Source organism: Lolium perenne, chromosome 6, assembly GCF_019359855.2.
Source record: "Lolium perenne isolate Kyuss_39 chromosome 6, Kyuss_2.0, whole genome shotgun sequence".
Taxonomy (NCBI): Eukaryota; Viridiplantae; Streptophyta; class Magnoliopsida; order Poales; family Poaceae; genus Lolium; species Lolium perenne.
The window spans coordinates 56,496,531-56,640,709 of record NC_067249.2 but is presented as its reverse complement, the minus strand read 5'-3'; the positions used below and the strand labels follow the sequence as shown (position 1 = coordinate 56,640,709).

The 144,179-nt window shown below is 44.0% G+C and overlaps 8 protein-coding genes across 35 annotated transcripts; 5 read left to right on the top strand and 3 right to left on the bottom strand.

Moving 5' to 3' along the window:
• Positions 1–49,927: 49,927 nt before the first annotated feature.
• Positions 49,928–53,378, top strand: LOC127308061 (protein CYPRO4). Its single transcript, XM_051338823.2, has 2 exons — positions 49,928–51,677; positions 52,722–53,378. The coding sequence occupies exons 1-2, from the start codon at positions 50,019–50,021 to the stop codon at positions 53,001–53,003; spliced, it is 1,941 nt and encodes a 646-aa protein (XP_051194783.1). The 5' UTR covers positions 49,928–50,018; the 3' UTR covers positions 53,004–53,378.
• Positions 53,379–54,542: 1,164 nt separating this feature from the next.
• Positions 54,543–59,279, bottom strand: LOC127310498 (uncharacterized). Its single transcript, XM_071822154.1, has 2 exons — positions 59,244–59,279; positions 54,543–55,655 (listed from the first exon to the last, which is right to left on the bottom strand). The coding sequence occupies exons 1-2, from the start codon at positions 59,277–59,279 to the stop codon at positions 54,612–54,614; spliced, it is 1,080 nt and encodes a 359-aa protein (XP_071678255.1). The 3' UTR covers positions 54,543–54,611.
• A 24-nt stretch (positions 59,280–59,303) lies between these two features.
• On the top strand, positions 59,304–69,776 carry LOC139832401 (uncharacterized). The gene is made up of 4 exons (XM_071822153.1): positions 59,304–59,672; positions 59,790–59,895; positions 59,979–60,317; positions 69,700–69,776. Exons 1-4 carry the CDS (start codon positions 59,586–59,588, stop codon positions 69,774–69,776), a joined length of 609 nt encoding a protein of 202 aa, XP_071678254.1. The 5' UTR covers positions 59,304–59,585.
• Positions 69,538–71,759, bottom strand: LOC127308059 (protein transport protein Sec61 subunit gamma-like). The gene is made up of 3 exons (XM_051338822.2): positions 71,570–71,759; positions 71,351–71,480; positions 69,538–69,761 (listed from the first exon to the last, which is right to left on the bottom strand). The coding sequence occupies exons 1-2, from the start codon at positions 71,661–71,663 to the stop codon at positions 71,365–71,367; spliced, it is 210 nt and encodes a 69-aa protein (XP_051194782.1). The 5' UTR covers positions 71,664–71,759; the 3' UTR covers positions 69,538–69,761; positions 71,351–71,364.
• A 24,368-nt stretch (positions 71,760–96,127) lies between these two features.
• On the top strand, positions 96,128–96,797 carry LOC127309669 (protein GLUTAMINE DUMPER 2-like). Its single transcript, XM_051340430.2, has one exon. The coding sequence runs from the start codon at positions 96,222–96,224 to the stop codon at positions 96,735–96,737; it is 516 nt and encodes a 171-aa protein (XP_051196390.1). The 5' UTR covers positions 96,128–96,221; the 3' UTR covers positions 96,738–96,797.
• An 8,666-nt stretch (positions 96,798–105,463) lies between these two features.
• LOC127309668 (putative germin-like protein 2-2) lies at positions 105,464–106,485 on the top strand. The gene is made up of 2 exons (XM_051340429.2): positions 105,464–105,689; positions 105,776–106,485. Exons 1-2 carry the CDS (start codon positions 105,566–105,568, stop codon positions 106,309–106,311), a joined length of 660 nt encoding a protein of 219 aa, XP_051196389.1. The 5' UTR covers positions 105,464–105,565; the 3' UTR covers positions 106,312–106,485.
• A 926-nt stretch (positions 106,486–107,411) lies between these two features.
• LOC127309667 (protein DMP6) lies at positions 107,412–108,279 on the top strand. The gene has a single exon (XM_051340428.2). The coding sequence runs from the start codon at positions 107,436–107,438 to the stop codon at positions 108,078–108,080; it is 645 nt and encodes a 214-aa protein (XP_051196388.1). The 5' UTR covers positions 107,412–107,435; the 3' UTR covers positions 108,081–108,279.
• A 17,188-nt stretch (positions 108,280–125,467) lies between these two features.
• LOC127308058 (uncharacterized) lies at positions 125,468–138,211 on the bottom strand. 28 transcript variants are annotated; one of them, XR_007856235.2, is made up of 15 exons: positions 137,632–138,210; positions 136,448–137,104; positions 135,857–136,167; positions 135,381–135,774; positions 134,087–134,162; positions 132,978–133,045; positions 132,366–132,493; positions 132,174–132,279; positions 131,580–132,091; positions 128,233–131,022; positions 128,056–128,148; positions 127,856–127,955; positions 127,562–127,626; positions 126,886–127,050; positions 126,214–126,731 (listed from the first exon to the last, which is right to left on the bottom strand). XR_007856235.2 is itself a non-coding variant. In XM_071821715.1 (11 exons), exons 7-10 carry the CDS (start codon positions 132,485–132,487, stop codon positions 131,586–131,588), a joined length of 369 nt encoding a protein of 122 aa, XP_071677816.1. In that variant the 5' UTR covers positions 132,488–132,493; positions 132,978–133,045; positions 134,087–134,162; positions 135,381–135,774; positions 135,857–136,167; positions 136,448–137,104; positions 137,632–138,206; the 3' UTR covers positions 128,916–131,022; positions 131,580–131,585. The 28 variants fall into 28 exon arrangements, 10 of the variants coding, with proteins under 10 accessions (XP_071677816.1, XP_071677819.1, XP_071677818.1 ...); XR_007856236.2 differs by having other exon boundaries at positions 128,081–128,148; XR_007856231.2 differs by having other exon boundaries at positions 126,209–126,731; positions 127,562–128,148; positions 136,448–136,674; positions 136,757–137,104; positions 137,632–138,211.
• Between the last annotated feature and the right edge of the window lie 5,968 nt (positions 138,212–144,179).

Genomic DNA, 144,179 nt, shown 5'->3' with positions numbered 1-144,179 from the left:
CGGACAATAAGGATCAATGGATTATTACCAGTAACAAAAATGGAGATTTTGTTCCAAGTCAAATATACAGATTAACCTTCCAACATATTCACTCTCATTTCCCATCTCAATGGATCTGGAAGAGTAAGTGCACCTCAAAGCACAAATTTTTTGCTTGGTTAATTGTGCATGATCGTATTAATACGAAGGATATGCTCAGAAGAAGACACTGGAATGTTACCTCAGATCACAGTTGCGTCTTATGCAGTACTCATAATTTGGAGGATTGGTCACATTTATTTTTTGAGTGTATGTTCAGTGTGAGAATATGGATATATTTGCAAGTTAATTGGGTACAAGGTTCTGGACCAGAGATGTTAAAAGAGACAAAGAGAAGATTCAAAGGCCCTTGTTTTACAGAGATTATAATTCTTGCATGTTGGAATATTTGGAAACAAAGGAACAATAAGATCTTTAGAAACATGCAACCAACTTTCAGGAGTTGGAAATCTGGTTTCATTTCAGATGTTACCCTTCTTAAACATAGGGTAAAGGAGAGCTCTGTAGATATTTTGTCATCATGGATTGACAACTTATTGTAATTAGTGGGTAGGTAGTGTACATATTTTCTTTCTATCTTCTTGTACATAATTTTTGATGTTGAGTAATAAAAGGCTGTGGGGGGCTCCCCTGCAGTAGTTAAGTTAAAAAAAAACATCAGAAATTATAGATACGTTGGAGACGTATCAGCATCCCCAAGCTTAGTTCCTACTCGTCCTCGAGTAGGTAAACGATAACAAAGATAATTTCTGAAGTGACATGCTACCAACATAATCTTGATCCAATAATGATGTAAAGCATATGAACTGAGATCAAATCACTCAAAGCAAATGTCTATATTGATATAAGAGATGATAATGCAAGAGTTAAACAAGCTAGAAGTTTTCATGAACTATTGCTTCAAAGACATGAAACCGTACAAAGTTCATTAAAGATGTGTTAAGTATCCAGCATAGAAGTTCTATCCTTCATTCCAAGCATCAAGTAAATTTTCACAACATAAGAAGGATTCAGTCAAGTAAACGTAAACATGAACGTCATGAATCAACTGTTTCGAAGTCTACTCAACCGGTGAGCGCAAGCATTTGGCATTGGCACCAGGATATTATGGCATAAAGAACGTTAATGGGGGTTTGGAAGGCCAAATGGAAGAAAGTCTTACAAAGCTATAATTGATCATTAGACAAGAGGAAGTCTTATGATCGAAGCTATGCAAGGAGTAGTGATTGCCATGCAACGGATGCACATAGAGCTATATGTGTATGAAAGCTCTCCAATGGAACTAGTGGGGGTGCATCCAACTTGGTTGCTCACGAAGACCTAGAGCAGTTTTGAGGAAGCTCATCATTGGAATATACAACCCAAGTTCTATAGTGTAAATTTCCCACATAGTTATACTAGTAAAACATGAAAACTCTCTCATATGGAGTATAGGTGTTAAACATGAGCACAAATGATGACTATGAATACTGTAGGTGCTAAAACATGAGCACAAGTGTGGATAAAAGATAGTAATGTTGCCCCCTTTTTCTTTATTCTTTTCTTTTTCTTTTTCTTTTTCTTTTTCTTTTCTATTTTTTTTCTTTCTTTTCTTTTTCTCTTTTTGATGGCCTCCATGGCTCTTTTCACTTTTAGGGGCAACACCCTAATATGACAACACACTTTTTGGTACAAATAACTCATAATGAATAAAACATGATGTATAAAACTATATGCCTCTGCCAGTGTAGCAGGATGTGCAATGATCTAGCGTAACATGGGTAAACCTCACATCAGCTGTATAGAATCATGCAAAGCAATATATAAATGATAAATGACAACATGGCATGTAATGTAAAATGGAAGTTGCATGGCAATATATCTCGGAACAGCTATGGAAATGTTGTGGTAGGTAGGTATGGTGGCTGTTTTGAGGAGATGTATGGCTTATGTGTAGGAGAACAAGAGAAAGTCCTCCCACGGGTTTGGATGTACTAGCGAAGTATGCACAATTCTCAATGTGAGCAAAAGGCAATGCACGGTACCAAAGAGGCTAGCAAATTTGGATGGTGGAAGTGCCAAAAACCGTAGCTTAACATTAGTCAAAAAGAACTCACAAGCTTATTGCAAACATCTAGCAGGTTCAACATTAAGAGCATGATTAAAATTTACTCCAAGGAGGGCCGTTCACGGTGGCACAAGTACCCCGCTAGCTCCCTTGACCTTTAGCACAACTTAGTTATTACGATGAACTCTCAGACATGAAAAGCTATCAAGTCCAACTACACCTTCAACTATTTAGATAGAGTTTGTAGTACGGCACAAGCTTAAAGACAACAATCCACTACTGATTTTAACTTATTTAAACAACAAGCCTTACCATCTAAATACCTCAAAACGTTTGCAAAGAATCAAGTTATCAAAGCTCAATGATCTACAAGATTATGAAAGTGTTTCATTATACCACTACCACATGCAACATCTCCTGAACCGACCAAATAACAATAAACGAAGCAGTTTCAACCTTCGCCATGAACATTAAAAGCTAAGAACACATGTGTTCATATGAACCAGCGGAGCATGTCTCTCTCCCACACAAGCATTTATTCAGAGAATGAAAATAACAAAAATGAAAATAAAATCACACAGACGCTCTAAGTAATGTACATAAGATGTGACGGAATAAAAATATAGTTTCACTAGAGGGGACCTGATAATTTGTTGATGAAGAAGGGGATGCCTTGGGCATCCCCAAGCTTAGACGCTTGAGTCTTCTTGAAATATGCAGGGATGAACCACGGGGGCATCCCCAAGCTTACACTTTTCACTCTTCTTGATCATATTGTATCATCCTCCTCTCTTGATCCTTGAAAACTTCCTCCACACCAAACTCAAAACAATCTCATTAGAGGGTTAGTGCATAATCAAAAATTCACATGTTCAGAGGTGACACAATCATTCTTAACACTTCTGGACATTGCCCAAAGCTACTGGAAGTTAATGGAACAAAGAAATCCATCCAACACAGCAAAAGAGGCAATGCAAAATAAAAGGCAGAATCTGTCAAAACAGAACAGTCCGTAAAGATGAATTTTTTAGAGGCACCAGACTTGCTCAGATGAAAATGCTCAAATTGAATGAAAGTTGCGTACATATCTGAGGATCACTCACGTAAATTGGCAGATTTTTCTGAGTTACCTACAGAGAACCCTGCCCAAATTAGTGACAGACAGAAATCTGTTTCTGCGCAGTAATCCAAATCTAGTCTGAACCTTACTATCAAAGACTTTACTTGGCACAACAATGCAATAAAATAAACATAAGGAGAGGTTGCTACAGTAGTAACAACTTCCAAGACTCAAATATAAAACAAAATTGCTGTAGTAAAATAAAAACATGGGTTATCTCCCAAGAAGTGCTTTCTTTATAGCCATTAAGATGGGCTCAGAAATTTCAATGATGCACTCGCAAGAAATAAGAGTTGAAGCAAAAGAGAGCATCAAGAAGCAAATTTGAAACACATTTAAGTCTAACCCACTTCCTATGAAAAGGAATCTTGTAAATAAACAAATTCATGAAGCATAATGCAACAAGCATAGGAAGATAAAACAAGTGTAACTTCAAAATTCTCAACATAAAGAGGGGAAACTTAATATTATTAAGATGCATATAACCATGTTTCCCTCTCTCATAATAACTTTCAGTAGCATCATGAACAAACTCAACAATATAACTATCACATAAAGCATTCTTATCATGAGTCTCATGCATAAAATAATTACTACTCTCAACATAAGCATAATCATTCTTATTAATTGTAGTGGGAGCAAATTCAACAAAGTAGCTATCATTATTATTCTTATCAAGTGTAGGAGGCATAGTATAATCATAATAAAATTTACTCTCCATAGTAGGTGGCACCAGAAGACTACTATCATTATAATCATCATAAATAGGAGGCAAAGTATCATCAAAGTAAATTTTCTCCTCAATGCTTGGGGGACTAAAAATATCATGCTCATCAAAACCAGCTTCCCCAAGCTTAGAATTTTCCATATCATTAGCAACAATGGTGTTCAAAGCGTTCATACTAATATCATTGCTACTAGCATGCAAATAAGATTCCATAGGTTTTTTAATTTTCGCATCAAACAATCCATGTCTTAACTCAGGAAATAGCTTAAAAAGCTCACTGTTACTTTCCATTATGCCTAACTAGTGAAATAAAAACAAGAAACAAAAAGATGCAATTGCAGGATCTAAAGGAAATAGCTTCGAGCACTTACAACAGCGCCAGAAAATAACTTAGTTACCTAGGACCGGAGTGTGAGTGCCTTTTACCTTTCCTCCCCGGCAACGGAGCCAGGAAATAGCTTGATGTCTACTCACGCTTCTTTTCCTGTAGACAGTGTTGGGCCTCCAAGAGCAGAGGTTTGTAGAACAGCAGCAAGTTTTCCCTTAAGTGGATCACCCAAGGTTTATCAAACTCAGGGAGGAAGAGATCAAAGATATCCCTCTCAAGCAACCCTGCAATCACGATACAAGAAGTCTCTTGTGTCCCCAACACACCCAATACACTTGTCAGATGTATAGGTGCACTAGTTCGGCGAAGAGATAGTAAAATGCAAGTAGTATGGATGTATATGAGTGGTAATAGCAATCTGAATAAAAATATGGCAGCGAGTAAACATGCAGTGGAACAGTAAATAAACGGAGACCTCCCCGGCAACGGCACTAGAAAATAGCTTGCTGGCGTGCAGTTGACGTGGGAGATAGGAATCTTTGTGGTGTAACTTTTCTATTAGGAAACAAGGCCTAGGGATCATACTTTCACTAGTGGACACTCTCAACATTGATCACATAATAAAACCACTCTACACTCTCTTGTTGGATGATGAACACCATTAATTGTGTAGGGCTACAAGAGCACCTCAATGCCGGAGTTAACAAGCTCCACAACATTCGATGTTCATATTTAAATAACCTTAGAGTGCATGATAGACCAACGCAATTATACCAAGTACTAACATAGCATGCACACCGTCACCGACAGACTATGAAAGGAGGAATAGATCACATCAATACTATCATAGTAATAGTTAACTTCATAATCTACAAGAGATCACAATCATAAACTACGCCAAGTACTACATGATGCACACACTGTCACCATTACATCATGGAGGAGGAATAGAGTACTTTAATAACATCACTAGAGTAGCACATAGATTAATAGTTATACAAAGCTCATATGAATCTCAATCATATAAGGCAGCTCATGAGATCATTGTATTGAAGTACATGGGAGAGAGATGAACCACATAGCTACCGGTACAGCCCTTAGCCTCGGGGGAGAATTACTCCCTCCTCATGGGAGACAGCAGCGGTGATGAAGATGGCGGTGGTGTCGATGGAGATGCCTTCCGGGGGAACTTCCCCGTCCCGGCGGCGTGCCGGAACAGAGACTTCTGTCCCCCAGATCTTGGCTTCGCGATGGCGGCGGCTCTGGAACTTTTCTCGTACCGTGGCTTATTCCCCCGAAGTTTTTAGGTCAGGACGGCTTAAATAGGCGGAGAGTCGGAGTCGGAAGGGGTCTGGGGCCTCCTCACACTAGGGGGGCACCCCCCTTGGGCCGCGCCGCCACCATGTGTGGGGCCCCCAGGGCTTCCCTCTGGTCCCACTCTGGCTCTCTGGAAGCTTCCGGGAAAAATAAGGTTCTGGGCGTTGATTTCGTCCAAATCCGAGAATATTTCCTTACTAGGATTTCTGAAACCAAAAATAGCAGAAAACAGGAACTGGCACTTCGGCATCTCGTCAATAGGTTAGTTCCGGAAAACGCATAAAATCATCACAAAGTGTGAACAAAACATGTAGGTATTGTCATAAAACTAGCATGGAACATCAGAAATTGTAGATACGTTGGATACATATCAATGGCGGCACCGGCGGTGTGGGCGGTGGTGGAGCGGCATCGACGGTGTTGAACCGGCGGTGTGGCATGGCTCGACGCATGGATGCGGGGAGAGGTGTGCGGTGACTTTTTCTATATTTAATGGCAGGCGGTTTGGTCAGGAGGAGTGGCATTCTGATGTAAAATGTATTGAACCAGAGGGACATATTCACATACCCCTTCGGTCCTGAGCTACAAGCTCTGGAAACTGCTCTCGGGCAGTTTCTGCAATTACACTAGGTGCTCGCTTCTTGGTGAAATTAAGCCTATATTAAGCCGAACACTTCTTTTTGGCTTGAGAGGTTTTGCACCTAGAAGCTGATCTATAACCCCAAAAGAAGTCAGCTCTAAAAATACTTCCACACCCTTACTGGCAGATGGTCGCTTCTCCTATTGCCGTCTGGATATTTGGGCCAGAGGTTAGGCACCCCGAATGATCCAGCCTAGCGTTTCTTTATAGTTCGCAACACTTTTGCCTTTAGGCCATTTGGATAAGGGGGCAGATGATCCGGCCGCTTGGGAGCCGGATGATCCAGCCTGCTGTTTTTTGCAGGCATCATCTTCATTCTTATCTATTTCTTCACATCTCCTCAACAAGTGCTTTTCCACCAATACCAGTGATCGATCATCCAGTAAAGTAACTAGACAATGAACCATAGGAAAAAGACAGGTCATCATTCATAGTTCTAAAGTTGGTTCCTACACACTTGAGCACATACGGTAAAATTCCATTCGTGTGTTGTTAACAAACACTCAAAACCGCAGAGATAGATCATGCTCTTTCAATCTCCCCTTTTTAGTGTTTGATGACAACACATGAATTTGGAAAGGATAATAGATATTATGATAGAAGCAAAAGTTTGCAAAAACGAGATAGAGCTCCCCCTCAAAGTGTGCACAGTTGACAATTGCATTTGAATATAAGTACACACCAGTTTTAGAGAAGCTCCCCCTCATCTTTACAAACCAAGATAGGCATAACACAAGGCATATGTGTTTTAGGAGTGGATTTTGCACATTTGCCTTGAAAAATCCAAAACTCATCCAATAGATATCAGTATGCCTCCAATACAAGATGGTAATAGATGTGAATATAGAGAATGAATTCAACCATCACATAGAAATGGACAAAGATGTCCAAAGTTCACCATCGCCACCTTGATAGAGTTATTACATGCCATTATTCACGAATCGAATAAAGTTCAACATAAGATAACCAGGGAATCATTGCGAAGAAGAGCAAAAAAGGAACACGCAAGTGAATGATGCCTAACCCATGCACAATCCCAACGGAGATCCTAATAGAGCAACTTCTCCCCCTTTGGCATCGAGATACCAAAAAAGGGGGAAGAGAATATTACACATCCCAAGAAGATCACTCATCGACGTAGTTGGAGTCCTCCGCTTCTTCTTCTTTCTTGCTCTCCTCCATGACCGCCTTGCCCTTGTTCTTCATTGAAGAAGAGACGTCGTGGAAGTCACCCTAATGCACCCTTGAAGTGTTGTACTCGGCATAGGGGATGGTGAGAGATGGAGCGGCTCACGGAAAGAGAAGGAATCTCTTCCACACTGGCACGGCGGCAAGCATCATTTGCGAAGTGGCATTGGTTTTGGAGGATTTCCTTGTTTTGCGTGTACAACTTGCGAGTTTGCGATATTGGGAATAGTTCTTCTTGTGGATCTCTACATTCATGCAGAGCACCATCTTTTGAAACCACCCAAGCTTCTTCACTTTCTTGTTCACCGTCTCCTTGGAGAGAGAATAAGTTCATATGGGGTCCTCGCCGGGTTGAGCTCCAAAGCCCGCTTGCTCTTCCGGAGCCACGTGTTCATGCTTCATGTGGAGGGAGCCATAGGGGCCGCAAACTCCGTCAAGTCCCCTTGGTCGGTCACCTCACAAATGAGAAGTTGCATCACATAGGGGCATACGGAGGTACCTTCCTCTCCATCACGGCATAGTGCATCTCTTCATAAATGAAGTACGTCCATGTCAGATCTATCTCTTCGTTGCGCTCCTCACCTTCACCATTGTGAAATACTTGATAGGATTGGAAGAGAAGGTTGATAAGCCAATCTCGAAGAGTATCATTGTTGCCAGCTAATGTTGTGCAGAGTATGCAGTTGGGAAACCACAAGAGGAAGGTATGATGATCATAGCAGCAAGTTTTTCCTCAGTAAGAAACCAATGTTTAATCGACCAGTAGGAGAAAGAAATCACTTATGAAGGTGTTGTTGGCTGATTTTGGCAGGGCGCACTACCGGTGTCAGCAACAACATGGAACCTGCACACAACACAACCAAAATTCTTTGCCCCAACTTATAGTGAGGTTGTCAATCTCACTGGTTTTGCTGAAAACAAAGGATTAGACGTATAGTGTGAAAAGAGATGTTTGTTTGGAGTGAAATAAAGAGAATAGTGGTTGCAGTAAGGAAACATAACAGGTATTTGCAATAGATGGTTTTCTCATTGTAAAAGAAAAGTACCAGGGTCCACAGTTCACTAGAGGTGTCTCTCCATAAAGATAAATAACATGTTGGGTAAACAAATTACGGCTAGGCAATTGACAGAATAAAGACCAAACATGGCAAGATGATTACTATGAGATTCATTTGGGCATTACAACAAGATTCATAGACCGTAATCCAACTGCATCTATGACTAATAATCCACCCTCGGGATATCATCCGAACAACTTTGGGTATTAAGTTGCAAGAAACAGATTATTGCATTAAGTAAAGTATGTAAAGTAAACAATACAATTATCCTTGGATAAAGCATTGGTGTTTTCTCCCTAGTAGAAACAACATATCTACAACCTTAGGAGTTACTGTCACTCTCCCAGATTACTAGAGGCATGAACCCACTATCGAGCATAAATACTCCCTCTTGGAGTCACAAGCACATACTTGGCCAGAGCATCTACTAGCAACGGAGAGCATCACTACTAGAAAAATGCCTATAGCCGCACTATCTACTGCCGGCGCACCAAATAAGTGGTACGCCAACATTATTTACCACTGGCGCGCCATTTATTTGATGCGCCGGTGGTACGATTGCGTACCAAAACAATGTTGCGCCAGGGATATGTTGGGGAGCATCACTATTTAAAAATTTGTGCAGTGATAGCAGTCACGGGCGTGCCCACTTGCTTTTCACTTCATGTGATGAAAGATGCCTCATCATCCACCCGCACATTAGAAAGATCCAATGGATGCAAACGTCTGAAAGAAACACAAATCCATGTGCTTGCTTGTTATTGGTCGGTTGACCAATCTTCCTGACAGCGCACATTCGCACATACGCTTCTCCCTCCTCTCTCCTCTCACCATGGAAATCACTCGCGTCACCCCCAACTAAGTGTGCACAGCATCCAGCGCACATACGCACAGCATCCAAGCCACTCCGCTCCACCAAGTGTGGTCAACGGGCGCAGCGGTCCACCAGCCGCCACACCGCTCGACCAAGATCCACCGGCTGCCGCCCCCGCTCAATGAATACGTTCCGACGCATGCCTCAATGCAAAGATCCACCGGCCACCGCCCCGCTCCACCAAGTGCGACCAAGGGCGCGCAGGAGCGGGCAAGCACCGCTGCTTGATGGCGTGTAGCACACGTCCGTTGGGAACCCCAAGAGGAAGGTGTGATGCGTACAGCGGCAAGTTTTCCCTCAGTATGAAACTAAGGTTTATCGAACCAGTAGGAGTCAAGAAGCACGTTGAAGGTTGATGGCGGCGAGATGTAGTGCGGCGCAACACCCGGGATTCCGGCGCCAACGTGGAACCTGCACAACACAACCAAAGTACTTTGCCCCAACGTAACAGCGAGGTTGTCAATCTCACCGGCTTGCTGTAACAAAGGATTAGATGTATAGTGTGGAAGATGATTGTTTGCAGAAAACAGTAGAACAAGTATTGCAGTAGATTGTATTTCAGTATAGAGAATTGGACCGGGGTCCACAGTTCACTAGAGGTGTCTCTCCCATAAGATAAACAGCATGTTGGGTGAACAAATTACAGTTGGGCAATTGACAAATAAAGAGGGCATGACCATGCACATACATATTATGATGAGTATAGTGAGATTTAATTGGGCATTACGACAAAGTACATAGACCGCTATCCAGCATGCATCTATGCCTAAAAAGTCCACCTTCAAAGTTATCATCCGAACCCCTCCAGTATTAAGTTGCTAACAACAGACAATTGCATTAAGTATTGCGCGTAATGTAATCAGTAACTACATCCTCGAACATAGCACCAATGTTTTATCCCTAGTGGCAACAGCACATCCATAATCTTAGAGATTTCTGTCACTTCCCCAGATTCACGGAGACATGAACCCACTATCGAGCATAAATACTCCCTCTTGGAGTTACAAGCATCTACTTGGCCAGAGCATCTACTAGTAACGGAGAGCATGCAAGATCATAAACAACACATAGATATAAATTGATAATCAACATAACAAGTATTCTCTATTCATCGGATCCCAACAAACACAACATATAGAATTACAGATAGATGATCTTGATCATGTTCGGCAGCTCACAAGACCCGACAATTAAGCACAATGAGGAGAAGACAACCATCTAGCTACTGCTATGGACCCATAGTCCAGGGGTAGACTACTCACACATCACTCCGGAGGCGACCATGGCGGCGTAGAGTCCTCCGGGAGATGATTCCCCTCTCCGGCAGGGTGCCGGAGGCGATCTCCTGAATCCCCCCAGATGGGATTGGCGGCGGCGGCGTCTCTGGAAGGTTTTCCGTATCGTGGCTCTCGGTACTGGGGGTTTCGCGACGAAGGCTATTTGTAGGCGGAAGGGCAGGTCGAGGCGTCACGAGGGCCCACACCCTAGGTCGGCGCGGCCAGGGCTTGGGCGCGCCGCCCTATGGTTTGGCCACCTCGTGGCCCCACTTCGTCTCCTCTTCGGTCTTCGGAAGCTTCGTGGCAAAATAGGACCACAGGCGTTGATTTCGTCCAATTCGAGAATATTTCCTTACTAGGATTTTTGAAACCAAAAACAGCAGAACAAAGAATCGGCACTTCGGCATCTTGTTAATAGGTTAGTTCCAGAAAATGCACGAATATGACATAAAGTGTGCATAAAACATGTAGATATCATCAATAATGTGGCATGGAACATAAGAAATTATCGATACGTCGGAGACGTATCAGCATCCCCAAGCTTAGTTCCTGCTCGTCCCGAGCAGGTAAACGATAAACAAAGATAATTTCTGGAGTAACATGCCATCATAACCTTGATCATACTATTTGTAAAGCATATGTAGTGAATGCAGCGATCAAAAACAATGTAAATGACATGAGTAAATAAATGAATCATATAGCAAAGACTTTTCATGAATTGTACTTTCAAGACAAGCATCAATAAGTCTTGCATAAGAGTTAACTCATAAAGCAATAATTCATAGTAGAAACATTGAAGCAACACAAAGGAAGATTAAGTTTCAGCGGTTGCTTTCAACTTATAACATGTATATCTCATGGATATTGTCAACATAGAGTAATATAATAAGTGCAATATGCAAATATGTAGGAATCAATGCACAGTTCACACAAGTGTTTGCTTCTTGAGGTGGAGAGAAATAGGTGAACTGACTCAACAATAAAAGTAAAAGAATGGTCCTTCAAAGAGGAAAGCATCGATTGCTATATTTGTGCTAGAGCTTTGATTTTGAAAACAAGAAACAATTTTGTCAACGGTAGTAATAAAGCATATGTATCATGTAAATTATATCTTACAAGTTGCAAGCCTCATGCATAGTATACTAATAGTGCCCGCACCTTGTCCTAATTAGCTTGGACTACCGAGGTTATCGCAATGCACATGTTTTAACCAAGTGTCACAAAGGGGTACCTCTATGCCGCCTGTACAAAGGTCTAAGGAGAAAGCTCGCATTGGATTTCTCGCTATTGATTATTCTCAACTTAGACATCCATACCGGGACAACATAGACAACAGATAATGGACTCCTCTTTTATGCATAAGCATGTAGCAACAATTATTTTTCTCATATGAGATTGAGGATATATGTCCAAAACTGAAACTTCCACCATGGATCATGGCTTTAGTTAGCGGCCCAATGTTCTTCTCTAACAATATGCACGCTCTAACCATAAGGTGGTAGATCGCCCTTACTTCAGACAAGATGAACATGCATAGCAACTCACATGATATTCAACAAAGAGTAGTTGATGGCGTCCCCAGGAACATGGTTATCGCACAACGAGCAACTTAATAAGAGATAAAGTGCATAAGTACATATTCAATACCACAATAGTTTTTAAGCTATTTGTCCCATGAGCTATATATTGTAAAGGTGAAGAATGGAAATTTAAAGGTAGCACTCAAGCAATTTAATTTGGAATGGCGGAGAAATACCATGTAGTAGGTAGGTATGGTGGACACAAATGGCATAGTGGTTGGCTCAAGTATTTTGGATGCATGAGAGGTATTCCCTCTCGATACAAGGTTTAGGCTAGCAAGGCTATTTGAAACAAACACAAGGATGAACCGGTGCAGCAAAACTCACATAAAAGACATATTGAAAACATTATAAGACTCTACACCGTCTTCCTTGTTGTTCAAACTCAATACTAGAAATTATCTAGACCTTAGAGAGACCAAATATGCAAACCAAATTTTAGCATGCTCTATGTATTTCTTCATTAATAGGTGCAAAGCATATGATGCAAGAGCTTAAACATGAGCACAACAATTGCCAAGTATCACATTATCCAAGACATTTTAGCAATTAATACATGTATCATTTTCCAATTCCAACCATATAACAATTTAACGAAGAAGAAACTTTGCCATGAATACTATGAGTAAAGCCTAAGGACATACTTGTCCATATGCTACAGCGGAGCGTGTCTCTCTCCCACACAAAGAATGCTAGGATCCATTTTATTCAAACAAAACAAAAACAAAAACAAACTGACGCTCCAAGCAAAGCACATAAGCTGTGATGGAATAAAAATATAGTTTCAGGGGAGGAACCTGATAATATTGTCGATGAAGAAGGGGATGCCTTGGGCATCCCCAAGCTTAGACGCTTGAGTCTTCTTGATATATGCAGGGGTGAACCACCGGGGCATCCCCAAGTTTAGAGCTTTCACTCTCCTTGATCATGTTGTATCATCTCCCTCTCTTGATCCTTGAAAACTTCCTCCACACCAAACTTAGAACAACTCATTAGAGGGTTAGTGCACAATCAAAATATACATGTTCAGAGGTGACATAATCATTCTTAACACTTCTGGACATTGCACAAAGCTACTGAAAGTCAATGGAATGAAAATATCCATCGAACATAACAAAACAGGCAATGCGAAATAAAAGGCAGAATCTGTCAAAACAGAACAGTTCGTATTGACGAATTTTATTGAGGCACCAGACTTGCTCAAATGAAAATTCTCAAATTGAATGAAAGTTGCGTACATATCTGAGGATCACTCACGTAAATTGGCATAATTTTGTGAGTTACCTACAGAGAATTTTGCCCAGATTCGTGACAGCAAAGAAATCTGTTTCTGTGCAGTAATCCAAATCTAGTATGAACTTTACTATCAACGACTTTACTTGGCACAATAAAACACTAAACTTAGATAAGGAGAGCTTGCTACAGTAGTAAACAACTTCCAAGACTCAAAATAAAAACAAAGTACTGTAGTAAAAACATGGGTTCTCTCCCATAAGCGCTTTTCTTTAACGCCTTTCAGCTAGACGCAGAAAGTGTGTATCAAGTATTATCAAGAGACGAAGTATCAACATCATAATTTGTTCTAATAATATAATCAAAAGGTAACTTCATTCTCTTTCTAGGGAAGTGTTCCATACCTTTCTTGAGAGGAAATTGATATTTAATATTACCTTCCTTCATATCAATGATAGCACCAACAGTTCGAAGAAAAGGTCTTCCCAATATAATGGGACAAGATGCATTGCATTCAATATCCAAGACAGCAAAATCAACGGGGACAAGGTTATTGTTAACGGTAATGCGAACGTTATCAACTTTCCCCAAAGGTTTCTTTGTAGAATGATCGGCAAGATTAACATCCAAATAACAACTTTTCAGCGGTGGTAAGTCAAGCATATTATAAATTTTCTTTGGCATAACAGAAATACTTGCACCAAGATCACATAAGGCATTACAATCAAAATCATTGACCTTTATCTTAATGATGGGCTCCCAACCATCCTCTAGCTTTCTAGCAATAGAAGCTTCGCGCTCTAATTTCTCTTCTCTAGCTTTTATGAGAGCATTTGTAATATGTTGCGTGAAGGCCAAATTTATAGCACTAGCATTAGGACTTTTAGCAAGTTTTTGTAAGAACTTTATAACTTCAGAGATGTTGCAATCATAAAAATTCAAACCATTATAATCTAAAGCAATGGGATCATCATCCCCAATGTTGAAAAAAATTTCAGCAGTTTTATCACAGAGCGATTTAATGATTTAGCAGTTTCAGGCAGTTTCTCGCGCTTTGCATTAGAAGTGGAAACATTGCTAACACCAATTCTTTTATTATTATTAGTAGGAGGTGCAGCAACTTGTGTAGCATTAGCATTGCTAGTGGTGGTAATAGTCCAAACTTTAGCTATATTATCTTCTTTTTCATTTTCTTCTCTTTCCCACCTAGCACGCAATTCGGCCATCAATCTTATATTCTCATTAATTCTAACTTGGATGGCATTTGCTGTAGTAACAATTTTATTATGATGATTTTCATTAGGCATAACTTTCGATTTTAAAAGATCAACATCAGCAGCAAGACTATCGACTTTAGAAGCAAGTATATCAATTTTTCCAAGCTTTTCTTCAACAGATTTGTTAAAAGCAGTTTGTGTACTAATAAATTCTTTAAGCATGGCTTCAAGTACAGGGGGTGTGTTCCTTTTGTTATTGTAAGAATTCCCATAAGAATTACCATAGCCGTTGCCATTATTATAAGGATATGGCCTATAGTTGTTACCAGAATTGTTCCGGTAAGCATTGTTGTTGAAATTATTAATTTTAATGAAATTCACATCAACATGTTCTTCTTGAGCAACCAATGAAGCTAACGGAACATTATTAGGATCAATATTTGTCCTACCATTCACAAGCATAGTCATAATAGCATCAATCTTATCACTCAAGGAAGAGGTTTCTTCGACAGAATTTACCTTCTTACCTTGTGGAGCTCTTTCCGTGTGCCATTCAGAGTAATTAATCATCATATTATCAAGAAGCTTTGTTGCTTCCCCAAGAGTGATGGACATAAAGGTACCTCCAGCAGCTGAATCCAATAGGTTCTGCGAAGAAAAATTCAGTCCTGCATAAAAGGTTTGGATGATCATCCAAGTAATCAGTCCATGGGTTGTGCAATTTTTAACCAAAGATTTCATTCTTTCCCATGCTTGTGCAACATGCTCAGCATCCAATTGTTTAAAATTCATTATGCTACTCCTCAAAGATATAATTTTAGCAGGGGGATAATATCTACCAATAAAAACATCCTTGCATTTAGTCCATGAATCAATACTATTCTTAGGCAGAGATAGCAACCAATCTTTAGCTCTTCCTCTTAATGAGAAAGGGAACACTTTTAATTTTATTATGTCACCATCTACATCCTTATACTTTTGCATTTCACATAATTCAACAAAGTTATTGAGATGGGCAGCAGCATTATCAGAACTAACACCAGAAAATTGCTCTCGCATAACAAGATTTAGTAAAGCAGGTTTAATTTCAAAGAATTCTGCTGTAGTAGCAGGTGGAGCAATAGGTGTGCATAAGAAATCATTATTATTTGTGGTTGTGAAGTCACACAACTTAGTATTTTTAGGAGTACCCATTTTAGCAACAATAAATAAAGCAAACTAGATAAAGTAATTGCAAGTAACTAATTTTTTTGTGTTTTTGATATAGCAAACAAGATAGCAAATATAGTAAAGCTAGCAACTAATTTTTTTGTATTTTGATTTAGTGCAGCAAACAAAGTAGTAAATAAAATAAAGCAAGACAAAAACAAAGTAAAGAGATTGGGATGTGGAGACTCCCCTTGCAGCGTGTCTTGATCTCCCCGGCAACGGCGCCAGAAAAATTTGCTTGATGGCGTGTAGCACACGTCCGTTGGGAACCCCAAGAGGAAGGTGTGATGCGTACAGCGGCAAGTTTTCCCTCAGTATGAAACCAAGGTTTATCGAACCAGTAGGAGTCAAGAAGCACGTTGAAGGTTGATGGCGGCGAGATGTAGTGCGGCGCAACACCAGGGATTCCGGCGCCAACGTGGAACCTGCACAACACAACCAAAGTACTTTGCCCCAACGTAACAGCGAGGTTGTCAATCTCACCGGCTTGCTGTAACAAAGGATTAGATGTATAGTATGGAAGATGATTGTTTGCAGAAAACAGTAGAACAAGTATTGCAGTAGATTGTATTTCAGTATAGAGAATTGGACTAGGGTCCACAGTTCACTAGAGGTGTCTCTCCCATAAGATAAACAGCATGTTGGGTGAACAAATTACATTTGGGCAATTGACAAATAAAGAGGGCATGACCATGCACATACATATTATGATGAGTATAGTGAGATTTAATTGGGCATTACGACAAAGTACATAGACCGCTATCCAGCATGCATCTATGCCTAAAAAGTCCACCTTCAGGTTATCATCCGAACCCCCTCCAGTATTAAGTTGCTAACAACAGACAATTGCATTAAGTATTGCGCATAATGTAATCAGTAACTACATCCTCGAATATAGCACCAATGTTTTATCCCTAGTGGCAACAGCACATCCATAATCTTAGAGATTTCTGTCACTTCCCCAGATTCACGGAGACATGAACCCACTATCGAGCATAAATACTCCCTCTTGGAGTTACAAGCATCTACTTGGCCAGAACATCTACTAGTAACGGAGAGCATGCAAGATCATAAACAACACATAGATATAAATTGATAATCAACATAACAAGTATTCTCTATTCATCGGATCCCAACAAACACAACATATAGAATTACAGATAGATGATCTTGATCATGTTCGGCAGCTCACAAGACCCGACAATTAAGCACAATGAGGAGAAGACAACCATCTAGCTACTGCTATGGACCCATAGTCCAGGGGTAGACTACTCACACATCACTCCGGAGGCAACCATGGCGGCGTAGAGTCCTCCGGGAGATGATTCCCCTCTCCGGCAGGGTGCCGGAGGCGATCTCCTGAATCCCCCGAGATGGGATTGGCGGCGGTGGCGTCTCTGGAAGGTTTTCCGTATCGTGGCTCTCGGTACTGGGGATTTCGCGACGAAGGCTATTTGTAGGCGGAAGGGCAGGTCGAGGGGCGTCATGAGGGGCCCACACCCTAGGTTAGCGCGGCCAGGGCTTGGGCCGCGCCGCCCTATGGTTTGGCCACCTCGTGGCCCCACTTAGTCTCCTCTTCGGTCTTCTGGAAGCTTCGTGGCAAAATAGGACCCTGGGCGTTGATTTCGTCCAATTCCGAGAATATTTCCTTACTAGGATTTCTGAAACCAAAAACAGCAGAAAACAGCAACTGGCACTTCGGCATCTTGTTAATAGGTTAGTTCCAGCAAATGCACGAATATGACATAAAGTGTGCTAAAACATGTAGATATCATCAATAATGTGGCATGGAACATAAGAAATTATCGATACGTCGGAGACGTATCAACCGCCCAGACTCAGAGCTCTAGTGACTGATGACCCACAAGTATAGGGGGTGTATCGTAGTACTTTCGATAAATAAGAGTGTCGACCCCAACGAGGAGCAGAAGGTGTTGACAAGCAGTTTCGATGAAGGATTCACTGTAAATGCTCACAGACAAGTATTCAGGGAGTTTTGATATAGCAGATAAATAAAATACAAGTAAGTAAAATGAGAGAGTAATAATTGCAGCGAGTGGCCCAATCCTTTTTAGCACAAAGGACAAGCCGGTTTGTTTACTTATGATGACCAAACATTCTTGAGGACACACGGGAATTTAGTCTAGTGCTTTCGCTTCATATAGTTGATTAATCTTCATTGTTTTGATAAGTGTTGTGTGGGTGAACCTATGCTAATGCACCGCCCTTCCTAGGACTAATACATACTTGTGATTAAACCCCTTGCAAGCATCCGCAAATACAAGAAAGTAATTAAGATAAATCTAACCACAGCCTTAAACTCTGAGATCCTGCTATCCCTCCTGCATCGATATACCAACGGGGGTTCAGGTTGTTGTCACTCCGGCAACCCCACAATTAGCAAACGAATACAAGATGCATTCCCCTAGGCCCATAAAGGTGAAGTATCATGTAGTCGACGTTCACATGACACCACTAGAAGAATAACACCACAACTTAAATATCAAATCATTAAATATTACTCAACATAGTTCACTACTAACATTTAGACTTCACCCATGTCCTCAAGAACTAAACGAACTACTCACAAGACATCATATGGAACATGATCAGAGGTGATATGATGATGAATAACAATCTGAACATAAACCTTGATTCAATGGTTTCACTCAATAGCATCAATAACAAGGAGTAATCAACACCGGGAGAGTTTCCCCTATGAAATAATCAATATTCAACCCTAGATGTTACAGCGGAGATGAGGTGCAGCGGTGGAGATGACGGTGACGGTGGTGGAGATGATGATGATGATGATCCCAATGAAGTCCAGCTCGATGACGGTGATGATGGCGATGATTTCCCCCTCCGGGGGGGAATTTCCCCGGCGGATTTCAGCCTGCCGGAGAGCTCTTTTCTCTCTGGGGTTTTCCGCCCCGATGAGGCGGCTGTGTCTATTCGCGATGATCCCCTGCACCTTAGGTTTTCAGGTAGATGAAGTACGCGAAAGAGAGATGGCCGAGGGGGGTTGTGGGCCCCCTCCCCACAAGGCGGCGTGGCCAGGGTGGAGCCCGCGCCGGCCTATGGGGGGCCATGGCGGCCCTCCTCGGCCCCTCTTTTTGGCTGGCTCCTTCTTCTGGAGAAATAAGACATTCGGTATATTTTCCTCAATTGTTGATCTTCAGAAATATTGTATCCTGACGATGCTTTTTCCAGCAGAATCCTGACTCCGGTGAGTAATTCTCCCATAATCATGAAACATGCAAAATAGGTGAAATAACATAAGTATCATCTCTAAATATGAAATATATCAATGAATAACAGTAAATTATGATATAAAATAGTGATGCAAAATGGACGTATCAACTCCTCCCAAGCTTAGACTTCGCTTGTCCCCAAGCGAAACTGAACTCAGTAAACAAGACCACATGTTTATGGAGTGAAGAGTCGATAAATAAAATACGGATAAGAACCATCACATTAATTCACACAAGACATTCTAGTAAACAACTTCCTCATATAACTCAACTTGAAAGAAGTAAAGGGAAATCACAAATAAAGGTGCATAAGAAATCATAATTGGTGATGGAAAACTTCATTCTTGGTCAAAGAACAATTAACAGATTGTACTTATCTTTCGAGCAGAGCCCTTATTTTAAAGCTTATATGGCAGATCTTAGATGCTCAATCATAACAATCTCCTCATAATCATTGATAACCTTCAAAGTCATATTCATTCGGATAAAACTTGTACTAAACAAGGAAGAATAAAAGACATGATTAAATAGATCACAATATAAATGGTTGGATCACAACAACTCAATTGCTTGCTTAAGATAGAGAGAAATAGGTTTACTGACTCAACATAAAGTAAAAGATAGGCCCTTCACAGAGGGAAGCGGGGATTAAATCATGTGCTAGAGCTTTTTAAGTTTTGAAATCATATAGAGAGCATAAAAGTAAAGTTTTGAGAGGTGTTTGTTGTTGTCAACGAATGGTAGTGGGCACTCTAATCCCCCTTGCCAATCAGACTTCCAAAGAGCGGCTCCCATGAAGGACGTTATCTCTACCAGCAAGGTAGATCATCCCTCTTCTCTTTTGTTTACACATGTACTTTAGTTTATTTAGGGATGACACTCCTCCCAACCTTTGCTTTCACAAGCCATGGCTAACCGAATCCTCGAGTGCCTTCCAACATTTCACATACCATGGAGGAGTGTCTATTGCAATATTAAGTTGCTTACTGATGAATCAGGGCAAAACATGTGAAGAGAATTATTAATGAAAGTTAATTAATTGGGGCTGGGAACCCCGTTGCTAGCTCTTTTTGCAAAATTATTGGATAAGCGGATGTGCCACTAGTCCATTGGTGAAAGTCTGCCCAACAAGATTGAAAGATAAAACACCACATACTTCCTCATGAGCTATAAACATTGACACAAATAAGAGATACTAACTTTTTGAATTGTTTAAAGGTAGCACATGAAGTATTTACTTGGAATGGTAGGGAAATACCACATAGTAGGTAGTTATAGTGGACACACATGGCATAGGTTTGGTATAAGGTTTTGGATGCACGAGAAGCATTCCCTCTCAGTACAGGACTTTGGCTAGCAAGGTTGGTAAGCAAGCATAAGAGTTGAGGGAAACAAACAAATATACATGTGATAGAAATAATCATGCATCTTTCTTGTAAGCACAAATAATTTTAACTTCAGAATACTAAGCTCATTAGCTAACAAGAAAGAAAGATAATGTTATCTACATGTATTTCCTCTTTCCTACTTAAACCTCAAAGTATTGTTGCTATTGACCAATGCTAAGTTTGCCAAAACCAAATAGATTTACTTGATACTCCCAAAGTGATACCAATACTAACAACAAGATCAATCATATAACAGAGATTGCAAACTAAAATAAGGTGTGCAATATGTAAATGATAAAACTCCTCATTAATATTCCATAACGATAACTCACACCAAAGGATACATAGATAACCAACTAAAAGAGAGATACTTCCACACTGCAACCATCTTATATGATAACTTCCCTACTCATGATATGACACTACTTGACAGTAAAAAGGTAAAAGGTAGTGATGATGTGATACCGCGGCACTCCCCCCAAGCTTGGAACAAACCAAGGGGGTGCCAATACCAATGATGAATTACTCCTTCAGCGGTGGTGAATTCTTCCTGTCATCAGACTTCCAAGGAAGAGGCTCTCCATCAACAAACGACATCTTGGTCTCAGGAATCCTGAAACTGGCAGCATAGCTTATGTGTCTAAACCTGTTTTCATACTCACAGTTTTGATTCTGAATATCATAAAGCTGAGCTTGGAGTTTGTTGGTAGTGTTGTGAAGCGAGAGGATATCGTCCCACAGCTTTGCAGTCTCCTTCTTGTGTTCATCAATAAGTTCAGACACAATTTTGTGGAAGATGTCCACTTCACGCTCAGCCATCTTCTTGTACTTGAAGGCCTCTTGTTCTAGTTTCTCCATCCTGTCCTCCCAACTTCCTTCTCCTTTAGGACCCCGGACATCTTCAATCTGCAGCTCTCCATCTACGAGCAGCAATTCCTTGGGATGCATCTTCAGCTCGTTCATGTATGGGTTGATGACGTTCTCAAAGAAGCTGTCCTTCGGAGTTCCCGACGAAGACATGGTGGCTCTAGATCAAAAACATATCCTGACAGAAAACAGCTCGAAACAAAACACAACGAGAAAACGATATACAAACCTCGGGGGATCGGGGGGATTATATAGCAAAAAAATTCATGACAGAAGGAAAGTACCAGGTCGAACCAGAGTGGAAAAGGGACTCCGAGGGGCTGTCCCCGTATGGCGGCGCGGCCAGGGTGGGGCCCGTGCCGGTCTATGGGGACACACCCTCGTGCGTCTCCTCCGCTCCGATTCGATCTCGTAATTTTTCATATTTCCCAAAAATAGCAAAAACATTGTTCGGAAAGTTAAACGCGGACTTTTTATTACCAGAACTGTTACCTATTCGAAGTCGAACTCTGCAGAACTATCAATTTGATTTTTGATGAAAGCCTCCGGAGTCACCACTCGAATAACATCAACGTCTTCATTATAAGAATCCCCAGAAATATAATGCTTGAGTCTTTGTCCATTCACCACTTGTGTGGCATCACCTTTCAGAGAACCAATTTTTATTGCCCCCGAACGATACACCTCCACAATGACATATGGTCCTTCCCATTTTGAGAGTAATTTCCCTGCAAAAAATCTGAGATGAGACCGATACAATAGGACTTTATCTCCAACATTAAATTCTCTTTTGATAATTCTTCTACAATGCCATTTCTTAACTTTCTCCTTAAATAGTTTAGCATTTTCATAAGCTTCACTTCTCCACTCATCTAGAGAACTCAATTGTAGCAACCTTTTCTTACCGGCAAGTTTAGGATCTTTATTAAGTTCTCTTACAGCCCAATAAGCTTTGTGCTCTAGTTCTAAAGGTAAATGACAAGCTTTTCCATAAACCATTTTATAAGGAGACATACCAATAGGATTTTTATAAGCAGTTCTATAAGCCCATAGTGCTTCCTTCAATTTACTAGCCCAATTTTTCCTAGATTTATTAACAGTCTTTTGCAAGATAGATTTAATTTCTCTATTTGATAATTCTACTTGTCCACTAGTTTGAGGATGATAAGCGGAAGCAATCCTATGATTAATACCATATTTAGCAAGAGTTTTTCTAAAACCACCATGAATAAAATGAGAAGCTCCATCAGTCATAAGATATCTAGGCACTCCAAATCTAGGAAAAATAATATCTAAAAGCATTCTTAAAGAGGTCTCACCATCAACACTTTTTGTGGGTATGACCTCCACCCATTTAGTAACATAATCAACAGCAACAAGTATATGAGTGTTACCTTCTGAAGAAGGGAAAGGACCCATGAAGTCAAATCCCCAACAATCGAATGGTTCAATAACAAGAGTATAATTCATAGGCATTTCATTGCGTCTGGAGATATTACCAACCCTTTGACATTCATCACAAGATAAAATAAACTTTCTTGCATCTTTAAAGAGAGTTGGCCAATAAAAACCTGACTCAAGAACCTTTTGCGCGGTTCTATCTCCGGCATGATGTCCTCCATAAACGCTACCATGACACTTACTCAATATCTCTTGTTGTTCATATTCGGGAACACATCTTCGCATAATCCCATCCACTCCTTCTTTATATAAGTGTGGGTCATCCCAAAAATAATGCCTCAAGTCATAAAAGAATTTCCTCCTTTGCTGAGCTGAAAAGGTTGGAGGCAAGTACTTCGAAACAATAAAGTTAGCATAATCAGCATACCAAGGACTATCTCGCGAGCTCACCTTTATTACAGCCAATTTTTCATTTGGAAAACTATCATTAACAGGAACAGGATCATAAGCAATATTTTCCAATCTAGACAAATTATCAGCAACAGGATTATCAGTGCCTTTCCTATCTATAATATGTAAATCAAATTCTTGCAAAAGAAGCACCCATCTAATAAGCCTTGGCTTAGCATCTTTCTTTTCCATAAGGTACCTAATTGCAGCATGATCAGTATGAATTGTGACTTTTGAATCAACAATATAAGGTCTAAACTTGTCACAAGCAAAAACTACAGCTAATAATTCTTTTTCAGTTGTAGCATAATTTCTTTGAGCAGCATCAAGAGTTTTACTAGCATAATGAATAACATTCAATTTTTTATCTACTCGCTGTCCAAGAACAGCACCTACAGCAAAATCGCTAGCATCACACACAATTTCAAAAGGTAAATTCCAATCAGGAGGTTCCACTACAGGAGCAGTTGTCAAGGCTTTCTTTAAAGTTTCAAAAGCTTCCTTACAATCATCATCAAAAACAAAAGGTACATCTTTTTGAAGAAGATTAGTAAGAGGCTTTGAAATCTTAGAGAAATCTTTAATAAATCTCCTATAAAACCCAGCATGACCAAGAACACTACGAATACCTTTAACATCCCTACGATAGGGCATCTTCTCAATTGCTTCAACTTTAGCTCTATCAACTTCAATACCTCTCTCAGAAATTTTATGTCCCAATACAATTCCTTCATTAACCATAAAGTGGCATTTCTCCCAATTAAGAACAAGGTTAGTTTCTTCACATCTCTGTAAAACTTTATCAAGGTTTCGCAAGCAATTATCAAAAGAATTCCCATAGATAGAAAAATCATCCATGAATACCTCTACAATCTTTTCACAAAATCCATGAAAAATAGCAGACATGCATCTTTGAAAAGTAGCAGGAGCATTACATAAACCAAAAGGCATACGCCTATAAGCATAAGTTCCATAGGGACAAGTGAAAGTGGTTTTCTCTTGATCTTTAGTTTTAACAGCAATTTGTGAAAACCCAGAATAACCATCAAGAAAACAGAAATGGGTATTTTTAGACAACCTTTCTAACATTTGATCAATAAAAGGTAAAGGGTAATGATCTTTCTTAGTAACTTTATTAACTTTTCGATAATCAATGCACATTCTATACCCTACAACTACTCTTTGAGGGATGAGCTCATCATTATCATTAGGTACAACAATTATTCCTCCTTTCTTAGGAACACAATGCACATGACTAACCCATCTACTATCAGCAATAGGATATATAATACCAGCTTCAAGAAGTTTTAATACCTCATTCCTTACCACATCCTTCATCTTAGGAATTAGACGACGCTGATGTTCAACAACAGGCTTTGCATCATCTTCCATGTTGATGGCATGTTGGCAAATAGAGGGAGAAATCCCCTTCAAGTCATCAAGAGTGTAGCCAATAGCTCCTCGGTGTTTCTTCAATATTTCCAATAACCTTTCTTCCTCAAAATCTGAAAGCTTAGCACTAATAATAACAGGATATATTTTCTTATCATCAATATAAGCATACTTAAGATTATCAGGCAACGGTTTCAAATCAAAAATAGGATCTTCCTTTGGCGGTGGTGTTGTACCTAGATCTTCAACCGAGAAGTCATGTTTAAGAATAGGTTGACGAAGGAAAATTTCATCAAGCTCATTCCTTTCTTCCCTAAAGACTTCACTCTCACTATCCTCCAAATGTTGCTGCAAAGGATCATTAGGAGCAAGAGCAATAGATGCACACTGTTCAACTCTAAAATCATCATTAGGCAATTCAGCTTTATAAGGAACTTTGGCAAATTTAGAGAAATTAAATTCATAAGATTCACCAGCAAATTTAGTTACAATTTTCTCCTTCTTGCAATCTATAATAGCTCCACAAGTATTTAGAAAAGGTCTACCAAAAATGATAGGACAAGTCTTACTAGCAGCAGAACCAAGTACCAAAAAGTCAGCAGGATATTTAATCTTACCACATAGAACTTCCACATCTCAAACAATACCAATAGGAGAGATAGTTTCTCTGTTAGCTAGCCGAATAACCACATCAATATCTTCAAGTTCACAAGAACCAATTTCATGCATGATTTCCGTGTAAAGCTCATAAGGAATGGCACTAATACTTGCACCAATATCACATAAACCATAATAACAATGATCACCAATTCTAACAGAGAGCATAGGAACACTGGCTTTCCTAGACTTATTAGGATGTGAAACAATATTAGAAGCATCTTCACAGAAAATGATATGACCATCTTCTACATTTTCAGTCACAAGATCTTTAACTATTGCAATAGCAGGTTCAACCTTTATTTGCTCTTCAGGTTCTATAGGTTTCTTTGCACTATTATTAACCACACTAGTTATAACAGAATACTCCTTCATTTTAGCAGGAAATGGAGTTTTTTCAATATAAGCTTCAGGAAGAATATGATCAACAGTTTTAATTTCAACACATTTACCTATAGGTGAATCAGTTTTATCTTTGTAAGGTTCATGATACTTATTAAAATTCTTCCTAGGCAATTCAAAATGAGAGGCAAAAGCTTTGTAAAAGTTTGCAACAACTTGAGAGTCAAGACCATAAGTAGCACTCATATTACGAAATTTATCAGTATCCATAAAATTTTCAATGCATTCATAATCATAATTTATACCTGACTCTCTATCTTTGTCGTTCTCCCATCCTTCAGTATTCTCCTGAATCCGATCAAGAAGGTCCCATTTAAACTCTTCTTTGTTGCGTGTGAATGATCTAGAACAAGTAGTATCCAACAAGGTTTTATCTTGAAAAGAAAGTCTTGCATAGAAATTATCAATGATGATATTACCAGGAAGCTCATGAATGGGGCATTTGAGCATTAAAGACTTCAATCTCCCCCATGCTTGGGCAATACTCTCTCCATCATGAGGCCAGAAATTATATATGCGGTTTCGGTCTTTGTGAATTTCACTTGGAGGATAGAATTTAGAATAAAATAGAGGCACAATATCCTCCCAATCAAGAGAATGGCCATTCTTCAGCAGTTTATACCAATGCGCCGCTTTACCAGACAGTGATATAGAGAATAATTTCTTCCTAACTTCATCCATAGAAATACCTGTACACTTGAATAACCCGCATAATTCATGTAAAACAGTAAATGATCTCCAGGATGGACAGTTCCATCCCCTTCATAGCGGTTATCCACAACACCTTCAATAATTTTCATAGGTATTTTATATGGAACCTCTTTCTCACCTGGCGCCTCATCCACTACCTTTGCAGTAGTAGTAGATTTTCCAAATAGGAATTCAAGAGAAGATCTCTGCATAATGAATTATAGCAGCAGGCAGAAATAAAAACAGCACTTACAGTAAAAGTTTTCCTTACCAATTCCACTTACCAATAGCGCTTCACTCCCCGGCAACGGCGCCAGAAAATAGTCTTGATGACCCACAAGTATAGCGGTGTATCGTAGTACTTTCGATAAATAATAGTGTCGAACCCAACGAGGAGCAGAAGGTGTTGACAAGCAGTTTCGATGAAGGATTCACTGTAAATGCTCACAAACAAGTATTCAGTGAGTTTTGATATAGCAGATAAATAAAATACAAGTAAGTAAAATGTGAGAGTAATAATTGCAGCGAGTGGCCCAATCCTTTTTAGCACAAAGGACAAGCCGGTTTGTTTACTTATGATGACCAAACGTTCTTGAGGACACACGGGAATTTAGTCTAGTGCTTTCGCTTCATATAGTTGATTAATCTTCATTGTTTTGATAAGTGTTGTGTGGGTGAACCTATGCTAATGCACCGCCCTTCCTAGGACTAATACATACTTGTGATTAAACCCCTTGCAAGCATCCGCAAATATAAGAAAGTAATTAAGATAAATCTAACCACAGCCTTAAACTCTGAGATCCTGCTATCCCTCCTGCATCGATATACCAACGGGGGTTCAGGTTGCTGTCACTCCGGCAACCCCACAATTAGCAAACGAATACATGATGCATTCTCCTAGGCCCATAAAGGTGAAGTATCATGTAGTCGACATTCACATGACACCACTAGAAGAATAACACCACAACTTAAATATCAAACCATTAAATATTACTCAACATAGTTCACTACTAACATTTAGACTTCACCCATGTCCTCAAGAACTAAACGAACTACTCACAAGAAATCATATGGAACATGATCAAAGGTGATATGATGATGAACAACAATCTGAACATAAACCTTGATTCAATGGTTTCACTCAATAGCATCAATAACAAGGAGTAATCAACACCGGGAGAGTTTCCCCTATGAAATAATCAAGATTCAATCCTAGATGTTACAGCGGGGACGAGGTGCAGCGGTGGAGATGACGGTGACGGTGGTGGAGATGATGATGATGTTGATGATCCCAATGAAGTCTAGCTCGATGACGGTGACGATGCCGACGATTTCCCCCTCCGGGAGGGAATTTCCCCAGCGGATTTCAGCCTGCCGGAGAGCTCTTTTCTCTCTCGTGTTTTCCGCCCCGCAGAGGCGGCTGTGTCTATTTGCGATGATCCCCCGCACCTTAGGTTTGGGGGTAGATGAAGTACGCGAAAGAGAGATGGCCGAGGGGGGTTGTGGGCCCCTCCCCACAAGGCGGCGCGGCCAGGGTGGAGCCCACGTCGGCCTATGGGGGGGCCCATGGTGGCCCTCCTCGGCCCCTCTTTTTGGCTGGCTCCTTCTTCGGGAGAAATAAGACCTTCAGTATATTTTCCGTCAATTGTTGATCTTCAGAAATATTGTATCCTGACGGTGCTTTTTTCAGCAGAATCCTGACTCCGGTGAGTAATTCTCCGATAATCATGAAACATGCAAAATAGGTGAAATAACATAAATATCATCTCTAAATATGAAATATATCAATGAATAACAGTAAATTATGATATAAAATAGTGATGCAAAATGGACGTATCAGTGACTGTGGACCCCGGTCCCCCTCCGCGCGTGCAAGCACACCTGCCACACGGGCCTTTCCCCGCTCACCGAAACGCTCGCACGCGCCCACCGCCTGGCCCACCGCGCGCAAGCACACCCGCCTAACGGGCCTTGCCCCGCTCACCGGAGTGCTCGCACGCGCCCACCGCCTGGCCCGTCGCACGCAAGCCAGAGCAGCCTGACTGTGTTCCTTGATTCGTGTGCATCCGCCCACGCCCAATGCCTGGCCTCGCTGCAGAGCAGCCTGACTGCGTTGATTTTTCTATTTATATATTACTACCGGTGCACCCAACCCACTGCACTGGTGCTAAGTCTATATACCGATGGCGAATATCATGGTGCGCCGGTAGTGGTTAGTTATCACCGGCTTGTTACCACCGGTAGGCTCTGGTGCGCCGACGGTAGCAAAAAATAGGTGCGCCAGCAGTAGGCTTTTTCCTAGTAGTGCATGCAAGATCACAAATAACATATAAACATGTCTATAATAACCTCAACCATAGTATTCAATATTTATCGGATCCCAGCAAATACAACATGTAGCATCACATAAAGATGATCTTGATCATGATAGGCAGCTCACAAGATCTAAACATCAAGCATATAGAGGAGAAGACAACCATCTAGCTACTGCTATGGACCCGTAGTCCAGAGGTGAACTACTCACGCATTGATACGTCTCCAACGTATCCATAATTTCTGACGTTCCATGCTTGTTTTATGACAATACTTACATGTTTTGCTTGCACTTTATAATGTTTTTATGCGTTTTCCGGAACTAACCTATTAACAAGATGCCACAGTGCCAGTTCCTGTTTTTTGCTGTTTTTGGTTCCAGAAAGGCTGTTCGGGCAATATTCTCGGAATTGGACGAAATCAACGCCAAACATCTTATTTTTCCCGGAAGCATCCAGAACACCGAAGGAGAGTCGGAGGAGAGCCAGGGGCCACCAGGAGGGTGGGCCGCGCGGGCCAGCCCCTGGCCGCGCCCCCCTATGGGGAGGCCACCCTGTCGACCCTCCTGCGCCGCCTCTTCGCCTATATAATCCCTTTCGACCTAAAAACGCAGTACCAATTGACGAAACTCCAGAAAGACTCCAGGGGCGCCGCCGCCATCGCGAAACTCCAATTCGGGGGACAGAACCCTCTGTTCCGGCACCCTGCCGGGATGGGGAAGTGCCCCCGGAAGCCATCTCCATCGACGCCACCGCCTCCATCATGCTCCGTGAGTAGTTCCCCCATGGACTACGGGTTCTAGCAGTAGCTAGTTGGTATTCTCTCCTCCATGTACTTCAATACAATGATCTCATGAGCTGCCTTACATGATTGAGATTCATCTGATGTAATCGGTGTTGTGTTTGTTGGGATCCGATGGATGATACATTATGATTAGTCTATCTATAAAGTTTGTGAAGTTATTGTTGCTGCAATCGTGTTATGCTTAATGCTTGTCACTAGGGCCCGAGTGGCATGATCTTAGATTTAAGCTTTATATGAATTGTTTAGATTGTATCTACAAGTTGTATGCACATGTCACTGTCCAGAACCAAAGGCCCCGAAGTGACAGAAATCGGGACAACCGGAGGGGATGGCGGTGATGTGAGGGACACATGTTTTCACGGAGTGTTAATGCTTTGCTCCGGTACTCTATTAAAAGGAGTACCTTAATATCCAGTAGATTCCCTTGAGGCCCGGCTGCCACCGGCTGGTAGGACAAAAGATGTTGTGCAAGTTTCTCATTGCGAGCACGTACGACTATAATTGGAAAACATGCCTACATAAGTAATGAATTGATGTTCTTTCTTAATGCTTTATCAATCCTGTCAATTGCCCAACTGTAATTTGTTCACCCAACACTTGTTACTTGTTATTGGAGAGTTGCCACTAGTGTAGATCACTGGGAACCCCGGTCCATCTCTCGTCATTATATACTTGTTCTACATGACATTGGAAGTAGTATCAACTATTTTCTGGTGCCATTGCTCTCATATTGCTATTACTGCTGCTGTGTTACTATTACTACTGCTCTTATATTACTGCTACTTTCACATCACCCCTGTTACTAGTGCTTTTCCAGGTGCAGCTGAATTGACAACTCAGTTGTTAAGGCTTATAAGTATTCTTTACCTCCCCTTGTGTCGAATCAATAAATTTGGGTTTTACTTCCCTCGAAGACTGCTGCGATCCCCTATACTTGTGGGTTATCAAGACTGTTTTCTGGCGCCGTTGCCGGGGAGGCATAGCTCTACTCATAAGTTCACCTGGGGAGTACACTCTACCTCTCTCTCTGTTTTTATTTTCTTTTATTTTGTTTTGCTTATTTTACTTTTGTTTAGTTTATTTGTGCTTAGTTTATTTCTGTCTAGTATTATTTTTCTTAGTTTACTTTTGCTTAGTTTCTTTTTGTCTTGTTTTATTTTTCTCATATACCAAAAAATCCATAAAAATTTGAAAAACCTAAAAATTAAAAACTGCTGTTATGGGAGAACCTACAACTTATTTGGAGCTTATAGAATGTTATAATAATTATAGAGAATCAAGAACTGGTAAAGTAATGAGTGCTATGATAGAAAAATTGAATACAATGGCTAAAATCTTGCTTAAACGCCATGATATAAACTGTTGCTCTCAACAAGATACTAAACATCTTAAATTTCAATGTGGCTTTAGTGAGGAATTTTTAATTAAGAACTATAATCGGAATTGCTATATTCATTATGGGTTCGAAGAGGTAGAACAATTTGTCTTATTTATGGGAGTCTCTGAGATAGAATCCTTCATGGTTGAGAATTATGAAACTTGTGTTGCTTGTAAGGACCTTAAAGATTATGTCTCTTCTATCCTTAATTGTTGCATAGAATGCTACAGTGATAATCCTTATATCATTGATTATAAAGAAAGACTCATTAATGCACAAGAATGCACTCACAATTTGCAGGAACCTGTGGAAGAAGAAATTGATGAACCTGAAAGCTCATTGGATGAAAAAGAGGAGGAGAGTGATGAACAAAAGGAGGAAGAATGGATTAGCTACCCATGCCAACCTTCTAATGAGAGTAACTCTTTATCTCTTACACTATTTGATTGTCCTCCATGCTTACCGAAAGAGGTTGAATGTTATGTTCATGTGGATTCTCTTGAAATAGTACCTATGAGTAATACTTGTGAGAATAATTATGCTACTGTTATATATGATAATCCATGCTACTTTGATAAATCTTATGATAATGCTTTGTTTGTGCCTGATGTCGAAATGCATGGTACTAAAGAATTTTGCTTGGCAAATGTTTATGATAAAGCTTTAGATGATGGTCCTATGTTACTTGATAATATTAATTGTACTACTAATGAAAATGGGATTGGAGAGTTCTTGACTTTATCTATGTGTCCCATATCTCTTAAGATTGATCAATCAACTTGCTATATTATTGATAAAAGTGGGTTCGAAAGTTTTAATTCCACTATTTTTGAGATTGATAAAAATTATGTGTCTATGGATCATGAAAAACATGCTTTATGTGATAGTTATATTGTTGAGTTTATTCATGAAGCTACTGAAAATTATTATAAGAGAGGAAAATATGGTAGTAGAAATTTTCATGGTACTAAAACACCTCTCTATATGCTTAAAATTTTGAAGTTACTCTTGTTTTATCTTCTTATGCTTGTCACTTTGTTCTTCATGAATTTATTTGTGTACAAGATTCCTATGCATAGGAAGTGGGTTAGACTTAAATGTGTTATGGATTTACTTTTTGATGCTCTATTTTGCTTCAACTCTTATTTCTTGCGAGTGCAACATTAAAACTGCTGAGCCCATCTTAATGGCTATAAAGAAAGAATTTCTTGGGAGATAACTCATGTGTTTGTTTTGCTACAGTACCTCTATTTTGTATTTGAGTCTTGGAAGTTGTTACTACTGTATCAACCTCTCCTTATCTTTATTTTATTGCATTGTTGTGCCAAGTGAAGCCTCTAATCGAAGGTTGATACTAGATTTGGATTTCTGCACAGAAACAGATTTCTATCTGTCACGAATCTGGGCTGTTTTCTCTGTAGGTAACTCAGAAAAATATGCCAATTTACGTGCGTGTTCCTCAGATATGTACGCAACTTTCATTAGTTTTGAGTTTTCCGATTTGAGCAACGGAAGTATTTATTAGAAATTCGTCTTTACTGGCTGTTCTGTTTTGGCAGATTCTGTCTCTGTTTTTTGCATTGTCTCTTGTGGACTTTAAGAAAGGCTTTCTAGACGTGGAGAGCTGTAGCTAATGTTTTATTGAGTTCTTGCAATGTGTCACTACAGGACCAAGGTGGATTCAAGTTTTTTGAGTACTAACCCCTCTAATGAAGTTTATGAGAAGTTTGGTGTGAAGGAAGTTTTCAAGGGTCAAGAGAGGAGGATGATATATGATCAAGAAGAGTGAAAAGTCTAACCTTGGGGATGCCCCCGTGGTTCATCCCTGCATATTTCAAGAAGACTCAAGCGTCTAAGCTTGGGGATGCCCAAGGCATCCCCTTCTTCATCAACTTATCAGGTTTCTTCTATTGAAACTATATTTTTATTCAGTCACATCATATGTGCTTTACTTGGAGCGTCTGTGTGTTTTTATTTTTGTTTGTGTTTGAATAAATTCGGATCCTAGCAATCCTTGTTTGGGAGAGAGACACGCTCCGCTTTTTCATATGAACACTTGTTCTTCGTTTTACTTTTAATGTTCAATGATAAAAGTTGGAAGCTACAATACTTATGGTTATTTGGTTAGAAACAGAAATGCCTCATAATGTCTTGGATAATTTGATACTTGGCAATTGTTTTGAGCTCTCAAGTAGATCATGATTAAGTTTTTTTCATGTAGTTTAAACCTATTAGTGGAGAACTACCGTAGAGCTTGTTAAAATTGGTTTGCATGATTGGTCTCTCTTAAGGTCTAGATATTTTCTGGTAAAAGTGTTTGAGCAACAAGGAAGACAGTGTAGAGTATTATAATGCTTGCAATATGTTCTTATGTAAGTTTTGCTGTACCGGTTCATACTTGTGTTTGCTTCAAATAGCCTTGCTAGCCTAAGCCTTGTATCGAGAGGGAATACTTCTCATGCATCAAAAATCCTTGAGCCAACCACTATGCCATTTGTGTCCACCATACCTACCTACTACATGGTATTTCTCCGCCATTCCAAAGTAAATTGCTTGAGTGCTACCTTTAAACAATTCAAAATTTATTACCTCTGATTTGTGTCAATGTTTTATAGCTCATGAGGAAGTATGTGGTGTTTATCTTTCAATCTTGTTGGGCAACTTTCACCAATGGACTAGTGGCTTCATCCGCTTATCCAATAATTTTGCAAAAAGAGCTGGCAATGGGATTCCCAGTCCCAAATTAATTAACAAAAATAGACACTCCTCCATGGTATGTGATTGTTGGCAGGCACCCGAGGATTCGGTTAGCCATGGTTTGTGAAAGAAAGGTTGGAAGGAGTGCCACACAAAAGTAAAATAAAATGGGAGCCTTTTTTTAAGGTTTGTCTGGCAAGGGGGTTAGAGTGCCCACTACCATTCGTTGACAACAACAAACACCTCTCAAAACTTTACTTTTTATGCTCTCTTTATGTTTTCAAAACCAAAGCTCTAGCACAAATATAGCAATCAATGCTTCCCTCTGTGAAGGGCCATTCTTTTACTTTATGTTGAGTCAGTTTACCTACTTCCTTCCACCTTAGAAGCAAACACTTGTGTCAACTGTGCATTGATTCTTACATACTTGCATATTTGCATTCATCATATTACTCTATGTTGACAATATCCATGAGATATACATGTTGAAAGTTGAAAGCAACCGCTGAAACTTAAATCTTCCTTTGTGTTGCTTCGATGCCTTTACTTTGAATTTATTGCTTTATGAGTTAACTCTTGTGCAAGACTTTTGATGCTTGTCTTGAAAGTACTCTTCATGAAAAGTTTTGCTATATGTTATCTATTTGTTAGCAACTATAGATCATTGCCTTGAGTCACTTCATTCATTTCATATGCTTTGTAATAGTATGATCAAGGTTATGTAAGTAGCATGTCACTACAGAAATTATTCTTTTTATCGTTTACCTGCTCGGGACGAGCAGGAACTAAGCTTGGGGATGCTGATACGTCTCCAACGTATCCATAATTTCTGACGTTCCATGCTTGTTTTATGACAATACTTACATGTTTTGCTTGCACTTTATAATGTTTTTATGCGTTTTCCGGAACTAACCTATTAACAAGATGCCACGGTGCAGTTCTGTTTCTGCTGTTTTTGGTTCCAGAAAGGCTGTTCGGGCAATATTCTCGGAATTGGACGAAATCAACGCCAAACATCCTATTTTTCCCGAAAGCATCCATAACACCGAAGGAGAGTCGGAGGAGAGCCAGGGGGCCACCAGGAGGGTGGGCCGCGCGGGCTAGCCCCTGGCCGCGCCCCCCTATGGGGAGGCCACCCTGTCGACCCTCCTGCGCCGCCTCTTCGCCTATATAATCCCTTTCGACCTAAGAACGCAGTACCAATTGACGAAACTCCAGAAAGACTCCAGGGGCGCCGCCGCCATCGCGAAACTCCAATTCGGGGGACAGAACTCTCTGTTCCGGCACCCTGCCGGGACGGGGAAGTGCCCCCGGAAGCCATCTCCATCGACGCCACCGCCTCCATCATGCTCCGTGAGTAGTTCCCCCATGGACTACGGGTTCTAGCAGTAGCTAGTTGGTATTCTCTCCTCCATGTACTTAAATACAATGATCTCATGAGCTGCCTTACATGATTGAGATTCATCTGATATAATCGGTGTTGTGTTTGTTGGGATCCGATGGATGATACATTATGATTAGTCTATCTATAAAGTTTGTGAAGTTATTGTTGCTGCAATCTTGTTATGCTTAATGCTTGTCACTAGGGCCCAAGTGGCATGATCTTAGATTTAAGCTTTATATGAATTGTTTAGATTGTATCTACAAGTTGTATGCACATGTCACTGTCCGGAACCAAAGGCCCCGAAGTGACAGAAATCGGGACAACCGGAGGGGATGGCGGTGATGTGAGGGACACATGTTTTCACGGAGTATTAATGCTTTGCTCCGGTACTCTATTAAAAGGAGTACCTTAATATCCAGTAGATTCCCTTGAGGCCTGGCTGCCACCGGCTGGTAGGACAAAAGATGTCGTGCAAGTTTCTCATTGCGAGCACGTACGACTATAATTGGAAAACATGCGTACATAATTGATGAATTGATGTTCTTTCTTAATGCTTTATCAATCCTGTCAATTGCCCAACTGTAATTTGTTCACCCAACACTTGTTACTTGTTATTGGAGAGTTGCCACTAGTGTAGATCGCTGGGAACCCCGGTCCATCTCTCATCATTATATACTTGTTCTACATGACATTGGAAGTAGTATCAACTATTTTCTGGTGCCATTGCTCTCATATTGCTATTATCGTCTGTGTTACTATTACTACTGCTCTCATATTACTGCTACTTTCACATCACCCCTGTTACTAGTGCTTTTCCAGGTGCAGCTGAATTGACAACTCAGTTGTTAAGGCTTATAAGTATTCTTTACCTCCCCTTGTGTCGAATCAATAAATTTGGGTTTTACTTCCCTCGAAGACTGCTGCGATCCCCTATACTTGTGGGTTATCAAGACTGTTTTCTGGCGCCGTTGCCGGGGAGGCATAGCTCTACTCATAAGTTCACCTGGGGAGTACACTCTACCTCTCTCTCTGTTTTTATTTTCTTTTATTTTGTTTTGCTTATTTTACTTTTGTTTAGTTTATTTGTGCTTAGTTTATTTCTGTCTAGTATTATTTTTCTTAGTTTACTTTTGCTTAGTTTCTTTTTGTCTTGTTTTATTTTTCTCATATACCCAAAAATCCATAAAAATTTGAAAAACCTAAAAATTAAAAACTGCTGTTATGGGAGAACCTACAACTTATTTGGAGCTTATAGAATGTTATAATAATTATAGAGAATCAAGAACTGGTAAAGTAATGAGTGCTATGATAGAAAAATTGAATACAATGGCTAAAATCTTGCTTAAACGCCATGATATAAACTGTTGCTCCCAACAAGATACTAAACATCTTAAATTTCAATGTGGCTTTAGTGAGGTTTTTTAATTAAGAACTATAATCGGAATTGCTATATTCATTATGGGTTCGAAGAGGTAGAACAATTTGTCTTATTTATGAGAGCCTCTGAGATAGAATCCTTCATGGTTGAGAATTATGAAACTTGTGTTGCTTGTAAGGACCTTAAAGATTATGTCTCTTCTATCCTTAATTGTTGCATAGAATGCTACAGTGATAATCCTTATATCATTGATTATAAAGAGAGACTCATTAATGCACAAGAATGCACTCACAATTTGCAGGAACCTGTGGAAGAAGAAATTGATGAACCTGAAATCTCATTGGATGAAAAAGAGGAGGAGAGTGATGAACAAAAGGAGGAAGAATGGATTAGCTACCCATGCCAACCTTCTAATGAGAGTAACTCTTTATCTCTTACACTATTTGATTGTCCTCCATGCTTACGGAAAGAGGTTGAATGTTATGTTCCTGTGCATTCTCTTGAAATAGTACCTATGAGTAATACTTGTGAGAATAATTATGCTACTGTTATATATGATAATCCATGCTACTTTGATAAATCTTATGATAATGCTTTGTTTGTGCCTGATGTCGAAATGCATGGTACTAAAGAATTTTGCTTGGCAAATGTTTATGATAAAGCTTTAGATGATGGTCCTATGTTACTTGATAATATTAATTGTACTACTAATGAAAATGGGATTGGAGAGTTCTTGACTTTATCTATGTGTCCCATATCTCTTAAGATTGATCAATCAACTTGCTATATTATTGATAAAAGTGGGTTCGAAAGTTTTAATTCCACTATTTTTGAGATTGATAAAAATTATGTGTCTATGGATCATGAAAAACATGCTTTATGTGATAGTTATATTGTTGAGTTTATTCATGAAGCTACTGAAAATTATTATAAGAGAGGAAAATATGGTAGTAGAAATTTTCATGGTACTAAAACACCTCTCTATATGCTTAAAATTTTGAAGTTACTCTTGTTTTATCTTCTTATGCTTGTCACTTTGTTCTTCATGAATTTATTTGTGTACAAGATTCCTATGCATAGGAAGTGGGTTAGACTTAAATGTGTTATGGATTTGCTTTTTGATGCTCTCTTTTGCTTCAACTCTTATTTCTTGCGAGTGCAACATTAAAACTGCTGAGCCCATCTTAATGGCTATAAAGAAAGAACTTCTTGGGAGATAACTCATGTGTTTGTTTTGCTACAGTACCTCTATTTTGTATTTGAGTCTTGGAAGTTGTTACTACTGTAGCAACCTCTCCTTATCTTTATTTTATTGCATTGTTGTGCCAAGTGAAGCCTCTAATCGAAGGTTGATACTAGATTTGGATTTCTGCGCAGAAACAGATTTCTATCTGTCACGAATCTGGGCTGTTTTCTCTGTAGGTAACTCATAAAAATATGCCAATTTACGTGCGTGTTCCTCAGATATGTACGCAACTTTCATTAGTTTTGAGTTTTCCGATTTGAGCAACGGAAGTATTTATTAGAAATTCGTCTTTACTGGCTGTTCTGTTTTGGCAGATTCTGTCTCTGTTTTTTGCATTGTCTCTTGTGGACTTTAAGAAAGGCTTTCTAGACGTGGAGAGCTGTAGCTAATGTTTTATTGAGTTCTTGCAATGTGTCACTACAGGACCAAGGTGGATTCAAGTTTTTGAGTACTAACCCCTCTAATGAAGTTTATGAGAAGTTTGGTGTGAAGGAAGTTTTCAAGGGTCAAGAGAGGAGGATGATATATGATCAACAAGAGTGAAAAGTCTAAGCTTGGGGATGCCCCCGTGGTTCATCCCTGCATATTTCAAGAAGACTCAAGCGTCTAAGTTTGGGGATGCCCAAGGCATCCCCTTCTTCATCAACTTATCAGGTTTCTTCTATTGAAACTATATTTTTATTCAGTCACATCATATGTGCTTTACTTGGAGCGTCTGTGTGTTTTTATTTTTGTTTGTGTTTGAATAAATTCGGATCCTAGCAATCCTTGTTTGGGAGAGAGACACGCTCCGCTTTTTCATATGCACACTTGTTCTTCGTTTTACTTTTAATGTTCAATGATAAAAGTTGGAAGCTACAATACTTATGGTTATTTGGTTGGAAACAGAAAATGCCTCATAATGTCTTGGATAATTTGATACTTGGCAATTGTTTTGAGCTCTCAAGTAGATCATGATTAAGTTTTTTTCATGTAGTTTAAACCTATTAGTGGAGAACTACCGTAGAGCTTGTTAAAATTGGTTTGCATGATTGGTCTCTCTTAAGGTCTAGATATTTTCTGGTAAAAGTGTTTGAGCAACAAGGAAGACAGTGTAGAGTATTATAATGCTTGCAATATGTTCTTATGTAAGTTTTGATGTACCGGTTCATACTTGTGTTTGCTTCAAATAGCCTTGCTAGCCTAAGCCTTGTATCGAGAGGGAATACTTCTCATGCATCAAAAATCCTTGAGCCAACCACTATGCCATTTGTGTCCACCATACCTACCTACTACATGGTATTTCTCCGCCATTCCAAAGTAAATTGCTTGAGTGCTACCTTTAAACAATTCAAAATTTATTACCTCTGATTTGTGTCAATGTTTTATAGCTCATGAGGAAGTATGTGGTGTTTATCTTTCAATCTTGTTGGGCAACTTTCACCAATGGACTAGTGGCTTCATCCGCTTATCCAATAATTTTGCAAAAAGAGCTGGCAATGGGATTCCCAGTCCCAAATTAATTAACAAAAATAGACACTCCTCCATGGTATGTGATTGTTGGCAGGCACCCGAGGATTCGGTTAGCCATGGTTTGTGAAAGAAAGGTTGGAAGGAGTGCCACACAAAAGTAAAATAAAATGGGAGCCGCTCTTTGAAGGTTTGTCTGGCAAGGGGGTTAGAGTGCCCACTACCATTCGTTGACAACAACAAACACCTCTCAAAACTTTACTTTTTATGCTCTCTTTATGTTTTCAAAACCAAAGCTCTAGCACAAATATAGCAATCAATGCTTCCCTCTGCGAAGGGCCATTCTTTTACTTTATGTTGAGTCAGTTTACCTACTTCCTTCCACCTTAGAAGCAAACACTTGTGTCAACTGTGCATTGATTCTTACATACTTGCATATTTGCATTCATCATATTACTCTATGTTGACAATATCCATGAGATATACATGTTGAAAGTTGAAAGCAACCGCTGAAACTTAAATCTTCCTTTGTGTTGCTTCGATGCCTTTACTTTGAATTTATTGCTTTATGAGTTAACTCTTGTGCAAGACTTTTGATGCTTGTCTTGAAAGTACTCTTCATGAAAAGTTTTGCTATATGTTATCTATTTGTTAGCAACTATAGATCATTGCCTTGAGTCACTTCATTCATTTCATATGCTTTGTAATAGTATGATCAAGGTTATGTAAGTAGCATGTCACTACAGAAATTATTCTTTTTATCGTTTACTCGCTTTCGGGACGAGCAGGAACTAAGCTTGGGGATGCTGATACGTCTCCAACGTATCCATAATTTCTGACGTTCCATGCTTGTTTTATGACAATACTTACATGTTTTGCTTGCACTTTATAATGTTTTTATGCGTTTTCCGGAACTAACCTATTAACAAGATGCCACAGTGCGCTTCCTGTTTTTCATTGCTTTTGGTTCCAGAAAGGCTGTTCGGGCAATATTCTTGGAATTGGACGAAATCAACGCCAAACATCCTATTTTTCCCGGAAGCATCCAGAACACCGAAGGAGAGTCGGAGGAGAGCCAGGGGGCCACCAGGAGGGTGGGCCGCGCGGGCCAGCCCCTGGCCGCGCCCCCCTATGGGGAGGCCACCCTGTCGACCCTCCTGCGCTGCCTCTTCGCCTATATAATCCCTTTCGACCTAAAAACGCAGTACCAATTGACGAAACTCCAGAAAGACTCCAGGGGCGCCGCCGCCATCGCGAAACTCCAATTCGGGGGACAGAACTCTCTGTTTCGGCACCCTACCGGGACGGGGAAGTGCCCCCGGAAGCCATCTCCATCAACGCCACCGCCTCCATCATGCTCCGTGAGTAGTTCCCCCATGGACTACGGATTCTAGCAGTAGCTAGTTGGTATTCTCTCCTCCATGTACTTCAATACAATGATCTCATGAGCTGCCTTACATGATTGAGATTCATCTGATGTAATCGGTGTTGTGTTTGTTGGGATCCGATGGATGATACATTATGATTAGTCTATCTATAAAGTTTGTGAAGTTATTGTTGCTGCAATCTTGTTATGCTTAATGCTTGTCACTAGGGCCCGAGTGGCATGATCTTAGATTTAAGCTTTATATGAATTGTTTAGATTGTATCTACAAGTTGTATGCACATGTCACTGTCCGGAACCAAAGGCCCCGAAGTGACAGAAATCGGGACAACCGGAGGGGATGGCGGTGATGTGAGGGACACATGTTTTCACGGAGTGTTAATGCTTTGCTCCGGTACTCTATTAAAAGGAGTACCTTAATATCCAGTAGATTCCCTTGAGGCCCGGCTGCCACCGGCTGGTAGAACAAAAGATGTTGTGCAAGTTTCTCATTGCGAGCACGTACGACTATAATTGGAAAACATGCCTACATAATTAATGATTGATGTTCTTTCTTAATGCTTTATCAATCCTGTCAATTGCCCAACTGTAATTTGTTCACCCAACACTTGTTACTTGTTATTGGAGAGTTGCCACTAGTGTAGATCGCTGGGAACCCCGGTCCATCTCTCATCATTATATACTTGTTCTACATGACATTGGAAGTAGTATCAACTATTTTCTGGTGCCATTGCTCTCATATTGCTATTACTGCTGCTGTGTTACTATTACTACTGCTCTCATATTACTGCTACTTTCACATCACCCCTGTTACTAGTGCTTTTCCAGGTGCAGCTGAATTGACAACTCAGTTGTTAAGGCTTATAAGTATTCTTTACCTCCCCTTGTGTCGAATCAATAAATTTGGGTTTTACTTCCCTCGAAGACTGCTGCGATCCCCTATACTTGTGGGTTATCACGCATCACTTCGGAGGCAGGCATGGTGATGAAGAGGCCTCCGGTGATGATCTCCCTCTCCGGCAGGGTACCGGGAAGAGCTTCAGATCCTTCCCGAACTAGGTCGACGATGGCGGCGGCTACGAAACTTTTCGTGGATGATGGCTCGGGTGTTTAGGTTTTTCCCGAGGATGTGAATTTATAGGCGAAAGGGCGAGGTCGGTGGGCGCCCGAGGGGCCCACACCATACCTAGGCGCGACCAGGGGTGGGCCGCGCCTAGGGGTGGTGTGGCCACCTCCTGGCTCTTCTCCGTGTCCCCTTTGGACTCCATCTTCATGACAGTAAAATAGGAACTTCGGCTTTTGTTTCGTCCAATTCCGAGAATATTTCCTGTACAATTTTTTTGAAATACAAAAACAGCGGAAAACAGGAACTGACACTGTGGCATCTTTTTAATAGGTTAGTTCCAGAAAATGCATAAAAATGCCACGAAGTGTAAACAAAACATATATAAATTGGTGTAAAAAAACATGGAGCATCAAAAATTATAGATACGTTTATAACGTATTAGTATCCCCAAGCTTAACTCCTGCTCGTCCTCAAGTAGGTAATTGATAACAACAATAATTTTTGAGGTGACATGCAGCCAACACAATCTTGATCAAGTTATTGTAAAAGCAGTGTGAGCTGAGATCAAAGTACTCTAAACATAGGCATGGTAGATATAATTCTAACAATAGAACTTAGCAACTATGTTACAACATGAGAAGTAAACTCAAACAAAAGATCATGAATAATAGTGCACTTAAAGCAAATGTTTGTTTTTTGATCATAGAGAAAACATAGCAAAGTGGTATTCAGCTTGTCCTTCATGGAATAGCAAAACATAAATGCATTGGACACCTTTAAAGTTCAAAGGGTGATCAGATACAAATAATTTGAGAACAAGCAATAACATAATTATGAATCAATCAATAACAAATTTTGGGACTATGCATATTATACTCAGAATGACAACTATAGTTTCTTAATCGGTGCATAAAGTTAGAAGATGAAGTCTCAACATATAAGTAAAATAAATGCCCTGCGCAGAGGGAAGCAGAGATCACTCATGTGCTAGAGCTTTTTATTTTGAATAAAATAGAAGTATTGAAAATGTATTTTTAGAGGCATGTATGTCTATGTCAACGACTGGTATCAAATGGTTCATCATCCTTTCGTATAGTGACTTCAAGAGCGGCTCCCATATAGTTCTTCATTTGCACACCATTATTTAGGATCTCTCTAGTACATAGTGTGCTGAGTTTTATTTATTTATTTTATATTTTTTGTGGGCTGGGCAACCAGTTGCCTTGCCCCTTTTGCAATAGTAAGGACTATCACATTATTCATACTAGTCAAGGTGTGAAGTCATGAAAGACAATATAGCATTCAACACTTCCTCATGAGCTAAAATAGGAACACCAAACATGTAATAATTTTTGAAGGTTTTAAAGGTAGCACACAAGAAATTTACTTTGGAGTGGCGGTGAAATACCACATATAGGTAAGTATGGTGGACACAATTGTCAAACTTTGGTTTCTTGGAAGTTGGATGCACGAGTAGAGCCCATACTCATTACATGTGAAGGCTAGCAAAAGACTGAGAGCGACCAACTAAAAGACCAATAATGGCCATAATCATGCATAGTGACAAAACATTATTAATCAAAGCGTAAAGTGATATTACAAGTCAAAAACTAAATGATCATAGAGGCTTGAGGTGACTGGTTTGTAGTCATATCATGGTGTAAGCATGTGCCAAGTCAACCCAAATAAAGCATCAAAGGAGAATACCACAATATTATGCTTTTGTATGATGGAAACAACACATGATTCTTTCAATGACACATTAAGCACTCTCAGCTATTTGAGACAAGTCATGCTACAACAATAACTACTAAGCATATAATTAAAATAACATCTAACATGACATGCTAAAGTCTAAGCCACAGTCTAAATAGGCTTCATTTTGCACCACTATAAGCATGAAATATTTTACTCGTCTCCAACACCAATCAATTTATTTGAAACAACTCTCATAGATAATAATAAATAAAGACCAGAGATCCAATCGTACCTAACTAAAGAAAACTAATGAGCTCTGAACAAAATACGAGTGGAAAACCAGAGCTAAACGTAGTAATAGCAAAAGAGAACACTCGTAGAACAATAAGAGTGAAAACTAGAGTGTTCTATGCAATGAAAATGGAGTGTGTCATTCTCCAAAACAAGTATGCTGGGATCCAACCATATACTACAGAAAACAAAAAAACAAAACAAAAAGATGCTCCAAGAACAACACATAGCATATGAAGCAATAAAAATATAGCGTCTTGAAAGATGACTTGATATTTTTGTTGATGACGAAGGGAATGCCTTGGACATCCCCAAGCTTTGATGTTTGTACCTATTGGATATTTCTTGGGGTGACATGGGAAACCCCAAGCTTGAGATTTTTCCCGTCCTTCATCTCATCACATCATTCTTCTCTCCCTACACTTGAAAACTTCCTTCATACAAAACTTCACACAATTTTCATTAGCGGAATTAGTGCAATCAAAATAACAAATCCACTTTGGTTTAGTTCTAACATAAGTCAAACATTCATTAAAACATTAGCTACTGTAGAAACTTATTTTAAAAGCTCCTTCTCTCAAAAGAACTCAAAAAGAAAAAGATTAAGAGGCAAATGCAAATAGTGGCAGAATTCTGTCAAAACAGAACATCAGGTAAAGATCCATTTTTTCGAAAATTCTCTGTTGCTCAAATCGAAAAGTGAAAAACTAATGAAAGTTAGATAATAACCCGAATCATACGTTAAAAAATTATCGGATCAATCTGACGTTCTGGCTGAGAATTATAATTTTTTTGGTGGCAGTACAGAATCTGTTTCGGGACAACAACTTCCCCAAATCTTACCTTCTTCTACTAGAGGTTATCCTTGGCACAAAAATAAAATAAAAATGATAAGGATAGGTTATTACAGAGGTACCAACTTACAAGACTCAACAAAAGAAAAATTACATAAATAAAACATGGGTTATCTTCCAAGAGTGATTTTCTTTAACGCCTTTCAGCTAGGCGCAGAAAGCTTGAATCAAGTATTTTTAAGTGAAGAAGTATCAACATCATAATTTGTCATAATAATATAATCAAAAGGTAGCTTATTTATCTTTCTAGGGAAGTGTTCCATATCTTTATTGAGTGGAAAATGATATTTAATAATCTCATCTCTCATATCAATAGCAACACCAACAGTTCTAAGAAAAGGTCTTCCCAAAACAATAGGACAAGAAGCATTGCATTCAATATCCAAAACAATAAAATCAACGGGGAAAAAGTTATTATTAACCATGATAAAAATATTATTAACTCTCCCCAAAGGTTTCTTCTTAGCAATATCAGCAAAATGAACATCCAAATAACATTGTTCCAAAGGTGGCAAATCAAGCATATCATAAATTTTTCTAGGCATAACAGAGATGCTCGCACCAAGATCACATAAAGCATTGCAATAAAGTCATTCAATTTCATCTTAATGATAGGCTCCCAACCATCTTCTAACTTCCTAGGAATAAAAGCTTCATGTTTTAATTTCCCTTCTCTAATTTGCATGAGAGCATTTGTAATATGTTTTGTAAAAGCCATATTTATAGCACTAGCATTAGTACTTCTAGCAAGATTTTGTAGAAACATAATTACTTCAGAAATATTGAAACTATCAAAATCAAAGTCATTATTATCAAAGGTAAAAGGACTATTGTCTTCCAAACTTCGATTTTTTTTAGCATTCTTACCAGAAACAGTTTTAGTGGTTCTAGGAAATTTTGTAGAAGGAGTGGGGACTTTTCCTACACCAATTATTTTATCATTAATAGTAGGTGGTTTGCTAACATTTGTTAACTTAGCATTACTAGTGGTGGTAATGGTACAAACTTTAGTCATACTATTATTTCTAGCAATTTCATCCTCTCTTTCCCACCTAGCATGCAATTAAACCAACGTCCTAACATTGTCATCAAATCTAACTTGAATGGCATTCAAAGTCTTGCTTTATTTAACATCATGAGGCATAACCTCTAGTTTAATAAGTTCAACATCAAGAGCAAGGCTATCAACTTTAGAAGCAAGAACATCAATTTTACCAAACTTTTCCTCAACAGATTTATTAAAAGCAGTTTGTTTACTAATAAAGTCCTTAAGCTTGAATTCAAGATCAGAGGGTGCACTAATATTGTTGTTGTAGGAATTACCATAAAAACTGTCATAACCATTACCATTATTAGAAGGATATGGCCTATAATTGTTACTACCAAAATTATTCCTATAAGCATTGTTGTTAAAATTATTGCTTTTAATGAAGTTCACATCAACATGCTCTTCTTGAGCAACCAAAGAGGCTAAAGGAATATTATTTGGATCAACATGAGCTTTAGTATTAACAAGCATAGACATAATGGTATTAATCTTATCACTCAAGGAAGAGGTTTCTTCAACAGAATTTACCTTCTTACCTTGTGGAGCCCTCTGAGTGTGCCATTCAGAATAATTTATCATCATATCATCAAGGAGTTTTGTTGCAGCCCCCAAAGTGATGGACATAAAGGTACCTCCAGCAGCTGAATCCAGAAGGTTTTTTTGAATAAAAATTCAGTCCTACATATTTTTTTGGATGATCATCCAAGTAGTCAGTCCATGAGTGGGATCGTTCTTTACCAAAGATTTCATTCTTTCCCAAGCTTGAGCAACATGTTCATTATCAAATTGTTTAAATTTCATTATGTCACTTCTCAACAATATAATCTTAGCAGGAGGATAATATTTTCCAATGAAAGCATCTTTGCATTTAACCCAAGAATCAATATTATCTGTAGGCAAAGATAGCGATCAATCTTTAGCTCTCCCTCTCAAAGAGAAAGGAAACGATTTCAGTTTAATAATATCCCGATCTACGTCCTTATACTTTTGCATCTCACAAAGTTCAACAAAATTATTAAGGTGACAAGAAGTATCATCAGTACTAACACTAGAAAATTGCTCTCTCATAACAAGATTTAATGCAGCAGGTTTAATTTCATAGAAAGCTGCTTCAGGAGCAGGTGGAGCAATAGGTGTACAAATGAAACCATTGTTATTTGTGCTAGTAAAGTCACACAATTTAGTGTTCTCGGGATTAGTCATTTTAGCAAGATTAAAACAGAGCAACAGAAATAAAAAACTATGATAGAAACTATTTTTGTGTTTTTGATAAAAAGAAGCAAACAAGACAAAGTAAAATAAACTAAGAAAAACAGTAACAAAGTAAAGAGATTGGAGATGAGAGACTCCCCTTGCAGAAACCCTCTTTCTCCCCGACAACGGCGCCATAAAAGAGCTTGATGTTGTGCAGAGTATGCAGTTGAGAAACCCCAAGAGGAAGGTATGATAAGCACAACAACAAGTTTTCCCTCAGTAAAAAACCAAGGTTTAATCGACCAGTAGGAGAAAGAAATTACTTCTGAAGGTGTTGTTGGCTGACTTTGACAGGGCGCAGTACCGATGTCAGCAACAATGTGGAACCTGCACACAACACAACCAAAATACTTTGCCCCAACTTACAGTGAGGTTGTCAATCTCACTGGTTTGGCTGAAAACAAGGGATTAAACGTATAGTGTGAAAAGAGATATTTGTTTGTATTGAAATAAAGAGAACAAAGCTTTCAGTAAGGAAACATAACAGGTATTTGTAGTAGATGGTTTTATCAGTGTTCACAGTTCACTAGAGGTGTGTCTCTCCATAAAGATAAATAATATGCTGGGTAAAAAAATTACAGCTGGGCATTTGATAGAATAAAAACCATATATGATAAGATGATTACTATGAGATTCATTTGGGCATTACAACAAGATTCATAGACCGTAATCCAACTGCATCTATGACTAATACCCACCCTCAGGATATCATCCGAACAACTTTGGGTATTAAGTTGCAAGCAACATATTATTGCATTAAGTAAAGTGTGTAAAGTAAACAATAGAATTATCTTTGGATAAAGCATTGTTGTTTTCTCCCTGTTAGAAACAACACATCTACAACCTTAGGAGTTAATGTCACTCTCCCAGATTACTAGAGGCATGAACCTACTATCGAGCATAAATAATTCCTCTTGGAGTCACAAGCACATACTTAGCCAGAGCATCTACTAGCAACGGAGAGCATGCAAGATCACAAATAACATATAAATAGGTCTATAATCAACTCAACCATAGTATTCAATATTCATCGGATCCCAGCAAACACAACATGTAGCATTACACAAAGATGATCTTGATCATGATAGGCAGCTCAAAAGATGTAAACATGAAGCATATGGAGGAGAATGCAACCATCTAGCTATTGCTATAGACTCGTAGTCCAGAGATGAACTACTCACACATCACTTTAGAGGCGGGCATGGTGATGAAGAGGCCTCTAGTGATGATCTCCCTCTCCGGCAGGGTGCCGGGAAGAGCTTCAGAACCCTCCCGAACTAGGGTCAATGATGGCGACGGCTACGAAACTTTTCATGGATGGAGGATCGGGTGTTTAGGTTTTTTCCGAGGATGTGAATTTATAGGCGAAAGAGCAAGGTCGGTGGGTGCCCGAGGGGTCCACACCATACGTAGGCGCGACTAGGGGTGGGCCGCGTATAGGGGTGGTGTGGCCACCTCCTGGCTCTTCTCCGTATCCCGTTTGGACTTCGTCTTCGTGACAGTAAAATAGAAACTTCGGTTTTTGTTTCGTCCGATTCCGAGAATATTTCCTGTACAACTTTTCTGAAATACAAAAACAGCAGAAAACAGAAACTGACACTGTGGCATCTTGTTAATAGGTTAGTTCCATAAAATACATAAAATGCCACGAAGTGTAAACAAAACATATAGAAATTGGTGTAAAACAAGCATCTAGCATCAAAAATTATAGATACGTTTGTAACGTATCATCAACACTTGGTGAGATGTTTCAATGAAAGGAGCGAAGAAGAATGTCATAAAGTGGTAGGAGATTCTTCGCAAGTCCGGGAGAATCATCTTCCCTATAGAGAGGGGCAAACTTGTTCTTGTCGGGCTACACTCCATGCTCAAGCCATCATCATTTGAGGCCCTTCCACTAAAGGGGTACCCAAGCACCACGGCAAACGTCCGGAAGTTGGATTTGTACCGCTTGTTGCCGGTCATCCAATGAAACACGTATACCTCCTCTTACAACGTAGCATTGAGGAAGAAACTTTTAACATCCATTTGTTGAAGCTTAAAATCATTGTGAGAAACATATGCCAAAAGGGTACGTATAGACTCGAGTCGAGCAACGGGTGCAATTGTCTCGCCATAATACACGCCTTCAACTTGGGAGTGCCCTTGGGCCACTAATCTTGTCTTACTGCGGATGAAGATCCCATGCTCATCTTGCTTATTTTTAAGATCCATTTGGTGCCGATAACATTGCGGCAATTGCTAGGCCTATCTACTAAGGTCCACACCCTTGTTCCTCTTGAAGTTGTTCAATTCTTCATGCATTGCGTTCACCCAATCCGGGTCTTCAAGAGCTTCATACAATTTTTGGGGCTCTACCATAGATATGAAGGCATGATGTTCGGTAAAATTGGCCAATTGCTTGCGGGTAGTGACCCTTCCTCTAACATTTAGGGAATATCTGTGTAGTACTCTCCCTTACATAGCTAAGACTGATGAAGGATAGTGAGCCTCCCTCGAATTGGAGAACATGATGAAGGAGCTTGAACTGCGTCGAAGATCCCGTAGCCGAGACTTCAACTTAAAAAGGTGTGGTAATGCTTGAGTATGAACAAAATATTTTAATAAGTTGAAATAAAAAACCCGCATATCATTTTAGGAAGGTGAAAACTGGAAAGTTCTTTTGGCTACCGAGCTCCAGCGCTCTCGTCATTTTAAGAAAATTAAAAATCATTTTTAGAAGTTATCAATCAATGTGAAAGTAATTTCGAAGATTGTTAATGATACATCTCACAATCATGCAAAATCTCAGCTCATTTTTTTGTGCCAGACAAATATGACAAAATCTGGACATCTCTGGAGATTTGAAAATGAACTAATATATACAATTTTGTCATTTTTGTGTAGCTTAAAATATAAAGTATTGGAAATTGATATTTTGCATGCATAGGATACATCATTGACTATATACGGATTTTTTTCTTCTAATTTTTTGAAACTTGAAAATATGATTTTTGATATTTGTTGAAAAACAAGATCGCTGGTGTTCATGCACACCAAATCTCCGTTGACGTGAAACCACTCAATTGAGTAGTTTTTCAGTACTTTCTCCGATCCATATTACTTGATGCTAAAATAGATATATCTACAACTAAAATATGTGTAGATACATCTATCTATATTAGTGTGTGGGGGAGTAAAATATTCGGACAAACTCGTGGATCTGACATGGTGCCCGTAGTGACCAATTTTGAAAATAAAAAGGCAAATTTGGAATGGAGGCGTGCCGTTTGATCTCCTCTCAGCGTTTAGTACCTCGTCTCTCCCAGATCTCCGCCGCACCGCACACGCTCCTCCCCCGCTCCCAAATTTCAAATTCGCCCACGCTCCCCTCCCATTCCGTCCGCCTCCTCGCCGAAACCCTAACCGCCGCCGCCGCCATGGGGGGCTCGCACAGCCGGGAGGACCTCGACTTCACCGACTCCGACGACGACGACTCCGCCTCCCGCGCCTCCGACGCCTCCTCCGACTACTCCACCCCTCCCCCCGCCTCCGCCTCCAAGGCAGCTAGGCTGCCCACCCCCGCCTCCATCGACGCCATCGACACCCACCTCCGCAACCTCCACCTCAAGTACTCCGACCCCATCTCCCCCAACCCCAGCCCCACCCCCAACCCCACCGCCGCCCTCAACGCCGTCAAGCTCTACCTCCACATCGGCGGCTCCACCCCCGCCGCGCGCTGGGTGATCTCCGACCGCCTCGCCGCCGCGTCCTTCATCCGCTCGGGCGACCCCTCCTCCTCCTCCGACGACGACGAGCCCGCCGGGCCCTGGTGCCTCGCCGTGGGCTCCAAGATCCGGGCCAGGGTCGGGCCCGAGCTGCAGCTCAAGACCTTCCCCGCGCAGCGCCGCGTCGACTTCGTCGCCGACGGCGTCTGGGCGCTCAAGTTCCTGCACGCCGACGGCTACGGCGACTTCACCACGAAATACCACAGCTGCCTCTTCGAGAACAGCTACGGCGTCGCCGCCACGGACGAGGGCCGCGCCAAGGTGTTCGGGAAGGACTTCGCGGCGTGGGCGCGCCCGGAGTTCGGGGACGAGTCCATATGGGAGGACGCCACCGACGCCTTCTCGCCAGGCCCCAAGGGCGGCGGCAGCCCGATGCCTGCGCGGAGCCCGATGCTGCGGCCTCTCATGGAGGATTTCAGGGAGTTTGAGGAGCCCGTGGAGGACGATGGTGGTGGTGGCATACAGAGCCTCGCTCTGGGCGCGCTGGACAACAGCTTCCTTGTTGGGGATGCAGGGATTCATGTGGTGAAGAATTTCGAGCATGGCATACATGGGAAGGGCGTCTCTGTCAAGATCTCCGGAGGGGGAACAAACTTCACCACACCCAAGAAGGCGCTTCTGATGCGTGCCGAGACAAACATGCTCCTGATGAGCCCAGCAACCGATGGGAAGCCGCACGCCAAGGGGGTGCATCAGCTTGACATTGAGACCGGGAGGGTGGTCTCGCAGTGGAAGTTCGGCAAGGATGGGGCAGACATTAATATGAGGGATATCACCAACGACAGCAAGGGTGCGCAGATGGATGCGTCGGAGTCCACCTTCTTGGGACTGGATGACAACCGATTGTGCCGCTGGGATATGAGGGACCGCCATGGGATCGTGCAGAACTTGGCGAATTCGATGGAGTCCCCAGTGTTGGAATGGACCCAGGGCCATCAGTTCACCAGGGGGACTAACTTCCAGTGCTTTGCATCTACTGGTGATGGGTCCATTGTTGTTGGCTCACTGGATGGTAAAATTCGTTTGTACTCAAAGAGCTCTATGAGGATGGCAAAGACGGCCTTCCCAGGGCTGGGTTCGCCAATTACTCATGTGGATGTCACTTATGACGGGAAGTGGATACTCGGGACAACGGATTCTTACCTTATTCTCATCTGCACCATTTTCATCGACAAGGATGGGAAGGAGAAGACCGGATTTGGTGGAAGGATGGGGAACAGGATTGCTGCCCCGAGATTGCTCAAGCTCAGCCCACTGCACTCTCATCTTGCAGGGGACAACAGCAAGTTCCGTGAGGGCAGGTTCTCATGGGTCAGTACATTTTAACACTTTCTATTGTGAATTCCTGTTCAAATTTACTTACTGTTTCATTATAGGAAGAGTTGAATACTTCTAGTAGATAAATGTTATGTTGCATTTAGTAGGGATTAATCACTTGACTTGAAGTGATACCATTTGATAGCTTCAATATTCGTAACTACCAATTTTATGATCTGTGCCCGCACATCTTGTGGTTATGCTGTGTAGAAAAGTTTTCAGTCACACATGGTGCTAGATTCTGTATTGTGGCTTCTGCTTGTGACATTTAGGATTTGTTCCTTTATGTTGACTTTCTTTTGACTATTATAGGTCATGTATACTACATTTCATATTTGTGGAGGGCATTTTTTTGTTAATACTGTCAGCTCTAAAAGTTCCATATGCTACCTTGCTTTTGGTCTGTATCAGACCTCCATTATTGACACTAGCAAATGGTTAAGGACCAGCAAGCTGGTTTGACATTTTGTAGAAATTGAAAATTTGTCACCACAGTCAAACTTACTACATGGCTGGCAGAATAGTGTAGCTACTGCAAATACATACCATTTTACCTTTACTTTCCTTTTGAATCTCTTAGTACTTCTTGTTATCTACAGTGTCCAGTTTTGAGATTTGAGGATGACACGCTGTCCATTTTTTATAGTGTATGTAAATCTGGGCTATGATTTGTGTGTATTGCATCATGGTTGAGCTACTTAGGGAATTATTAGCAATTACGCATTAGTAAACTCTATTACCTTTGTTGATAGATCATAGTAGTTATCTCTACAGTTCTATAATATTTCAGTCGAGCTGCTTTGGAAAGGTTAGCAATTACTCATTAGTGACCTTGAGGATTACTTTTGTTGATGGTTGCCTCTGCTTCTTTAGAATTACGTGATATTCTTTCACTATAAGCACATGGCAACAAAGCTTTTCTTCTAGCTATCAATAGCTTAAAGGGCCATCTTTTGTATTAAGAATATCTGCTGCCGCACTTAACATTGTGCTTGCATTTACTATCAAGTACCAGCCGCTCATCTAGTAATCATGCAGGTCACTGAGAATGGAAAGCAGGAGAGGCATCTCGTCACGACGGTGGGAAAGTACAGCGTGGTGTGGAACTTCCTTCAGGTGAAGAACAGCCACCACGAGTGCTACCAAAACCAGGAAGGCCTCAAGAGCTGCTACTGCTATAAGGTGATCCCCAAGGATGAGTCCATCGTGGCCAGCCGCTTCATGCACGAGAAGTACGACACGAGCGACTGCCCAGAGGCACCGCTGGTCGTGGCGACACCCATGAAGGTCACCTCCTTCAGCGTATCTAGCCAGAGGTAGCTCCGTGCTGCCTGCTGTCTCTGGTGTTTCTTCAGTCAGTTTCGTTGCCGTGTTGTCATGTTACTCTGACTTGCGGATTTGGACTCTCAAGCGTGGTGATGACTATCTATTTAGTCATGGATTGTGACTGGATCAGTAATTCTATGGATTGCTAGTAGAACTATTTTACAACAGTGATGACTTGCACTAGATTGACTTTGAACTTCTTTTCTGGAGTGAAGGATTAGTAATTTTAACTCCTTTTTAAGGAGTTGGGTATTTTTTTTTAAGTCTGCAAATGTGTTGTATTCATCTGTCTGTGTGTTTTAGTTTGATGCCCCAGGCCCATTGGCAATGTGGACGCTATACTCTTCTGGTTGAAGTTGGATTGTTCCATTTGTGGTTGGTCCCTATGAAATAACATATTGCAGCTGGGCTAGTTACTGCTTGGGCACAAAATGTGTTCACAAGGTGTGGAATTGCGGATCATTATGTTGGTTCTTCAGTTACAATGAGTTCATGTAAAAAATTACAGTGGTGATTCAGACCCTCAAAAGAACAGAATACTGCTGTATGGTACTTAACTCCACAAACCATTCTTTGGGTATGTTTGCACTGAAACTATTACAGGTGAAAGTCTCAGCCCCTTAATTTGGTCCTTCAGTTGGAGACCAAACTGTTTCATCAGAAATTGTTGCGACTAGCAAAGACATGTTGCTTCCTGATCTTCTGCCCCTGGTAACTTTATGGCCCAGTCCATTATGAATAATAATGTAAATCTACTATGTCACCCTATGGGCTATTTGGTATGCTCGACGGAAGATACTCCATGAAGACGAGTACCAGAGCCCGCTATCGACACACTTATTCATTGAGAACTATTTGCGAGAGCTGTCCATTGTGAGCTCGAGCAAGATGAGTGTGAAGGGGTCACTGAAGAAATAACCGAAGTGGATCCCGCTGGCGGAGGGCTGTGTGAAGCTCAATGTTGATGCACCGACTGTGAAATCCGGCCCTGATGGAGCGGTGGGAGTTGTTTGTCGAGCGGAGAATGGTGACTTCTTGGGAGCATCGAGCCTTACCATCAAGGGCGTCTCCAATCCCAATATTGGAGGCCATGACGTGTAGGGAAGCTCTGGCGCTGGCCCAAGATTTACAACAACAGAGGGTTACGGTAGCTTTGGACTGTCTACCGGTGGTAAATCATTTAGCCAGAGATTATGCAGGAAACTATACCATGGTACTACGTGAAATAAAAGAGCTGGCGAGTCTCTTGGTGGAGGCCTCGTTCAGACACGAAAATAGAGCTTCTAATTGCGAAGCGCATAGGCTAGCACGATCAGCTGTTTCCGCTGAAGTTGGACGTCGGGTTTGGCTTTTGGAGCCACCTGATGGTCTTTCTATTGTAAACAATGTTTTGAATCAATAAAGTGATATGCTTCCCCTCAAAAGAAAAAAACTTAAAGGCAGTAACGAGAGCAAGAAGAGTTAGACGAAAATGCAGAGGTATACTAGGCTTGAGCAGTCAAAGGAATGATCATAATTTACATCCAGGAGGACGGACAGAGAGCTAATGTCGCATTGCATATACTGTATGAACTAGTAATCAACCTAGTAAACAGCAAATAACTAGATCCAGAACGCTACGGGTGAGAAACTGCCGGTGTACTTAGGCACTGGACAGGAGCTGGTGCTGCGGTCGATGATCTGCAGCTCCCCCTTACGAGAGTACCTGAGGCGAAACGTGGTGATCTGCAGCTCTCCCTCGACAGAATCCACAAGGCAGAACCTGGCATTGCCCATGCAGGTGAGAGTAGGCTCCAGATGCTGCTCCTCGTTCCACAGCTTGTCCTTGGCCGTCTTCCAGTCCAGCTGCTCAGCTGTGCCGCCGGTGCTACGGGAGGGGACCTGGCAGGTGCCGATGTAGCCGTCCAGGTCGAGCCCAACCCATGCGTCCAGGTCGCTGTCGAAGTATCCCTGACCCTCGAAGGGCAGCTCCCAGTCCCCATGGAAGCTCCATCCACTACCACTACCGTTACCGGCGTCGAAGGAGAAGATGCGGCTGAAGCTAGAGGAGACGAAGACGGTGCGACCGTCTGGGTGCACGGCGTAGGAGTTTATCACTTCGCCCTCGGTGAAGGGCAACGGCGCGACGCTCCTCCAGGACCAGTCCCTGCTCGGGATCAGAGAGCTGCTGCATGGCCACGGGTGCTGCTTGGCAGAGGAGGAGGAGGAGGAGGAGGAGGAGGAGGAGGAGGAGGAGGAGGAGGAGGACATCACCTCGACGCAATGAGGCCGGTCCCCGCAGTGCCCAAACGCGTAAAGCTTTTCGGCGGCAGGGACGACCAAGATGTCTAGGCCGTTGAGTAGCGCGTCCGGCAGGGGAGGACCCACGGCCAGTGCTGCCGTGTCCGTGTCGTAGGCGAGGGTGGCGGGGTGCTGGTTGCTGACGGCGATGATGCGGCTGCCCAGGGAGGTGAAGAACATGCGGTAATTTGGCGCGGGTGAGGCTAGACGGAGGAGAGGGGGGTCGCTGAGGTCAAGGCGGATGTCGCCGTCGTCGTCGATCTTGCGGATGGTGTAGCCCTGGTTCCAGTCGTCCAGCACCAGATACAGGTGCTTCTGCTTGCGCTTCTGCGACTTCACGCTTGGCTGCCCTTGCGCCGCCTGCACCTGCCACCGCTTACCTCCGACTGTCGTGGTATCGTCACGGCATATGCTATAGGGTGGCTAATCGAAGTGGTTCCTGAGGGATCTCACGGCGGTATCCGGATGCGGGTATGGGCACGAGCGACACGGCGACGTACCCAGGTTCGAGGCCCTCCGATGGAGGTAAAACCTCTACTCCTGCTATGAGTGTATATGATGATCACACAGTACAATGGTGCTCCTAGAGCTGTGTCCGGCTGCTCCTGGGAGGCTAAGGGAGATGATGGTCTCTCTCTCAGGGCAGCGCTAAGGGTGGAATGAAGTGAGAATGATCGATCCCCTGCACGAGAGGGGGTAGTGCGGCTTATATAGGCACCGGCACTTTACATATAAGGCCGTATAGTTTACTGGCCGGCTTGGCCGGCTCCGGCTTCCGCTCCTTCCCGAGGCGGTGACGTCAGGAGCCGTTGAGGCGTCGTGGCCTGTCCCATCCGGCTGCCACGGTCAGCGGTATGGAGAGGAGGTGTCCCTGTCGCCGTCGCCCATCGTAGCGCACGGATCGTCGTAAGCCCGACGGCTGTCCGGCGCGTGGCACTATTGCTCCACGGTGCCCGCGCTTTACGGAAGATGGAGTCAGCGTGGACTTTAGGAACCCGGATCACCAACCCGGTTCCTTCCGATTGCAAGACTCGCCACCTCGAGTCGGTCCGAGGTCTGGACCCCGATCGGATATGGCTTGTAGAAGCCGGCCCAGCCTACGACATTGGCGGCCGTAGCTAGGCCGACTAGGACCTAGAGCCAGCCGGCTTCCGGACCAGCCGGCCACGGCGCCCCCGGCTGCACCTCAGCCGGCCTTTGCCGCGAGCCGGCCGGTGGCCAGCCGGCTGCTCCGCGTCCATTGCCCTACCCGGTCTTCCCCGACATTAGCCCCGAAGCTGGCAAGGTCCTGCGTTTAGAAGGACCTAGGCAGGTTTTCCTGGCTTCTCGAATATATTTGACGGCACTTGGAGGGGCCGATTGAGAATTTCCATTCAGCCGGCTGCGCCCTCATCCGGCTCGTTCCTGCCGGCTGCTTCTAGCCGGCCGCTTTTTACACTTGTATAGCTTTCGTTTTCTCGCAAGTTTTGGTGGCGTCTCCGCCTTGTTGATGACTTTTGGTCCGAGTTGAACTTATTGTCCGGCTCCGGCTTGCGGCGCGCCGGAGTCTCCGCCGCCTCGGGTCCTGCACCCGACTTGACCGGTCTGACGCCTGGCTCTGCGGTCGGTTCGTCTGGTCACATCAATGTTCCTCCGGATCCGGTGCGGTAGTGGGGAACGTGGTGTGGCCGTTTTCGGTAACCGCTGCCGTCGTGGGGGTAGTTAAGGCCGCAGTAAATCCCGATCGTGGCCCACGATCGCCACGTGGCCGCGCAACTGGCGCGTCAGGCGGCTATAAATGCCCCCGGTAGCGGTACCGAGGCGCCCTTCTTCTTCCTCGCGCTCTTCGTCCTCCCGCTCAAGCTCTCTCCTTTCTTCGCTCGAGCGTTCCGCCGCACGCCAACACTTCTTCTCCAAAAAACCTCCTGGCGAACTCCGGCGAGCAGCTGCCCCGACGTTCTCCCGCCGGGCCGCCGCCGCCACTCCACCAAACCGGCGCCACGGGGCCGCGCGTTTCCACGGAGCGTCCTCAGCCGCCGTCGTCGCCGCCACCGTCGCAAGGCTCTTCGTCGCCGTTTCGCCTCTCGTGGTCAACTTCTTCCTCTTCCTCGACAATGGCCTCCGCCAGCGGATCGTGGAGGGGCTCATACATGCGGGAGGACGACATCGAGCGGCTGGTGCGCCTCCGCCGGATCCCGTCGGCGGTGGTCTGGCGGGCGCCCGGCGAGGAGACGGAGCCCGAGCCGCAGCCCGGCGAGCGTGTCGTCTTCGGCGCGCATCTTGATCGCGGGCTGGGCCTGCCGGCTTCAACCTTCTTCCGGCAGTTCCTCGACAACTTCGGCCTGCAGCCGCACCACCTGCCGGCCAACGCGTGCGTCCTCCTCAGCTGCTTCGTGGCGTTCATGGAGGCCTACGCCGGCTTGTGGCCAGACATCGACTTCTGGAGCCGGCTGTTCTACTTGAAGGCGCAAACCACCGAGGGCCGCCTGTGGGCCTGCGGCGCCGCCTCGATCTACACCCGGCCTGGTACGCCCTTCCCCAAGATCCCCACCGTTGACTCGGTGAAGAACTGGCAGATGTCGTTCTTCTACGTGCGCAACGAGGGGCAGCTCGTCGACCGGATCAACCTGCCGGAGTTCAATCCGGCTCCTCCAGTCGGCCGGATCAACTGGAGCTACAACGCCCGCACGTCGGATCCGGACGCCGAGGTGAACCAGCTCTGGGACTTCCTGGGGGCAGCCGTCGAGAACGGGCTGACTGCCGAGGACCTCCTCTGCACCATCGCTGAGCGCCGGGTGCTGCCGCTCCAGAGGCGTACCCACAAAATCGGGCACATGTCCGGCCGGTTCGACCCGAACCGGACGTCCAAGGCGGTGCTCTCCAAGGCCCAGGTGGCCAGCCGGGTGAATAACATCACCAAGGCAAACATGCCGGACGACTGGAACTACGGGCTGGCGCCCCGCGACAGGGACCACCCGCCCGAACGGGTAAGCTTTGTGTTTTCACCGGCTTCCGGCTTGCGGCTGCGAGGCCGACTTCCTTTTGCTTTTGCCGACTTCCGGCTTGTTGTTTGCTCATGCTTTTTCTGTCTTTCTAGCTTTTTGAGCGCCAGAACGCCGAGGACGGCGACCTGGCGACGAGGAGGTGGACGCCGGATCACGTCGATCCGGCTGATCAAGCCGGCGACCAGGCCGGCGACGACGACCTGCTGCAGGCGCCTGATCTAGGCGGCCAGGGGGAGCACAATCCGCCCCCTTCACCGGAGCAGCAGGAGGACGAGGAGCCGGCGACGTCCGGCACGGGGCCGATCCCGGCCGTGCCTCTGCGCGCGAGGCCGCCAAGCTCCACGGCGACTTCGGCGCGCCAGGGGAAGAAGCGGGCCAGCGAGCCCCGCTCCACTGCTGCCTTGGAGGCGAAGGCGAAGAAGCTCCGCCGGCAGCAGCCGAAGAAGGTTCCGGAGCAGGCCGTGTGAGTTTTCTTTCTCTTTCTTGTTTGATTCCTTTTCTTTCCTTACTTTTTATGCTTATCTTCTCCTTGTTTGTCCGGCTAGGGCCCCCATCAGGTTTGCCCAGGGCGGCGGCTCCCGGCAGGCTCCGCGCGTCGCGTCGCCGCCTCTGCGCCAAAGGAGGGAGCCGACGCCGCAGCCTTCATCGCGCGCTCTACGCCGCCGCCGCCTGCGGGTGCTGCGCCTTCCGCAGGGCGCCTTCTTCGCCGTGCCGCTGGCCTCAGCGCTCGATCGCGGCACGCGGGCCGAGCCGACGCGGCAGCCGACGCCGGATGACATGTTCCCGCGCCGGACACGTCTTGGACCCGACCGGCGGGGCGGGCGGGGCATGCCGCCTTCAACCGGAGCCGGAGCCGGCAGAGCTGCACCGTCCGCGACTGGAGCCGGAGCCGGCGGGGCCGCGCCGCCTGCGACCGGAGCCGGCACCCCGCCAAGTGTGGTGGTGCTGGATGAGAGCCCGGAGGGGGCACCTCAGGTGCCGGAGACGGCGGCACCGACTGGGCCATCTGCTTCTCCTGGAGCGCCGCCACCACCGGAGCCGACGACAGGGGAGCCAACCAGGCAGGAGCCGGCAAGGGATGAGCCGGCGCGCACGGAGGGTGCCGGCTCACGCGCGCTGGTGAGGACGGGAGCCCCATCGGCGCCGCAGCAGGGCCTGCACGTGGCCAAGGGTGCCATGCTTCTGCATGTGCCATCCGCCTCCGACTCCAGCCTTGGCTCGGCTGGCACTATGGAGCAGGCGTGGCTCAGCGCCGACTCCTACGAGGTGACCAGCCGGGGGGGGGGGGAACCCCGGCCAAGCATCGGTGGAGATGTTCTTCTCCAGCCTGCAGGCCCACCTCAAGGCCAGGGCTGCCGAGACCGCGGCCAGCGTTGCCAAGGTGGAGGAAGCCGGCAAGGTAAGCTTTATCTGTTTTTTGATTTGGTTATCATCCTGGTAGCCCTCCGAGGCATGGGCCGGCTGCTGGGAGCCGGCCCGGGTTTCGCCTAGCTGACTGACTTTCTTTTTTCCTTAGGCTGTGATGGATCGGCGCACCACTCTGTACAACCGCGCCGTTACCCATTACCACAAGGCCAAGCTGGACCGGGCCGACTTGGCCCGCGAGCTGGAAACCGCCAAGGGTAAGCTCTTGCTTCTTTCGACTCGATGTCTTATTTTCTTTTTAATCTTCGTTGGCTGACGTTTCTTTCCGGCTGCCTCGCAGTTGAAGCCGCCAAGGTCCCGCGGCTGGAGTCGGATCTCCGGGCTGCTCGCGCCCAGTGCGCCGAGAGCGAGGAGGCGGGCCGTTCTTCAGCCGCCAAGCTCAAGCTAGCTGAGCAGGAGCTGACACGGCTGCGCCTGCTGGAGCAGAACCACCTCACTGAGCTCAACTCCCTTAGGACGGCGGAGAAGGAGAAGGTGGAGGATCTGAGCCGGCGGCTGACGGAGGTGGAGAAGCAGCGGCTTGCGCTGCAGGAGGAGGTCACCGCCAAGTCCACGGAGCTGACGGCTACCGCCAAGCGCTGGACGGATGAGATTGGCGCGCTTGATCGCGGCTTGGCGGGTAAGTGCATCTCTATGTTCCTTTCCCTTTGCCGGCTTTCGGCTGTCGGCTGCCGGCTTTCGTTGGCAGCCGGCAGCAGAAACTTCTGATGTCTTCGCTATCTCCATCTTCGGGCTGGTGGCAGTCGGTTCTTGCCGGCTGCCGCCAGGCTTTTCCTTTTGGCTTAGGACTTCGAAAATTTGCATTTTTCAGCTTATTTCGGCTTCGATGATTTCTGACTTGCTTCTTCTTGCAGCGGCCTTCCCGGAGACGCAGGACGCAGCTTTGGCAGCCGTTGGCGTTGCGCGCGAGTCCAGGAGGCGGGAGACCGGCGAGGGCAGCTCGGAGTATTTCTCCATGGAGGACTACACGGCGTCCATGGCTGCCCGCGTCGAGCTCATCATCAAGCTCGGCTGGGAGCTCCGGAAGGCGGTTGAAGAGCTGGTGCCGATGCTGTGGCCTGAGGAGGCGGTGCCGCAAGATGTCTCCAGTCTCACCTCCCTGATGGAGCGGGCGCCGGATCGCTTCCTCGACTGGAAGGAGTCGGCCAAGCGTGCTGGTGCCGACATGGCGCTGTCCTTCGTCCTCTCTTGGTACAACGAGGTGGACCTGGGGCAGCTCGAGTACCGGCGAGCCGGCGTGGAGGACAAGCTCCCAGCCGAACACAAGGCCGCCCGTCTTGCCCGAGCCAGCGCCATCGCCGACTTCGTCGACAAGGGCCTCTTCGTCGCGAACCCGAACCCTCCTCCATCCGATGAGGACTATATGGAAGATGAGGAGGCGGAAGACGAGCCCGAAGACGACCCGGCAGCCGGCTCCGCTGACGCTCCTCCGGCTGGTCCTTCTCCAGCCGCGTCTTAGTTTTACCTGTCTTTCAGTTGTTCTTTTGCCAAGACAATTTATTAAATCCCCGGGATGCCGGGTGCGCATGTATGAATATTATCGTCCTTTAATTATGTCACACTTTAATGTGTTTGTTAATCATTTGTGTGCCGAGTTGCTTTCTTTCGACTCGTTCGCTTTTTCCCATCCGCACCACTCTTTGGCTGTGCTCTTGCCGGTCGTACGTCCGACTTGCGATCCGTCGCCGGATCAAGAGCGGGCCGCTGGGTGAGGCTGACAGTATTTCGGTCGAACGAGCTGAATTCGGCAATCCGGCACTTATATTAAAAGTTGCAAGTCAACTCGCTTTTACTCTTTCCCTTAGTCGTTTTTCGCGTGCCGGCTCCCTAGGCCTTACTCCCGCCAGCCGGACAGCCGGGTTGCGGTCTGTAGCTGGATCGGAAGCCGGCTGTCGGAAACCGGATCACGTTACTGAGCCGACCGCGTGAGAGGGTTCAAGCCAATTGGCGAAACAAGGTAGAGTACGCGAAAAACTTGTCGGAAACGGCGCTCTTGGCGCGTGCTTTTTCATAGCTTACAAAGGGGATACAAGGGATACATACATTCCTGCTCTCATGTGTAAAATGGGCGGAGTAAGTTGACATTCCAGGGACGTTTAGTCTCCTCGTCAGCCTTGTCCGGCTTGTTTTTCTTAGCCTCTTGGGCATCTATGAGATAGTAGGAATCATTGCCTACTGCCTTGCTCACGATGAAGGGACCCTCCCATGGGGATGACGATTTATCTTTGTCCGGCTGTCATTGGATCAGCCGGAGCACTAGGTCTCCTTCTCGGAATGCTAAGGGCTGGACCTTCCGGCTGTGATAGCGTCGGAGGCTCTGCTGGTAGATAGTAGATCTAGACGCAGCCAGCAGCCGGGCCTCTTCGACCAGGTCAACTCCATCTTCGCGAGCTTCTTTGGCTTCGGCTTCTGTGTAGAGCTTGATCCTTGGCGCGTCATGCTCGATATCAGTCGGCAAGACGGCTTCGGCCCCGTATACGAGGAAAAATGGTGTGAAGCCGACTGAGCGGTTTGTCGTTGTGCGCAAGCTCCACAGCACATTGGGCAACTCTTCAATCCAGCAGCCGGCTGCTCGCTCGAGCGGCTCCACCAGCCGGGGCCGGATGCCGGATAGGACCAAGCCGTTAGCCTTCTCCACTTGTCCGTTGGACTCTGGGTGCGCCACAGAGGCTAGGGCCATCCGGATCCCCATTTCCCCGCAATAGCGAGAGAAGATGCCTTGGGAGAAATTGCTGCCGTTGTCGGTGATGATGCTGTGAGGGTAGCCGAACCTCACGATGATTTCTTTGAGGAATGTGACGGCTGTGGAGCCGTCCAGCTTCTTGATTGGCTTGGCTTCGATCCACTTGGTGAATTTGTCAATCATCACCAAAAGGTGTGTCATGCCGCCTCGCGCTGTTTTGAACGGACCCACCATATCCAAGCCCCATACGGCAAACGGCCATGTGATGGGGATGGTTTTCAAGGCGGAAGCCGGCTGGTGTCTCTTCTTTGCGAAGCGCTGACAGCCGTTGCACTTCTTCACCAAATCTTCTGCGTCTTTGAGCGCAGTCGGCCAGTAAAAACCATGCCGGAAGGCTTTGGCCACTATGGCTCTGGATGAGGCGTGATGTCCGCACTCTCCTTGATGGATTTCCCGTAGGAGTTCAATCCCTTCAGCCGGCTCGACGCACCGCTGGAACACCCCACTTACGCTGCGTTTGTACAGCTGGTGGTTGATGATTGTATAGGCCTTGGCCCTTCTCTCAATCTGCCTGGCCTGGACTCTATCGTCAGGCAGCACACCGTCGGTGAGGTAGGAGAGGAATTCTTGTGCCCATGAAGGTACGCATCTTATCTCGAATACGCTAACCAACAGGGCCTCCTGCGTGGGAGCTTCGGATTCGATCGCATGGTCGCCGGGTTCGGCTTGCTAGCCGGCGGGTTCGGCTTGCTAGCCCCCGAGTTTGGCGATGAAGCCCCCGGGTTGGACTGAGAAGTCCCCGGGTTCGGCATGGTAGCCGGCGGGTTTGGCTTGTTAGCCCCCGACTTGGGCGATGAAGCCCCCGGGTTCGGCTGAGCAGCCCCCGGGTCAGCCGGCACGAATATTGAATCCGAATCCGGTGACGGTGTGATGGACGGCTTCTTGAGAACCGCCAAGGCGATGCCCGGCGGAATGGCTTGCCGGGTTGAGCCAATCTTGGACAAGGCGTCAGCCGCCTCGTTGTTTGCTCGTGGCACGTGGTGGAATTCGCAGCCGTCGAAGAAGCCGGATAGCTGCTGGACATGGAAGCGGTATGAGGCCATGTTGGCGTCCTTCGCGTCCCAGTCGCCAGATGCTTGCTGTATAACCAAGTCGGAGTCGCCGAAGCAAAGTATGCGACGCACGCCAATCTCCTTGGCCAGCTTCAGCCCATGAATGAGCGCTTCATATTCCGCCACATTGTTGGATGCGGCGAAGTGGATCTGCAGGACGTAGTCCAGCCGGTCTCCCTTGGGAGATGTGAGGACGATGCCGGCTCCCAAGCCGTTGCGCATCTTCGAGCCGTCAAAGTGCATCTTCCAGTGTGTGGAATCCGGCACAGGCGGCGGTGCGCATCTCAGCCCAGTCGACGAAGAAGTCCGCGAGGATCTGCGACTTGATGGCTGTGCGTGGCTCGTAGAGGATGGTGTGGGCCGCTAGCTCCAGGGCCCACTTGGCAACCCGGCCGTTGGCATCCTTGCTGCCGATGATTTCCGCCAAGGGTGCCGTGGCAACCACCTTGATGGGGTGCTCTTGGAAGTAGTGCTTGAGCTTCTTGGCCGCCATGTAGACGCCGTAGGTGACCTTCTGGTAGTGGGGGTAGTTTTGCTTCGACTGGGAGAGCACTTCGCTAAGGTAGTAGACTGGACGCTGGACCAGCTGCTCCCTGCCGTCTTCTTTGCGCTCCACCACCAGGACAACGCTAACCACTCGATTGGTGGCTGCGATGTACAACAGCATCGGCTCCATTGAAGCCGGCGTTGCAAGGATTGGCGCGGTTGAGAGCACGCGCTTCAAGTCACGGAAGGCTTCCTCCGCCTGCGGTGACCAGACGAACTTGTCCGCCTTCTTCATCAATTGATACAGGCGGTGCCTTCTCCCCCAGCCGGCTGACGAAGCGGCTCAAGGAAGCCAGGCAGCCAGCGAACTTCTGGACGTCCTTGAGGCACTGCGGCAGTTCCATCTTCTCCAGAGCACTGATCTTCTCCGGGTTGGCTTCTATCCCTCGCTGAGAGACGAGGTAGCCGAGGAGCTGGCCAGACGGCACGCCGAATGTGCACTTGGCCGGGTTGAGCTTCATCCGAAATCTTCTCAGATTGGTGAAGGTTTCTCTCAGGTCATCAAGGAGGGTAGTCGTCTCCTTGGTCTTTACAACGACATCATCCACATATGCGTGAACGTTTCTGCCGATTTGATCCTGCAAGCATTTTTGCATGCACCTTTGGTAGGTGGCGCTTTGCATTTTCAAGCCGAACGGCATAGTCGTAGCACTAAGCCCCATACGGGGTAAGGAACGAAGTCTTTATTTGATCAGCCGGATTCAAAGGAATCTGGTGGTAGCCCGAATAGGCGTCTAGGAAAGACAACGAGTTCACGGCCGGCGATCGAGTCTATGACTTGATCTATGCGCGGCAGGGGAAGGGATCCTTCGGGCACGCCTTGTTCAGGCTGGTGTAGTCGATACACATGCGCCAGGAGCCGTTCTTCTTCAAAACCAGGACCGGGTTCGCCAACCAGTCCGGGTGCAGCACTTCCATGATGAAGCCGGCAGCTAGGAGCCGGGCGATTTCTTCACCGATGGCCTTCCTTCGTTCTTCGGCGAAGCGCACGAGAGGCTGCTTCACCGGCAGCTTCGAGCCGGACGTGGAGGTGGTGCTCAGCCAGCTCCCTCGGCACACCCGGCATGTCTCTTGGAGTCCATGCGAAGATGTCCCGATTCTCACGGAGGAAGCTGGTGAGCTCGCTTTCCTATTTCTTGTTCAAACCGGCACCGATGGTGACGTACTTGTCCGGCTGCGCCGGATCCAGCAGGATCTTCTTGGTGTTGTCGGCCGGCTGGAAGTGAGTCGTCCCAGCCGGGTTGCCTGCAGCCGGCATGTCTGTCTGCGCGGCCTTGGCGAGGGCGACGGCGTCGTGGATGAGCTGCTTCTCGGTGGCGATGACCAGCGTCTGGGCCATCTTGGTGCTGTGCGTGGCGCGGTCGGTGGGGCGGCGATTGTCGCCGGCTACGGTTATGACCCCGTGGGGCCGGGCGGCTTCATCTTCAGGTACCCATAGTGGGGCACCGCCATGAACTTGGTCAGGGCCGGCCTGCCCAGGAGCGCGTGGTAGGGACTCACGAGGTCCACCACCTCGAACTCGATTCTCTCGGTGCGGAAGTGATCCGGCTTCCCGAACATCACCTCCAGCGTGATCCGGCCGATCGGCTGGCAGCAGTGGCCTGGCACGATGCCATGGAAGACGGTGGGGGTGGGGCGCAATTCGGCCTCCTGGATGCCCAGCTTGCGGGCGGTGTCGCGGTAGAGGATGTTGATGCTGCTGCCGCCGTCGATGAGGACGCGCGAAAAACGCACGCTGCGCCGGGTTGTGCCGATGGTGGGGTCGAGGACCATGGCGTAGCTGCCCGGCTTCGGCAGGACAGCCGGTGTGTCGCGGCGATCAAAGGTGATGGCCTGCTCGACCAGTTTAGGTACTGGGGGACCGGCGGTATGACCGCGTTGACCTCGAGGGAACGGCTCTGCTGGCTCGTCTTGTCCTCGGGCTCGGAGGTGAAGATGATGTAGGTAGCATCTTCAGCCAGATATCGGCCATGGTGCACTTGGTTAGCCTCGTGGTGCTCGAGGTTGGCGTTCTCCGCGCCGGCTGCGCCACCCGGCCCGCCGGCTGGGGGCGGCGGGGGTGGAGGCGGGAGAGGTTCACCGCTTGTCAGGCGCTTCATGAAGTGGCAGTCGCGGGTGGTGTGGTTGGAGGGGTTCTTGCCGCTGTGGTACTTGCACGGCGAGTCGAGCATCTGCTCGAAGGTGTACTTCGGCTTCCTTGCCGGTCTTGCTTCGCGGCGGCTGCCGCCCTGCCGCGTTGTCTGCCACGGCGGCTACGTGGGCGGAGCCGTACCGGCGGTCCGGCTGGTCGCTGTGACGCTTGCCGCGGTAGTTGTCCCGCCGGCTGCCATGAGAGGCGCCGTCTGCCGGCTTGTGCTCAGCCGACTTGTGGTGGTCCCGCCTGGAGGGAGCCGGTCTTTGGGTCAGCCGGCGCCTTGCCGGCTTCTTCAGCCAGCGCGTATTTGTCCGCGATGGCCATCAAGGCGGCCATCGACTTGGGGTCACTACGGCGCAGCTTGTGCCACAGCATGGTGTTTGGCCGGCAGCCTCCCATGAAGAAGCTGATGGCCTGGATCTCGTGCACGCCCTCGCAGGAGTTGCGCATCTCGCACCAGCGCGTCAGGTACGCGCGATCCGTCTCGTCCGGGCCCTGCTTGCACATCTCAAGCTGCTGAGGGCGACCCGGCCGGCGGTAGGTGCCGGTGAAGTTGCTGACGAAGGCCTCTTCGAAATCCAGCCAGCCGTTGATGCTGCCGGCTGGCAGGTTGTTGAGCAGTGCGGGCGGAGCCGACCAGCATCGGGGGGAGAAGGCGTGCCGCCCACCGCGTGTTGCCTCGAGAGATGCCGACTGCGGTGGAGGAGTCCTGCAGCCAGGCCACCGGCGGGGCGGTGCCGTCGTACTTGGGCGTGTCGCGGGGGAGCTGGAAGCCGTCGCGCACGGGCTCGTTGGCGATGCGGGGCCCGAAGCACTTGGGGCAAGCCGGCGCCTCCTCTTCCGCGATGCGGGATTCGACCAGCCGATCGAGGCGGTCTCTGGCGTCGGTGGGCTCGATGCGGGGGCCCAGCCGGGAGCGTGCCGGCTGCTTCTGGAGCCGGTCGGTGCTGACGGCGGGGCTCGGAGTCTTGCTCCTGGTTCCGGCTTGGGGGAGGCCGGCTGCGGCTGCTGCCGCTCGGCTGGTGGCTCGGCCGGCCCGAACTTGCGTGCGTGGCCCGGGAGTCACGGTGCCGGCTTGGTGCTGGGGAGGCGGACTCGGCCGTGTCCCTGGCGCCTTCCTGTCGTTGCTGCAGCGCCACGAGCGTGAGAAGCTGCGGGGGCATTGACATACCCGGGGTCGGCCGCTGCTTGTTGGCTGCGTTGAGCAGCTCGATCACCCGCATGGTTTGGCGGCGTAACTCTTCGCCTTCAAGGCGGTTCAGCTCTTCTGCGGCGGCTTGTGCCGCGCGCATGTGCTTGTCGGGGGTGTTGTAGTCGGGTCGCTCCGCGGACAAAGTCGGCGAAGGAGCCCCGTCGCGGGCGATCTCAGCGCCAAGGTCGCGGCCCTGCGGCGGATCTGACCGGCTCGGGCTGGGACCGTCGCCGCACTGGAGTGAGGCCGTGGGCGCGGTTGTACTCGCGCGGGTGATCTCCATCCGCGCTTAGCAGCAGCCGATTCTTCGGTTTGCTTGAGGAGGAGGCGGCGGTGCGCCTCCAAATCCGCCTCGATGGTGGTGGGGTCGCCGCCGGGCGTGAGCGGGGTGCTCGGCCGCCGGACTTCGTCCAACCGGGACGGTGGCGGTGGCGCCTTTGGGCCCGAGCCGGAGGCGTTGGGGTCGACGTTGCGCTCGAGGTTGGGGCCACGGGTGCGCGGGTTCTTGGTGGGAGCTCCCTCGCCAGCCATCATGACTTGCACGACGACGGGGCTGGCGGGAGCGCTGCTGCCGGCTCGCGGAGGAGGGCTTGCGCAGCGCAGGACCTGCCGCGGGTAGCGCGGCGGTGCGACGGTAGCGACGTAGACGTCGTGGCCGCCGAAGGAGATGACGCTGCCGCCAGCTGGGAAGGGCCGGTCAGCGAAGCAGCCAGCGTTGTCGGCCGACGCGCGATCGAGGAGCCGAATCTCCAGATCAAGCCTGAAGCGACTCGCTCGCCGGTGGTGATGGTGAGGCCCGTCCGGATGAAGACACCGGCCGAGGATGCTGAAGGCCCCACGGTGGGCGCCAAATGTCGTGGTATCGTCACGGCATATGCCATAGGGTGGCTAATCGAAGTGGTTCCTGAGGGATCTCACGGCGGTATCCGGATGCGGGTATGGGCACGAGCGACACGGCGACGTACCCAGGTTCGAGGCCCTCCGATGGAGGTAAAACCTCTACTCCTGCTATGAGTGTATATGATGATCACACAATACAATGGTGCTCCTAGAGCTGTGTCCGGCTGCTCCTGGGAGGCTAAGGGAGATGATGGTCTCTCTCTCAGGGCAGCGCTAAGGGTGGAATGAAGTGAGAATGATCGATCCCCTGCACGAGAGGGGGTAGTGCGGCTTATATAGGCACCGGCACTTTACATATAAGGCCCTATAGTTTACTGGCCGGCTTGGCCGGCTCCGGCTTCAGCTCCTTCCCGAGGCGGTGACGTCAGGAGCCGTTGAGGCGTCGTGGCCTGTCCCATCCGGCTGCCACGGTCAGCGGTATGGAGAGGAGGTGTCCCTGTCGCCGTCAGCCACTGTAGCTAGTACGGATCGTCGTAAGCCCTGACGGCCTATCCGGCGCGTGGCACTATTGCTCCACAGTGCCCCGCGCTTTACGGAAGATGGAGTCAGCGTGGACTTTAGGAACCCGGATCACCAACCCGGTTCCTTCCAGTGCAAGACTCGCCAGCCTCGAGTCGGTCTGAGGTACAGACCCCCAGTCGGATATGGCTTGTAGAAGCCGGCCCAACTACAGCATTGGCGGCCGTAGCTAGACCGACTAGGACCTAGAGCCAGCCGGCTTCCGGACCAGCCGGCCACGGCGCCAGCCGGCTGCACCTCAGCCGGCCTTTGCCGCGAGCCGGCCAGTGGCCAGCCGGCTGCTCCGCGTCCATTGCCCTACCCGGGGTCTTCCCCCGACACCGACCATCACCTCGCCCGAGTTCATGCTCTTGTCCTCCTGATTCATCGTTTCGAGTATAAACTCTAAAGATCCGCTACGAGATCTGTAATCTACCAATGCAGAGAGAGGACGATGTATATATGTACAGCCTAGTTGTACTCGTAGTCGGAAGGAACTCTGCAACCGTCTATGTTTGCAATCAATTAATCTCAGCGTCCTCTCTTTAGTATTTACCATTACCATGTTGCAAGGCAACCTTGAACTAATTTTACTACTCTCTCCGATCCAAATTGTCGATCCTCTCATATTTAGTCAACCTTCAGTTAGTTTTACTACTCCCTCCCATCCAAATTTGAATCTAGGACAAGTAATTTGGGTCAGAGGGAGTATAATTTAATTGTGGTTTCATATAAGCACGTGATCACATGGTAAGCACCTGAGAGAAAATGATATGGTCTCAATTCTTGTTACTCGCTATTTCTTCATATTAAGGTCTAGCCGGTATCAGGTACAAAGCCTGCCCCAGGTCTACCAATACAACTCTTTCAAACGAAAAACACAAAGGGAACTGTCCTCCACAATGAACTCCTAAATGAATTGCTTTACGGTACCAGGACAAGAAATACAGCGCCACCTCCATGAATTGACACCGTCCGCTCACCCTGCACCACCTCGCCTGTGGAAAGAGTAACAGAACATCTTAGAATCGATCATGATGTCACTATAACGTAAATACTTGTATGATGCAACCGTGGCGCCAAGATTGAGATTACTTGCACATGATCAACATTTCATTAAGCAACATTGCATCTGGATGTTTTTTTTTGCGATAAAAAAAATATCTGGATGTTAACTAGACATGGCATTAAAGCACACATACCAAATGATCAAATACGAAATCTGAGTGGTATTGGTAATGTTAGAGGACAGTGACAGTAGGCATTCCGTTCTTCATACTTATCAAACAAGCCATGCTTTCTAATCTTACATATACGGGTTATGGTTGGATAATAGGCCCCCTTAAGTAGCTAGAAAATTCAAGGGAGCCCAATTTGTTCGAATTGCCAGCAACAAGCTGGCATCATGCAAATCTTGGGCTCGTAACTGACCGGTCTGGGTGCTGGTTAAGGGCTCTAAGCCAGGATTCAAGGTTTAGAACAGGAATCTAGGACGCAAGGGATCAAACAGATGTAGTTCAACAAGCCTGTGTTCACATGTTTTGTGAATCCTGAATCAGATACAATCATCAATCAAAACACAAGTATAAGGAGCACACTTTTTCTGAAATATCAGATAGATATGCGCGACTGTGGCCAACATGAATCCTTGTAAAAATGCATACGGTCATTCAAAATGGACCTGATGCAAACAAGTATGCAAGGTTACACAGGGTAGAACATGCCACTGAATCAAGCATAGTCCAGATGATTAAAACGGTGTAAGCAATGAAAACTAAAAGAAGCCACTAAAGCAGATCAAACCAACTGCTGGAGGATATCAACCTGGACATGTCTGCAGCACTGATACCAGCTTGGAAGTGTGTAGACATTTAAGCTCTTATTATGCGAACAAAAAAACATATAGAGGTATTTCAATTTGTTGAAAATGTGGTATATAGGGCACAGATAATCATTATCTGTCTACGGAAAGGTTAAACATAACTATAGCTATATATACATAACTATAAATATATAAATCAAAAGGGCACTGGTTGTTACAGTGGATTTAGCCACGATAAGAACTAATGCATATACTAGTTATGGCGGTTCTCACACCAAAATTCAGAAGAACGTGAACATTTAGGCTTCAATGAGAGGATAGAGTAGAAGCTGTAAAAGTCTAGGAGCATCATAAATTCATAATACCCTGCCTGTGCTGAAAGTTGGCTTCCAACCCAAGCTACTAGTACCCAAAAATGAAAAATCACACGGGCCAAGTCGATAAGTGAGTAATGAATCTCAAGAACTATGGTCGATTGACTTGGTTAAAACGAACCAAAGGGCTAAAGCTTATCCAAACAAAGCACCAATGTATCAATCACACCACCAAACAGACATGATAAAAATGTACACAATTGAGAATCTATTTCTTCAAAGTTACCCAGTCGATCTCACATAAGGCTTCCACGACGGCGAATTGCACGCACCAGGTTCACAAGGAACACAAACACGGGCATCATAAGCGAATGACAGACCGTACGCGCAGAATTCCACTGTACGATACTAGATCCCGGATCGGAGAGAGACGCAGGGGGCGATTACGCACCTGCGGGGACAAAATCAGCCGGAGCCGACGATGATGTTGTTGATGGGGATGAAGATGAGCTTGACGAAGAAGCCGACGAAGCCCATGACGACGAACCCGATGGCCGTCCGCACCGCCACCTTGGTGAACTCTGCATACATCAGCGAACAAACCGTACGTCGATCAGATCTGGGCCGAAACTGCGGCCACCGCCGCGGCGGATCCGAGCCGGAGACCTACCCTTGCGGTCGGGCTTGTGGCAGCGCTTGACGAGGCGCACGCTGTCCTTGGCGAACTCCCGGAGCGGGTCGACGACGGAGTCTACGGCGTCCATGGCGGCGCTGCGCGGCGCGGGGAGGAGAGGGGAGATCTCGCCGGAGCAGAAGCTGGCGAGGGGAAGGTGGGTCTGCGCGTGGTTGACGTGGTGGCGTGACTCCTTATGAAACGCATCCTCGTGTAGATGGGCCTTTTGGGCTTTGTATCTTATAGCATATGGTCCAACGTTGAATGTGAATATTTCTCTACTCTTTGGGCTTCGTTGGGCCAACTTTTATCGTGTCTGGGATCCCCAAGAAACAATACGTGGGTAAAAGAAAATAAAGCTAGAGAAAATATGTGTACAAAATCCCTTCTCTATTTCAAAAATCACACTTGTTTTGCAATATTGTTTCATAACTATACTCTAAAGTAGCAGACAATTCTGATGCACCGCTCCTTGAAATATAGCAATTTCTACCAATCTACGATACAAAAATATTACTCGATGAATTCCAAATTAGTTGAATTTCTATCTTTATCGACGGCATCAATATTCTATCAGTTTGGCCAAATATATTTTAAGAATATCCACGACATCAACTATATGTAGTCAGAAATATGTTTTATGGTGAATTTAGTCAAATCAATATGATGTTATAGATATTGATATATTTTTCTTTCCACTTTGTCATACTCAAAGAAGTTTGACTCAGGACAAAGCTAAAATTATAATTAATCTGGAACGAAGCGAGTAGACCCAAAATCTCCAAAGCGGTGAAACGGAAAGGTCCTCCACTTCATAAATGTTTGTGGTTATATTTTAGTTGTAGTAGTTAAATACTCCTATTTGATATTTTGGCATAAAAACTTATTGTTTTTTATTTGATATTTTGAGTTACTTTGAATCGTTTTGTTTTGGCCTGAACGATATGCATATAATGCCTTATATTCTCCTAGACAGAAATTATTCGCTTGGCTGACTCTGAAGGGCGCAAGCTGCACTGCGTTAGGCCTAACAAATGTTCCTTTTCCTCTTTCTGTTAAGACAGCAGCACCAGATTAGCACCAAATCGAGCTAGCTAGGCAGCTAGCTCCCTAGCTTGTTGGAGAAAGTCAAGGTTATGATGCATCTTCGCGCCTACTAATAACTATAATTGCGATATTCTTCACCTGGCAGATCAGACGGGAATAGATGTCCCGCAATAGCTTACAGAGGTCAGTTCACGCTTTAGCGTTATGGATGCTTTTTGATCAAACATACTTGTGCAAATGCTGGTGGCCATAGCAGAGGTCAGTCCAATGCATCAGAAATCTTGAGGCACCCTTCCACCTCCTAGCTGAATTCTTCGTCAAGGCAAGTGTGGAGCAGATTGGCACTGCAATTCCAGCTGCCCTCCTTAAACCCCGGCTCTTGGGGCAACGGCACATCTGTTAAGGACTGGATGCAGCCATGTATCACTAACGCATCGACGTCAAGCAGAAAAGGCGCACAATCTATGCTTATGGTTGCTAGTTGGGAGATTTGGCGGGAGCGAAATGGGTGGATTTTTTAGAAGGAAGAGCTCTCTGTTGCGGCGCTAGTTATTAGATTTGGTTCCCGGTCACACTTTGCCAAACCTAACTTTAGCAAGTGTGTCAGCCATAAAAATGTGGCTATGATTTTGGAAGCCACAATGTGTGGCAAAAATTGGCAAAAAATTTACTCTATAACAAGTGGGCTATATTGATAGTGAATTGTGGCAGCTTTAAAGTGTGGCAAAACTAAACACATGCCAAGTTGCCAAACTTTGGCTTGGCAATGTGGCTGGGAACCAAACATGCCCGTACAAGACGAAGCTATCCTTTCGAACATGGTTGGGGCTTCCATTCTGTTTGATCCGGTCTGAGGCATGTCTCATTGGTTACTAGCTCTTTTTTTCCTTATTTTTGGCTTGTTGTTTGGGTGCTCTCCTTTCTAATCAATGAATTTGGCTCTGCTAACATAGAAAAAAAACCAGAGGTCAATTCAGTTAGCTTTAGCATTTATGGTGCTGGTTGAAGTGATGCGAAGGAGCTAAGAAAGGGCAGCTGACCTGACCATACGCCTTCATTCCTATCTTTTCCATCTGTATATCCCTACAGGAATGGACCAAGGTGCCGACGGCCGCGGGCCCTCGGTGTAGACGGGAGAGGCCATCGGTGTATGCTACACCGAGGGTTGCCGTCGGCGTAGCGTCTCAGAAAAGGTTCGCCTCAGCAGAGACCACGGAGCCGTCGGCGTAGACGCGAGAGGCCGACGGCCGGTCCCACCCCTCGGCATACAGGCCCTCGGGGTAGACCTGACGCCGTTACAGGGCCGTCACGGCCTGGCTGGGCTAGGCTGCATGCTCAGGCCTGCGCCAACGGCCACAGAGGCGCCGAGGGCAGCCGTCGGCGTAGCCCACCCTACGCCGATGGGTTTTGCAGGGGGCTGGCTTGGCTGGCCTATACGCCGATGGTCCCGATACTTGGCCCTCAGCGTAGGGATCGGCTGTCGGCACCTTGGCCCATTCAGGAACGGAGATAAGGGGGGACGAGGGGGGGGGGGGGGGGGGGGCGCAACCCCCCTATGCTCATGATTTTTCTTTAAACACAAGCCATGAAAGCTCCTTATTTATGTAATTTTATCTAGTTCTGCCCCCCTTATATTTCATTCCTGACTCCGTCCCTGAACCCATTCCTGTAGTGTATCAAGCCTAGTAGTTCAAATCAGTATAGGACCAACGAGACCATCGTCTGTACTACCATGTTAATTGTCCCGCAGCGGCGTAGCTTGTATTCCAGCACGATTATGTGCATCAGTGACCTGTGTCAAAAGCTCATTTGGTCAATTAATTAAATATGTGCTGCTGAGTGCTCACGCCAACAATCATGCATGATGCCTCGTCCCGTTGGTGTTCTATCCCATTGCTACAGGGCGTGTCTCGTCGGCCAGCACCAAATCAAGCACTCCCTTTAGGCTTTTCCCCGTCGTCTCTTCTCATCTTTTGAATCTCAGCGTACGCCTTTCCGTCCTCGAGCTTATCCGGCCCGGAGCATAAGCGCGTGTTTTTCTTGGAAATATCTTGATATGCATATTAGTTTGTTAGAGTATTTTATTGCTTGTGTCTGTTTTTGGTGTTTATAACTCGTATACTTTGCTTGAGAGATCAATTACCGTTCATTTGCTACGAAATAACGTCATCAACAATGAATGTCTCACTCAGGCTTTTGAAAATAACGTTACTTGTTGATTAAGCAAGATACTGCTATTGCAGTAGATCAAATTAAGAACCTCTAAAAAAGCGATGATAAACTAACATACCCGATAGTCAAAAGTTACACCAAGATTCTGTATAGTCTCTAGATTCGTATTTTGCATAATTAGTGCTCTCCGGTGCCCCCGGTGACGAAACCATAGTTCATAGAAAACGAAACATGTGCAAACCAATGATGTCAAGAACTATCTCAGGCCAGATGTGTGATGGAATTGTGGATCATGTCAACTGCTTATCAGTTTTGCTAATTCTAAGCCTATTCGAGAATTATGTTAGAGCTCAGCCGGCTCTAAAACCGTTAAATTTACATCGTGATTTGTGCACCATATTTTTCAATTACATATGAATGGAACATGAAATTGAATGATGTCATTAATTATGCCCGGCATAGTTTGGGCCAAAACTCGCAAAACCATCAGCTTGCACCGCACCGAATCAGTGGTTTTTACAAGGTTCACTTGTTTACATGGTCAAACCGATAATTAACTTCATTCTAGATCGACCGAGGATTAGCATCATCCATTTTCGATGGTATAAACATGCTTCATTCCCACTACGGTCTCTCAAGTCTCAAGGCACCGTATCTCACCTGCTCCGAAACATGCTTTCCAGAATACTAATAATCTGAATGACCAAGACTATACTTGCGAATGTTAATTTCTTGGTTTTAGCAGTATCTTGGCATGTAAATTCCTTGAGCTAGATTGGGTTAGTTGGATGAACAATTGACCTTGACGACTTTTACCAGCCCAGTCAGCTTTCCACCAAGGAGTCCCAGCGTACATGCATGCATGCGTGTGAATTCCACAGCGTCGTCGATCGCACTCAATCAAGCAAGGAGACCTTTGCCAATTAGCGATTGATTTGCCTTAGCTAATAGCAAAGTCGTTGGAGAAAAGACGTACGCAACGAGCCCGCGATTGAATGCGATAGCCCAACCAATTGAATCGTCCTGGAGTGGACTTGGAAGACTTGAATTCAACAGTGATCAATAAAAGTGGCAAACACGGCATGGGTCGTACATTCTTCACCTTTTGGTTGCTGCCTCACGAAACAATCATTGTCTTCTTAAAACAAAATGTACAGAATACGATGTACCATATCATGATCACCTGCTAATCTTCATCTTTCTGACTAAAAGTTCAGGACTTTTTTTAAGGATACGTCATAGATACTCGTATCGGTTTCATAGAAGAAAAGGCCAAGAGGCCAAACATTGTTCAGAACTTGCGCAAACATTGTTCCGTCTTTCTTTCTAGAATAAGATGATGCATCCTAGGGTATTACTATCCGTTAATTGTTTTGTCAGGAAGTGCCTTCCTTACAAAACATTTGACAGAATTTCGACGAGGCTAACATTCGCCACTGTAAAGTGAAAATTGCGTTTTATCAGCGTGCCTACAAGCGTTGAGGAGGTGAAGACCAAATCATGCATGCCTCCAGGGTCTTGGTGGCAACTATTGTCGAGCTTGATTAGTGATTACACGTCAGTGATAGCAACAACAAAGACATATCGGACCGACCGAATAGAGCTCAGTGATCCACATCAGGAAGCAAAGCAAATTACAACTCCAGTAGAATGTATTTGGTGCACCGGGCCTCGTTTAAATGTTCAGAAATACCAAAAAAATCCTGAAAAAATAATGTATAGAAACAACATCAATACAACACACCAATCTCAAGCCTAGATTAAAACTCAATTCACGAAATAAAAATGTAGCACCAAGAATCCTAATTGGCTAAATTCATCGCCCAATCTAAACCATCGCTACTACTAACTCTGGTCTGAAAAGATCGATGCAAGGGTACGTACAAGATAGCGTATGTGCCTACAAAACTAGCGTCACTTAATATGACCGGAAGAAGTATTTCACATAAAGATGTTGAAAATTCAATTTGGCTCCCAGTATGCTCCCTCTACCAAAAAAATCATATTTTGAAGTATTGAATTTTTTGATAAAAAGTTTTACATGTACATCTTCATAGTATATGTGCGTTCGTCAAGTTTCAAGAAAAACCAATATTTTTTATGGACTATGTAAAAAAGAGAAAAATTATCTTGTGAAAAACATTATTTTTAGCACTGAATTTTGTCTTTTTTACACACGTCACATGACAAGTTGATTTTTTATGAAACGACTTTGTGAGTGCGTAGCACGTGAAGATGTATGAGCGAATTTTTTGTTTCAACTTTTTTGAAATTCAAAACATGTGTAAGATGCATTTCAAAATAAAGGAAATATATGCTCCCATGTTCCAAAACACCATTCCAGAAAGATGTGTCTTATTTACTTCTTGGGCTGTGATTCTAACTTTAACCTGAAAATTTACGTCCTCGTAGATAGATATTTTCTCTACGAGCGAACATTCTCTTTTCTAGAATTTGTTACACCTTCTCCCTAGTTTTTTTTTTTGAAAAAGAGCATATATTAATATTGCGGAGATAGCAATTACAATTAGCCTTTGCAACAACGCATTGCCCTAGCGGCATCACGGATGCACACAACCATAAAACAAAGAAAGAAAAATTTCAAAAAAAAAAGAAGTCCCGCTATAGTGATTAATTCCTTGAAATAGCAGTACTAACACCACCAAGACAGCACCAGAACTCCAGCTTCTTCAAAAGCGATGCCTCCAAGAAGAGAACAGTGCACAAGCGCCGTCGTCGCTCGATTATAGATCTTAGATTTTCACCTTGAAGAAAGACCTCACTCTCAAAAAAATGCCTTCAACAAGGCCATTGCCAAATTAAGGCCAAACCTTTGATTTTCATCCTGAAAAGTAAAACTTTGAACTCCTCCGTGCCGTCGCCCCCACTTGCATGCCGCTGCTTCAAGTCATGAAACACTAAGCCAATTTCTCATCGTCACGAAGATTTGAACCACCATTGCTAGTTCTCTGATCTCGGCTTTCATGACATTCTCCGCCAGCACCATGGAACGAGACGTGTCCCATGGTAATAATAACCATCAGAGCTTCGAAGCGCTCCTTCAGCAGACCTTCTCCCTAGTAATGGCATGATAATGTTAAAAACGCTCTTGTTCATAGGATCAAGTAATAAATATATATATTCTTCCTAGGGTCCTGCCATTTTTATAAGCACTTCGATGAAAGAAAAATATACACTAATATAGTCTTGTGTCTTCAGCCTTGTAATACACCGTGATTCCTACCAACTTCCGCAATAATCATAGAGTACGCATGTGTTGATTAAACAATCACCACCAGTGTGGTAATCTACTCATGCATTCTTGCAGACGCTACGTGCCTAAAGTAGAGAAAGGGAGAACGACGACCTGCTAGCATTTTGTGTGTACATGTTTTTTTTGTGATGTCCTATCCAAGTCATTGTCGACAACCCCACCCAAACACATTTCTTCTCCCAATGACCGGCGGCGACGACGGAGTTCAGGAGGGCCTTCTGTGTATTTTTTCTGTTTACCTGGACTTTTCTGTAAGATCGCTTCAGTAATTCAGTATCTTCTTCGCAAAAAAAAAGAAAAAAGAAAGATAGCTCATTTGTCTTTCTCTAAGATATGATGGCTGGCTGCCTTTTACACATAAAAAATAATTAGCGCATTTAGATAGGAAGGAGGAAGTACACTATCATTTTCCATTTTTTATAAGCAATCTTTTTTCGATAAAGATAAGCAATCTTATCTATGACGTTAGGTGGTTTTACCTTTTGTAAGTTTTGAGTGCGTTGGATCAAAAAGACCTTTCATATGTACGTAGTTTTAATTTCTCGACTTTGTCCAAGCATTTGCCCATAAAACATAAACTCTCTCGATGCAGAAATGGATATCGTGGGAGTTCTCAATAATTGATGAGAGACAAGTGGCTGCCCGATGAACTGACCACAGATGTTTGATTTATTTAGATTTCTCAAAATGTAGGTTTTTGGGATTTTGTTGCTTCATGTTGTAGTCAGGATGTGTATATTTCATGTTCAAATTATTTTCATACGAGCTACCGATGCTCAGTTTACAAGGTACACTCGCAGTTACACACCAAGAAGAAATCGTCCATGTTAAATATTAGTTTGGTAAGGTTTATTGAGTCTTCTATGTTCAATATTGTAGTTGGTCATCGTAATCCTATTTGGCTGGCAATCATTTTCGCCAACACAGTCACATTTTTTTTTCGATAAAGGGAATATATTAATATCAAAAGATACCAATTTCACCCAGCCTCTGCAACAACACACCACCCTAATGGCACTACGGATGCACATAGCCAAAAAAAAGAAACAAAAGTGCCGCTACAGTACCTCGGGCCTAACAACAACAATACATCCACCGACAAGACAACACCTGAAATACAGACTCTCCAAAAACGACGCCTTCAAGAAGGGAACAGTGCTCTAACACCGTCGTCGCCCGATCAAAGATCTTAGGTTTTCACCCTGAAGATAGTCTCCGCTCTCAAAACAATGCCGCCAACAAGGTCATTGCCAGGCACAACCAGTTAAGGCCAGACCTTGGGTTTCACCCTGAAAGGTAGGACTCTGAACTTCACCTGTGTTGTCGCTCCCACTTTCATACCGCTGCTGTGAAGCCCGGAACACCAAGCCAGTTCCATCTCACCACCAAGATCCGACCACCATTGCTCTTCCATCAATCTTGACTTTCATGACCTTCTCCGCCAGCACCATGGAAAGAAAACAAGCTCCATGATATTAACAGCCAGCAGAGCTTCGAAGCGCTCCCTGTGAAACCAAACGGTCAGATAAAAAACATGGGTGCGCTCGACCGAAAACACCCAATCCAGCAATCTTCAGGCATTGATCGCACAATGAATTTCGCTGGCAGGACCTTCCGGAACACGACAATCCAGCAAGCTCGGTGGGAAGAAGCTTCTGAACGATCTTCACTTGGCGCGAGAGAAACCCTAGGACTGCCACCTTTATTTGGTAGAACAGCAGGCCCCCTCGCCGCCGCCCGCCGGCAACCTGCTCCACCGCGGACGCCGCACTCTACCAACGGCCATGAGGCAGCAAAGAGAACGGCGATGACCAAGCAGGGTCGACCCCGACCAGAACCGGCCCAACCATGCAGCGAAGAAGACCGGATAGGCAGCATGGGAATCACCCAGATCAAGATCTGGAGTTTTCCCCAACGCCACCCAATCTGGCCCAGATCTTCACCGCCGGACAAGGCGCCGCCGGAGTAGAGTCTCCGCCACCACCCCGACCAGGGGCGCCGCCCTGGTCGCTGCACGCAGATGAGCCGCCACCACCGCCCTAGCAGCAATGGCGCAGATCTCCGGTGTCCACCACCCCAGTCCACCTTCGGGGGCTGGGCCCGCCGCCACCGCGGCAAGGGCCGGCGGCAGCGGCGGCTAGAGGAGCAGGCGGAGGCGGCGCGGTATCGCCCCGGTGTCGCCCTAGGGAGTGACATGGGAGCGGGCAGAGCCCAGGACCTGTACATGTAGCATACCCATTTTGATATATTTGGGTAGATAGTTTTTAATTTGTTTTAACAAACCAAGTACGGTGCCACTAACATTTCAGCAACTACTATTTTACCGAAACTTACATGGTAGTTTCTTCAGACGTCCATGATAGTGGGTTTCACTTGGTTTGGCCTCATAGTTCAATAGTGATTAACCGAGTGATTGTTTTATGGCTTCAACCTCTGGTGGGGAATTTTCTCACATATTTTGGAGATAAAGCTTGTTGAGGTCTCTACTCTCTGACCATGTATGTATTGCTCAATCAACTAATGCATTAATTAATCATAAGTGCATATACCTAGCGATTATGGATAATAACAATAATTAATCTTAGTTACGATCTGCCATTGTATTTTTTTGGGTAAAATTTGATAAGGAGGATTGCATGAAACATATGTGAGGATTTTAATTTGAGTGCTGCAATTTTATAGAATGCCGTGATCAACCAGCATATCATGTGTGTGTGAGTATCAATAATGCAGATTATTCTTTCACCGAGAAACAATGCTCCCCTTGATAGCGAGGTGGCCGAAGCGAGTTTCGGCGACTTGAATCTCTCCAACTCAAAATCTTTAGTAAGCTATGTGTGTGTTTATGGAGGTGTTTGCGCCTGCGGAGTCTACATTGTACTCCATGTTTCTAGAAAAATATAGCATGCACAATCTTGAAGTTACCCCATTTTTCTTCACTATGGTTCCCTTCTTCTTTTTGTTTAGCAGCTAATTAAGCAAGAATCTTCAAATGTAGCTTTCAGTCTTCAGTTTTAGTAAACACACATGTTTCATTGTTTATGTTCATGTTGAACATATACCATCAGATTTGTAGTTCATGGTCTAGTACTGATGTGTTAAACTTATACGACGGGTCGGAGCTAATATGGTGGCACAAAGTCAGTTCCCATGCAGTTGCTTGCCTCTGCTTGCAAACTGATGTAGAGTTTTTTCCCAAATTTGGTCATGATCATTACATATATGAGTTTGTCCCAATTGCATAGGATCTTATTTCTGCAGTGTGACACCTAGATCGTACTTCGAATTAAATTTTCACCTCGATTATTGCGCTTAGGATGTAAGAAATTAGAGCCAGCGGTTGACCCTTCCTTCCCTCCACCTCAATTTTGGTTGAAATATATACCGTCATACAATGGGCTGTCTTATAAGGTGCCAACTTTACACAAAGGTGATAAACAACTTGAAAGGCAATAAACCACTGCACATCGACTCTAGATATTTGTTATTCTCCACTGAGTGATTCAAATGTAAGTATTTTATTCCGATGTAGCTGTTGAAATCAAAACATTTTGTACCCTCTTTTCATCACTTTGGAATTTTGATTGAGTTGGCTCGTGCATCAACAATATATGATAGAGTCAAGAGGTTTTAAGTTTAAGATCATGTGCACGTAGTATTAAAAAAGATTCAGCGGTCTACATCGAACACATGCTAAGGATGAGCCAAACGGTTTCAAGTTCAAGATTCTGCAACCTACGACTAAAATAGCCTTGATGTGGTGGCGAGTGTTAAAATAAATATATTGCCTAATCCTTTTAATTGGTTCAAACTTTTGATTGAATTAGCTAGTGCATCAATAATACTAGGAAGGTTGGTGCGGCGATACACAGTGCCCTTGCTGTCTAGATCGTTGGTTAAAATAGTGCAATATCTGAGTTTATGAAGTATCACAGAAATGCTGGTGTGAAAGCACTGTTCAAGCAACGTAAGCGTGCTACTGTAGTGACACGGCTTGGGAGTTTTTCTAGCGTCCGTAGGCGTGGAACGATGAAAAAAAGAGGATAGCTAGTAAGAATAAAAATCATCGGATGATTGTACGATGATGGGAAGAAAACAGGGTAGTATGAAAATAACACTACACTAAGCGAGGACAATGCACCGCAGTTGAAAAAGGTGACGGACTGCAGAGCAAGATAGCATAGAGAAAGTAGTAGTATTTTGGATGACTGAATGATACGGTGGATGGTGAGCATTTTGTGTCCGGAGTTGCTACAAAAGATGATGATAGTATTTTCTCCATCTAACAAAGGCAATGGAAGATGGAGTAAGTGCATTTTTCTTAAGACACGGTAGAAGTAAGATAGTACTATTTTCTCCATGTAAAATGGAGGACGAGCGGTGGACAAAATACATTTTCCTGGTGGTACCATGGACAAACATAGTAATATTTTTCCTGGATAAAAGAGGCGACAAATATTTAAGCACTTATTTTCCAAAGTCAATGTAGAAGAAAAGAGTAGTATGCATTAATAGTTTTTCCGGATAAAACAATTTATGAACATTAAAACAATTAATTTTAGAGTAGAGTTGCAGATGAATTAATTCCGGAGAACTGGGCCGAAACGCCGTTGAAGACACGCTTGAGAAATTGATGTTGCGCAATTAGCGGTGAAGAATTTACTATTAGATAAGTAACACCCCTAGGGAAATTACTGTTACATAGCTAACGTCGGTAAACTACTATTGAAGTGGTACCATGGACATACACGATAATATAAATAGGCGGCGAATATTGGACTAGTTATTTTCCAAAGTTAATGTAGGAAAAGGCCAGAGAAGTGGACCGAAACACCATTGAAGACACACCCTTGAGAGATTGCTGCTGCGGAATAAGCACTGAAGAACATTTACTATTAGATAAGTAAGGCCCCAAGGGAAATTATTGTTAGATAGCTAACAATCAGTAAACTACTGTTGAAGTGGTATCATAAATATAGATGGTAATATTTTCCCTGGATAAAAGAGGCAACGAATATTGAAGTACTTATTTTCCTAAATCGACGTAGGAAAAAAGGAGTAGTATGTGTTCATAAAAAATATTTTTATAGTATGCATTAATATCTTTTTCAGTTAAAAGAGTCGACGAATGATAAATAATTATTTTACAATAGAGGTGAGGTGTGGAAGAAGTAACGCCAGAGAACGTGGGCCGAAACGCCATTCGGGAAACACGCTTAACAAATTATTGTTGTGGAAAGTAATCGTGACTTTTTCCCCTAGTCTATTCTAGGGTTTCTGTCCTCCGGCGGTCTACCCCGCCGTGAGTCTACCCTTGCCGCGGGCTCGTCCAGCGTGATTTCTCTCCGTGTCGTCTGCTCTCCGTCCGCTCTCCGGGTGTTCCTTCGGTAGACCCTGATCGCCATCCCTTCGATGGAGGAGAAGGGGGAGCCGAGTAACCTGAAGGAAGGAGGGAAAAGCGATGTTGAAGAATTGTTGGGAAGATTAAATCTGCATGAAGAAGAAGCTGATGAATTTGTCTGGGAGGAGGAAGCGGGAGGAGGAAGCGCCAGATCCCGAAGCAAAGGCAAAGTGGCTTGCGATTGCAAAGGTACATACATCTAGAGGTTTAGCCCTAGTGCTCTATATGCTGACATGCGATGTGCATGGAACTCGGCAAAAGAGGTAGCGTGGAGGAAGATAGATGATAATCTGTTTACGGTACAGTTCGGTTGCTTGGCTGATTGGGACAAAGCAATGAACATGGGTCCCTGGTTATTTCGAAACAATTATGCTTTGATCATTGAAGAATACAATGGCTTTAAAAATCCAGGATCGATTGTTCTTGACAAGGTTGCAGTTTGGGTCAGGGTGATGCAGATACCAGATAACTACCTCAAAGAGCCGATTATCAGAGGTATGTGTAGGCAGATTGGAGAGATTACAGAGGTACAAGTGAAGCTCCCGACGGGTTTTATTGGGGAATTCGTGCGCATTAGAGTGAAAATAAATGTGGCGAATAAGCTCTTTCGATTTGTCTCAATGACAAAGGATAAAAAAAGAGACTGGTACCAACTGAAGTATGAAAAATTACCTGTTTTCTGCGGTGCTTGCGGACTGCTAGGTCACTGGTATCAAGAATGTGGTACAGGTGAGCACGAGGAAGGAAAACTGGAGTGGGGAGACTTTATCCTAGCAGATACAGGGAGAGGTTGGAGTGGTGGCCGGGGATCGTCAGCTGGACGGGTACCACCCATGGGCAGAGGTAGGGGACGGTCTTTTTATGATAATGAGTTATTTTCTCGTAATTCCAGGACGACTGATGATATGGAGGAGGATGATGAGCTCACAGCTGGGATTAATGCAAGGAAAAGATTGACATTTGGAGGTCAGACGGGTCTGGATGATAATGGTGATGGTAATGGTTTTAAAGTGGCTGGTCTGATCAACCAATTGGAACCAGGGATCACTGGTATAGATGCAAATACGGCAACTCCGGGGAAATTCCAGCCCCCTAAGAGATCAAGGAAGGATAAGGATATTGCAACAGAAAATTTATCGGCGGCCTCCAATGAGGGGGCTGTCCGGGAGCAATGAAACTCCTAAGTTATAACGGCCGTGGTCTACAAAAGGCCACGGCTGTGACGGCGCTTGTGAATATTCAGAAGCGTCATGAGGCGGATGTAATATTTTTAATGGAAACACATTTGGATGAATGGCCGGCTGAATGTCTGAGAAGGAGACTAGACATGAAATATAAGGAAGTTGTGAAAAGTGAAGGTCGCAAAGGGGGACTCTTATTGTTATGGAAGAAAGAGGTAGTTCTCTCACTAAGGCACAAGACACATAATTACATTGATGTGTTTATTGGTGTGGGGCAAGAAAATATTTGGAGGTTTACTGGCTTTTATGGTGAGCCAAGATGGGAAGACAAATATCTGTCTTGGATTCGGCTTAGAGAATTAAAGGAGGTAACCCCTATGCCTTGGTTAGTCATGGGAGATTTGAATGAAGTGCTATACTCTTTTGAAAAGGAGGGAGGTAGACCAAGACCAAATCAGTTTCTACTTGCTTTTCAAGAGGCTTTGGCTGACTGTGGTTTGACAGATTTGGGGTATAGTGGTGATAAATTTACTTGGCACAGGGGTGGGATCAGAGAACGCCTGGATCGTGCAATTGCTTGTGATGCTTGGAGATCAAAATTTGCTGATGCTACTGTTGAAAATCTCGAATATAGTAGATCGGATCATCGGCCTATTCTGCTGAAGTTTGGTGATAACCCAGTTCGGGATGAAAGAGTGCCCTCGGTGTTATGTTTTGAAGCACGCTGGCTTAAGGAAAAGAACTTTCATGACATTGTCCAAGAAGCCTGGAATTCTTCAGGCCAAAGTAACCAATCAGATTTGGCTAGTAGATTATCTGTGGTACATAATAGTCTTCATCGATGGGATAGATCAGTTCTGAAGAAGCCAATAAAGAAAATAAAAGCCCTTAAAAAAGACTTTGAAGAGCTAACACGCAGTGAGCTGACAGAGGAGAATATTCGGAAAGAAAAAGAACTAGCAAAAGAGATTGAGCAATTGCTTGAACAAGAGGAGATTTACTGGGCTCAAAGAAGTAGAATTAATTGGTTGCAGTTTGGGGATAAAAATACAAACTTCTTTCATAGTTTTGCTACTAGTCGGCGGCAGAGGAACCGAATTAAAAATTTAAAGGATGATCATGGAAATCTATTGGAGGGTACGGAGCAGCTTAACCCTTTAATCTCGGATTACTTTGCTGGGCTATTTACAACTGAGGTTGATGAACCAGACCTAGAATTAATAGAGAAAGTTACACCAAGGGTCTCTGAGGCGATGAATACAGAATTGTTGAAGCCATTTACTGCGGAAGAAGTGAAGAAAGCCTTGTTCTCAATTGGTGACATGAAGGCGCCTGGTGCGGATGGCCTCCATGCACTGTTCTTTAAAAAATGCTGGCATATTTTCGGCACTAGTCTGACAGAAGAGGTGTTGAATTCTATCAATAATAAAAACATCCCAGAAGGATGGAATGACACTATCATTGTGTTAATTCCAAAAGTGGAAACTCCAGACAACATTACACAATTAAGACCTATAAGCTTATGCAACGTGTTGTACAAGGTAATATCAAAAATGCTGGCTTTCCGTTTAAAACTAATTTTGGATGAGATTATTTCTGAAGTACAAAGTGCTTTTGTCCCTGGCCGATTGATTACTGATAACATATTGTTGGCTTATGAATGCTTGCATAAGATAAAGAACAAGAAGAAGGGAAAGGAGGGTCTATGTGGTGTGAAATTAGACATGCATAAATCATATGACCGAGTGGAGTGGGTTTTTCTAGAGGGTATGTTGATAAAGCTGGGATTTGAGAGGGATTTTGTTGATCTTCTTATGACATGTGTACAATCAGTGAAATACAAAGTCAGATATAATGATCAAGAAACAGAAGGATTTATACCTAGTAGGGGCCTCCGTCAGGGGGATCCTCTATCACCTTATTTATTCCTTATTTGTGCAGAAGGGTTATGTACTGCTCTAGCTCATGAAGAGGAGGTTCGTGGCATTGAAGGTGTTCGGGTGTGCAGAAATGCACCATCAGTTTCCCATTTACTATTTGCTGATGATTCCCTGTTACTTATGAAGGCTAATTTAGTTAATTCAACCTCATTGAGAAGAGTTCTGGATCAATAGTGTGCAAGCTCGGGACAATTGGTGAGTGAGGCAAAGTGTAGCATTTTCTTCAGCTCGAATGTTGAAGTAGAGGTTAAAGCTCACTGTGAGGAACTTAATATTATGACTGAAGCTATTTCTGAAAAATATCTAGGCCTGCCCGCTATGGTTGGCCTGGACCGAACTGATAGTTTTAATTATCTGTTGGAAAGGATTATTGCAAGATTGCAAGGATGGAAAGAGAGGTTTTTATCTATGTGGGGAAAGGAGATCCTTATTAAAGCTATTATCCAAGCTATCCCAGTGTTTGCGATGGCAGTTTTTAAAATCCCAAAACAACTATGCAAGGAGATGAATGATGCAATGGCTAGCTTCTGGTGGGGAGATACGGATGATCAACGGAGGATCCATTGGTTTGCATGGTGGAGAATGTGTATACCAAAGAGAAAGGGAGGTATGGGGTTTCGTGATCTCCATACTTTTAATATGGCCATGCTAGCAAAACAAAGTTGGAAATTGATTTCAAAGCCAGACTCTATTTGTGCAAAAGTTCTGAAGGCCAAGTATTACCCTAATTGTTCATTATTACATGCGGGGCCAAAAAAAGGATCTTCCTATACCTGGCAAAGTATTGTTGCGGGGTTGAAAACTTTTAAAAGAGGTCATGTTTGGAGAATTGGTACAGGTGAGAAAGTAAACATATGGGAGGATCATTGGATCCCAACTAGTCCGACGAGGAAGGTGATAACTAGAAGAGGACAAATCCTGTACAAAACTGTCGATCAACTCATTGATCCAACTGCAAATCTCTGGGATGAGGAATTGGTTCGTATGCTATTTTTGCATATTGATACGTCTCCGACGTATCGATAATTTCTTATGTTCCATGCCACATTATTGATGTTATCTACATGTTTTATGCACACTTTATGTCATATTCGTGCATTTTCTGGAACTAACCTATTAACAAGATGCCGAAGTGCCAGTTCCTGTTTTCTGCTGTTTTTGGTTTCAGAAATCCTAGTAACGAAATATTCTCGGAATTGGACGAAATCAACGCCCAGGTTCCTATTTTTCCCGGAAGCATCCAGAACACCCGAGAGCCACCAAGGAGGGGGCACAGGCCCACCAAACCCTAGGCCGGCGCGGCCAGGGGGGGCCGCGCCACCCTATGGTGTGGGCACCCCTTCGACCCTCTGGCGCCGCCTCTTCGCCTATTTAAAGCCTCCGTCGCGAAAACCCTGATACGTTCGACGAAACCCACAGAAACCTTCCAGAGCCGCCGCCATCGCGAAGCCAAGATCTGGGGGACAGGAGTCTCTGTTCCGGCACGCCGCCGGGATGGGGAAGTGCCCCCGGAAGGCTTCTCCATCGACACCACCGCCATCTTCATCAACGCTGCTGTCTCCCATGAGGAGGGAGTAGTTCTCCATCGAGGCTCGGGGCTGTACCGGTAGCTATGTGGTTAATCTCTCTCCTATGTACTTCAATACAATGATCTCATGAGCTGCTTTACATGATTGAGATTCATATGAGCTTTGTATCGCTACTAGTTGTGTGCTACTCATGTGATGTTATTAAAGTAGTCTATTCCTCCTGCATGGTGTAAAGTTGACTAGTGTGTGCACCGTGTGGTTCTTGTCGTAGGCTATGATCATGATCTCTTGTAGATTGTGGAGTTAATTATCATTATGATAGTATTGATGTGATCTATTCCTCCTTCATAGTGTAATGTGGGCAGTGTGTGCACTATGTTAGTTCTTGGTTTATTTTGCAATGATCTATTATGCTCTAAGGTTATTTAAATATGAACATTATTGTGGAGCTTGTTAACTCCGGCATTGAGGGTTCGTGTAATCCTACGCAATGTGTTCATCATCCAACAAAAGAGTGTATGTAGCACATATGAGAAAGAGTTATTTATTATGCGATCAATGTTGAGAGTGTCCACTAGTGAAAGTGTAATCCCTAGGCCTTGTTCCTAAATATCGCTATCGCTGCTTGTTTCTTGTTTTCGCGTTACTACTGCTGCAATACTACCACCATCAACTACACGCCAGCAAGCTATTTTCTGGCACCGTTGCTACTATTTATTCATACCACCTGTATTTCACTATCTCTTCGCCGAACTAGTGCACCTATTAGGTGTGTTGGGGACACAAGAGACTTCTTGCTTTGTGGTTGCAGGGTTGCATGAGAGGGATATCTTTGACCTCTTCCTCCCTGAGTTCGATAAACCTTGGGTGATCCACTTAAGGGAAAACTTGTCACTGTTCTACAAACCTCTGCTCTTGGAGGCCCAACACTGCCTCTGAGGAAAAGGAGGGGGCGTAGACATCAAGCTATTTTCTGGCGCCGTTGCCGGGGAGGAAAGGTAAAAGGTACTCACACTCCGGATCTCGGCTACCAAGCTATTTTCCGGCGCATTGTAAGTACTCAAAGCCATTTCCTTTAGATCCTGCAATTGCATCTTTTTGTTTCTTGTTTACACTAGTTTGGCATAATGGACAAGAATGAGCTTCTTATGCTATTTCCTGATTTAAAACATGGATTGTTTGATGCAAAAATTAAAAAACCTATGGAATCTTATTTGCATGCTGGTAGTAATATTAGTATGAATGCTTTGAACACCATTGTTGATAATGATATAGAAAGTTCTAAGCTTGGGGAAGCTGGTTTTCATGATCTTTTTAGTCCCCCAAGAATTGAGGAGAAAATTTTCTTTGATGATACTTTGCCTCCAATTTATGATGATTATAATGATAGTAGTCTTTTGTTACCGCCTGTTATGGAGGATGAATTTGATTATGATTACAATATGCCTCCTATATTTGATGATGAGAATAATAATGATAGCTACTTTGTTGAATTTGCTCCCACTACAACTAATAAAATTGACTATGCCTATGTGGAGAGTAATAATTTTATGCATGAGACTCATGATAAGAATGCTTTATGTGATAGTTATATTGTTGAGTTTGCTCATGATGCTACTGAAAGTTATTATGAGAGAGGAAAATATGGTTGTAGAAATTTTCATGTTACTAAAACACCTCTCTATGTGCTGAAATTTTTGAAACTACACTTGTTTTATCTTCCTATGCTTGTTACTTTGCTCTTCATGAACTTGTTTATTTACAAGATTCCTATGCATAGGAAGCATGTTAGACTTAAATGTGTTTTGAATTTGCCTCTTGATGCTCTCTTTTGCTTCAAATACTATTTCTTGCGAGTGCATCATTAAAACTGCTGAGCCCATCTTAATGGCTATAAAGAAAGAACTTCTTGGGAGATAACCCATGTGTTATTTTGCTACAGTACTTTGTTTTATATTTGTGTCTTGGAAGTTGTTTACTACTGTAGCAACCTCTCCTTATTTTAGTTTTGTGTTTTGTTGTGCCAAGTGAAGCCTCTAATCGAAGGTTGATACTAGATTTGGATTTCTGCGCAGAAACAGATTTCTATCTGTCACGAATCTGGGCTGTTTTCTCTGTAGAAAAATCAGAAAAATATGCCAATTTACGTGCGTGTTCCTCAGATATGTACGCAACTTTCATTAGTGTTGAGTTTTCTGATCTGAGCAACGGAAGTATTTTTTAAAAATTCGTCTTTACGGACTGTTCTGTTTTGACAGATTCTGCCTTTTATTTCGCATTGCTTCTTTCGCTGTGTTGGGTGGATTTCTTTGTTCCATTACCTTCCAGTAGCTTTGAGCAATGTCCAGAAGTGTTAAGAATGATTGTGTCACCTCTGAACATGTGAGTTTTTGATTATGTACTAACCCCTCTAATGAAGTTTATGAGAAGTTTGGTGTGAAGGAAGTTTTCAAGGGTCAAGAGAGGAGGATGATATACTATGATCAAGAAGAGTGAAAGCTCTAAGCTTGGGGATGCCCCGGTGGTTCACCCCTGCATATTTCAAGAAGACTCAAGCGTCTAAGCTTGGGGATGCCCAAGGCATCCCCTTCTTCATCGACAACATTATCAGGTTCCTCCCCTGAAACTATATTTTTATTCCGTCACATCTTATGTGCTTTACTTGGAGCGTCTGTTTGTTTTTGTTTTTTGTTTTGTTTCAATAAAATGGATCCTAGCATTCACTGTGTGGGAGAGAGACACGCTCCTAGCATTCACTGTGTGGGAGAGAGACACGCTCCGCTGTAGCATATGGACAAGTATGTCCTTAGGCTCTACTCATAGTATTCATGGCGAAGTTTCTTCTTCGTTAAATTGTTATATGGTTGGAATTGGAAAATGATACATGTAGTAATTGCTATAATGTCTTGGATAATGTGATACTTGGCAATTGTTGTGCTCATGTTTAAGCTCTTGCATCATATACTTTGCACCCATTAATGAAGAAATACATAGAGCATGCTAAAATTTGGTTTGCATAATTGGTCTCTCTAAGGTCTAGATAATTTCTAGTATTGAGTTTGAACAACAAGGAAGACAGTGTAGAGTCTTATAATGTTTTCAATATGTCTTTTATGTGAGTTTTGCTGCACCGGTTCATCCTTGTGTTTGTTTCAAATAACTTTGCTAGCCTAAACCTTGTATCGAGAGGGAATACTTCTCATGCATCCAAAATACTTGAGCCAACCACTATGCCATTTGTGTCCACCATACCTACCTACTGCATGGTATTTCTCCGCCATTCCAAAGTAAATTGCTTGAGTGCTACCTTTAAATTTCTATCCTCTACCTTTACAATATATAGCTCATGGGACAAATAGCTTAAAAACTATTGTGGTATTGATTATGTACTTATGCACTTTATCTCTTATTAAGTTGCTTGTTGTGCGATAACCATGTTCACTGGGGACGCCATCAACTACTCTTTGTTGAATTTCATGTGAGTTGCTATGCATGTTCGTCTTGTCTGAAGTAAGAGCGATCTACCACCTTATGGTTAAGCATGCATATTGTTAGAGAAGAACATTGGGCCGCTAACTAAAGCCATGATTCATGGTGGAAGTTTCAGTTTTGGACAATATCCTCAATCTCATATGAGAAAATTATTAATTGTTGTTACATGCTTATGCATAAAAGAGGAGTTCATTATCTGTTGTCTATGTTGTCCCGGTATGGATGTCTAAGTTGAGAATAATCAATAGCGAGAAATCCAATGCGAGCTTTCTTCTTAGACCTTTGTACAGGCGGCATAGAGGTACCCCTTTGTGACACTTGGTTAAAACATGTGCATTGCGATGATCCGGTAGTCCAAGCTAATTAGGACAAGGTGCGGGCACTATTAGTATTCTATGCATGAGGCTTGCAACTTGTAAGATATAATTTACATGATATATATGCTTTATTACTACCGTTGACAAAATTGTTTCATGTTTTCAAAATCAAAGCTCTAGCACAAATATAGCAATCGATGCTTTTCCTCTATGGAGGACCATTCTTTTACTTTCATTGTTGAGTCAGTTCACCTATTTCTCTCCACCTCAAGAAGCAAACACTTGTGTGAACTGTGCATTGATTCCTACATACTTGCATATTGCACTTATTATATTACTCTATGTTGACAATATCCATGAGATATACATGTTACAAGTTGAAAGCAACCGCTGAAACTTAATCTTCCTTTGTGTTGCTTCAATACCTTTACTTTGATTTATTGCTTTATGAGTTAACTCTTATGCAAGACTTATTGATGCTTGTCTTGAAGTACTATTCATGAAAAGTCTTTGCTATATGATTCACTTGTTTACTCATGTCATATACATTTTTTTGATCGCTGCATTCACTACATATGCTTTACAAATAGTATGATCAAGGTTATGATGGCATGTCACTCCAGAAATTATCTTTTTTATCGTTTTACCTGCTCGGGACGAGCAGAACTAAGCTTGGGGATGCTGATACGTCTCCGACGTATCGATAATTTCTTATGTTCCATGCCACATTATTGATGTTATCTACATGTTTTATGCACACTTTATGTCATATTCGTGCATTTTCTGGAACTAACCTATTAACAAGATGCCGAAGTGCCGGTTCTTTTTCTGCTGTTTTTGGTTTCAGAAATCCTAGTAACGAAATATTCTCGGAATTGGACGAAATCAACGCCCAGGTTCCTATTTTGCCCGGAAGCATCCAGAACACCCGAGAGCCACCAGGGAGGGGGCACAGGCCCACCAAACCCTAGGCCGGCGCGGCCAGGGGGGGCCCGCGCCACCCTATGGTGTGGGCACCCCTTCGACCCTCTGGCGCCGCCTCTTCGCCTATTTAAAGCCTCCGTCGCGAAAACCCTGATACGTTCGACGAAACCCACAGAAACCTTCCAGAGCCGCCGCCATCGCGAAGCCAAGATCTGGGGGACATGAGTCTCTGTTCCGGCACGCCGCCGGGACGGGGAAGTGCCCCCGGAAGGCTTCTCCATCGACACCACCGCCATCTTCATCAACGCTGCTGTCTCCCATGAGGAGGGAGTAGTTCTCCATCGAGGCTCGGGGCTGTACCGGTAGCTATGTGGTTAATCTCTCTCCTATGTACTTCAATACAATGATCTCATGAGCTGCTTTACATGATTGAGATTCATATGAGCTTTGTATCGCTACTAGTTGTGTGCTACTCATGTGATGTTATTAAAGTAGTCTATTCCTCCTGCATGGTGTAAAGGTGACTAGTGTGTGCACCGTGTGGTTCTTGTCGTAGGCTATGATCATGATCTCTTGTAGATTGTGGAGTTAATTATCATTATGATAGTATTGATGTGATCTATTCCTCCTTCATAGTGTAATGTGGGCAGTGTGTGCACTATATTAGTTCTTGGTTTATTTTGCAATGATCTATTATGCTCTAAGGTTATTTAAATATGAACATTATTGTGGAGCTTGTTAACTCCGGCATTGAGGGTTCGTGTAATCCTACGCAATGTGTTCATCATCCAACAAAAGAGTGTATGTAGCACATATGAGAAAGAGTTATTTATTATGCGATCAATGTTGAGAGTGTCCACTAGTGAAAGTGTAATCCCTAGGCCTTGTTCCTAAATATCGCTATCGGCTGCTCGTTTACTGTTTTACTGCGTTACTACTGCTGCAATACTACCACCATCAACTACACGCCAGCAAGCTATTTTCTGGCACCGTTGCTACTATTTATTCATACCACCTGTATTTCACTATCTCTTCGCCGAACTAGTGCACCTATTAGGTGTGTTGGGGACACAAGAGACTTCTTGCTTTGTGGTTGCAGGGTTGCATGAGAGGGATATCTTTGACCTCTTCCTCCCTGAGTTCGATAAACCTTGGGTGATCCACTTAAGGGAAAACTTGCTGCTGTTCTACAAACCTCTGCTCTTGGAGGCCCAACACTGTCTACAGGAAAAGGAGGGGGCGTAGACATCACATATTGATGCAGAGAGGATACTGAGGATACCTCTGAGTTCTCAACTAGATGAGGATTTTGTTGCTTGGCATCATACAAAGAATTATATCTTCTCTGTCAAATCAGCTTACTATATAGAATGGGATCATCAGTTCGGATCACAAGTGAGGAGAAGAGATGGTCAAGGTTCATCGCAAAATAATCCAGTTTGGGAAAAAGTGTGGTCTTTGGAGGTTCCGAGTAAGGTGAAATTTTTCATATGGAAAGCCTTACATGGTGTAGTCCCAGGAATGGCTATTCTGGCATCCAGACATATCAAGTTCCAGCCACAATATCCTATTTGTATGCTTGGACCAGAGGATATAAAACACCTTCTGTTCTGTTGTGCCCGAGCAAGACAGGTTTGGGGGGAGCTCGGCTTACTTGCTGTACTTGAGCATGCAATAATGGTTGACAGATCAGGATCGGTTGTCTTGGAACATATCCTTTGCTCTCCAAATTCTAAAGTATCTTGGCTTGAAAATGTTAAAACACATGAACTGCTGGAGGTTGGTTGTTGGTACATCTGGTGGCAACGCAGGGAATTAGTTAAAGGTGAGAATGTCAGCCCTCCAAAGAGTTCAGCTTTTGCTATTAACGCCTTGGCAGCAAACTTTGGTGCTGTGAAACATACAGCTATTGAGAGAGAGGTAAAATGGTCAAAACCGCCAAGGAGTCATCAAAAATTAAATGTAGATGCTTCTTACCATGCAAATGGTTCGGGTTCTGCTGATATTGTTTTGCGAAATGATAAGGGTGAGGCCATAGCTGGTAAAATTTGCTTGTTGAATAATCTCATGTGTTCGGCTCAGGCAGAAGCAATGGCGCTGTTAAGAGGGTTACAGTTTCTTGAGCAGATTGGGTGTTCTTCGGCGCATATTGAATCGGATTCTCTGGAATTAATTCAAGCATGCAATGGAGATACCGAAGTTTTTAGTCCCTATACGGCAGTGCTAGCCGATTGTTTTCAAATTGCCAGTAGGATGGACTTGGTGGTCTTCCAACATTGTCATCGGGAAGCAAATATGGTGGCTCATAATTTAGCAAAGCATGGATATGAAACTAGTACTAGTTTAGTTTGGGATGATAGGCCTCCTGATTTTATCAGAGCTGATGTTATTCGTGATGTAACTCTGTTGGAGATTGTACCGAATATTTGAACCCAAAGCAGCAAGTTTCTTACGCACTCTTTTCCTTACCAGGGTACCGAAGGGGACTGGAAGGTTTTTAATGAGGCGGCTTGCTTGCTTAATATATTGATGTTTATTTCAAAAAAAATTTATTGTTGTGGAATTAGTAGTGAAAAATAATTACTATCAGATAAGTACCGCGGCTCGGAAAATTAGTGTTAGGTAGCTAACGTCAGTAAACTAAAATTAAGGCTGAAAATTTGTATCGATAAATTACTTTTAAAAATTGATACTTAACGACTCTCAAAAAATACTATTAAATAGCTAACTGTAAAAAAAAATACTGCGAAAGTTAAACGCTGGCAAATTGCTGAAATAAATTTGCGCAAGCTGAGAAATTATTTTCGAGAATTGTTTTATCAAAGTTGAATATTTTTTTAAAATTTTCTGCCAAAGCTGAGAACCTGCTATAAATAATTGTCAGGTAAATTGCTGGAAAAAACTAAAAAAAATCATGTGAAAAAAATCCCAAACACTGTTCATGCACTGCACTATTTATCCGCGCATGAACAGTAACCTAGGGGCCTCTCGTGCGATAAAAGGGCTTCGGCTTATTTTGATCTTATTTTGTTTATCGTTTATTCTGCGCTTATATCATTCACACCCGATTTTGCCTACTTTGCTTACTTTTTATCAGCAGGTTATAAGATAAACACGACACATCACTATACAGTTAATAACAAACCGTGCATTAAAAGCAAAATCGATTAATTTTCTCACCCATCTGATGTCCTGTTTGAGGAGCTTCGCTCATGGACGTCTATCTATATATAAATAGGAGTACGCCCATTGCCGCGTAGTACCATCGGTTCGAGCACACTACCCCCAAAGAACACTTCGTCACTTGCTAACAAAAGAAGACGCAAGCAACAGAGAGACACTCTGCTGTCACTGAAACACACGGCCCGTGCCATGAGGCCAGGAGCCGAGTACCCCATGGCCCACGTCCCTGCCGCGGCCTCCTCGGCGGCGGCGCCCCGCTCGCCGTGGCATTCGCCGGTTCCGTACCTCTTCGGCGGGCTCGCGGCTATGCTGGGCCTCATCGCGCTCTCGCTCGTCGCCCTGGCCTGCTCCTACTGGAATCTCTCCGGCGGCGGCCTCGCCGGCCAGGGCGATGATGACCAAACCGATGGCCAGAAGCGCTCGGTCGCCAGGCTGGCAGGGGAGTGGCAGGGGCACGTGGTAGTCATCATGGCCGGCGACGAGCATCCGACTTTCCTGGCCACGCCGGTGACGACGACGGGCCGTGACGCGGAAGGCGGCGCCGAGCAGGCAGCCGACGCGACGGCATGCTGCGCCGCGTGCAGGTCGGAGGAGAGGAAGCTGGCCGGTGCGCGCGTGGCGGCCACGCGGCCAGCCGGCTACGAAGACGACGCGCATAGCCGAAGTGAGCAAGCTAGTAGTAGTACTAGTTCGGTAATTAGCTAGCGGGATAGTAAGTACGATTAACATTGAAAGGTTTTCTCTGTGATTTTCTGTTAGTTTTTCTTTTGGGGATTTCCGTGCTTTCTAATTCTGGAACTGTAAATTATATAGCTAGGCAATTATTGACCGCTTACGCTCACTCCGTTCCATGAAACATGTTCGAGATGTTTCTAAATTTAGATGTAAACATTAACTAGCATCTAGATACATTAAAATTTTGACAAATCTCCAACATGTTTCATAGGATGGAGAGAGTATATCGTTTAATCCAAATTTTACTCCAAATTTTACGGAGAAAATCAACATTTTGAAAGCTGGAGATTTCAAATTCTCCCGGTGATCTTGAGTAGCTGTGCACATATGGAAACTCTTAATAATTTTCAAATTTGAGAGGTTGAAAAATACAGGAGGATTAGGTATTTCACCTAGCAGCACGTAGCCAGACCATGAGTAAAAGATTTACATGTATTTAAATGGAGTAGTTATTTTTGGCCTAAAAGATTATATATGGAGGAAGTCATGCATCATAATCGCAGGTCAGACCTGAAGCGGCTATGATCAGTGGGTCCGAAGACAGGTTTTGGCTGAGCCGTCTCCGGTCGTTTTTCTTTGGTCCGCATCGACCCGTCGCCTCCTGCATGTGACCGTGCATGTCATGCATATCGAAATCGTTAGAAAAAGATCGACCTTTACGAAAGAAAGACAACTCGCTTCGCATCCGACAATTGGACGTTGTGGTGCCAGAAAATTCCTGAAAAGTGGTCTCCCTGCTCGTCACGTGTAGCAAGGGGAAGCAAGTTGGGACGAAGGAGGAGAGAGAAGACAGAGGGGGCTATGTTCTATCAGCTTTTCCCTTTATTTTCTAGATTCGTTTTTTCAAAATGAAATATCTTGAGAACCGTAAGTCGAAATTACGATCTGTTTTCACTTTTGAGATCTTTGCGTCGAGATCTTCAAAACTAGATCCCATGTTGATAGGTTTCGGAAAACTTTTTTTTCGTACTTCCAATACTAGTATGGTTGTACTCGTGATGTGTACCTAACTGTATTCGCGTTTCAACTGATAATTACTTCTGTTTTTAATGTATTTGATACAGTTTTTCCCTTTACACATTAACTGTACTTACACGTGTACGCTACTGTACCTGTGCCTCTGTGCCAGTACTTCCTCGTGTGCGTAACTGTACTTCGGTTCCTGTAGTTGCTCGTGTGTGTCATTGTACTTCTGTACATGTACCCGCTCGTGTCTTGCCCTATCTTCGCTCGTGTGGGCGTATCTTTCATTAATGTCGTGTTGTACTCGCTAAATGTGAGTCTGTAATCGCTAAATCTGTACGATTGTATTCGCTCGTGTCTTGTTGTATTTAGCTCGTGTAATGCCGCATTTGTCTTTCATTAAATCTCTGTGGCTATTACTCGCATCGCATGTCTGCGCGACTGTACTTGTACTGATACTCTATATGTAGTTGTATGTGTGCATTATACATAATCGTACTCGAAGGTTTCACTGAGTTTGTACTCGCACTTATAGCCTTATAATTTGTACTCACCACAGGAAAAATACAAATCGATACAAAGTACATGCATGCGTCGTGGTGGCTGCTATGGATTCTCACATGCATGGGCACAGACGCACGCGTGCGGTGCGGTGCGGGCGTGCGCCCTCGCAATGTACCGGGTGGATCCCGTACTTCTTGTACGCGGGTGCGGGAGCGAGCGTACTTCCTCGCGCGCGCGGGACTTCTCAACGCTGTGGTTGACACGTGTTGGCTTCTGGTATGTTGCGCGGATTTGAGTTTTCCTTTTACCAACGTTGGTCTCTAGGTAGTTGTACCTCATGCATATCCGGCTATCCGAGAATTTTGGAATTATGAACCCCGGTCGATAGTGGAGGACTTTAGCTGGCCGGACGCATTTCGAACATGAAATATATTCGTTTTCGTCTATCTGCCCGTCGGATCGCGAACATGAAGTTGGCCATCTGACACTCTGACCACACTTATTCGTTTTGGTCGAGGTAGCCTAGCGGTTAGACGCATTTTTTTGGATAAAATTTTACTTTAGTTTACATAGTGCGGAAGGAAATAAAAAACACATAGAAAATAGAAGATAAATTGGCTGTAACCCTCCACGATCACCGGCATTTCCCACGGATAATCAAGTGCCGACGTGCTACACGGAGGTGGGGGGGGGGGGGGGGGGCGTAGGGGGAGCCGATGCAAGCGGTGTCGACTCCCGGGGAGCTGGTGTAGTTGGTGTCTAGCTTTACGCATGTGTCGACTCATGCAGCTGCGTGTCGAGGCCCTGCCGCTCGGAACAGCTCCTACATTCCGCAGGGCTTCGCCGCGAGCCTGAACATCTCCTTCTTGTCGAAGCCAGACAGCATGTGGGAGAGCTGGTCCTCCATGCCCACTTCATTGGCCTTCTCCGCCAGGTAGGCGAAGTAGCCCATGTAGTTGTCGATGTCGTCCTGGACCTCCTTGCTCTAGAAGAGTTCACTCTCAGCGACTGGCGTCTCCTCCTCGTCCTCCATATCTTCACGCCCACGGGCGGGGTAGCGTCATAGTCATACTGGTCGTCGCCGAGGAAACCGACTCGACGCCGCGGATCTCACTTCATGTTGATGTAGGTGTCCCACGTCAACGAGTCGAGGATGTAGGCGGGTCCCCAAGTAGATCAGGAGGCGGGAGGGCCCTGCGGTGTCTGATCTCCTCGAGTCGCGCCAGACTATGCCGAGGTACCAGCGGCATAGAAAACCTCCGTGCACTAAGGTGGCAGCCACCGGGGAGGTGGACGTCATCCCAACCTGCCCCCGTCCTGGAACGATAGAGCCACCTTCACATTGACAGGGACGCGGCTTCTTCGGCTTCGCTCCGGAGGACCCGACAGGTCTTGGGATTCCTACATGGTCAAGATACCTTGCCCATTGTTGTCTAGGACTCCAAGCTCCCACGACATTGGCGATGGCGTTGAAGACCAATACTGCCCGCCAACGTGGCTGCTAAAGTTGAAGTGAGCCATTAATGTAGTGAAACTAGCTCGTGCAAGAGGCGAAGAGGCCGTTGCCCCCACTTGAAGGCAGGCCCGGGGGCAGAAGGACACATGAGCGGTGCGTGTTATGTTCGTGGCGACGCATTGGCTGCCTAAATTTTGGCTATGAATGGGTCTCATGTTGGTCTGTTTGCGTTGGGCCTCCTGCACGCATTGACCAAAAAAGACCAGCGGATCCATTTGTGTCTATCCGCTTGAGATGCCCTTAGTGTAAAATATTGCTCTTCGAACCTTTTGCTATGTATGTACTTTCCTCCAACTACGACTGTTAGAGCGATGGAGCAGCGGGAGCGGGGGTATGGTATGACGTGATGAACATGGGAATGCAATATTCACAGCGTGCCGCTTCCTGGAGCATTGTAGCGGCCCGTTGGAGGCTGAACTTCAGGCGTGTTTGAAAGGAGTGAGGTTGGCACTTCAACATTTCTAACTACCAGTCATAGTTGAAATAGATTGTTCTTGACTAGTTCGTGCCGCTGAGGAGAACACAGTAGATAGATCACTTTTAGTTCATTTAATTTCAGAGCTTAGAATCTCGTCTAGTCATGAGAGAGTTATTGATGTTGTAAAAGTGGAGCGGTCTCAGATTAGGGCTAGTCATAACCTTGCCAATATGGCTAGAGTAAATCATAAAACTGTAATTTGGTTAGGCTCGGGACATGATGACATTCTTCAGATTCTTGAGAATAATCGCTTTGTAACACTTGCCGACTAATAAAACTCCCTTTTACTCGCAAACTAAGCCCTGTTGTGCAGGAGCTTCATGCGTTTTCCCGTTGTGTTGAAAGCGGTTCTCAATCTGGCTGGTAGAGCTTAAGTTCATCTATTCATGCAGTGGAACAGTAAGCTGAGGTCAACTCCCGACACCTCGCTGCTGGTAAAACACTTGGTAGCTGATGTGTAACAAAAATATCAAAACTTGCTCGCACTATGGTTGCCGGAGCTGATCTGGCAGCCTAATTGAATCATGTTGCAATCAACGTGTTCAAAACCTTTCAATTATTTCCTTCCAAAAATACTTTCAATCATTTGTTTTTTACTAACTTTCGGATGCCCAGATTTTCTCTCATTAAAGTCTGATTTTTGTCATTGTGAGATTCGTGCGCTCAACGGTCCTGTGGGCTGTGGTCGACGCCTTGTGATTTGTCCTGTATAACCAGACTGGGCTGGTAGGCTGGCCCGCTTGCTACCTACGGCATATCAAGTTTCTATTCGGGCTTTACCAACTGTATTTTTTTTTTTTGGAAAACGCTTAACGATCGGTCGTCCCGACTCAGCGTGTGTTTTTTCACTGCGTGGCCCGTAGCGTCGGTCCTACCCTGCGCTGGCCTGCTTCCTTTGTCGCTCCCCTCTGGTCGCATCAGTCGCACTCGCACCCGAACCAACGCGCAGCTAGCTGGCTCTTTTTCCGCCTCGGAGCTACGCAGCTAGCTAGCTTGTGCTCGTTCTCAGTTTGACAAACTGTTTGCTCCACTGTTCACTACGGTATGAGAACCAAAAGGTAGGATGCGACGATAGCTCTAGCACTTATATTAGCCACATAAATAATATATTTTTGCTAGCACTTAGCTTGCTATTCACGGTGTGAATTTTCTATTTAGCGGTACAAAAAAGCTAGCGATTTAGAATTATTTGATGCCACATTGTCTTTACAAGCCAATGTTTTGTTTGTGTTTCGCCGCAAAACACCAGAACAAAATGCTTTGATTACAAAAAACGTGTTGTGACCTAATTAACTCTCACGACGGTCCGGCGAGTCTGATTCGTCATCGATGATGTTAGCGTATATTAGGTGTACATAGCTTTGTAATCCTAACTGTATTGTAACCCTAATTGGTCTCTTGGCCTAATATAAATACAACCGAAACCCCACGCATACACGTGAGAGGCTTCCCCCAAACTTCTTTTGCCGTCCTACAGACGAGCCAGATCCCGTAGAGACATGTGCTCCAACATAACCAAAGTGTTTCAGGTATTTTTTTAATGTTGTGTACGTGATATAAATTTGTAACCAACTCATATCCCTTTTGTTGTGAAAGCATACATTTGTTGTTTTCAACGTTTCTGGGCGTTTGCTATCATTTGTGTTTCGGGTGCTTTCAAAATGTAACAAACCCTTTTGAGTTTTGTTGGGAAGAAGACAAGAGGTTTTGCAAGGTTTTCTGAGCGTTGCTACAGATTCTATTTTAATCAGAATTTTCAATGTTGTATAAGTGATTTCCAAATGTAACATAGTTGTATGTATTTTATTGTAAAAGCAGAAACAACATGTTGTAATGTTTCTAGGCGTTTGCTATAAATATATCAATGTTTTTTACATGCTTTTCGAAATGTCGTAAACACGTGATGTATTTGTTGTATTTCTTTTCTTTGAAATATTACGAAGTTGTTATGCGCGACTGTAACGTCTTCCTGAAAAATTATTGCAATTTGCTGTTTAGTATTTTTAAAATGTTACAATTTTTATGTTTTTAAAAATTGTTGTTTTCAAAATATTTGGTGCAAAAGCTTGTTATTTTGTACTAGTATTTGGTGATTTTTGTTGTAAATAAACATGCAGAGAAAGTTATTGTTTATATTTATTATTATTATTAATTTTTTTGTTGTAAACTGTTTATGATTTTTACTAAAATTGCTGATGATTTTTGTTGTAAATCAATGTGCCCACGGTAAGAGCATTAAGCTAATGTGTGAACGAGAACATAAATCACAACATGCATGTACCACCATGGGATCCACCACGTGAGCAACCATAGCGTGTGTACGGTCTCTTCCCGTGTGAATACATGGCACAGTGTCAGCGGAGGGGTCCACAAACCTGGAAAGCATCGACTGTGTGCGTTGCTTCCTGGACCTGCGATCCAAATCGAACGGTGGCCGTACGACCGATCCGTGCGTGCGGATCGGCCGACCGACGCCCAGCGCGCGCCATTTTTTCTTCTTTACCAAGAGATAATCGGGGTGTTCAGTGGAAAACATATCTTCTGCCCAGCTGTGTGGCGTATTAGCGCCTGCACGCATGGCAGAGCGACTGGGCCGTGGCCCATATGTGTTGCTAGTCCGGTTTTAGGAACTATCTAGAACTTTTCAGAATGGATCTTCTTCCTTATTGAGTCACTTTCTCATGCGAATTTCACCAAGGTTGTGGTTACACTTTGGGCGGTATGGAGTGCAAGGCGAAAAGCGATACATGATGAGATTTTTCAGAGCCCTCTATCGATCTATGGGTTTATCATAAGCCACCTTGCTGAATTGGACATTGCGTATATTGCTAAGCCACGCATCGACTGTTACCTAGATCACTCCTCCAGATAATATTACTAAGGTTAATGTTGATGCTGCGGTATCCAAACAAAGTAACAAAGGAGTTGTTGCAGCTATATGTAGAGATGGATCAGGCCAGTTTCTTGGAGCATCGGTTCTTACAGTACCGGGCATTTCTGATCCCGCTACACTAGAAGCAGTTGCATGCCGCGAGGGTTTATCGCTTGCTGCTGATTTACATATTCAACACCCTTACATTGCTTCAGATTGTCTGGAGGTAATCAATGCCATTAGAGATTCAAACAGATGCAGTTATTACTCGGTCCTACGTGAGATCGATCAACGTCGCACTGAGTTCCTAAATTCCAGGTTCGGCCATGAGAGGAGATGTTTTAATACTCATGCTCACAGTCTAGCTCGCTCTGCTATTTCCTTAGAACATGGCCGCAATGTATGGCTTCTGAACTCGCCTGATACTTTTATTGTACCTTTGATGATTGAACAATAAGAGGCGACGCCTACCCTAAAAAAAATCTAGAACTTTTCAGTTTGGTTTTTTTTTCCTTTTTCAGTTTTTCTCTTTTCCTGGTTGGTCGGTTTCTGTCGGTTTCTTTTTTTTCCTTTTTAATGTTTTTAATGTTTTTATTTGTTTTTATTCTATTTTTTAATTTTTATTTGTTTTAAAATTTTGAATAATTTTTTGCTCAAATCCAAATTTTGTTCAGATTCAAAATTTGGTCAAAATTAGTTTTTTCCCAGATTCGAAATTTGCTCAGAATTATTTTTTGCTCAGATTTGAAATTTGCTCAATTTTTTTTCCAGATTTGAAATTTGTTCAAAACTAATTTTTCTCAGATTCGAAATTTGCCAAGAATTAATTTTTGCTCAGATTCAAAATTTACTCAAATTCAAATTTTGTTCAGGTTTATGTTTTTTTTTAAATTGGAAAAATATGGTTGCAAACCGTGGAGGTGTTGGGGTTCGAACTCGGGCCACTGGAATAGATGTTAAAAGTGAAAAACAATGCTACTTCTCTTTAAGCGGGAGCACGAATTAATGGGCCGGCCCATTTAGGATAAACTTTAGGCAGTGCAGTGCTCGCGCACGCTACTGGGCGTGCTTTAGGGATTCCCGTGTTCAGTAAGGTCGGCTTGTAGGATGATTGTTAACACTAAACACTGACGAGAGGCCTGGTTTGGAAGGAATAATCAAGGAAAGGCAACATCTTCAGACCAGAAGAGAGAGGAGAAAGTTAATTTGGACCTCACTCTAGAAGGGTAAGGTACTGTCGAAGATACAAGTGTTCCTATGGAGATTGGCGAAGAACTCTATCTTGAAGGGTGATGTGAGACACCGACGAAACATGGCTACGAATGCATCATGGGGGCTATGCGGTGAAGCTAACTCCTGGTGTGATATGTTGTTGGAGTGTATAATGGCTAGCAATGTCTGGGCATTGATCTGGAACTGTAGAATCGAGTGCTAAGCAATGGTTGTTTACCGATTGTGAAGAGATGGATAGCACCAGCTAGGGGGTTCGCCAAGATAAATGTTGACGATGTAGTTTGGAAGAACTAGAATTTTGGTGCAATGGAAGCAGTGTGTAGAGCAAAGATGGATTTTTTAGATATTTTGGTACTTGTTATATAGGGAATTTCAGACCAGAAAACTTCAAACGGAGGACGAGCAACATGTAGCTCTTTATTTACAAAAGACTCAAAATTCATGTTTTAAAGTTTTAAAAAATACAAAATAAAATTCTAGAGATAGCCAATGATGTATGCTACAATGGTGTAAAATCTTAATACAAACTACTTCATATTCTAGGTTACAAAGGGAGGACATGCTCTTGGCGCATGTAACCATGGCTCAGGTGATAGTACTTAGAGTTAGAGAGATAGCTTAAGCAAACGCTTTACATCTACAGATATAGCTTTTGGTCGGACGTGTTCTCAATGGAAAATGATTGTTTCGAGTAGAAAAAAATTATCAACACTGAAAGAAAACTTAGAATGTGATGTCTCCACGTCGTATAGTTTGTGTGTTCCGTGTTCGGTATATCCGCTTACGTAAGTCTGAACATAATGATTCCGATTCAGTATCCAATCCGCCGACGTTCGATCCTAGTCATGGCCGGCCGATATACACGTGACTTGTTCAAACATAACTTTATTGTTACACTATCTTGTATACTCTTTGTTTGATCCAGCCGTCCTATATAGATATATGCATATGCGTAGCAGGCTGTCAGGATTAAACACGCGTTGTGCAGGCTGCATACATCACACAAGACTTGTTCTCGACACATGAAGATGTGTAAATATTCGAAATATCATACTCCTACTTATCGGCTAGCGTCTCCCTATAAATACCAATCACACTCTTAAAGCTTCAAGCAGCACACATCTATCAACTCAAAGCGTGGCACTGAGCACACGTTTAAGCCTAGCTAGCACGTTGTTCCACATTCCTGCTAATTTCGACACTGCCTAGTGAGGAGAAACGAAGAAATACATATGGCCGCCATGCGTGTGTTGCTCCTTGCAGCAGCTCTCCTGGCCTTGGCTTGCTCTCATGGTGCCACTGCCTCTGATCCGAGCCTTCTCCAAGACTTCTGTGTTGCAGACAAGATGTCTCAAGGTACATAAATATGTCCACAAAGAATTATGCATCAAACAACTAGTTACTGTATTTGTTATCTTATATGACCACACCTATCCATGCAGTTCGCGTCAATGGCTTGGCCTGCAAAGATGCAAAGGAAGTTGTCGCCGAGGACTTCTACTTTTCTGGCCTTCATGTTGCCGGCAACACGGCCAACAAGCAAGGCGCTGTGGTCACCCCGGTCAACGTTGCGCAGATTGGTGGGCTAAATACCCTCGGCATCTCCCTCGTTCGCATCGACTACGCACCTAGTGGCCTCAACCCTCCTCACACTCATCCGCGCTCCACCGAGATCTTAACTGTGTTAGAGGGCTGTCTAGAGGTGGGCTTCGTGACCTCGAACCCCGAGAACAAGCTCTTCACTAAAGTTCTCAACAAGGGAGATGTGTTTGTATTCCCTAAGGGCCTTGTTCATTACCAATTCAACAAAGGCGCAGCCAACGCGGTAGCTATTGCAGCCTTGAGCAGCCAGAACCCTGGAGTGATCACGGTAGCCAATGCAGTGTTTGGAGCAGAGCCTTCCATCTCGGGTGATATTATCGCCAAGGCCTTTCAGGTGGAGAAGAATACAGTAGAATCGATCCAGGCTCACTTCTAAGTGAGTGACTTACCTGTGTTTGTTTGTCAAGTTGATTCCTATTTTGTCTTAGTTTCGCATGCAGTGCATTTTTATAATGTTGTAAGTTGAGAACCTTGTGTTCTCATGTGTATGTTTGTGCGTGCGGATGTGTGTGTGCGTCGAAATGTTGATTGTTTTGTGAGACCTTGTTGCTCTTAGATGATGTACTGCATTTGCTCTTTACGGTATTTTCTCTTTAGGATAGTACTAAATGTTTCATGATGCTGATTCTTCTCCCTTCACTCCACCCACACCCGTACTTATGGTACCTTTGGGTTTGTTTGTCATGCATATGACCTCTCTAAATGAACTCTGGTGAATCTCGTCGAAATGGATAATTCCATCATCTCCTAAAAAAAGATTTCATTTTACCACTCTCTTTGCATTAGCATGCAGTCATGCACTAACTTCATGATATGGTAAGAATGTCTTTCCGTAAGGTGTACTGATGGTTTGATTTACATGTTGGGTGTGTCTATGTCTAAGTTGACTGAGAATTTCTTAAGTCTCAGTCACCTCAGAAAAGTGCAACTGCAGTTCAAAGAAAAGTGCAACTCGGTCCAGTTGCACATTTCTGGCAGAAAAGTGCAATTGCACTTTTTTAACAGAAAAGTGCAACTCAAGCACTTTTTTGTAAGTGACTTAGACTTAAGAAAATCTCAGTTGACTGAGACATAGCAAAACCGTTACATGTTAGTCTATGCTCTCTAGTGATGATGGGCAAACGTTTAAGTAATTTCTGATACATACAAACTGAATTTAAATTGATATCTCGGGTGATCAGCACGTCTGATAAAATATGAGACGGGTAATTTAACCCGAAATTTATATTATTGGACGTGCTTCTACGAGCAACTTTATCTTATAGATCTCTGGTCCTTTGCGCTATCGTACACGGTACTTAGGAATTCCGAGATGGCAAGTCACAAAAGTTCCTTGAGTGTTCGTTGGTACAAGCATAACTAATTAAGCCTAGGTTACCACGTGAAAAATATTCGATTCCATCGCATGGTACGTCAAGTGCTACTGGAATGGAGCAATAAATCCCGAAGGATCGACAAGCTAAGTACACGGCGCCGATCAATTCTCACTACACCAAACACATGGCGTCCCGGCCAACCGGCGACCCCGAGTCCCTTGCGACGGCGCAGCAGGCCCCGCTGCTCGGCAATGCCGACGGACGGACGCGGACGACGACCACCGTCGTGGGAAAGGCTCTGAGTAGCACAGCGGACCTCGCGAAGCACCTCCCCACCGGCGCCGTGCTGGCCTTCGAGTTCCTCTCGCCGACCTTCACTGCCGACGGCACCTGCACGGCCGCCAACCGCGCGCTCACTGGCTGCCTCATCGGCGCCTGCGCCTTCTCGTGCTTCCTCCTCTGCTTCACCGACAGCTTCCGCGACCAGACGGGCGTCGTGCGTTACGGCTTCATCACGCCCAGCGACCGCCTGCGCCTCATCGACGGTGCCGGAGCCGGAGTCGGAGCCTCCCAGCAGGCGCCGCAGGACACGAGGTACCGGCTTGGCGCGCGGGACGTGCTGCACGGGGTACTGTCGTTCGTGGTGTTCCTGGCGGTGGCAATGGTAGACAGCAACGTGGTGGCTTGCTTCTACCCCGTCGAGTCCGCCACCACCAGGCAGCTGCTTGCCGCGGTGCCCATGGCGGCCGGAGCGGCGGGGAGCTTCCTCTTCGCTATGTTCCCCTCCACGCGGCAAGGAATCGGGTTCCCCGCCGCAGCCACGTTTTGAATCAATGTTATAACTGTTTTATGTGCGCGTATCAGTTTGCTTGGAATGGAGACCTAGATTGATTATAGTTTACACTCGAATAAGATTTCTAGTTTTGCCTGCATTATTTTATCGGACAAACAGTTTATTGTGTTGTTATATATCAATGATTTAGAGATAGGCCACGGCTTCAGGTTTAGTAAATGAGATTCAAAGATAACACGAAGCTCACATGGTTTTTTTTTGTGTGTCAGCTATGAAGTTGTTCTTATTAGAATTTCTAGGCCTATGCAAGCGAAGCGGTTTGATCCCGGTAGCCAACTGGACTTGACGTAGGGATTACTTGCCCGGTGAGATAACACGAAGCTCACATGGTTAGTTCTTTTATGTCCAGATTAATTCATCTCAGCTGGTGTGACATAAAAGGGGTGCAGCATGTTTTTTTTTTTTTTTTTTTTTGAACAGGGAAGGGCCCCGAAGGACCCAGAAGCAGGTGCAGCATGTTTAATGTCGGGCTTACAAAGGAACGGTCAGAATGGATGCGAGCTTCATTTTGAAAATCGGGCAAAATATTTTGATATGATATTTATTAGGTTAGAATAAATGTACGACGAAAGGATGCACGATCCGAGAAATCAGGCAAGTTCAAAAAACCTGAACGTGGGCCTGTTGAGGTCACGGGCTGGTGCCAATTTTCGACAGAGGTCTACTGGCCCAAACCGCGTGTCGGTCGATCGTTGATCGGGGTCCCACGAGGTTGGTCAAGGTCGGAAGTGTTGTCACTGGACACACTTTTTGTGGTATTCTAGGGTTAACCTGGAAACGGTGTGAGATCGGAGCTCCCCTGGTGTCGCTGCATCGTCTCGACCCCATGGACGGCAATGGAGGTCAGGAGGGTTTTAACCCAAGCCGGGGATGATTCAACGCCGGCCGAGGTGACTTCGGCAATGGGCGCGGTGGCTTCGGCAATGGACGCGGCGGCTACGGGCCTGGACGAGGCGGTAGCAACAACCGCGGCGGCTATGCTGCTCGTGGCGGCCGTGGCTTTGGTGTGGCGCCGGCGCAGGGGGCGGGGCGTAGTGGCCGTGGATATGCTGCTGGCCGCGGCAGCTATGGCAACAATGGCTTTGGTGGAGGCTGACACTATGCACATGGCGAGTCGAGTGGCCGGACAGGCATGGGATCGGGTCACCACGACGACAATTGGGGAGGTATGAACACCAATTTCCAGAGAATTGCCAATTTCAATAGCATTGCTAGGTTTGGTCATGGTGCAAATCAGCAGCGATGGAATTCGGGACATGGTGGAGGTTTCTAATATCGGCCTCGTGTCACTGACACGAGGGTACAATCGAGGAGTGCCATTGATGCGGATCTATTGCAGCATACGATGCAGGCGGTTGTTGCTACGGTGACGGCGGCTACAAAGGCTGTTGAGCCATCGGTCATACCAGTATCACATGCAGCTGGTGTGGACGGTGACAGGGGTCAGGAGGTGGGGATGCCAGTTGCGGCACCAACAACTTCTCAACTGCCAACAGTGATAAGTCAGGAGCCTCAGGACAATCAAGCTGTGGGAGCAAAAGGAAAAGAGAATGAGGGACAGGGGGCTCTAAAGAAGAAGAAGGAAGACAAGGCGGGCTGCTTTCGTTGAAAGAAGCCTGGACACTATATTGATGATTGTCCCACGCCTTTCTATGACCTATGTGAGTCTATCCACCATGCAACATCAGCTTGTCACCTTCTGAATGCTCCTAAACCCACAACAATTCTTCATGGGTATGCCAATGAGGGACTTATGTTTTTTGAACTCCCATGTGGTGTTTTTAAGGCGAAAGCTGAAAACCCAAAATTGGTGAAAGTAACTGTTGATGGAGATACCATGACCATACCAGATTTAATTGAGCAACTAAAGAAGATAGTACCTTCTGAGAAGTTCAATTGGGAGCTATTCCATTTTAAAGATAATATACACAGAGTCAAACTCCCAAGTAAGCAGGAAGTTCAGAGATTGAAATTTTTTGGTACTTACCTTTGTACTGACAGGAAGGTTGTTCTGTCTTTCAATCTCTGGTCCTCTGCGGAGGAGCCTTTGTATACATTACCAGAAGTTTGGGTTCGTGTTTCAGGGCTGCCATTAGATATCAAAACAGATTACCTATCTCTATGGGGGTGTAGGAACTCTCTTTGGCAAGACTTTGGATGTAGATATGGCCTTCACTCGTAATAAAAAGATACTTCGGACCAAGATTGGGCGTCTAGATCGTAATCTTATTCCTGCTCATAGTGATGTCTTCATCAGACGGGTTTCTTTAAATTACATTTTGAAGTGGAGACAACTCAAGGCTCTCAAGACGTGAATATGGCAGAAGCTAATAATTGGAACGATGGGACTAATGATGCACACAATGGAGAAGAAAATCATGGTGATGGGAATGCTATGGATATGGACTCAAAAGGAGGTGATGAAGGAAATACATCAAATAATAATGGTAAAGAAGGTACGTATGAGAATAATGGGGTGGAGGGGATGCAAGTGCAATCTAATCATGTTGATGTTATTCAGATTGGGACTATGAAACTGCCAATTACCCCTTCAGGTATACTAACATCTGCAAAAAATTCGGGTAAAAAAGAGCTATTTATTAAGCCTATGTTTCATGATCAAAATCTGGTACTAGATGACAATTTTTGCACTGATTCACATGTAGATTTTCTGGCCAGAGCATCTACCTCGGGATTGCCCCAGGTAGCTGGTGATACGTCTCCGACGTATCGATAATTTCTTATGTTTCATGCCACATTATTGATGTTATCTACATGTTTTATGCACACTTTATGTCATATTCGTGCATTTTCTGGAACTAACCTATTAACAAGATGCCGAAGTGCCGATTCTTTGTTTTATTGTTTTTGGTTTCAGAAATCCTAGTAAGGAAATATTCTCGGAATTGGACGAAATCAAAGCCCAGGGGCCTATTTTCTCACGAAGCTTCCAGAAGTCCGAAGGAGAGACGAAGAGGGGCCACGGAGGGGCCACACTATAGGGCGGCGCGGCCCCCCCCTTGGCCGCGCCGGCCTGTAGTGTGGGGCCCCCGTGCCGCCTCTTGACCTGCCCTTCCGCCTATAAAAAGTCTCCGTGACGAAACCCCCAGTACCGAGAGCCACGATACGGAAAACCTTCCAGAGACGCCGCCGCCGCCGATCCCATCTCGGGGGATCCAGGAGATCGCCTCCGGCACCCTGCCGGAGAGGGGAATCATCTCCCGGAGGACTCTACGCCGCCATGGTCGCCTCCGGTGTGATGTGTGAGTAGTCTACCCCTGGACTATGGGTCCATAGCAGTAGCTAGATGGTTGTCTTCTCCCCATTGTGCTATCATTGTCGGATCTTGTGAGCTGCCTAACATGATCAAGATCATCTATCTGTAATTCTATATGTTGCGTTTGTTGGGATCCGATGAATAGAGAATACTTGTTATGTTGATTATCAAAGTTATGCTTATGTGTTGTTTATGATCTTGCATGCTCTCCGTTACTAGTAGATGCTCTGGCCAAGTAGATGCTTGTAACTCCAAGAGGGAGTACTTATGCTCGATAGTGGGTTCATGCTCGCATTGACACCGGGACAAAGGATGAAAAGTTCTAAGGTTGTGTTGTCTTTGTTGCCACTAGGGATAAAATATTAGTGCTATGTTCAAGGATGTAGTCACTAGTTACATTACGCACCATACTTAATGCAATTGTCTGTTGTTTGCAACTTAATGCGGAGGGGTTCGGATGATAACCTGAAGGTGGACTTTTTAGGCATAGATGCAGTTGGATGACGGTCTATGTACTTTGTCGTAATGCCCAATTAAATCTCACTATACTCATCATGATATGTATGTGCATGGTCATGCTCTCTTTATTTGTCAATTGCCCAACTGTAATTTGTTCACCCAACATGCTGTTTGTCTTATGGGAGAGACACCTCTAGTGAACTGTGGACCCCGGTCCAATTCTCTTTACTGAAATACAATCTACTGCAATACTTGTTCTACTGTTTTCTGCAAACAATCATCTTCCACACAATACGGTTAACTCTTTGTTACAGCAAGCCGGTGAGATTGACAACCTCACTGTTTCGTTGGGGCAAAGTACTTTGGTTGTGTTGTGCAGGTTCCACGTTGGCGCCGGAATCCCTGGTGTTGCGCCGCACTACATCCCGCCGCCATCAACCTTCAACGTGATTCTTGGCTCCTCCTGGTTCGATAAACCTTGGTTTCTTTCTGAGGGAAAACTTGCTGCTGTGCGCATCATACCTTCCTCTTGGGGTTGCCCAACGAACGTGTGAAATACACGCCATCAAGCTCTTTTTCTGGCGCCGTTGCCGGGGAGATCAAGACACGCTGCAAGGGGAGTCTCCACTTCTCAATCTCTTTACTTTGTTTTTGTCTTGCTTAGTTTTATTTACTACTTTGTTTGCTGCACTAAATCAAAATACAAAAAAATTAGTTGCTAGTTTTACTTTATTTACTATCTTGTTTGCACTCTATATCAAAAACACAAAAAATTAGTTACTTGTTTTACTTTACTTAATATCATGCATGTTTTTATTTCACTAGTTAAGCATAATGGAAAACAACAAAAATATGAGAGATCTTTATGAGCTTTATCTTGAATTAGGACATGATGTGTTTGAAGAGAGAATTAAAAAACCCATGGAACTTTATATGCATGCTAATGGGAATGTTATTAATATGAATGCTTTGAACACTATTGTTGCTAATGCTATGGAAAATTCTAAGCTTGGGGAAGCTGGTTTTGATGAGCTTGATCTTTTTAGTCCCCCAAGAATTGAGGAGAAAATTTTCTTTTATGATTACAATATGCCTCCTATATATGATGATAGCCACTTTGTTGAATTTGCTCCCACTACAACTAATAAAATTGATTATGCTTATGTGGAGAGTAATAATTTTATGCATGAGACTCATGATAAGAATGCTTTATGTGATAGTTATATTGTTGAGTTTGCTCATGATGCTACTGAAAGTTATTATGAGAGAGGAAAATATGGTTGTAGAAATTTTCATGTTATCAAAACACCTCTCTATGTGCTGAAATTTTTGAAGCTACACTTGTTTTATCTTTCTACGCTTGTTGCATTATGCTTCTTGAACTTGTTTATTTACAAGATTCCTCTTCATAGGAAGCATGTTAGACTTAAATGTGTTTTGAATTTGCCTCTTGAAGCTCTCTTTTGCTTCAAATACTATTTCTTGCGAGTGCATCATCAAAACTGTTGAGCCCATCTTAATGGCTATAAAGAAAGAACTTCTTGGGAGATAACCCATGTGTTATTTTACTACAGTACTTTGTTTTTATTTTGTGTCTTGGAAGTTGTTTACTACTGTAGCAACCTCTCCTTATCTTAGTTTTGTGTTTTGTTGTGCCAAGTTAAGCCGTTGATAGAAAAGTAAGTACTAGATTTGGATTACTGTGCAGTTCCAGATTTCTTTGCTGTCACGAATCTGGGTCCACCTCCCTGTAGGTAGCTCAGAAAATTAAGCCAATTTACGTGCATGATCCTCAGATATGTACGCAACTTTCATTCAATTTGAGCATTTTCATTTGAGCAAGTCTGGTGCCATTTTAAAATTCGTCAATACGAACTGTTCTGTTTTGACAGATTCTGCCTTTTATTTCGCATTGCCTCTTTCGCTATGTTGGATGAATTTCTTTGATCCACTAATGTCCAGTAGCATTATGCAATGTCCAGAAGTGTTAAGAATGATTGTGTCACCTCTGAATATGTCAATTTATATTGTGCACTAACCCTCTAATGAGTTGTTTCGAGTTTGGTGTGGAGGAAGTTTTCAAGGATCAAGAGAGGAGTATGATGCAACATGATCAAGGAGAGTGAAAGCTCTAAGCTTGGGGATGCACCCGGTGGTTCACCCCTGCATATATCAAGAAGACTCAAGCGTCTAAGCTTGGGGATGCCCAAGGCATCCCCTTCTTCATCGACAATATTATCAGGTTCCTCCCCTGAAACTATATTTTTATTCCATCACATCTTATGTGCTTTTTCTTGGAGCGTCGGTTTGTTTTTGTTTTTGTTTTGTTTGAATAAAATGGATCCTAGCATTCACTTTATGGGAGAGAGACACGCTCCGCTGTAGCATATGGACAAGTATGTCCTTGGTTTCTACTCATAGTATTCATGGCGAAGTTTCTCCTTCGTTAAATTGTTATATGGTTGGAATTGGAAAATGATACATGTAGTAATTGCTATAAATGTCTTGGGTAATGTGATACTTGGCAATTGTTGTGCTCATGATTAAGTTCTTGCATCATATGCTTTGCACCCATTAATGAAGAAATACATAGAGCATGCTAAAATTTGGTTTGCATATTTGGTTTCTCTAAGGTCTAGATAATTTCTAGTTTTGAGTTTGAACAACAAGGAAGACGGTGTAGAGTCTTATAATGTTTTCAATATGTCTTTTATGTGAGTTTTGCTGCACCGGTTCATCCTTGTGTTTGTTTCAAATAAGCCTTGCTAGCCTAAACCTTGTATCGAGAGGGAATACTTCTCATGCATCCAAAATACTTGAGCCAACCACTATGCCATTTGTGTCCACCATACCTACCTATACTACATGGTATTTTTCCGCCATTCCAAAGTAAATTGCTTGAGTGCTACCTTTAAAATTCCATCATTCACCTTTGCAATATATAGCTCATGGGACAAATAGCTTAAAAACTATTGTGGTATTGAATATGTAATTATGCACTTTATCTCTTATTAAGTTGCTTGTTGTGCGATAACCATGTTCACTGGGGACGCCATCAACTATTCATTGTTGAATTTCATGTGAGTTGCTATGCATGTCCGTCTTGTCTGAAGTAAGAGAGATCTACCACCATATGGTTAAGCATGCATATGTTAGAGAAGAACATCGGGCCGCTAACTAAAGCCATGCTCCATGGTGGAAGTTTCAGTTTTGGACAACAATCCTCAAATCTCAAATGAGAAAATTATTAATTGTTGGTATATGCTTATGCATAAAAGAGGATTCCATTATCTGTTGTCTATGTTGTCCCGGTATGGATGTCTAAGTTGAAGAATAATCAATAGCGAGAAATCCAATGCGAGCTTTCTCCTTAGACCTTTGTACAGGCGGCATAGAGGTACCCCTTTGTGACACTTGGTAAAAACAATGCATTGTGATGACCCGGTAGTCCAAGCTAATTAGGACAAGGTGCGGGCACTATTAGTACGCTATGCATGAGGCTTGCAACTTATAAGATATAATTTACATGATGCATATGCTTTATTACTACCGTTGACAAAATTGTTTCATGTTTTCAAAATCAAAGCTCTAGCACAAATATAGCAATCGATGCTTTTCCTCTATGAGGACCATTCTTTTATTTTCAATGTTGAGTCAGTTCACCTATTTCTCTCCACCTCAAGAAGCAAACACTTGTGTGAACTGTGCATTGATTCCTACATACTTGCTTATTGCATCTATTATATTACTCTATGTTGACAATATCCATGAGATATACATGTTACAAGTTGAAAGCAACCGCTGAAACTTAATCTTCTTTTGTGTTGCTTCAATGCCTTTACTTTGAATTATTGCTTTATGAGTTAACTCTTATGCAAGACTTATTGATGCTTGTCTTGAAGTGCTATTCATGAAAAGTCTTTGCTTTATGATTCACTTGTTTACTCATGTCATATACAATGTTTTGATCGCTGCATTCACTACATATGCTTTACAAATAGTATGATCAAGATTATGATGGCATGTCACTCCGTAAATTATCTCGTGTTATCGTTTTACCTGCTGGACGAGCGTAACTAAGCTTGGGGATGCTGATACGTCTCGACGTATCGATAATTTCTTATGTTCCATGCCACATTATTGATGTTATCTACATGTTTTATGCACACTTTATGTCATATTCGTGCATTTTCTGAACTAACCTATTAACAAGATGCCGAAGTGCCGCTGTCAAGTCATTGTTTTTGGTTTCAGAAATCCTAGTAAGGAAATATTCTTGAATTGGACGAAATCAAAGCCCGTGGGCCTATTTTCTCACGAAGCTTCCGTAAGTCCGAAGGAGAGACGAAGAGGGGCCACGGAGGGGCCACACTATAGGGCGGCGCGGCCCCCCCCTTGGCCGCGCCGGCCTGTAGTGTGGGGCCCCCGTGCCGCCTCTTGACCTGCCCTTCCGCCTATAAAAAGTCTCCGTGACGAAACCCCCAGTACCGAGAGCCACGATACGGAAAACCTTCCAGAGACGCCGCCGCCACCGATCCCATCTCGGGATCCAGAGATCGCCTCCGCACCCTGCCGTAGAGGGGAATCATCTCCCTGAGGACTCTACGCCGCCATGGTCACCTCCGGTGTGATGTGTGAGTAGTCTACCCCAGGACTATGGGTCCATAGCAGTAGCTAGATGGTTGTCTTCTCCCCTTTGTGCTATCATTGTCGGATCTTGTGAGCTGCCTAACATGATCAAGATCATCTATCTGTAATTCTATATGTTGCGTTTGTTGGGATCCGATGAATAGAGAATACTTGTTATGTTGATTATCAAAGTTATGCTTATGTGTTGTTTATGATCTTGCATGCTCTCCGTTACTAGTAGATGCTCTGGCCAAGTAGATGCTTGTAACTCCAAGAGGGAGTACTTATGCTCGATAGTTGGTTCATGCGCATTGACACCGGGACAGGATGAAAGTTCTAATGTTGTGTTGTGATGTTGCCTCTAGGGATAAAACATTAGTGATATTTTCAAGGCTGTAGTCACTAGTTACATTACGCTCCATACTTAATGCAATTGTCTGTTGTTTGCAACTTAATACTGGAGGGGGTTCGGATGATAACCTGAAGGTGGACTTTTTAGGCATAGATGCAGTTGGATGACGGTCTATGTACTTTGTCGTAATGCCCAATTAAATCTCACTATACTCATCATGATATGTATGTGCATGGTCATGCTCTCTTTATTTGTCAATTGCCCAACTATAATTTGTTCACCCAACATGCTGTTTGTCTTATGGGAGAGACACCTCTAGTGAACTGTGGACCCCGGTCCAATTCTCTTTACTGAAATACAATCTACTGCAATACTTGTTCTACTGTTTTCTGCAAACAATCATCTTCCACACAATACGGTTAACTCTTTGTTACAGCAAGCCGGTGAGATTGACAACCTCACTGTTTCGTTGGGGCAAAGTACTTTGGTTGTGTTGTGCAGGTTCCACGTTGGCGCCGGAATCCCTGGTGTTGCGCCGCACTACATCCCGCCGCCATCAACCTTCAACGTGCTTCTTGGCTCCTCCTGGTTCGATAAACCTTGGTTTCTTTCTGAGGGAAAACTTGCTGCTGTGCGCATCATACCTTCCTCTTGGGGTTGCCCAACGAACGTGTGAAATACACGCCATCAGCTGGCGTGGTAGCTACTGCCGGACTGCCACTGGCCGGCAAAGAGCTGTCAGCGCAGCAGCTAGCCATTGGCAGACGGCGCAGCAGACAGCTGCTGCTGACCATCCAGACAGCGCGCAGCGGGCCAGGCAGACAGTGGCATTGCCAACCAATGACGTGCAGGGGACCACTGCCTCGGTCGGCAGCCACGCGCCAGTGGGGGGCCAGCGCCGCAGCGGTACGACGCCCGATACGGGATTTGCTATGGCTGTGGAGAAGTGTCCCAGATCGTGGTGTGCTTCGCCGTCGGTGCATAAAATCCTAGAGATTCCTACTGTTGTCCCTGCATTTGCTGTTGAGGATAGTGCCAATCATTGGCCCAATGATGAGCCAATTATGGGGCCGGTGTTGGCTGGTAAGGTGAGATCTTGTGTGCACATCAATGCTGAGGGCAAGGGTATGTTTTTTAATGATCTGAATTTTAATTGTACCTTTGCTGAATTTGGACATAGTATGTCAAGTATATCTCATGAGAGCAATATTAATGATGTAGGCTCATGTTTGCACACCACCATGGTTGGTTCGTTGGAAAAAACCCATGGATAGTGCTAAGGGAATTGCTATGTTGGATAACAAAGGGGAGAAGAATACAGTTGATCTCCAGGGTAGGATGAATGCATCACCTATGAAGACTACGGGTGAGTCATCTACCTCTTTGAAGGAATCTTCTAACATTGCTAGCCACACGTTATCTCTGACTGTAATTGAGAATGACAATGTGTCTCATTATCCTTCTACAGAGGAGATGATTGCATTTGGGGGGATTCCTAAGCCCACTATTGGAGTGAGGTTGAGTACACGGCTGGGAAGACAGCCTAATGACGACATGCCTTAGTTGGAGAAGGCGATGAAGAATGTACAGCTGCATGATGAGAGCTTCACTACAGGTCAGTTGTCGATTCCCAAGTATTCTATTGTTTTTTTTCGAAATGGGGGAAATATCGCCCCAGCTTCTGTATCCAAAGGATGCGCACGGCTTTTTTATTAGATTATTCACAACACCTTACAAGAGCAATACAAAAGATCAAACTCGAAGCCACCTCGCTAAACCTACAGAGGGATGATGGGGGTGACAATTCACCAACTCATATCATCCAAAAACCAAATGCCTTTCCAGGCCGCCCAATAGCAGAGGAGAAGCACATCCAGTCAAGCAGACTCTCAGCATACGCCAACGCACACACCATAGAAGTTGCTACCGCCGTCTTCCTTGACTCCATCTTCAAGATAGATCATCGCATTGACCATGCCAGGCCTGCCATCGATGCCGCCACGGCCAAGACGACTCCACCATCCTGCGCATGTCCATCACACTACATCCGTCCTGAGACACCATTGCACCATGCCGCGGCAACTCGACGACGCCGACACAGCAAAAGCACACCGCTCCACCTCAGCACCACCACCATCCGTTGTCTGCTCCGAAAACGATACCCCCAACAGGGAGAACGGTGTTGCGCGCCGCTATCGTCCGATCCGGGAGACCCGGGTCTAGGGTTTCCCCTAGAGTAACCCAGGCGAAGAAACGCAGACTGCAGAGACAATGCCTTCAATAAGGTAACGACGAAAGGCATCGCCATCATCCGCCATGACCGAAGTCTGGGCCGGCTTTCACCGGTAGCTGCGCCTCGCCATCGGGAGTTAGGTGACAGATCAGAGATCCGCCACGGCTAGCCACACAACTAGCCGATCTCCTCCGGCGAGAGAGAAGACCACCACCGCGGTGCCACGGTCAGCGGCACCAGACGCCCGCCAGCTGCCACTAGGTCAGCGCTGTCACCACCATCGCCATCCAGGGCCGCCGCCCTTGGTGCCGTGATCCCAGATCTTGAGGAGGACCAGCACGAGATCCACCCCCATCCCCACCCGCCCGGCCATGCCAAGGCGAGGAAGGAGGAGAGGACCGCACCAGGGTCCGGGGCCGTGCCGTCGCCCCCATCACCGCCCTCCTGGCGAGGCCACAGCGAGGAACGACAGAGAGGGCTGTGCTGCCATGGCCAGGGCCGTGCCGCCACCCCCAACACCGCCCGCCTGCGCCGCCATCAACCAGAACCGGGACCATCCCCCCGCGCAGAGGTTTGCCTCCTACCGCCGCACCAGGGGACCACGCGAGGATCCTCGCTGCCCCCATCATCGGCCGCACCAAGCTTCGTCGGCGGCGGCCTCCGAGGACGACGAGGAGGGGAGGGGAGGTGGAGGGGAAGGCGGCGGCGGCTAGGGTTCGCCCGAGTCACCCTGGAGGGGGACCAGAGCTTTGCCGGTTAGTTTCAAGTGTTCTATTGTTAATATTCCAGATTCGGACATAGTAAAGAGAGCGGATCGGTTAGGGATATCCTTAGGAAATTTAGCAGGATAGATAGGCAAATCTATTAATGGGATTAAAATGGTGGAAGAGGAACGAATTTTGATGATTTAAAAAAAATACCGAGAATGAGAATAAAGAGGAAGGTCTGTAGACTCTTGTATTGTTAAAAGTTTGCACCCTTTGTGAGGATTTGATTGAGGATGAAGATATCCCAATGGATTTCGATGATCAATTGGAACATCTTAAACCAGTGGTCAAGGTAAAGAAAATTAGACAGAGAAAAGTGTATGATACTAGTAATATTCGCAAAAGTACTAGAAAAAGAATTTAAAAAAACAATTGTCATAATGCAGAATTTAAAAGGAATTAATTGGAATCCAGGGGGTTTTGGTAATACTGCTAAACATTTGTTTGTCAAAGAGGCCATTCGGGAACATAAATTAGACTTCATAGCCTTGTTGAAGATTGGGAGATCTAATTTCTCGATTCCTTTTTTGAACCAATTAGCGGCACGATATAATTTCTCTTGGTTTTGTTTACCTCCACATGGTCGCTCGGGGGATATTCTAGTGGGAATAAACTCCGATACGTTACAAGTGTTAAAGGTAAGCACGGGGGAGTTTTGTGTTAAGCTTCACATTAAATGTAAGAGAGATGGTTTTGAATGGATTCTGGTGCCGGTATATGGGGCGGCCCAAGACTTGCACAAAGCAGAATTTCTGTCAGAATTAGTGAGAGCTTGTGAATCTGAAACATTACCTATGTTGGTAGGGGGTGATTTCAATATTATACGCAAGCGAGAGGAGAAAAATAATGATAATTTAAAAGCGCGTTGGCCCTTTTTTTAATGCAATCATTGAGCATTTGAACTTGCGTGAAATTGCTCTAACTGGGAGACAATTTACATGGGCAAGTAGAAGAGAAGAACCTACATATGAGAAACTTGATAGAGTACTAGCATCAATCTCCTGGGAACAAAAAATTCCTTTGGTAACGGTAAGAGCTTTAACTAGAGCTGATTCTGATCATACTCCAATACTTATAGATTCATGGGTGAAAGCACATCTGGGTAACCAAGCAAAATTCTCTTTTGAGCTACATTGGTTGCGACAAGAGGTTTTTTTGATATGGTAGTAAAGGAGTGAAATTCGGTTATAGGTGGAGCTAATCTGATGGAGGTTTGGTTGAATAAATTAAGACATATAAGAAGATTTCTTAAGGGATGGGAAAAAAATCAAAGTGGAAAGTATAAAAAAGAAAAATAGAGATTGTTAAATATCATTGATCATCTTGATTTGAAAGCGGAAACAAATATTTTGAATACAAATGAAAGGGAGGAATTAAAAAAGGCAAATGATAGTCTGAATAAATTAAGAAAAGAAGAGGAGTCTAAATGGGCCCAAAGAGCGAAAGTTAAGTATATTCAAGAAGGGGGGAACAATACGAGGTATTTCCACTTAATAGCCAATGGTAAACACCGAAAAAAGAAAATTTTCCAATTAGAGCAACAAGAGGGGACTATTGTTGGCGAAGATAATTTGAAGGTTTACATTACAGAATTCTATAAGAAATTGGTTGGGGCAATGTCACCAACCAATATTTCTTTAGTTGAGGAGGACATACATGATATTACGCAAATTTCATCAATTGAGAATGACATCTTGACGGCCCCCTTTACGGAAGAGGAGGTTTTTGAGGCAATTTTTCAGATGGAACTGAATAAAGGTCCTGGACCAGATGGCTTTCCAGCTGAGTTCTACCAAAAAAAATTGGATGTACTCCCTCCGTTCCTTTCTATAATGCCTATAGATTTTTGACATTTGTTTCAGAATATAAGGTTGTAGCTTGGCTCTTTTTCAATTACCCCTTTTACATGCGTGAAAAAAATCCATACAAAAAGGAAACAATTAATTGAGATTCCTAATGCATGACCCCAACGATTCCTTAGATTTAGGAAGCAATGTTTTTATTTCCTTAATATAACCTGGTTGCACATATATGGAGAGTCAATCGAGATTTGTGGGATTTGTTATGTTAATTTAGGAAGTTACCGATTTTCCTCATTTTACTGTGATCTCAAATCGTTAATCTAGGGGGTCTTGTGTAAAGAACACTCTTGTGCTAATTTCCGTGCCAAAAAACTATATGCACTATAGAATAAAACGGAGGGAGTAATAAAGGATGATCTAATGGCTTTGTTTTCACAGTTTAGCAAAGGGGAATTGCCTCTTTACAAACTAAATTTTGGAGTTATTACATTACTACCCAAAAAACAAAATGCGGTCCAACAATATAGACCTATTTGCTTACTAAATGTATGCTTTAAGATATTCACTAAAGTTGGTACGAATCGTATCTCGGGGATTGCCCCAAGAGTTATAAAGCCAACCCAATCAGCCTTCATGCCAGGTAGAAATATTTTGGAAGGGGTAGTCATACTTCATGAAGCAATTCATGAGTTACATACTAAGAAAATGGATGGGGTGTTATTTAAAATCGACTTCGAGAAAGCATACGATAAAGTGAAATGGCCTTTTTTACAACAAACATTGCGAATGAAGGGTTTTGCTCCAGAATGGGGTAGATTAGTGCAACAGTTTGTTCAAGGTGGTAGTGTTGGGGTCAAGGTGAATGATGATATTGGTTATTATTTTCATACAAAAAAAAAGGTTTAAGGCAAGGGGACCCTCTGTCTGCAATGCTTTTTTAATATCGTAGTGGATATGCTAGCCATCTTAATTGAACGAGCAAAAGAGGATGGTCAACTTGGAGGGTTAATCCCACATTTAGTTGATGGATAACTCTCTATACTACAGTACGTTGATGATACTATCCTTTTTTTGGAACATGACCTCAACAAAGCTGTTAATATGAAATTAATTTTGTGCCTCTTTGAAGAGTTATCGGGGCTTAAGATTAACTTTCATAAAAGTAAGATTTTTTTGTTTTGGGAAGGCAAAGGAGGAAGAGGACATGTATAAGAAGATCTTTGGATGTGATGTTGGACAACTCCCCTTTAGGTACTTGGGTATCCAATCCATTACAAAAAAAACTCAGGAATTCAGACTAGTATCCGGTAGAAACACGTTTTGAGAGTAAACTAGGATACTAGAAAGGGAAGTTACTATCCTATGGTGATAGGTTAGTACTTATTAATTTAGATTTAACTAGCTTACCAATGTTTATGTTGTCTTTCCTACAAATACCTGTTGGGGTAAGGAAACGTTTGGACTTATATAGATCTAGGTTCTTTTGGCAGTCAGACGAAAACAAACGAAAATACCGGCATACAAAATGGAATATTGTTTATCGACCCAAAGATCAAGGGGGGTTAGGTATTGAGGTTCTCGAAATCAAAAACAAATGCTTATTGAGTAAGTGTCTCTTTAAACTTCTGAATGAAGAGGGGGTGTGGCAAGAATTGCTACAAAATAAATACCTAAGACAGAAGACATTATCGGAGTGCAAGTTAGACCTACCGGTTCCCCTTTCTGAAAAGGATTGATGGGAGTTAAACTGGAGTTTTTCTAGGGGTTTTTTCAAAGTGGGTAATGGTATGAGTACCCGCTTTTGGGAAGATACATGGTTAGGAAATACTTCTTTGGCTCACCAATATCCGTCCTTGTATAATATTGCACACCATAAGAATGTCATAGTTGCACAGGTGTTAGCCCAAACACCACTGACTATTACTTTCCGAAGGGTGTTAAGTGGTAAAAAATAGACTGCATGGTTGCAATTATGTCGAAAACTCATGATGGTAAATTTGAATGAAGAGGATGATCGTTTTGTTTGGAACTTGACATCAAATGGTCTGTTTACAGTGAAGTCGATGTATGAGGATCTTATTTGTGATCATACTCCTTTTCTGAGAAAGTACCTCAGGAAGGTTAAAATTCCACTTAAGATTAAGATTTTCATGTGGATTTTGAGTAATAAGGTACTGTTAATTAAGGATAATCTAGCTAAACGTCATTGGAATGGGTGTACAAAATGTGTTTTCTGTGGGGAACGGGAGACCATTCAACATTTTTTATTGAATGTCCTTTGGCTAACTTCTTATGGCGTACGGTTACTTTCACTTATGATCTTCCACCTCCGACCAATATTACTAATATGTTTGGTAATTGGTTAGATGGAGTAGATAGACAATCTAAGGCTTTTATCCGGATTGGGGTTTCTGCTTTATGTTGGTCTATTTGGAGGGTCAGAAATGATATAATTTTTAATAAAAAATCTCTTTTCATTTCTTGCAGGTTATCAATATGGTCTCCCATTGGGTCCAGCTTTGGGCCCTACTCTCACCAGAAGAGCAGCGGATGCTATGGCTTCTGGATGCACACGACTCCTGATGGTCGCTCAGAATATCTTGTGCCAGGCTGGTTGGCGACATAGTAGAAGGCTATGTTGATGTGTAGTCATAGTATGTGTTGTTTTCGATGGTTGATTTTTGTATCAATCCTCGGTGATGCGTGAGTTGTAAACAATACTTTTCCGAACCTTATTTTCAATAAATGGTCGTGTGTATCGTCATGATGCAGAAGCGGGGTATTCCGCCATTTCGAAGAAAAAAATGTATGACTGAAGATTAGGAGATAGGATTAGGACCTTCTTGCACTCAAGTATCTTCCCTTATTGTACTTGTACCTCTATATATATCCCGTGTAGTATAGATTTTATAATTTCTACATGAAATCGGAGCAATTAATCTCACAATGCCGATTCTAGGTTCTCCTCCCACCATTTTCGCATCTTGCTGCCTCTTGGGAGATTAATCTCCTCGAGGTTGCAGCGCCCTATCTTGATCAAAGATCGAATCGGTTTCATAGACTAGATTAGATCAAATTTCAAAGATTTCAATTCCATAGATTAGATTACTTAGATAAATAAATCTCTAAATCCACTACCAGAAATACTTTTGTACATTCACGTATGGGTGTGGGTGTTCCCATCACCGTTCATTTATTTCTCGAGATTCATGTCCACTATGGTAGATGAAAAAATTCATTTCTTTTTTTTTTCTTTTTATTATTCAAATCTCAAAGTACAATAAACGATAATCCACTACACAGATCCTCTTCCGGTGAAACTCAGCATAGAAATCGGCTCAAGAAAATTTGCCATGTATGGAGCCGCCGAGCCGGCGCCCGTCACGATCTGTACGGTGCAAAGTTGGCTCCTCCAACAACACCGTCACACGAGGCTTCATCGACCTCGGTGGTGCAGACCCACGGACGATGGAGCACAAGCGCTTCACACGCGGCGGCGCGTGGGCATGCAGACCTTGAGTTGTGTGACCCGTATGGATCCACCTAATCCATGCGTGCAGGAGATAGGATTAGGACTTTTTTACTCCAAATATCTTCTTATTGTATGTCTATATATATTCTTGGGAGTGTTAAATCAATACACAACAAATAGTAGGGATCCTACAATTCCTACAATAGCGACAAATGAGCTTGGTTCTCATGGTTAGGTTCTTTGTGTGGAACCAACCCACACCAGGTTCATGTCATATTTGATTGTACTAAAATCACTTAAAATACGCGCAAAGAAATAGCCACTAAGAAATATAACTACCATTAATCTATATAAGCATGAAGTACAGGGCATGCCTGAACTCTTTGAACCTAGCAAATCAAGGCTACCGTGTGTCTCTTATATACAAACTAGGAGGCATTGGCGCGGCGCACGCCGCGCCCGTGGCATAATATCTGAAGAGCCATGACAGAGTTGTGTGCAGATGAGCTTCATGGCACAGCTAAGTTAGGTACACCTGCACAAGTATGAGGGCGCTATAGGGCAGAGTAGCACGGCTGAAGCATCAGAATGCTTCATACGATTATACACACAAATATAGTAGTGCAGAGACATAGAAGTATGCTTTTAAGTTACTACACACAGCTGGGTAATAGATATCAAGGACACATTGTCTAGGTTGGCCGGTAGTTCCGTATTGTACATAACTGATCTGTGGTAGCACGCGAAATCTTCACTCCACGTAACTTTTTCTGCTGATAGCTTCCAGGCTGGGTCGGCCATTGCTGAACATGAGGCTTTACTTCTCTGCGAGAACAAAAAGGAAAGTAAAGCTAGAGCATCTTTATACAATTGAACTGGGTATGCTTAGCTTGTGTTCGAAGTTTATAGTACATAACTACTGATTTGTGCCGGAAGAGTGCCTTGTTAACCTGTTTCTTGGCTGATGCTGAATTTGCCTGTTCGGTCTTCCTTTTTTTAGATGCAAAGATGGCGCCCTTCAGTAGGAAAAAGAGGTGTTATTCGATTTTGCATTGTTGTGTGCCTTTTAAGCTTGTGTTTCTGGGAACTAAGAGAACTAGATTTAGATGTGCGCCTTGGCGCACGACCCCGGGGCTCTCGTACATTTTTATATTCTACATTACGCTACTAAATCATGTGGAAAAGCCATAACAGGCTTAAGCTATGTGTGTGGATTTAAATCTCTTAATATGATCACACTCTAATCACCAATGTGCAGTTCCATGAAGTCTTTTATTTATGGTCATAGTTATTATGGCAATGTTTTGACAATAAATTTTTTCAAAAAACTAAAGTATTCCAAAACCACAATGTTTCAATGCCAAATAACATGCCTAATAGTTGACATTATAATAGATACTTCGAGGGTTTACAATTCAGGAGGTGACAACACGTGATGTGTCAAAAGCAACCAAAAAAACTTAACTGATGCCATTACATGTAAATTAATCTAACAAACTATGCAGCCAGGGTGAAAAGCACATGGCGTGTCAAAAGCGACTTTTTTTGCAGAAGACACATGTCAAAGCTCTGTATCAGCTTTCGGCTTCTCGCTAAGTTTCTAATCTGTTGATCACTGTCATCCATCATCCACTTTCTGATAGAAGAGGAACAAACACAAAACAGGTAACGAAAGCCCAAACGCCATCATCTTATTAGAAACGGATTACGTAAATGTATGAAAGAACAACATGTCTATTGGCTAAGGATAAACACATTGTGCAAGGCAAATAAATTAAGGAAAATACTACCTCTGTTGGGGATTTTAAGGCCGCCGCAGCATATTCCTGCCTCCTGGTCCCCGTACGACTTGACCGGAGGTGACGACTCCATTGTCACCTTGCCTGTGGTTGCCCCCGCCGCGCTCGCTGGGAAGGATAAATCCAAGGCCAGGGTAAAAATCTTTTAAACTACCACTAAACGAAATTGGAAATGGGTCAGTCCAGTTGAACCACAAATTACCAGCCAAATAATAAGTAAACCTTTAAATCATTCAATAACTTTTAGTGGTAGTTGAAAATATGAGCACATGAAGCAAGAGACGAGCACACCAACTTCCTAAAATATTACAATTTATAGGAACTAATAAAATAAGAGGACATGATCCACATTATAACATCTTAAGTATGCATATATTTACTGAATTTTCCTATATATATGGCAAATAGTTACTACAGTTCATCTCTAATCTAAGCATTTGCACACAAGCATAACTCATATTTACTACAGATGGTCAGATCGAGACAAACCATGCTTTCATGTACGGTGCAAGTTTAGGATTGATTTAAACCTTAATAAATAGGAAAGGTGTGAATGATATTATGAAGAATAGTGCAAGAAAGTAAACTGATATGCAAGTGATTCATTATTTAAATCTGCATACTCAATTAGTCAATACAAAATAGCAACTGCCCAACTTTCATGTACCTTTAGGGCAGAATACCAGTGACCAAATAGTGTAGAACTCAACCTCATCTTGCATTTTCTGCACACTGAAATAATAATGCCAGCTAGGTTAGCTTCCTACGGTGATTCTTCTGTAGAGATTTGCAACATACTTATCGATTAGGAAATCTGAATGTAATGATAGTTGCAACTTGCAAAAGACCAAACACACACTGTAGAAGAAACCGAACTTGACCATGCAAATAAGAGTATCATGTCAGGAAAGGAACTGACAGAGTGGATGGGAAAAATATTGGGCTGCAAGGAAATTATTACCCGATGGAGTGGGTCTAGAGATGAACAAATGAAGAACAACGGGCCAAATTCCTGGTTGGATTTATATCAAACAACTTGTAGGCATAGACCAAAAATAAATCTGTGCAAACAAATATAATAGGTTATGAGCATTAAATCAAAAGAGAAGTGGAAAACAGAGGAAGGGAAGCAAATCATCACGGGAGAGGAGGGTTTGTTACGTGCGAGGTCAGGCAAAGCCATCACCTTTTCTTGTTCTCTTCACCGAAGCTTCATCTGGCTTTGATTCAACTCTCATCGTTGATTTAGAGGCACTAAATATTTTCCAAAGAAGAGACGTTAATTTTGAGCCAATTAAACGATTATATGCAAAAAGTAATATATTTTTTAGGTTTTACCAAATGGATGGTCGCAGCGTCAAGACCCAAGTTTGATATGCGATTTAGAGGTGTGCACCCCATGGCTCTCGCCTGTGTTTATATTTTGTATAATAACACTATTAAAAAAACTGGGGTGGACCTTGGCGTTTTGTAGAAAGAACAAAGGAAACTTCTTAAACAGGGGTGATAACACATGGTGTGTCATAAGATATAAAATAGCCGAGTCAAATAGCCTATAAGCAACCCTACTGGTACTTAAGGAGTGCACAACGAATTTTAGGGAGATGGTCTTGATTCTAAGTTTAGGAATAGCTCATCCTCATTCTCAATCGGCTCAAGACAACAACTCCGAGCCACAGGGTCAATGAGGAAACAGAAGATGTGGGGCAAGATGTTCAATCTTATTTTCTAAATCATGCTTGGTGCACAAAAAAACATTGAAAATAGCAGTCCTCAATACAAACAATCAAAGGAAATATATAAATCTAGCAGCAACATAACAGAGCAAAACCAGGGGCGGTTTAGGCCACAGGCATTCCACTTTGGGACAAACTTGCCAAAAAATGTAAATAGTAGGAAAACAAGTGAAACTCAGCAAAATTTCCACATAACTCGAGAGCAGCCACTGTTAGAACTATAATCAATCTAGAGGTATAATAGATACAATAAAAGATAAATAGTAGGAGAATATAGCAAGCACAAAAGCACCATAAATCAATTTGTAATGGAAGTATAACATTTCAGGATACATACTGAATATCGCAGTTGATCCTAAATAACTAAATAAAGTTAACCTAAACCATCAATCTAAGAAAGCTTTAATACTTGTAGCATGGTTGCAAAGCTTTTCGAATGATGGTGTTTCCTTCAACCTTCATGATACATAAGATAAACAAAATCCTGAACGTTTGAGACGATCATTTCCATCTCAGGCAAGACCTGGCCTCCTTTAGCCTCCCATCCTTGTCTGGACTGTTATTGGGTAGTTCCTCGTTGATAGTTCCTCCACATAGCTAGCAAAACTGCATCTCTATACATGCAAGAGTTTCAGCTACAACATGCCTTGTGATACCTGAATACTGCATGCAGCTTGCCACCAGATAATTACCCCTTAACACTGTACCAGATCCGGTAAGGCGACATCCAAATTAATTATAACCACACAGTTTAGGCCGCCTTCGGAAACGAATTGGAACTCAGCTGGTACTGCAATTGGAACTCAGATTTAGATATGCGCTTTGGCGCACGATCCCGTAGAGCTCGTGCCAATGTACATTTTATATAACATAAATAAAAGTTAACTTCCAACAAAATAATACAATAGATTTCGCGGAACGACATCGGTAGGACGGAATTAGAAAAACACACGAAAGTACAAACGGAGCATCAAGTGTACCAAATAGGTGAGCAATCTCATGGTCAGAGATAAATACATGGATCTAACAGGCACTAAGTAGCTGTTACTCACGTTTAAAAAATACTTTATAAAACTCTACATTAAGCATTTATAAAAGAACGAATATAAGCAAGCAGCAAGTGAATGGCAACCAATATGAAATACACACAGATCAATCCAATTTATTTGAGCGGTGAAGGTAACCGAAAAAGAACATAACTGTGAACTGAAAAGGTAATAAACAACACCAAGTCTATTACAAAAGTGCATAACAATTAGTATAGATACAACCACATCGGGCCTTAACCAGGAATTTACGAATGTGTATTTTATGAATAATGCACACACCAAAGCTACACACGAGCATGAACACAACAAACACTTAGTTCATATCTACAGGCCAACTACAAAAGGAACACGGTCTTAAGAGGCCACGACACACAGTCAACAGGAAACAAACGCCTACTTGAAACTTGCATCACCAAAAGCGAATGTTCTTGTAAAGGAAAACAGGAATCAACAATTAAGGAGAAGATATCGGTGGTAATGGCTACATTTTCGAAGCATGTATATGTTCAGAAGATGCCGGCAGAATCAAATACTGATAGCTCTTTCAGTCTAGGCCATACCCGAATATCCCCTGATATAAAATTAACATGAAGTTTCTATCTGGTTCACATAGACCCGAAAGTTTCACACAATCACCGCCGCCAAATATACACATCAAAGACAAATGGATGTTCGTTAGTGCATGATTGTTCAATATGACGCCCTTCTAGGCTATATCCAATAACCACCAAACAAGAGGAGCATTATAATAGCACAAATTTTAAAACAAAGTTTCTATCTGGTTCAATATATTAGTAGACTATTTGGGAAAGATGCATAACATAAACAGAAAAGAAATACACGAATATTTCCTAGTCTTTTGGAGCACGAAGAGACAATATGAAAGTAAACCGTCAAGAAACGCCATTAAAACAGAATTATCCAATGCTAGAGATGTAAAGTATATCTCAGTTTGAATTGCTGCTGTTAACCTAGTTACAGGCAATGAAATGGTTAAATGCATAGGGGCATAGTGAAGCAATAGTTGTGTAAAGCAGGGAAATGATATTTCGCAGAACATCCGAAAAAGTTTAATTATGCAGTCTAATTAACATACCACAAGGTGAAGCAAACTACATAGCTAAGTAGCTGGCATTAGAGCGAATCAAAAGCAGTTGCATAGAGCTAGTGTCACTGAAGGTATCATCCAAACAAGATGCACAAGAGGACTGTTGTACCGAGGGAACTGGTTCATATGTACATGACCACTACAAAAGGGAGGACATAACCCTCAAATCCACTGGTAGATAGACAAAGGGTACCAAACAGATACCAAAGGCCGTCGTCGTCTAGTGGCAGCACTCCTGAAAATGGAACCATGAGGAAATAAACGGTGAACAGCAGGTTGCAACAGCCAGATGGTAGGTATCACAAATTAACATACAACAAACTACTGATCTACCTCTCACTGTCCTGATGGCCAGTCATGTGTACACTGAGATGTGTTGTATACAATGAAGCAAGATAATTTTCAGGAAACAGTAATATTCCAGGCAGGCCAAAGTGTTTGCTCATGCTCTAATTTACTACAAGTGTTCACTTCTTATGAAGTGGTGCGTTTAGCAAGACCTAAAACATGTGTACAAGTACATAAGGCAGATTTTTGTCTTCTTTGGACACAAGTAACTAAGTTGTCGTTAATCTCTCAAGTCATAAACTCCACGTCAATATTATCTCAATGTAGCTTCTTTTTATTCTCCTAAATATTACTATCTTTACCAGCACGTGCACAACATGTAGATAATTAGGCAGAAACGCAAGAATATAATTACCGATGAATCACCCAAACAATCTAGAAATGTGAGTGCACCGAAAAAACCAGCCAAAGGAGCACATGTAGAGCAATTCAAAAGGATTATACCTGCCTCTAGCTCAGGCCTTCTTTTTCTTGCCCGCTGCATCCGCCCGAGTCTGCGGCTGCTTGCGCCTAACGGGCAGTCAACAATAAATCTTAATCATCATAGGTCAGGAAAACATATTGCACAAACCTACCACAACAAAGATCAAGTCAGCAGCACAAAGAACTCGAAACGCATAACTTTGCAAAAACAAGGACACGTGCAAGCAGCAAGTTAAAATTCATGCAGATTCATCTCATACCTAAGTGGTCACAGAAACAAACCAGGAAGACTAATGCAGAAAATATAATTGAGGACAGGAACATCCAATGTGGCATAGGCAATCTAGACAAAATCAAAACCAAGAGTCGCACAAAACAAACACACGATTTTAGGCCACGCCCTATGCATAATTAGAAGGTCAACATCAAATAATGGTGAATGAAAGACGAACTTTGTTTGATGACCTGTCCACTAAAGGAGCAGCGGACGGGGCAGGTGGAGAATCTGGAGCATCAGATGCAGGCAAACCAAGCTAGCATAGGGGGAGGACTGTAAGAAAAAGATAGCTAATAGAAAAACAGGAACACGCATCGCTGAAGCATACAGAACTTCACCTCTTTAGACTGAACTTGAGGATCCAGCACTTCCTCGGGCTGTTCAGGCGACGTTTCTGTGAACATGGCCCTCTCGACTTGTGAGCCAATCTCACCCTTGCCATCGCTGCACGCCATACAGAAAGATATTAATCACTGAACTGAAGTAAGCATGTACATAACAGAAGTAACACACGAAGCTGGTGCACACACCTAGGTCCAGGAGGTTTCGTGACCGATTGTGGTGCCTGCAGGAGCATCATTTCAGAGCCTTTTGTAACATACTTGAACAAGTATTTCATCACCACGGCTTTGTTGGACCACTCAACATTCATCTGGCCCTGGTATTTTTTTAACATAGCCAAATTGTAAGGAACGACCCATTGGCTATTAAGCTATTTTCCATTTTTAACACACGACGACCATTATCACGATGCATGTAAAGTGCATAACCATCCTCTACCCAGGATCAAGCAAAAGATCCTCGGTGATCTCAGACCATTTGGGATTGCATGTAATGGTAGAAAAAAGATCAGGAGTGCCATAAACACGCAAAATGGCAATATCATCTTGAAAATTTTCATGAAAGTAACGTTGGCCACCAGTATGGCTAGAAGGCAAAATCGGCGAGTCGCGAACATTGCAACCATCCACAAAACCTTGACCAACAGCCTCGGGAATACCCTGTACATGCTCGGACCTAAGTTTTTATTATTATTATGAACCACAAGCGACACTCATATATGCTAGCCCGTGCATCAACAACAGCATACAAAGACAATAAACCGTAACACATATTGAAAAAAGACGGTCAGAGATCACTACCTGAGAAACAAGGAGTCCCAGGAACACGTCACAGACAGTCCCAGCAACAGCTCACAACAGCAAGTAACCTGAAGAACACGACATTACCAAACCCATGTGACAGCCGAGAAACACACACGGGTTAGGCGCAATCAGGGCAAAGCAAGCAAGAAAGGGAAGATGGCACCTATCTAGAAGCAAAAGTACAGACGGTAAACGAACCACCACATGTAAGTAGGAATAAAAACAAGACATAAGGAAACCAAGCCCATGTACTTGCACAACATAAAAAGGTAGAGAGGAGCAAGTGGACTAAAAGACTGCAAGTTTTAACAATAATTTTCTAAATTGTCTCTGCTAAAAGACTGCAAAATTTAACAGGGGATATGTGTATATTTCTCCCAAAAAAACTCAGCTAAGACATGGCCATTGCGGAGCGAGTTTGCGTTGTGGCTGAACCATTTCCCAGCATTGCTACTGTCTAATAGAGCTTTGCTTATTTATTTATGGAGAAATCTCTTTAATCCTATGAACTATTACTTTTCCCATGGTTGTCCAGCTATACTTTGACATAACTAACTGGAGTTGGGGCTAATCGTCCAGACAATTCAAATTCTGCTAAGACCACTCAAACCACTGTAATCATGAAAGCACGATAATTTTTTTTATAGCATAACTGTACAGTTTACAACCCAATTGCCTCACTTTTGCTAATTTGTACAGACAACCTAACTTTTGAGAAGGTGAGACAAATATGGGTAAGACCACACAAAGCACTTTAAATTTCACAGGTCGGATACCGTATCAAAGTTTAGTTTCTCGCTAGTATCACATATACATCTGTCGTAGTTGCACAGTTTATCTACAAACTAATAATTGCCTCACTTTTGCTAATTTTTGTAGACAGCTTGACTTTTCAGAAATTCATACAGCATCTACTCGCCGAGTATGCACGGAACAACTGCTAGACAACAACAGAGGTGCAAGCCACCAACCAAAGCAGAAACCAGAATACGCACCATGATGGAAACTAAGATAAGATATCGGCTGCTCTCTGGCTACAATTTATTATGGAGGTTCACTGATCTGTAACAATGGATACAGAGGAGGATAGAACAAAGGGCACTCACCAACAATACAACCGACCAGCAGGTCAACGGAACAATCCGCTGCAACCCCACGCGGCAATCCCAGCAAGGTGGCAACCTGCAAAGAAAGAAGCAAAATCCAAAAGAAAGCATGTCAGGCGTAAGATGTGAACATAGAAACGCAAAGAAGAAGAAAAAGAAATCCCCACGGTGAAGAACAGCGTGGAGAAAAAATACCCAGACCAGACGGAAGGGGAAGAAGACGGATCAGAGAAAGTAAGCAATCAAAAAAAAGGAAACCAAACAAAAATCTTGCCAGAAAACACCAAGGCGGAAAGGCAAGAAGATGGAGAGGAGAAAAGAAACGATCGCAAAAAAGTGATTCGAATCGAGCGGCACGGAATCTCAACCGAACCCCAACACCGAGTCGTCCGCACGGAGCTCAATCAAACCCCAACACCGGCCGCTCGCTCTAAGAGGGGAAAAGAGATGAAGCAACCTCACCTCAAACAAACCCACGACAGAGCGCCGCCATGGACCAACGCCGGCGGCCGCTGATGACGTTGAGCAAGCGGTAGACATGGATGCCGGCGGATGTACGGCGGATCTACGGTGCAGCGACCGGGCGGACAAGGCGAGGATGAGACGACGGTGTGGCCGAAGCGAGAGCGGCGAGGGGAAAAGTGAGGTGGATGGCCACTGAGCCTCGACGCCGGCGCACTAAAAGGATCTCTCTCCCAGGCAGAGCTCCTCCGTGGGCAAATGCGGCGCCGCCAACGAGCCGAGCGCACTCACCGGCCGAAACAGCGCGCATGGAAATGTCTAGTATACCCCTGCTAGTGGAGATATTTCCACGGGCCGGCAGCACGGCTGACCGGAACAGATCTCACCCGTAGCGGCTGACGTGCGGGCCCGGACGATGGTGGATCCCACAAGCAGAGTGAGGCGGGTAGCACATGGCTGTTGCTTGACTTTATCTAGTGGGGAGAAACACCCACGCATAGGGCACAACCAACCAGGACGCTTTTGCTCTAAACCACAACACGCCTGACATGGACAAATCTCACCCGCAGCGACTCGCAGGTGGGTCCGGATGATGGTGGGGCCTAATAGCAGCCTGAGGAGGGTAGCACACGCCTGTTGCATTGGTTTATCTAGCGTGACAAACACCCACGCGCACGCTACAGCCAACCAAAACGCTCTCTATCAGCCACAATGAACGGACCAGATTAGCCAGATGCGAAAATCGGACGGTTGAGAAGCTCAAAGCGCTGTGAGGCCCCCTATGGGGGGCATCGTTTATACCTTTAGATAGAAAAAAATAGTTTGCACTGACCTCCTCTATATCGGATTCAAACTTTTCTATAATAGTTTTGCTCGGTGTGGCGTCTGAGTCTCTGGTATCTTCTATTCCATTTGGTACTTCGTCGGGAGGGGAAGGTGCCAGGGCTTTTTCTTGAAACGGTGTTTTGGACAGCGGACAACGGACATGATGTTGTCAGCTTCGTAAGCTTTCTGTGTGACACAGGCAGTGACCAACATTTTGCGCCGACAACATTTTGCACAGCGGGTCGTAAATCGCTTGCTTTTCCTCTGGTCGTTGCAACAACCAGCTCTGCATCATGGCGTAGGCGTATTTTACCATGTTCACCAAAAAAATATGAATCCACATATGAACTCTATTTTCTTCATTTGGTTTGATGTCTTTTGTGCTCACTCGCAACTTGTACCTGAAAATAATGGCAGCCTTACTTTTTTTCCGTTTATATGAGTAAGGGTGGTTTTGTCAGTGTAAGCAATACAATTGCTTACCTGTGTTGCGCTTCTCTGCAGAAGCAGTGCAGCTGTAGGCGTTTCCATTAGGGACCGACTTTTGCAGCATACTTTGCAGGAAAAGGTAATCTCATGATAGACAACCCCACAAATCTTAAAAACATATGGGTCATTCCCAACATTAACACTCCTGCCAGCATGATGCTGGTAGATGGAAAAGCAGAAGAGATACCCTGCCATCTCGACAGCAAACGGTGTATACACAACGATAACTCTTGCCTAAACGTTTATTGGCGATACCAGTATGAAGCGCCATAGACCACCATAGCAAGACCTACCAGGACAGACAGCTGCAAAGCACAACCCAACACAAAATGAGCAAGAAGAGAACAAACAACTCTAAAATAAGAAACCAATAAAAGAAAAAAACAACTTTTGAAGCCTACCAAATGGGACTATATCATAGAACAAAACAGAGGAAACGTATTTTTTGATGAAATTATCCTGTGATATGTAGGATAGAGTAGTTTAAATGTGATACATGAGTAAGTGAAGTGGGGTCAATTTGGCCAAAAATAAACCCCTCTGGCCAGGCTAGTTAAATTGGCATATTGGCTTGCAAGTTCTTACCATTTTGCTATGATGACTGCCCTGCAAAGCAAAGAGTGGCTTCATAGAACCATCGCCTATACAAACGTACTGGCAACTCATGTCTGCATTATTTTGTGCTGCTCCTTAAGCTGCCTGATTCGAAGGAGCTCTTTAGCACTTCTAGTAGTCCTCTCAATTCCATTACTAAACCAGTGGCCTACAATTGCTTCTCTCTTAATTAGGTGGACTGTAGTTTGCACATAAACCTGGTTGTATGTAGTTAGTCAGCTCCGGTAATAGGCCTCATAAACTTCATGGTTAAAACGTTACAGGACAATTATTTATTACTTGCAGGACACCGGGGATGATAAAATCTGAAGAAAGTCTGATAAAATGTAACACCTGAACGTACACCAGAGAATAGCGCTAATATGTTTTTTAAACCTGAAGAGTAGACTGCAGTAGAAGAATTATTTCCCCTCACAATTGAAGAGGCCGAAGTATCCCGCCGGAGCAGATACCACCTCAATAGATTGGAGCAAAGTATGCGGCATAGCAGGACCGGCAGAATAGGCGCGAGGGAGTCCTTAGAGTCATAACCAACAGACCGAAGACGACCCAGGAAATTTAGCACCTAGCAAATAAGCCGACGGCAGAGGAGTCCAAAAGCTCAGACTCTACAGGGACGACGGGCAGCTGCCATCACCATAGCAAAGAAACATGAAAAAGAACACCAAAAAAATGTGGGAAAACAAAAAAAAAGTTACAAAGAAACAAAGAAAGACATGAAACGGTAGTAACTATGTGAGCCCATAGAATGCATATATTAGAAAATATGGCCAGATTTTAAACGCCTCTAAAGATGATGAAGCACCTCTCCATATATAATACTTCTCTGCCACTTCCCTCCTCTTACCGCTACTTTTGAGGGTAAACTTTGGTAAGTTTCATGTCAAATAGGGTCAGCTAAAACATAGAAAATGAATTAGATATCTCTAGATTCTATTCCTAAATTAAGATAATTCTTATGCCTCTTCTGTCAAGCATCATACCCATCATGTCTTATAGTGTGAAAGTGATATTCTCCATGCCATGGTTGCACCACAACATTTAGGTGAACAATATCACACAGAGAGGTAAAAGTAATAATCAAAACGAAAATAGCTAAGGAGAACATAAAGGGGTTAATAAGAGGGAAAGAGATCCACTGGATCCCCGCACACCTCCACCACGCGTTCACCGCTGCGGGATCCCCTGTCACGCCTAACTTCGATGAAGGAGCAGCAACACGCCCATCCACACTTTTTCACTGCGGTGGAATCCCCGGCGCGTCTACCTTCGATGAAGCAACAAGAGCAGTCTTCCCCGCCATCTCCATTGTCGAAAAGGTCGCCGCCCCTGCTGGAATAAGAGATGAAGCAGTAGCAGCTTCCCCCAATATCCACTGTAGAGGAGGCCGCTGCCCCCGCCGGCGGCTCCATGGCTGTCTTCTTGGTGCCTCCCGCCACCGTTTTCGACCCCACAACGTAGGCGGTGTGGGCCACAGGAGGGACGGCCGGCTGGCCAGCACGTAGGGCGGAGCTCACGCGGCACCCATGCTGGATGGCGGCACGCACGGAGCGGCAAGCGTGTGCTGCGGCATGGGAAATGGCCGGGGCCGGAGGGGATGCCCACGGGCTGGCTGAGACGGATCCGGCTGAGACAGCCATGGGTCTCATCCAAAGAGAAGCTTCGAGGGGAGGTGGAGATATTGGGGAAACGTCCAGAACTGGAGGACGCACGCCTCGATGCCACGATCTAGTGCAAAATAAATGCTGGTTTGTTCGATGGTGGGTCCAACACCGCTTTGACCAAACAAAATTAAATTAAACGCGTTAAGAAAAGGAAACCGGAAGTTTGCCGGTAGCCGGTAGCCGGGGAAAAAGGAAAGGAAAGTTACTGCTGGATGTAAAAAAAGAAACAGAGTACGTGTCATTCAAAGGAAGGAATGTTAGCCTCTGTCAAAAAAGGAAGGAATGTTAGCCATGGAAAATTGCCCATCCACAGTAGACCAATCAATTAGGGAGTGCTAAACTGTACAACTTTTATATAGGGTATAATTAAATTAAACGCGTTAAGAAAAGGAAACCGGAAAGAGATGAATCACCGATACACGCTATAAATTCGTTTGCCGGTAGCCGGTAGCCGGGGAAAAAGGAAAGGAAAGTTACTGCTGGATGTAAAAAAAGAAACAGAGTACGTGTCATTCAAAGGAAGGAATCTTAGCCTCTGTCAAAAAAAAGGAAGGAATGTTAGCCATGGAAAATAGCCCATCTACAGTAGACCAATCAATTAGGGAGTGCTAAACTGTACAACTTTTATATAGGGTATAATTAAATTAAACGCGTTAAGAAAAGGAAACCGGAAAGAGATCAATCACCGATACACGCTATAAATTCGTTTGCCGGTAGCCGGTAGCTGGGGAAAAAGGAAAGGAAAGTTACTGCTGGATGTAAAAAAAGAAATAGAGTACGTGTCATTCAAAGGAAGGAATCTTAGCCTCTGTCAAAAAAAAGGAAGGAATGTTAGCCATGGAAAATAGCCCATCTACAGTAGACCAATCAATTAGGGAGTGCTAAACTGTATAACTTTTATATAGGGTATAATTCTACTATTTAATGGTTTCGAATACATTAGAACAGTGCCAGAAAAAGTACATTATAACAAATTGGGAAGAACCTAATTCTTCCAATCTATGTACAAATATTTCCTCCGTCCATGAATACAAGGTCACATCGTTTTTCGTGTGAAATTTTAACCAATGATTTAGTCAACAAATATATGTCATATGTCATCCAAAAATATACCCATTGAATATTCATTGAAATTAAAATGTGCATCCGATGATAATCTCTTTCTGCAAGGGTCATCCTAGAATACAATCCCACTTTGTTTTTAGTCAAAATTTGCACCCTGCCCCCTCCCCTCCGAAAAAATCCCCAATAAGACTAAATATTGCACCTCGTGGCCTACTTTTAACATCAAAAGAACTGCCACTGGGCTCGTTCAATTTCGGCCCCTTTCGAAATTAAACAGGGAGATCCTATGATTCACCAAAAAAACACAAAGATTCGACATATAATTTTTTTTGTTTCTTTTGTATTCTCTAGTTGAAATTTTGAAATTGCGCATACCAAATGTGAGACCCCATGTTCACTGTATATCTAAATGGAGCACATTATTCTGAAAAATTCATAAACTAGATATTAAATTTAAAAAAAAAATCTAAAAAAGTCCATGATTTTTGTGCCACATGTTTTATCAGTAGAAGAGAGAGATGCACCTCCGTATGGTACTGATGATCCTTGTACCGATATTGTCGTGTGACGGGAAGTAGGTTAAGCATTTGGTATAACTTCTTTACGTTTTGATGCACCTGTGGATGGTAGTGATGACAAGCCATTCATAGAAGACTAGCCTACACCTGAGATTATCCAGACTACAGAAAGAAGTCGTGGACTGAATACACATTGCGTTGAAGTAGACACACACCCGGAGATCATCAGGGACGTCTGGGTAGTCTGAAGACCACGCAACCCTGCTATTGTGGTGTTGAAATATGGATATATGGTACGATTTGAATGCTTTGGCGCTAGAAATCTATCATTTAGAGGATGAACATATTGCAGAATTTGACACACACATAATCAATTTATCGTATGCATAGTAGCACAATTAATTACAACCAGTCCTATCACATCCATTAATTAGTAGCATAAAATACTTTAAGATACATACAATTTAGAAGATTATGTAGACTTGAAATTAGAGCATATTCAGACCACCTTCCCACCCACTGGATCCCGTGAGGAAGTGTCCACCATCATGAACCGGGGGTGGTTATGTCAACTGAGACGGTCTTTGGAACGTGTAAGCAGGGCATCTCCCGCATCCATGCCATCACCTCTAGAGACCAGCTGACGTCTGACGGTGGATTCAAGCTCATGATCCGACCTTCCAGGTCTTTGAGCTGCTTGTTTACCGACTCTGGATTCCGAGCCTCTCACGGTAGACCTACCTGGTAGATGCCTACCTGCTATGATGTTGTTTCAGTTGTGTCTGAACTTTGTGTTAAACTCTGTCGTACCATGTCGTGTTGAACTTGGTTAATGTTGTGTTGAACTATGTTTCTAAGTATGCTTATGTGTTTAAGCATGTGTGTTTAATCCCCTTGCTTATTGTTGTGTATGTTGTGCTTAGTATATATGCTTGTGCTATTTGCTGCTATGCCATGGTGTGCTTGGATGCTAGCTAAGCCTGTTCTATTTGTTGTTGTTGCTCTAGCCTGTCTGCACTGTCACATAATTTCTTGATGATGTGCTTCAGGATAAAAAAAAAATATAAAGTTATTTCTGTAATTTCTTGGTTGGCTTATCTGCAGTTATTCAGTAACTCTAGTGAGTACTGATGCTATGTCTTGTGTTTACAAGCTCTGGTTATCATATGATCACCAATTGCTTCATAACTATGTACTGCTTTATTTTGCAACTTGTGATGATGAGGATGAGATTGTGTATGTTTTTCATATGATCACCAATTACTGAATTACGAGATGTCTCTGAGGCAAAAACACGCGAAGAGCGCAAGATGTTAGCATGATGTAGTGACAAAGATTTTGCCAAAGTAAATGTTTTCTTATAGGAAATGTACTGTCAGTTTTGCTTCAGGGCAAGAAAAGGACAGGTATTGCTCAGTTGTGTTGCAGAGGTTTTGTACATAATTGTTAAGGTTTTTTCCAGTGGAAATGGGGGGGGAACCCTAATAATCTAAAATAAAGACGGCGTGTTGGCAGTAGGGTGGAGTTGTTATCTTATGTAACACCCACTTGATAGCAGCAAATCTCTCAGTCGATAACAACAAATATCTCATTTGACAGCAACAACACTCGCAGCTGACAGCAGACCAATCTAGACTTGACTAATGGGCCAAATCTATCCAATTAGGCCCATTAGGCTAATTCAGGTGGTACATATAAAACAACAACAACTCTCGCATTTGACAGCAACAACAATCGCAGCAGACAGCCCAATCTAGACTTGACTAATGGGCCTTCTCCAACCAAATTAGACTCATTAGGCTAGTTCAGGTGGTACATATAAAATATCAATAAAAATGAAGCACAAAATGGGTGTTGCTGCGACTCGAACCGCAGACCTCGTCGGAAGTCTTCACGCAAGAGTACTCTGGTAACCAGTGGGACGGATAGATAGATATTGATACTTACAAGTAAAAAAGATATCTATAGTCATTTTATCACTTCGGTTAGGTTATTAAAGGCATATTTGTACATTTTTAAACAAAAAAGAACGATATTTAGGGACGACCATTTTCCAACACACAGATCTTTGTGTAGTCTATTATATACAATTCACTAATTGAATATGAAATAGATAATTCAATATGAATCTTAACACTAAATTTGAAATATATATGAATAACAACTAAAAAAAATCAAAAGAGCTAAAATTCTTGTCTTAGTGGATTAGAATTTTTTGTTTTTTTGTTGGGTTTTGTAAACAATTTGGTACAAGAAAGAGTAGTCATTTGGGGACGAACAGGTTTGAATACACATAAAGACTGACTTAGATTACATAAACAATGTCACTTACATAAACAAGGATGCAAACAAGTACCACCGTCGTTACATAGATAAGTCCAGGGACACGACATGGTACAATATATAAAAACACGACATTTTAAATAAACACGATAAAACTAAAAAGTAGAGAAACATGCATGACAAGCTTCACGAAATTTCTCCTCAACTTTCTTCCACCCTGGCCGCGCTACTCGACCACCGTCTTCAACACTTCACTCCTTGTAGGGGAGGCAGTGCATCTGGTTTTCGGTGGGGAAGATGCACTCGCAGTTGGTGAAGATGTTGTACATCGTGAAGAAAATAGACTCGCAGCCGCACCAGAACACTTGGCCGAGGAGCTCGTACGCGTCCCATGGGTTGGTGAGGGTGACCGTGAGCAATTTGAGGGTGACGCCATCACGAACCTCCTCGAGGTGGAACATCGGCGGCGAGCTCGGTGGGAGGTGGGCAAAGCCGGCGGTGAAGAATGCGTCGGCGAGCTCGACGGGGCTCCTCCACCTGGATTGCGCCCACACATGGAGCGTGCGCTCGACGAGGACGCCAGGCGGGTAGCGCAGCTCTGGCACGGTAGGCGGCCGAAGGAAGGTCGGTCCGATGTACTGCATCTTCTGGTGGCGCTTTGGGGTTCTAGGAAAGGATGGAGGGTGTCGTGTCTCGAGTGGAGTTGGGTGGTGTGTGGGAGAGGAATGTAGACATATAAATAGGCTAGAAAAATATCGTGTGGGAGACAAAGATGGTTGTTTGGCAATGAAACGACGCGAGTGGCACGTGCATGTAGCCGTTGCCGTTTCGCACATTAATCGAGGGGGTGTCCCGTGTCGTTGTCGTTTCACACTGAAACGGGGCGCGTCTGCTATCAGCTGAATCGACCGCACTGAAACGGGGCTTTCTGGCTCATTCATGGTGACGCCGTGGTGACGTGTGCGTAATTACTGATGCATGCATAGCTGAGTCACTGCTGCCGGGCGCATGCATGCCGTCGTCGTCGCTTCCCGCGCATGCCATCATCGTCGCTTCCCGCGCATGCATGCCTAGACCGGCGCATTGCACAACGGGCACAAGGCCAGATCGCAACACGGCCCAACGATCGAGCTAGCGTGCCCGCTCGGAACCCCCACCCATGTTCGGGAAAAAAAAGGAGTCCAGCCAATCAGATTGATGTATATTCAAATATTCCTTAAAAATTCAGAGAAAATCTAAAAAATTAAAATCTTCAAAAACAGTCTATACATATAAAGTCGATGTCTATAAAATTTATTTGGGTCATTTAAACAAGGTCGAAAAAAAACTTGCTTAGAAATGAGGCCGTTTAGCCTGTTTCTGGCACTTTTTTGACCAACCTTGGGATGACCCCATATTGTCGGCAGTGGTGCACCATATAATTTCACACACTTCAAGCCATGAGTTTTGCATTTTGCATGTGTGAATGCACATGTTTATGTGGTGTAGACCCCTCAAATATAGGGTTCTCGTCTGGAAAAGGTGTCAAAACAGTGTATCGTCTGACGGTGTGTGTGCATAGTGGTCCCATCTTTTGGGAGTTGCTTCACCATGGCATGCAAACACCACTTACATCAACATCCATGGAAGAAAGCATGTGTTCCTTGCCTAGCTACCTCACGGGAGCCCGCACACATGGTTTCTGTGCAAAACGGGTGTACACAGACCACGAAGTGGGATGCCAACCCTTGGGTGACCCCATGTTGTGGGCACTGGTGCACCATGTCATCCCACCCACTCCAATCCATTGGTTTTAGATTTTCCATGTGTGAATTTCCATGTTCATGTGGTGTAGACCCCTCAAATATAGGGTTGTCGTAAGGAAAAGGTGTCAAAACAGTGGATCGTCTGACGGTGTGTGTGCATAGTGGTCCCATCTTTTGGGAGCTGCTTCACCATGGCAAGCAAACACCACTTACATCATCATCCATGGACAAAAGCATGTTCTCCTTGCCTAGCTACCTTACGGGAGCCCGTACACATGGTTTCTGTGCAAAACGGCTCTACCCAGGCCACAATGTTGTCGTGGTGAACAGACAGGTGCCATAGGATGGCTTAAGTTGGGGCGGAATGGGCGCTAGAGGATTCGGGGGAGAGTTTTTTATTAGATAGGATGAACTTCCGGATGCTTTC

Bases quoted from the DNA above. Each gene is read 5' to 3' on its own strand.
- LOC127309667 (XM_051340428.2), top strand. From the start codon at position 107,436: ATGGCGTCCCGGCCAACCGGCGACCCCGAGTCCCTTGCGACGGCGCAG.
- LOC127310498 (XM_071822154.1), bottom strand. From the start codon at position 59,279: ATGGCCCAGTCGGTGCCGCCGTCTCCGGCACCTGAG. The intron at 55,656-59,243 runs GTGCCCCCTCCG...AAGCGGTGGCAG, and splicing joins CGCCGTCTCCGGCACCTGAG to GTGCAGGCGGCGCAAGGGCA.
- LOC127308058 (XM_071821715.1), bottom strand. From the start codon at position 132,487: ATGAATGTTGAGTGGTCCAACAAAGCCGTGGTGATGAAATACTTGTTC. The intron at 132,092-132,173 runs GTGAAGTTCTGT...CCCCTATGCTAG, and splicing joins CTCAAGTTCAGTCTAAAGAG to CTTGGTTTGCCTGCATCTGA. The intron at 131,646-132,010 runs GTTCGTCTTTCA...ACTGCCCGTTAG, and splicing joins TGGACAGGTCATCAAACAAA to GCGCAAGCAGCCGCAGACTC.
- LOC127308059 (XM_051338822.2), bottom strand. From the start codon at position 71,663: ATGGACGCCGTAGACTCCGTCGTCGACCCGCTCCGGGAGTTCGCCAAG. The intron at 71,481-71,569 runs GTAGGTCTCCGG...TGATGTATGCAG, and splicing joins CCACAAGCCCGACCGCAAGG to AGTTCACCAAGGTGGCGGTG.
- LOC127309669 (XM_051340430.2), top strand. From the start codon at position 96,222: ATGAGGCCAGGAGCCGAGTACCCCATGGCCCACGTCCCTGCCGCGGCC.
- LOC127308061 (XM_051338823.2), top strand. From the start codon at position 50,019: ATGGGGGGCTCGCACAGCCGGGAGGACCTCGACTTCACCGACTCCGAC. The intron at 51,678-52,721 runs GTCAGTACATTT...GTAATCATGCAG, and splicing joins GTGAGGGCAGGTTCTCATGG to GTCACTGAGAATGGAAAGCA.
- LOC127309668 (XM_051340429.2), top strand. From the start codon at position 105,566: ATGGCCGCCATGCGTGTGTTGCTCCTTGCAGCAGCTCTCCTGGCCTTG. The intron at 105,690-105,775 runs GTACATAAATAT...CTATCCATGCAG, and splicing joins TGCAGACAAGATGTCTCAAG to TTCGCGTCAATGGCTTGGCC.
- LOC139832401 (XM_071822153.1), top strand. From the start codon at position 59,586: ATGTTCTTCTCCAGCCTGCAGGCCCACCTCAAGGCCAGGGCTGCCGAG. The intron at 59,673-59,789 runs GTAAGCTTTATC...TTTTTTCCTTAG, and splicing joins AGGTGGAGGAAGCCGGCAAG to GCTGTGATGGATCGGCGCAC. The intron at 60,318-69,699 runs GTAAGTGCATCT...TTACGGTACCAG, and splicing joins GCTTGATCGCGGCTTGGCGG to GACAAGAAATACAGCGCCAC.